We start from the raw sequence: 120,719 nt of genomic DNA on the forward strand, positions 1-120,719 counted from the left end.
GGAAAGGCAAGTGGGACCCACATTCCAAGGACAGGGGAGGGGGTAAGGAGTCTTCAAGTGTCCCAGTCCAGCTCATGCGTCTGTTGGAGGTATTGTCTTTTTGATGACGTTACCCCTCATCTAGGGACCCCTCACTCTTTCTGCTTACATAATGTCTCAATCTCTCCCTGGAATGGAGTCTGGAATCAGTCAGTCTGGAACCAGCTGATTAGCACTGGAGAGGTAATCTGCCTGACAGACCCTTGCTCTCCCCCAAAAGGAAGGTGATCTTGCCACAAAAATCTACTCTTTGCTAGTAACTTCCTTGTCCTGCTGCCTTCTGCCTATAAAGTTCTTTCATTTTGTACAGCTCTTTGGAGCTCCTTTCTCTCTGCTAGATGGGATTCTGATCCATGAATCATTGAATAAAGCCAACAAGATCTTTAAAATTTACTCAATTGAATTTTGTTTTTTTTAACTCAGGGATTCAACATTTGCCTCCCAAACCCGAAACCAGAGCTCCTTTTTAAAAGATTTTTTATTTATTTATTTGACAGAGACAGTGAGAGAGGGAACACAAGCAGGGGGAGTGGGAGAGGGAGAAGCAGGCTTCCCGCTGATCAGGGAGCCTGATGCGGGGCTTGATCCCAGGACCCTGGGATCATGACCTGAGCCGAAGGCAGACACTTAACGACTGAGCCACCCAGGCGCCCCACCAGAGCTCCTTTTATTTTATTTGCCAAAAATACCTAGGCTGGTCACTACTTCTTATTAGAGCCCAGCTCTGGGAGCTATTTTTTTTTTTTTTTTTTAAGATTTTATTTACTTATTTGACAGAGAGAGAGAGAGCACAGGCAGGGAGAGCAGCAGAGGGAGAGGGAGAAGCAGACTCCCCGCGGAGCAAGGAGCCCAATATGGGGCTCGATCCCAGGAGCCTGGGATCATGACCTGAGCCGAAGGCAGACACTTAACCGACTGAGCCACCCAGGGGCCCTATGGGAGCTATTTTTATCAAGCAAAGCTCCTATTAACAAAGGAAAGGAAAAATTAAAAAAAGAAATGGATAGAATGATTTCTTGTAAAGGAATATGAAATAGTGAAACGTGCTTTGAAACAAAGGTGATTTTAAGATCACATACAACTTCTTGGAGAACTTAATCTTGAACTGAATCGAAATAAAAAGAAAATAAGAATTAATCGGTGTCAAATGGCCTTATTAGGAAAAGACAAGAAATGCGTGTCCACATCTCCGACAGATTTTGCTTTTTAACTATTCTAATAAACTGGCATTTGTTGAGGAACTATAAATTAAAAATGAAATGTGTTCATAACTCAGAAAACCTCTCTACAAAGAAGAGAAAGAAAATCATCTTTTTATTGAATAAGCATTAAGCCAGAATGTGATACGCATCTCGGGCCATCTGCTAAAGCTGGCAAAGACAGAAGGAAATCTTGCTCTCTTGCGGCTGAGTGGATGCCCCTGTGACATTCGGTGCGTTTTGCAATTCGAAGTCAGATGATAGTTGAAGTTAGGCCCGCCCTCTCCTAGCCAACTGGGAGGTAGGGCATGATCTTCCCTGATGATCACATTTCAGAGAGATGGCTCCTCAGCCTAGGGCCCCCAGGGAAACATTTCTGAGTTGTGAGACTGGCAACAGGCTTATTTAGCCATTAAAAAGATTTACATCTTTTGTTTGAAAAAACAGAGAAAGAAATTCTGAAAGAAAAGGGAAAGGAAGGTCTCTTCCCCTGTTTCCAAAAGGCAGAATGAAGCCCCTTATCTGTGGGGTGACTTCTCAATTCACTTACTGTGTGTGTGTCAGAGAACCAAGGGGAAAAGCAATTCAGCGAATGTCAAATATGCAGTTTTTCCTTTTTGGCAAAAAAGGAAATTTTATTTACAGCAAATAAGGAGATCACAAGGAATAATTTCCAAAGTCGTAACTCTGGGAGGAGGGGTGAGTGGGTTTCTTTTCTTTAGAGTTAGGATGAATCTTCAGAAAGGGGAGTTTTGTCATCTTATGTAGGGGTAGGCATAAATTCGCGCATGCATCTTAAGGAAACATCACTGTTTTTCTCTTTTTCTGATTGCCTAGACTAATGACTTTTTTAGCCATGGCACTATTAACATTTTGGGGCCAGATGATTCTGTGTGGTTGGGACAGTCCTGTGCATTGTAGGATGTTTAGCAGCATTCCTGGCCTCTCTACCCACTAGATGCCAGTAGGATAACTCCCTCTCCCAACCTGTTGAGTGAGGAAAGGGTTAAGGTATAGGCAGGGAGAGACTGGAGGCTAGGTGAGGCTCCCGCGGGGGGGGGGGGGGGGGGGGGGGGGGGCTACGTGACCAGGCTCACAGAAATCCCAGATGTGGAGAAATGCTGAGGCGTACAAAACCAGAGATAAGGGAACATAATGAGACTAAGAAGACTACCTCGTTTGTCTTAAACATCAGAGATGAGGTATCTCTATGGCACTTACAGTTGGACCACTGAAAGTTATCAAACGTCAAAGAAAAACTAAACATGGCGCTATCAGTGGTAGAGGCGTCAAGAAGATTTAAGTTCCCTGGTCAGTTCTCAATAAAAGACTGCCACTAACAGCCCTCAGTGGCAATCCATTCGGGACCCGTCTCCCTCCAGAGAGCTTTTTTCTTTCCTTTCTGTTCTCACCATCACTTAGTAAACTTTCACTTCAGCCTTTTGTGTCTGCGAGATTCATTCTTTGTTTAACATTCTTTGACTCCGTAAGACAAGAGTGCAGTAACCCTGTAACACTATGGCAACTAAAAATGTCTTCAGTCATAATCAGATGTCCCCAGCGGAGTGAGGGTCGGAATTGCCTTCAGTTGAAAAGCACTGGCTTCGACAAATGATCTAAACACACAGCCTTTGGGACGCCTGGGTGGCTCAGGCGGTTAAGAGTCCCACTCGTGGTTTCGGCTCAGGTCACGATCTCAGGGTCGTGAGATAGAGCTCTGTGTGGGCTCCTCAGCACTCAGCGAGGAGTCTGCTTAAGGTTCTCTCTCTCCCTTTCTCTCTGCCCATCTCTCCCACCTCCCACCCGCCCCCACCACACACTGCCCCAACAGGTAGTTGAGCCTAGCCTGGGCTGGGATTCCAACAAGTCTTCTGCTCTCATCATTACCTGAGCCACACCCATCTGAGGCACGCTGCATAGTGTTTGGTGGTGCACGGCCTGAGCACTGCTATCCCGGAGGAACTGACGGCCAGTCCTCTTAGTGGAGGACATCCCTGTTTGTACCACCAGCAGCCAGTCTCCTTCCCCTCCCCACGCTCCACCCCAACAGTATCTTTAGTCATCTTTCTCAGTCCTTGTGATGCAGGAAGGGGGGTTATGACCCGAATCAGTGTAGCTCCAGGGTTCGTCTTGTGTCCAGGGCCTTGGCAATCACTACAATCTCTCCTTTTGGCTATCCCGAAAAAGAGGAAAGAGGAATTCTTTTTTGGATGGTTTTGCCTGGCTGTGAGGAGATGATCCTGTAGGCAGCCATCTGGCCACCATCATGGGGGAAGCCTGGCTGAGAATGGAAGCAATTCAGGGGGAAGCAGAATTAGGATAACAGGAGACAGTATGCTGGGGACAAATGTTGAGCCCTGGCTCTAGCTGAGTCTGAAACCACTGCTTCTGAATCGTTTGTTACTGAGTCATCCAAGGGGAGACGGGGGAGATGTGGTGGGCAATTGGTGCGCAGCCCTCACTCGCAGACTCTCAGCGCTCTCCTTTCTTCCCAAATGGATGGGGATGGGGAGAGGGATGAGAGTCGAGATCTTGATCCTCTATCTCTCTTTTTTTTTCAGTTGCAAAAATTTTGCCTCAAAATACTTATTAATTTCTGTGGTAGTTTTAACATATTTCCACAAATACTTTGATACTTTGCCTTTAAGCAAGTGGAGCTAAATTTGTCTCCCCTTAATTATGTACTAAGTAGACTTGGTGACTCACTTCTAGCGAGTAGAGAATGGACATGGAAAAGTACTAACCACAATATCAAGATCTACATACACCACTTGAACTAAGGTGGTCAAAGGAAACATCTCCAACAATAACAAATGATGGTATCGTGTACTCCCTGATATGATGCAACGAGAAGCTATTCTACCACGTGATATTTCTTCCAGAAATGGACTACTCCATGTAATCATGAGAAAATATGAGACAAACTAGCATGTGGGGGCATTTTACAAAATAACTGACCAGTCTTCTTCAGGTCAAGGTCATGAAAACAAGATAAGACCGATAAACTGTTAGAAACCAAAGTTAACTAAGCAGGCATGATGACTAAATGTAATATGGAATCTCATTTAGTTCCTGGAACAGAAAAAAAAATTATTAGAAATACATTATGGGAACATTTGGTGACATTTAATTAAGTTTTTAGTTTCGTTAATAGTATTGTATCAGTATGAATTTTTTTAATTTTCATAATGCACCCTGATTATTACCCTGATTATTAACATCCTCTTTTTTTTTTTTTTTTAAGATTTTATTTGTTTATTTGACAGAGAAAGAGCACAAGCAGGGGGAGCCCGAAGTGGGACTCGGTCTCAGGACTCTGGGATCATGACCTGAGCCAAAGGCAGTCGCTTAACCAACTGAGCCACCCAGGCGCCCCCAGATTCATCTTTATATCCTCTGCTGCACACACCAGACCCTCGAAAATATGGGTTACATGAAGCAACTTGAACAGGTACCAAACTCAGTGATCTACGTGTGTCTTAAATTGATATCCTGGTTTCCGCAGTAAGATTAGAGGGAGATTTTTAGCAGTGTTAAGATTCTGGGAGCAGGGACCGTTTGTTTCCCCTTAACTATCTGGACTCCATCTTTCCTTTCTCTGTATTATTCCTTGCTCATAGCTAGGGACACATGCCATGGCTAAACAGCTCGATTGTCCCTTTCTTTGCCAGCCAGTCAATGTTTCCTGAGTTCCTGCTGTCTTCAAAACACCAACAGATTCCCTCTTCCTGTAGAGAGTTTAAGGATGGCGGGCAATCGAGGAGCCCTGATGGTGCTGAGGAGGACCAAACAGTGACTATCTGTTTATTAGAGAGGGTGCAGTTTGAGAACAGAGCCCATCCTAGATAATTCAGTTGAGGGAATATGATGTAGGCAACTGTTTACAAAGTGCTGAAAGAGTTGAAAAGTCAAGGAAAGGATGGGGGGAAGAAGGAGGGAGGAGCAAGCCATATATTAGGAAGAATAGAAAGCGGCTATGAGGGAGAAGGTGGTATCAGGAGGCCAAGAGCCAGAGCTACCAGCACCCGTGGGAACTGTAGGGGCCTAGGGCAGGCCACCCCAAGGTGGGCCACTTTAGCATAAAGATTATTTTTAGTTAAAAGCAATCAAGACCCAGCTGATTCAGGAAAAGCTCTTTACCTCCCCCCACAACTGCCTAAAGAGAATTTAGATAGAGGACCTGCTCCAGGTAGAGAGCTATCCCCATAGACAACTACACATGGTAGACAGGGAGGAACCTAGCAAGGCCTGTTTGATCGAAGTCCTCTAGGTCCCGTTGTTTCTGAGTGGTCCAGCAAACATTTGTTTACCAAACATTGACTTTTTTTCATTCTTCCTGAAGATTGCATTCCTTCCCTTTGAAGACCCAGACTCCTACCCCCTTCTGCTTAGTTCAGAATGACATATATACTTCCTGTTGCCTGACTATCTTTGGAATTTCCATGCCTACGTGGATTCTCCATAAATACGCTATTAAATTTGATTTTTCTCCTGTTAATCTGTTTCATGTCAATTTGATTCTTAGTTTGGCTAGAAGGACCATGAACGGGATAGGAGTTCTTGCTCTCTGACAGAACTACCCACACTGGAAGCTCCCAGAGGAGCTGAGACCAAAGAGGGGCTGCCTCACAGAAGCTGGAACCTCAGGGAAGCCGTGGCCAGAAATGCGGCCCAATCTCCTACCACTGCCTCTCTTGGGAGAAACTGGAGAAGAAAAACTTTTCCTCTACCCTCTCAGGTTCCATAACTGGGGGCCTGAGAATTTAACGGACAAAAGGCAGATTAACAAGAGAAAAGGCAGAGTTAGTTTGTGTTCCATCAGTTCACACACCAGAATGCTGTGATGAGTAACTCAAAGGGGAGGTTAGAATTTGGGCATTTATATGCCTAAGTTAGTAAGGGAAAGAGAGGCTGGAGAAAAGTCTGCTATTGGAAGAACAAATAGGTTTCTCTAAGAAAGACAAATGGTGTTTAGGAGAACAAACAGGAGATAAGAAAATGTGTGGTGATGTCTGTTTATACAGGTGCAGGTGGTCTTTCCACCATGATATTTCCCTAGAGAGGGAAAATATGGTAGGGTTACTCTTGGTCTCTCTCCTGGGAACAGACCCACCCCCAGAAGGAAGTTATGGAAATCAAATTTCTCAGAAGTTTCTCCTTTGAGTCAGGTAAGGGAGGGCTTCTTGTTGTATCTGTTGAATCAAATATCTTCAAGTTAAGATAATCTTCATACCAACTCTGGGGTTCCAGGTGGATCCTGAGGGGGTTCAGGACATGCTACCCCCAAATATGGCACTGTAGCATATTGAATATTTTAAGCTGGAGGAGTTTGAGAAAACAAGTGGCAAGGTCACAGTGACCTTCCTTCTGCCCTTCTTCCAAAATAGGTGATAAAACCCCCATGTGAGAAGTGTCTTCCCTGTACTCCAGGAAAGGAATACCCTTATCTCCAAAGACAAAGGGACATGGAGAAGCATCTGAACAAACAGGTCTTACTAAGTTTCCTCTACTAGGCTTACCCTATACTCTCTTAACTGTTAAATTTCTACACAACTGCCCACTCTTCATTAAACCTAACATAAAAATACTCAGGTTTAACTGTTTCTTTGGGCATAATGTGAAACCTATATTAAAGAAATTTGTCTACTTTTCTCCTGTTTTTCTGTCCCTCTGGGCTTAATTTTCAGACTGAGCCAGGGACCTTGGAGGGTTGAGGAAAACTTATTCCTTCCCTGCAGTCCCCACAGGTTTAACCTAATTGAGGGCCAGTTGGGCAAGAGAGCCTGGGAAATGGCAGTGTCCAGACTCCAGGCCCTGAAATTCAGAGAAAAAAGAAGCAGGGAATGGTTCTAAGAGCAAACAGGCAAGTGACTGGCCCATCTCTTTTTCTGCAGTCACCTGTGATACAGCTTTACCATTTGCCTCTTCTCGAGTCCTCCACTGTGAAGGAAACAATGCCCACCCGTCAGACAGCAAGCCCAGTGATTCACTTCTGGGTCTACTTAAATTGCTAACTTAGTGGTACTGCCTAAATAGCCAGCAGAGCTTTGTATCTGAGAGACCTCCACCATACCTCCAGCAGTCACATACATGAAAACTACCAATTTGTGTTGGTTTATAAGCAACATCAAACTGAACTGTCCAAATAAAACACCCAAATAACACTTGGAAGCTTCTTAATTCACAACGTAGATGTGACAAGTGTCACAGAGATACGGAATGAAGCCATTGTACCTACTGAACAATTGCCCTGCAATTCTAGCAGAGACCAGCAGGGGCACCTGTTTCAAGGGTGGGATTCAACCTCTCTCTCCAGGTATCATCACTGAAGTTCACGATGGAAGAGCAGAAATCTGGAATGGGATTCTTTGGTCTTAGCCTGCTTAGTGGCTTGTATCAGACATAGGAATCCAATCAACCACTATTTATGAATGGAATCACCAGCTGCTATGAATCAGAAACATCCCAATTATGCATTTGGAATAAATAATGGGAAAGATTCTTTCTCTTTGCCGAATTGACAAGAAAGAAGTTTCTTGACAAGAAAGAAGTTTTGGCAGCTTCGCTGGAATCTGCTCATTTGGCAGGAAAATATAACAAAGTACGCACTACCCTCAGTGACAGAAGGACCAATGCAGCAACACCAAGCTCGTTTTTCTTGTTCTTCTCCTACTTAGGGAGGCATCACAACATTCTTACCTTTTCTCTGTGTGGATGTGGACTCATGTCCTCCTCTGTGCTTCTCTCAAGGACTTTCAGCTTCTCCTACAAGAACACATGTTCCTCCAGCCCAACATCTTGGCATAGGCGAGTCTTTCTGGCAGCAGGGCCATTAATGATAGTGGGAGCTGGCGTAAATCTAGGAAGCTGGGGCACAGGGGAAGGCAATGACCCAGTTACTGACAGCTGTTAGAGCCTCGTTTCTCTGCATTTTAGTTTCCCCAGCAGAGTGGCACAGACACCACCATCCTTAACATTTAAGACACCTTTCAACACTTTCAATCTGGAGGTGTCTTTGGGTAGAAAATGAGTCTCTTATAAGCAGCATATTAATGGGTCTTATTTTTTTATCCATTCTGATACCCTATGTCTTTTGACTGGAGCATTTAGTCCATTTACATTCAGAGCAATTTTTGAAAGATCTGAATTTAGTGCCATTTTATTACCTGTAAAGTCACTGTTCCTGTAGATTGCCTCTGTTCCTTTCTGGTCTTTGTTACTTTTGGTCTCTCTTTCTGCTCAAAGGATCCTCTTTAATATTTCTTGCAGGGCTGGTTTAGTCCTCACAAATTCCTTTAGTTTTTGTTTGTCCTGGAAGCTCTTTATCTCTCCTTTTATTCTGAATGACAGCCTTGCTGGATAAAGTATTCTTGGCTGCACATTTTTCCCATTAACATGTTGAATATATCATGCCATTCCTTTCTGGCCTGCCAGGTCTCTGTGGACGGGTCTGCTGCCAGCCTTATGTGTCTACCCTTGTACGTTAAGGACCTCTTGTCCTGAGCTTCTTTCAGGATTTTCTCTTTATCTTTGAAATTAAAGACACCTCCAGATTGAAAGTGAGGGGATGGAGCACCATTTATCATGCTAATAAACATCAAAAGAAAGCTGGAGTAGCCACCCTTATATCAGAAAAACTAGATTTTAAACCAAAGACTGTAATAAAAGATGAAGAAGGATACTATATCATAATAAAAGGGTCTATCCAATAAGAATATCTAACAATTGTAAATATTTATGCCCCCAACTTGGGAGCAGTCAAATATACAAACCAATTAATAACAAAATTAAAGAAACTCATTGATAATAATACAATAATAATAGGGAACTTTAAGAGTCCACTCACAGCAATGGACAGATCATCTAAACAGAAGACCAACAAGGAAACAAGGGCTTTGAATGACACACTGGACCAGATGGACTTCACAGATATGTACAGAGCATTCCATCCTAAAGCAACAGACTACACATTCTTCTCAAGTGCACATGGAACATTCTCCAAGATAGACCACATCCTGGGTCACAAATCAGGTCTCAACCAGTACAAATACTGAGATCATACCATGCATATTTTCAGACCACAATGCTATTAAACTGAAAGTCAACCACAAGAAAAAATTTGGAAGGACCACAAATACATGGAGGTTAAAGAACATCTCCCCACCTTTGAGATGCAGACCTTCTACCACCCAGCACTGCCTTCTCAAGAACCTGGAGCTGCCTGTTGAAATGCAGACGTGCAGGGCACCTCCGGATCTCCCACCCAGGCAATGGGCAGCTTGCTCTAACTTGTACCACTACCTCCTGTCACAAAGATACTAGATGTCTGCTTCTCCTCCAGATAAGCACCAATGAATAAACCCAGTCTGCTGGGACTTCTACTTGTTCCCCTCCTTACTCCTTCGTTCTGGCTTTAAAACACCCAGCCCCTCTTCATGGGTAGAAGTTGAGCTCTGGTCACACTGGACCCTCTTCCCCATTGCAGTGGTTATTACTGAATAAAGTCTATCCTTGCCACTCTAACTGGTGTCCAGCTTATCTTTGACAAAGGCCAAATCCACATTTTGTATCTGCCCTAGGGAGCAAGTGTTAACACAGATCACAGTGTTAACAAGGCTGAGGTTATGAACTTGATCTCCACATGGCTCTGTCCACATGGTGGCCACATGTGCGCACCTCGGTCAGGTGTCATCAGTGCCTCTCACTGATCATGAGGGACACCAGATTAGAAAGTAGAGAGTACTAACCATTTGCTGCAGCTTTGTTTGTTTGTTTGTTGTTGTTGTTTTGGCTTCTCATTACTGTTTTAAGAGCTCAGATATCCAGATGGTATGGGATCTAGCCTTCACTTTGTTTACCTCAGCTAGAAGACTACCTTCATGTCTGCCCTCCCCCAGATGTCCTTCTCCCTTTCTACCTCAGACATTCCCAGTTACCCTGCCCTGTTAGCATCTAGTTCACGGCCGACCTCTTCCACCAGGTCTTTCTCAAAAACTCCACCTCCCACTTCTCTCTCTGTAGTGTCTATGAGCACTGGTCTTTCGTACCCTGTTCCATCTGTTACACCAGTGGTTCATGGTTCATGTAACCATGCAGGAAACAAGAACCAAATATCCCACCTTTTGTTTTCCATCAGTATCAAGCATCAGGTTAAGTATATCCAAAACCTTCAGTAAAATGCACTTAGATATTTTCATGGAGCTTTCAAACAGCTTTGGCAAATTTCAACAAAATGATGTTGAATTCCTTCATCATTTCTAGGATGGGCAATAGGCTGTTATCCTAATGCTCAAAGTGCTTACAAATTTATTCAGAATCCAAGTGGTGTTACTGCACTTTGTATTATACAGAGTGAGGAGTCAGGCTACTGCCTGTGGATTTCCTCCAATTTTGTTTGTGATCAGACAATATTATATTTTACCACAAGGAAAAAATTATTTAGCGTACAGCATTATAACAACTAGTTCTTTATACTTCCCTTGCTGTTGGCCCATATTTTCATAGTTTTACACAGATCTCTTTATTATTATAACACACTTTATGCTCATTTAAGAGAGGAAAAAAAAAGGTGTGGGGAAATTTCATAGACTAGATGGCTTGTAAAACTCCTCAGAGTTAGGGATTGAAACTTCCAATGTCCATGGTAATTGTATGGTTTTTGTTGTTGTTTTTTTTTAATCAACCAGGGGTAGGACTTTTACATTTTACTTAAGCTGTTGTTAACAGGATAAGTAAAAAAAAAAAAAATCTTTTCACTGGAGAAAAGTGCAATTAATAAAAATGGTAGGCAGGGCACGTGGGTGGTGTAGTTGGTTGAGCGTCCAACTCTTGGTTTCGGTTCTGGTCATGCTCTTGGGGTTGTGGGATAGAGCTCCGTGCCGGGGTCTGTACTCAGCATGGAGTTTGCTTGGGACTCTCTCTCCCTCTCCCTCTGGACCTCCCCACCACTCTCTCTCTCTCTCTCTCTAAAATAAATAAATAAATCTTTAAAGAAATGGTAGGCATTTGTCGCAGTTAATTTCTACAATTTTCAGGAATATAAAATCATCCTTTCAACGGGCATAACACATTTAACTTAGATTGTTCATATGCTGTGATCCACAAGGGGTCCTCTAGGATGGTGGTTTTCCAATTGTGTCCCATGCTATTTTCAGATTTATTAGTTTCCTATTGCTGAACAAATCACCAACAAACCACTGGCTTAAAATAACACAATTCTATTATTTTACAGTTCTGAAGGTCAGAAGTCTCAAGAGGGTCTCAGTAGGCAAACAGGTGTCAGCAGAGCTGAGTTCGTTCCTGAGGCTGTAAGAGAAAAATCTGTTCCTTTGCTTTTTCCAGCTTCTAGAGGCTGCCTGCATTCCTTGGCTTGAGGCCCCCTTCCACCCAGAAAGCCGGCAATGGCTGGTTGAGTCTCTTACATCGTTATCATCTGACTGACTCTGATTCTCCTGACTCCCTCTTTCCTTTATAAGGACCTTTGTAAGTACAATGGAGCCACCTAGATAATTCAGGATAATCTCTCCATCTCCAGATCAGCTGATTGCCAACCTTGACTCCATCTACAGTGCTAATTCCCCCTTACCATGTAGCATGACATATTTATACTTTCCAAAGATTAGGAGGTAGGGATCTTTTGGGTAGGGTAGTGGGGTGTTAATTCTGTCCACCATACCAGATATCATACACATTTGAGTTAAAAATTTTTTCCCAGCTGTATTGAGGTATTATTGATATATAACATATGAAATGTAAGGTGTACAACCTGAAGACTTGATATATATATATATATATTGCAAAATGACTACCACAATAAAGTTAGTATCTCCAACCTCTCACATAATTATTTTTTGTGTGTAGTGACAGCATTTAAGATGCACTCTGTTATCAACTTTCAAGTATATAATACTGTACTGTTAACTATAGGCACCATACTGTACACAGATCCCCAGAACTTATTAATCTTGTAACTGGAAGTTTGTGCCGTTTGACCAAAATCTCCCCATTCCCCCTACTCCCCCATTCCAGCCTCTGGCAAAACACCAAGCTACTCTGTTTCTATGAGTTTGGCTTATTTAGATTCCACATATAAGTTAAAACATACAGTATTTGAGTCAAAATTCTTAAAACAAAAAAAACAGGTTACTTATTTAAAATACTCAGAAGAAACAGGGGCGCCTTGTGGCTTAGTTGGTTAAGCATCTGCCTTCGGTTCAGGTCATGATCCCAGGGTCCTGGGATCGAGCCCTGCATCGGGCTCCCTGCTCCACGGGAAGCCTGCTTCTCCCTCTCCCACTCCCCCTGCTTGTGTTCCCTCTCTCGCTGTGTCTCTCTCTGTCAAATAAATACATAAAATCTTTAAAAAAAACAAAAAACAAAAAAACGAAAGCTGGACTATGAACCACTGTGAGCACACCTCAGTGGCTGGGCCCGAGTGGCCAGCAGGCTAGACAGCTGCTCTTTCACAACCTTTTTAGCTGCAACAAGTGGAATACGTGCAGTGAAACCCAAGGTTTTACTAAGACATTGGATGCCATACTTTGGCTCACATGAAGGGCGGAGTGTCAATGAATGAGATGTGATGCTAGGGATAAGATCAAGGCCAGGGGAAAGGGACACTTAAGAGGGGATAAAATGGGCGGATTCTACTAAGACAATAATGTATGAATGTTAAGTGCACACACTTTGGATGGGAGAGCCTGGGTCCTGAATTCCTGCTCTGCAACTAACTTGTACATGACTTTGAGAAAGTTATTTTAATTTCTCTGTGTCTCAGTTTACTCATCTGTAAAATGGAAATAATAGTATGGGCCTTACAGTGTTGTTGTAAGGATTAAATTAGTCACATGAAAGACTTACAACAGTACTTGGCACATAGAAATTACCAGGTAAATGACGGTTATAATAGTGTAGTCCAAAATGTTAAGGCACGAAGAACTTAGACTGTGGATCTTTTTGCAGTGTTTCCAGTGGATATCTCAGACAGGTGAGTAAAACTTTAAGTCAGTCCAGTATTCAAAAACATTGCTAGTTATTACCTTTTTACCTACAGATAACTAGCCGTGTATATTTGAGCTATAAATCTAAAAAGGATGGGGGAGAGGCAATATTTAAGTTGTGTTTAAAAAGAATCTTTGAATTGTTAATTTGGGTTGTATTCATTCTTTGCACAGGTCCCTACTTTGTGTGATGGACTGGGCTAAGTGCCATGTGGCATATGAAGATGATAAAAAAGGTCTCGGCCCTCCAGGAGATTTCAAATTACCAGTATGAAAAAAGACATGGGCATAATGAAGGGCTCAGAATACTTACAGGAGGGGAAGAACCCATGTATGGGGTGGGGATGAGGATGTACTTGGACAATTTCATAGGGGAGACAGTATTTGAGAATTTGAAGTATACAGTACATTGTTTAAAAAGATTTTTTATCTATTTACTTGAGAGAGAGAGTGTGTGTGTGTGTGTGTGTGTGTGTGCATGCATGAGTGAGTGGGGGAAAGGATAGAGGGAGAGAGGAGATTATCTCAAGCTGACTCCATGCTGAACATGGAGCCTGACGCAGGGCTCGATCTCACGACCCTAAGATTATGACCTGAGCCAAAATCAAGGGTTGGACGATCAAGCAACTAGGCTACCCAAGTGCACCCATATAGTACATTTTAAAGATAATTTTTCATGCACTGGGGGTAGCAAAAAACAATTAGGAAATGAAGGGTTTGGAAATCCCAGGGAAAATTCTGGGATTTCAAATAGTCTAGTTTGATGAAAAAATGTATAGGAGAATAATAAAAGGTCTGGCTGCAAAGGTAGGCTGGAGATATGTTGAGGGAGTTGGATCCCATTTTGTGGTGGACACTAGATTTTTGAGCAGAGAAATAATGTGCAAGTATTGAAGAAGATGGATTATTAGTGGGAAGGGTGAGAGGTATATTTAAAACATCATCCACAGTTCTTCATGTATAATTAAAATGTATTTTTTTCATTTATAAATTATAGGGAATATTTAATTGAAAAATAGGTACAATAAATCATTCCTGTTTGAAAATGCTTGTCAGACAGCTTCACGCCTTTTCAGCGGCAGAGACCTCAATACTGGGGAAATCAGGAGGCAACCTCAGCAACTCTTCCACTTCCTCTTGTAAAGCCTCCGCTTTTTCATGCAACAGCATCTACAATAAAGACATCAAGACATGAGGCCAAAATATGCATTGTCAGGAACTGCTACCATTTTTACCACCGCCTACTAGATCCCTGAACCCTTACACACCAGCGATGTAGGCATTAAAACTAATAATGAGACTGAAAAATAGCCACTTAAGTACAAGTTATTATAGTCAAAGAAACTGCAGCATTTAGCTAAAGCCATTTTAGCTGATCACTGCATTTGGAATCCCAAAAATAAAGGAGCTTTATCACTCTCAAAGATCTGTTTTATTGAAGACTCAGCCACTTAAAAATTAACTTTTGATCTATAAAATTTAAGGCAATTTTGCAAAAATTTAATTAGCTCTTGAAAATGTTATCCTTTATATGAGCTTTTTATTATTCCTCAAAGTTTAGTATGCTATCTTTTAAAAACCTATCAGTGTTTCAAAGGAAAGTTTTATTCAAGCTCCTAAAATTAACATGGCTAATTTCCAAAGAAACATAATGAGTCAAGAAAGTATTTCTGAATATGGCACATAGTAGATGTCAAGGAATATTTGCTGAGTAACGATTTTCCCTCTTTCTTGTAAAAACCGGAAATAGGGGTGCCTGGCTGGTTCAGTTGGTAGAGTCTCTCGGGCTCAGGGTTGTGAGTTCAATCCCCACAGTGGGTGTAGGGATCACTAAAAAAATAAACTTTAAAATCAAAAAACAAAAAACCAGAAATACAGTTTTGGTGTTTGCTGCAGCTGGGTGTTGTGTATATTGGGGTGCAGTATGTGCATTACTTCTGTTACATAAGTTTTATAACAAAAAGTTCAGCAAAATCACATAGAGAAAAAAAATCATAGGACACAAAATGAAAGTGAAAAACCCACTCTATCCATGTGACATAAAGCATAGCATTACATAGCATTATAAATAGAAGAGATTAAAATGCAATGAGGCAAGCTTTCCAGTAGCTGAGGTAATGGCGACAAGTAAAACTAATCTCCCAATGCATCCTCCAAAAACTATACAGATCAACGAGAACAGCCAGTACACTGCACAAAACCCATGGGGCCAGCATTACTAGAATACAGAGAACACCATCACCTTCATATCATAGTAAAAATACCTGCCAATTTCCAGCAGAACCATTTCTCAGGCTCCCACTCCAAGGGATTGCAGAGATCAAGGTGAGATTGAGAAAAAAATACATGGGAAGGAGAAGAGGGAAACAGGTCTTAGATTAAATACAATCACCTTCAGAGAGAGAAAGGCTACCCCAAGTATAAAAATACTGAGAAAAGACTCTTGATAGATGGAAGCATTGTCTATAAGAAGGGATTTAAAGTGCATGAAACTCTAGAAAGCAGTCTTGGAAAGGTAATGCCTCTGGGGGAGAAGACAAGTAAAAAGGGAGAAGAGCCCCTTAGGCTGAGCAGGGAGTGGAAAAAGAAATAAGAGGGTAAAATTTCGGATCCTGTAAGACAAAAGGAAATTCAAAAAAATCAAAGAACACACTTTTATTTGCACTCCTCTCCCACCCCAAACTATCCTTTGCAACACTGACAGAAGAGAGACTCTTGAACTAGAATTCTCATCAGCCACTCCAGATGGCCATCTCTGTCTGAGAAATGCAGGGGCATAAGCAGTTCTTATTATACTACATTACTATATAAAAGGAAACAAAATGAGAATCAAAGTTCTCCAGCTCATAAAAATTTATTCTTCTGAAAGCAAACTACAAAGCAGAAAAGTTGTGATGCAACATTCCAAACTGAATTAAATATTCTCAAATAAACATCTGGAGATATGGGGGAAAAACACACCCTCAATAAGTCCCAAACTAAGAACAGAAATGGACCCAGAACAGGAAGAAATGAAACAAAAGTTGAGTAAGCTCAGGCAAGAATTAGAAGAAACAGGCAAAATCATATTAGAAATAAAAACTAACAAAGTGATCAAAGAATAGATTATAATAAAACTTAATTAGGGTAATGGGAGCAGGAACAGGGGTGGGGCAAGAAAACAAGATAATGAAAATAAGATAAAGAAAGAAGTAAAAGGGCGGCTGGATGGCAGAGTTGGTTAAGCATCTGGCTCAGGTCGTGATCTCAGGAACCTGAGATCAAGCCCTGCATTGGGCTCTGTGCTGAGTGCAGAGTCTGCTTAGAGTTTCGCTCCCTCTCCCTCTGCCCCCCTACCTGTACTCTCTCAAATAAATAAATAAGTAAATAAATAAATAAAAGAGAGAGAGAGAGAGAAGTAAAAAGGGCCAGAGAGATTGAAATGGAAGATGGGCAAAGAAGATTCAACATACATATAATTGGAGTTGCTAAGAAAGAAAAATCAAACAGTGGATCATATTGAACTAATATGTAAACCTACAATCTGGGGCGCCTGGGTGGCTTGGTCAGTTGAGCATCTGACTCTTGGCTTCAGCTCAGATTGTGATCTCATGGGTCATGGGTTCGAGCTCCGGGTTGGGTTCCATGCTCAGCGGGGAGTCTGCTTGAGATTCTCTCCCTCTGCACCCCCAACTCACACGTGCATATCTGTGTGCTTTCTCTCTCTCTCAAATTCATAAATATATTAAAAAACAAAACAAAACTACAATCTAAGGAAACTTCCAGAAATAAAAGAAAATAAAGATATCCTAGTAAACTATTTCAATTTAAAATAAAGAAAATATGTTCATGTTTTACATACTAAAAAAAAATTCATAAGGATGGGGGGAACTAAAATGGAACACAAACAGACTCTAACTGCTCTTCAAACGAATTACATAACCACAGTGAAGCAGATTTTTTAGAAAAGTAACATTTGAGCACATTATTTCAATTATATATTCTCAGACTAAAGACAAAAAGAGCTGTAAATAATACTAACTCCTTAGTTTTTTTGCAATAGTATGCTTTAACAATTCAGAAATTATTTTCAGTGCATTCTAGGATTGAGCAAAACAGATGACTATGTTGATGAAGACAGGAGCTGGGTTTCTCACTGTTGGAGAAAGGAACTAAAAATATGAGAAGAGGTAAGACTACAGTGAGTCCTGTAGTGTGGGATCAGTATGCATTAAAGGTGACTGGAAATTCTTTGATGTTTACATTGATGGGTGGGATCTAATTCTTCTCTTGAACCTGTGATTCAGGTAACTAACAGAATGTAGTGGAAATGATGCTGCATGATTTTCAGGGGTCTGTCAAAAGAAACTACAGTTTTTGCGTTGGTTTCTTGGAATGAGACCATTCCAAGATCTCTTGAATGCTCCCTTGCATATCCCAGCACCATGCTATAAGAAACCCAAGCTAGGGACGCCTGGCTGGCTCAGTTGGTAGAGCCTGCAACTCTTGATCTTGGGGTCATGAGTTTGAGCCCCACGCTGAGCACAGAGCTTACTTAAAAAAAAAAAAAAGAAAGAAACCTAAGCTATAGATAAATGAGAAACACATACTATTTTAAAAGAAATTATACCAGATTGAATAAGAGGGGACAGAGATGGTACAAAATAAAAAGAACCTTTGAATGCTTGAACTTTTCTGGACAGGGAAAAGACTGAGAAAGCTACCCAGCTGCAAACAAGGGCCACTACTTACGGGAAATAAAGAATGATTCAGATGAGGGAATTCAAAGCCAGGAAGAATCATTCCCAGGGAGAATTAAGTCCTAATCAAGGAACTGGCCACATATGCCTGGCTGGATATCAGAATTGCTTCTATGTACCACACATATTCCCTCTTCCTGAATGGGATTTTACTGTGGTTATCCTGCCTCTGTTCACCATTGTATCTGCATCTCTTTAGTTCACAGATCTTCAGAGTGAGAGGAATATATCTGTGAAATTGTGCTCAAGGAGCATCACCTGCACCTAGGCTTGATTTAGGAGAAATACTGGACCTTGAGCCTGAGTCTGAAGCCATAAGGGGATAAATCTTTTAGGGATGAGTAATTGTGCATGTGGGAGGAATGTAAATAATCTGTGACCAGAGGGCAGACATTACAGATGACTGCAAATTATTTGGCACTCCCCTCATGTAGAGGTGGGGTCTAATTCCTCTTCCTTTAGATCTGGGCTGACCTTAATGGCCTTCTAGTAACCAATAGGATACCGCAGAAGTGACACTACTTAACTTCTGAGGTTAGTTCAGAATATTTCCTGCCTTTTCTGCCTCGATCTCTCAAAATGTCCACTCTTTGGACATTTCCTCTTGAAACTGAGCTGCCATGCCATAAGAAACCCAAGCCCCATGGAAAGGCCATATGTAGTTGCTCCAGTTGAAAGCCCTAAGTAGCAGCCAATTTTCATGTGAGTGAACCATCTTGGGTATCCAATTCAGTCAAGCCTTCAGATGACTATAGCCCCAGTAAAAATCTGACTGTAATTGCATGAGACTCCAAGTAAGAATCACACAGCTAAACTTTTCCAGAATTCCTAATCCACAAAAACATAAGCAAAATAAAAGAGCTGTTTTAAACCACTAAATTTTGATGTAAAACTTTGTTATGCAGCAGTATGTACCTGGAAAAATTAGAATTGGAGTTATCAGTATGAGTTCATGGCCTTTAATAATTTATATGTAAGTATAGAAAAATATACAGGCGTATACAGGCTCTCTCTGCTAAGAGAACCCAGAAACAATGGTATCTCTCTCGTTGTGAGCATACTTAGCCCCTCAAACTTGGGTTTCCTCACCAAAAAGAATTAGGGCTCTTTGGAAAAACGGCTGATTCCATGACTAAGGCAAGCTGAACATGGAATATCTTGTGCAAGAGTACTAGTTATTTAAACAAAGAGAGAACTAGTTATTAATTTTATTGTTTCTCAGCTCCAAATCCATCCCTCATGGTCCTGCTGGAGACAGATAACTAGAGCTGGATCCTGTGAACACTTCTCCTTCGCCAGCGGGTGCAATATTCAGCTTGGTCAGTAGACGGCACTGGAGGCACTGCAGGAGAAGGGGCTTCTCCTCCCGGTTTTGGTGTCTTTTTCTTAGGGCTCCTGCAGTGCTAGTCTGGTATGCTGATCTGGTGGCCCTCATTACAGTGAGTTTCAACAGCATCCCTGCAGACAGCTTTCCAGCAAGTTCCATGGGTACTCAAGCTAGCTTCCAAGCAAGTTCCATAGCGCACTCTGGGGAGCTTCCTGGCAGTTCTGTCAGCATCCTGGTGGGCAGCTTCCTGCTTCAAGCCTTGGCTGCAACACAAGGAACTCATCTGCTCTCTGGAGAGCCACAGCCACACCCTCTCTGATGAAGCCTCTCCGATGAAGTATGAAGCCCATCCACAGGGGGTGGTGTGGGGTGAGGGTGGACGTTCTTCGCATTATTCCTTCCCGTGGTTGCTGAAGTTCTGTTTACCCCTTAGAAGCCGATGAATAACCTTTGTTACTAGTTACTAATTCTTTATATTAAACTTTCCTCTTCACATTATTGTGTGCTTTCTGTTCCTAAAATTAGAACCTGACAGATATACCCCAAAAGTAAGAAAATCCAATAATGATGGGGACAGGTCAAAAAGACAAATTGGCCCACATCTAGAAAAGGATAACTAGGATAGTAAATTGCCTAAAACTAGATTATTTAATATGGATGAAAGAAGCAGAAAAGAGAAATGCTTGGAAACAAAGAGAGCTGTTTTTAAATATGTGAAAAACTACCATAGGAACAAAGAAAATAGACTAGTTCTAGACGGTAGTACTTACAATCTAATGGTGGACATTGTAAGAAGGCAACAGTTTATTGGGGTGCTTTTTGGAACACCAGGAGTGTCCAAAAATAGAACTACCTAATTTTTGAGGTTGTAAGCTCCATGTCAATGAAGGCACGCAAAGGTGGGAAGACCAGATGTCAGGGATGCTGAGGAAAGGCCTTCTGTGAAGAGGGTGAGGAGGCAGAATTCCATGAGTTCCAGAGTTCCCTGTACTTCAGGGGACTCTTAAGATTGTCTAATTTTTAGGAGGTGCTTTTTCTCTTTCTAGCAAGCCTTGTATCGTAACAGATGCACTATTTTATCCACGTATTGTGAGTATACACTTTTGTGTCTATAGTTAGATGTTTTTGCTTTTATGTCCAAAGTATAAGGAGATAACACTACAAAATATCATGAAGGGTAAAAAATGGTTTGTTGGCTTACCTTTGCTGATGAAACAATTTGCTTGGCCTGGCGTCTTGATAAATGATCAATTGTCCTTATTAACACTTCAGGATTTGCATTAGCTAAGTGCATCAGACTTTTATAGCCTGCGTTGTATAATTGTTTTGCTCGACCCTGAAAGGTATTACACAAATCAGCAGGGTCAGAATTTGGGATTAGGAAAAAATAATCAAGTGTCTTACTGAAGGGAAAAATTTCACATGCAAGAGACAGAAACAGACTAAGGTAATAATAAACATGAAGAGATAACACATCCGAATCCTGAGAAATTTTAAAAGATGAATTTGGGAGGTTCCAATCTGACTGCAAGACAGCTTTCTGTGCAGCTTAAGTTAACCGATGTGTGTTGCAATCAGGAATGAGAAATCCATTAAGGCACTCAGGTGAGGGGCATAAATTATTTTAGACGCCCAATCAAGATGTTCCAGTCCAATATCCTTAATGTTCTCACCATCTACTCAGGGAACTGCTGGTGTGTGTGTGTGTTCTCAGGCAGAAGAATGCTTCCGATTGAAGGACTGAGTAACAGAATAAGCTGAAATCAACAGTTGGCTAAAAACAGAAAGCTGAGAAACCAGGTGAGGATACTTTCTTCTCACTCTCTTAGGAAATAGAAATAAGCCTCGTTGCCCCCGAATCACCACTTCCTGAAACAAGCACTGAGTTTAACCTGACAGAAGGTAATTCTTCATTGGAGTGGAGGACGGAAGAGATGCTAAGGACGAATGGTAGAACACATATACTTGGGGAGTCTCACTTTTATCCCTACTGTTATTTTTTTTCACAAGTGTGATTTTTTTTTCATCAAGACTTATCCAGATTTATAGGGGACTTCTGGGAGGCCATGATAACTATTTAAAGAGGAAAACAACAACAACAAAACACCCTCTCTTGACCAATAAGGAATAAGGCTGTTGTTACTTACCTTGTGATAAGACATCACAAAATAGTAAAACCTGATTTTTCTGTTAGTTGAAATCACCTCAGTTGGGAAACTGATAAGCTACTAACCTCTAAAACTCCAGTCACTTCCATGAGAGGAATTAGCTCTGCCTTTACACAGTAAGTCAACTTCTTGGTGAGTTCTCCCAAAAGGGCTCTATAAACCCAAAACTCCTCAAGTTCCTGCAGAACACAAAGAAATACACAGAATTTAAATCTGGTAAGTTATTTCAAAGTTTGGTTGGCTTGGTAGGGGGCTCAGAGAGGGTGTTCCTTGATGTAAGTTCTGAAACTTGGTTAAGCCAGAGATGAACAATAATTCCACACAAAATTATTATAAGGAAACAAGAGCAGAGACTGAGGAATTTGACAAACTGGTTTTGGGATGAGGAAGAAGACTGAAAATTGAAAAATAAGCCAGTGAGAAGAGTTCTACTCATTTTTTCACCAAAACACCAGCAAGTGAATGCATAGTTTTTCTTTCCCAAATAACTGAAAACAGTTCCCACCTCTGGGAATTTATCCTGAAGACAAAATATTACACGTGGAAGGATTCCAATGCAAGATGCAGCAATATTTAAAACAACAAAAATATTAGAAGCAATATTTAAGACAATAAAAATATTGGAAGCCATGGGTCAATAACTGTTAAAGGTGGGTGGGTAAATGGGCATTTATTATATCATTTTGTCTTATTTTATGTTTGAAATTTCCTGTAGTAGTAGTTTTTGTTTTTTTTTTTTAAGTCGCTTTTTAACCTTTGGGTGTCACTGTGAGCATTCGTGATATATGGAACAGCGTTAGCCAGCTATTTTGTGACCACTAGGAAAGCAGCCAATGCACTAAAGATGGCAGAGTAAAGAGAAGAAAACCTTGACCAGAACGATGAATCCATCAACCCTGAACAGACTTAGCTCTAGCTTTCCTGTTCCACATGATCATCTTTGTTTCTTATTGTTTAAACTTCTATGGGGTTTTTCTGTTACTTGTAGTTAAAGGCATCTTAGCTAACACTATTGATGTACTATTTCATATGACTTACATAGCTTTTTAAGAAGAAAAAAACACTTTAAAATACTGAAAATACACTCATGAGAGCACAAGTTGTCAGGTAGATTGTTTCTAGGAACGACCATCAAATTATAGTTGTTTTTCAAATTCAATATAGTTTCTTTTACTTGAACAAGTCTAAAAGGCTGAAATCCTTATAGTCCTAAGTAAAACAAAGGGATAGAACTTTAGGGGAAGTATCTTTAAATATGAAGAAAAACAAACACAGAAAACTTAAGAAAATACATTTTAAAGGCTAGCTTCTTATTACCTATAAATTTTGTCTTCTGCTTAGCTAGCACATGATTAGGGAATGTAAGCTAATATTTAAAACTTAGCATAAGTACGAGATATGAAGAAATGTGAATTTGCTAAAATAATTATCATTCAACCCAAAGTCAAGTATTTTGGATTACTTACTCATTAGTACATATGATAGAATTAACTGCCATATACATACATAGAATATGGAAATTTAAGATAGGGAAAATGAAGATTCAAATTTAAAAGTAGAATTCATGAGAGAAAAATGTTTTTTAAAAAATTGAGTATAGAAACAAATATGGAAAGGATTATTACATTACTCAATTAGGAGAAATTTAAATGCAGCCAAAAAAGGCTTATATTATAAATTCATCCCAAAAACTGTCCGAGTAGAAAAGTCTGGTAAGCTTTATTATGTTATTTAAGGAAACTCTGAAAGCTTCTTTTAGTAAAGACATTAGTAAAGTCTTACACAAATCCATTCCAAATGCACATGGCCAAAATAAAGTTTTCTTCTTGAGTTATTTTATAAACTAAACATTTGACATAGAAACCTAAAGCAGTTGCCAGACATTGGAAGAAAAAATGGCAAAATACTGTGGCGATCATGAGAGCATGGGCCCAAGTAGTGACAAGGTAGCTGCTGGCTATTGGTGATGCACTAATCAAACACTTTCCATGGTTATCACCATGAGAAAGATACTCACACAATCTACATCATTGGAGAACTGTTTTAAGAGTTGATTCCAAATACTTGTAACTATTAATGGTGGTTCTAAGAGTAGGGATAACTAGGTGCTTTCTACCTGTTTGCTATATATTTTAGGTGAGTCTGTCATTTTTGTATCTTTACCATAAGTTAGTACATAGGACTTTATAAGCAGATAAAAACAAATATATTTTAAATAAGGTTTGAGTGCTTTGTATTAATAGAACAAGTCAACAATGAGGAAATAATGACTAACTGGTTTACAAGTTTAGTAGAAGTTAAAACAAAAAGATGCACAAGGCATGTGTAGTTAATGGAATTACCTCACAGAAATGTAGCACACAAGAGGAGAACGAGGCAGCTCCAGTGAGAAGGCTTTGTATATAGCCTCGAGGCATATTAAATTTTTCAGACACACTCCAAATGTTGGTCTCTTTGAGCAGGGTATAAAGAACAAAAGACAGGTATAGTCTGTTGACAATGTCCTTGTCCACCTTCTAGAAAGACACAAGCAAATGAATTTATGTACTGGACCTGCTAAAAATGTACATTATATTGAAATTGGACAAAAGGTAATATGAATGAAGTTATACTATAGGAAAGCCAGAATAGAATGATTCCACAGAAATAAAACTAAGTTCTACCATATGTACTTTAGATTAATTCAGATTATCATTTTTCCAAGTATAAAAAAAAGGGAAAATATGCCAAATTATTTCCAATTTAAACTTCCTTCTACAGGGGAAGCTGTAGTGGGTTGAATCATGTCTGCCCCCACAAAAAGATATGTTTCATTCCTAACCTGTGGTACCTGTGAATGTGACATTATTGGAAATAGGATCTTTGCAGATGTAATTAGTTAAAGATCTTGAGATGAAATCATCTTGCGTGTAGAGTAGACCCTTTAGGCCTCTTTATTCAGTGACTGGTGTCTTTTTTTTTTTTTTTTTAAAGATTTATTTATTTATTTATTTATTTGAGACAGAGAGAATGAGAGAGAGAGAGAGAGCACATGAGAGGGGGGAGGGTCAGAGGGAGAAGCAGGCTCCCTGCCGAGCAGGGAGCCCGATGCGGGACTCGATCCAGGGACTCCAGGATCATGACCTGAGCCGAAGGCAGTCGCTTAACCAACTGAGCCACCCAGGCGCCCGACTGGTGTCTTTGTAAGAGGAGAGGACACAGAGTGACACACATAAGAAGCAATGTGGAGATGGCATTGTCCAATGGAGACACTGGAGGGATGCATTTATAAGCCAAGGAACACCAAAGACTGCCAGCAAGCACCAAAAGCTAAGAGAGAGGCAAGATGTTTTCCTCCTCAGAGCCTCCAGAAGGAGCCATCTTGATTTCAGACTTTTGGCCTCCTGAACTGCAAGAGAATAAATTTCTGTTGTTTTAAGACACTTAGTTTGTGCTAATTTGTTGTGGTAGCCCTAGGAAAAGAATATAGGAAGGGAAGGAGTTGGGAAGACTACTTTTTTTTTTTTTTTTAAGATTTTATTTATTTGCAAGAGAGAGAATGAGAGACAGAGAGCATGAGAGGGAGGAGGGTCAGAGGGAGAAGCAGACTCCCTGCTGAGCAGGGAGCCTGATGTGGGACTCAATCCTGGGACTCCAGGATCATGACCTGAGCCGAAGGCAGTCGCTTAACCAACTGAGCCACCCAGGCGCCCGGGAAGACTACATTTACTGTGGTATTTATAGGTTGGATTTATTTGTGAATGTAATTAGACAAATGCATTTATGTAGATAGGTATGTTAATAAGCTTGTCCATATTGTAAACTAAGAGTAAATATTAGATTCTATGATTTCTACATGGTCATGATAAATAATTAATGTTTCCAAAGTTAAAACACTGAAAGAGAAAAATGCTACCTGTAGTTGACAATTTCTGTGTACCTGTTTTTGCCTGCAGTATCTAGTGACCAGTTCTTTTATTTTTTATTTTTTAAAGATTTTATTTATTTATTTGACAGAGAGACAGCACAAGTAGGCAGAGTGGCAGGCAGAGGGAGAGGGAGAAGCAGGCTCCCCGCTGAGCAGGGAGTTGCACGCAGGGCTCGATCCCAGGACCCCAGGATCATGACCTGAGCCGAAGGCAGCCGCTTAACCGACTGAGCCACCCAGGCGCCCCTCTTTTATTTTTTTTTTATTTTAAAAATTTGCATTTATTTCCAGTTTGAGTCTTTTTGCAATATAATATATATGAATATGACAACTGATATCTTTCTATCTCTACCTTGCCATAATGATTTTGCTTAAAAAAAACAAACAAACTTGAAACTGGCATGCTAGAAGGATTTGTATTGATGATGAGAAATTTTCACTGTTTCATGCCAGAAATTAAGAGAAACTAATAATCATATTTCAAAATGCACTTGAAGAAAAGTAATTGAAACAGATCAGATCTTTGTGCCGTTCTTCAGATTATTTTACTTGAATTATTTTGTAAATTGAATCCAGCTTGTGGAATCACCTAGTCATGAGTTTTAGCAAACTAATTAATTAGATTAAATTTGCTCACTTAAAAAATAGCTGGCTTTTTATGAAAATTTTATTAAAATATATAGGAAAGGCCTTTATTGTAACTAAAAGTGCCAAGTATAATAGGTACCATGTTATAACAGTAAATATTTACAATATATTTTAGGGAAAAAATGACACTTAGATTAAATGCAGAAAAGAAAACATCACGTTTTTAACACTTGATATTTCCATTGATTCTTCATGTTCTGCAATTGTAAGATAATCTCACGTATTTAGTTTTCTATCTATTCCAGGAGATTTGTGTTGAAATTTTTTTTCGCCATTAGAAACTGTGATTCTCTATGGGACCTTTTCAGCTTTGCACGCCGATTTTGGAACCAGATCTGGATTCTGTCTTCCTCTAGATTCAATTTTCGAGCTAAGTCTTCTCTGATATCAATGCCCGGCTAGCAGTTAACTCTAAAGACGTTTTCCAACACTTCAATCTGGTTTTGAGTAAAAGCAGTTCTGGGTCTCCGGCCTCTATACCAACTCAGCTCTCTTTTCAAAGACAGTCTTCCTGAGGCTGAAAAGTAATTTTCATATTTCAAAAATCTTTCTTCTGGTACTGGGTGATCCACAGTACAAGGGAATGAGACCCCATTAGGAAGGCTCAGGATATGCACAGATAGGTTATCATCTTTCCCTGAGGAGCTGCAGGTGTCTGCCCACAGTCTGTGGTGTTTCACTGAAGGAACACAGTCTTTCTTCTGGTCCAATCCTAAAATGCTCTCAATTGAAAAGGAGCAAGGCGAGGGTTTGCTTTCCCCAAGCCGAGCACTTTCCGGAAGACTGGGAGCCATCCTCGAGCGGGCTGCCCAGAACGACAGCTCTGGCCTCTCCTGCCTCCTGGCTGGCTCTACCCCATGTGTACTAGTGACCAATTCTTGTGTAAAGTATTTCACAGCCAATATCAAGCTAACTTAGGAACTGAGTAACTCATGCTTAAAATCAGAGGAAAGAAAAGATGAACTGGAAGGAGAAAAAGTGGGTATAAAATATAAAATTATATCCCCTATGATGGTAAAAGAATGGGATGAGAACTTACAGTGGAACATCGAAGACTGTATGAATTACGGATTCTACATGTTGATACTTTTAAAAAGCATTAAGCTGAAAAATCATGATAGTTGAATTGCCAGTAGGGAGAGATTGCTTTTTAATTTCCCAATTTTAGTGCACCTTCATTATTAACTATAATTTGAGTCAATGTAGATTTTGCTTAGAATGTATTTTCTAAGCCAAGAAAAATGATATAATTATATTACATGGCAGGATAAGATGCTTTATGCCAATTTCAAGATCTTTTATAAGAAATATTTAGGGGTGCCTGGGTGGCTCAGTCGTTTCGCGTCTGCCTTCGGCTCAGGTCATGATCCCAGGGTCCTGGGATCAAGCCCCACATCGGGCTCCCTGCTCAGCGGGAAGCCTGCTTCTCCCTCTCCCACTCCCCCTGCTTGTGTTCCTGCTCTCGCTATCTCTCTCTCTGTCAAATAAATAAAATCTTAAAAAAAAAAAAAAAAAAAGATCTTTTATAAGAAATATTTAAAGAAAAATGGGAGTGTCTTTTTCAATGTAGAGAAATAAACTTAATTTTAAGTAAATATCATGTTCTCTAGAATTTAAAACAACTGAACATTTATTGACTATATTTCATTAACAAAAATAAATTCTGATTCAAGTTTAAAAAGATGCATTATTCTAAAAAGATTTTGTAAATGTTTATTATTTGGTAATGAGTTCCAAATTAACATGATTTTGTTTTTATTTTCTTTTTTTCTTTTTTTCAAGATTTTATTTATTTATTTGCCAGAGAGAGAGAGAGAGAGAGAGAGAGAGAGGGAGAGTACAAGCAGGGGGAGTGGCAGGCAGAGGGAGAAGCAGGCTCCCCGCTAAGCAAGGAGCCTGATGCGGGACTTGATTCCAGGACCCTGAGATCATGACCTGAGCTGAAGGCAGACGCTTAACCATCTGAGCCACCCAGGCGCCCTTGTTTTTATTTTCTATTTTAAAGTTGTATATAAAAGGTTTGTTTTAAGAAATATTTTTATATAACATTTTGAATGTCTAAACAACATAGGTATTTCTGAGGTAAAAGACCCAATCAAAATATTGTGATAACATGAACACTGAACTACCAAAGAGACATTTATAATTTTATGATATAGCAGTACATAGGACAGGGCATCATTCAATTCAAATGTGAGTAAACACCATCTTTCACTTTTCAAAATGAAATTAGTAATATTTATGTAAATTTAAAGATATGGGGGAAATGGCAGGTAAGATAATTAGGTTTCAATAAAGACTGGATTACCAACAAAATGAAAAATGAAAAAAGTGTATTATAAGGTAGAAAATGATATTAACTTAAGGAATTTGAAGGCATGTTTGCCAAAAAATTATTTCCATTTTTCTTTTTCTTAAAGGTTTTATTTATTTGAGAGAGAGAGAGACAGAGAGAGCACAAGTGGGGGGGGGTGCAGAGGATGAGGGAGAAGTAGGCTCCCCGCTGAGCAGGGATCCTGACATGGAGCTCAGTCTCAGGACCCAGGGATCATGACCTGAGCCGAAGGCAGACACTTAACCAACTGAGCCACTCAGGCTCCCCTATTTCCATTCCTCTTAAAGTTAGTGTATTAGACACTTGATTCATATTTGTTGACTAAACTTCAAAACACCATAATATAAGAATATTACACAAAAAAGTATTAATTTATCAACTTCAACCTTCTACAGTTTTATGTAGTTCAAGTACTAACTAGACTGGGGGTTCTTTAAGAACAACAAACAACAATGAAAACCTCAAACCCACCCTATCTTAGAATCTCTGACACCAAGTAGAATGCCTAATAAAAAGTTTCTAGGTATGGGGGGTGGCACACCTGGCTGGCTCAGTCAGAGGAGCATGTGACTCTTGATCTTGGAGTCATGAGCTCGAGCCCCACATGAGGTGTAGAGATTACTTAAAAAAAAAAAGGTTCTAGGGGCACCTGGGTGGCTCAGTTGTTAAACATCTGCCTTCGGCTCAGGTCATGGTCCCAGGATCCTGGGATCGAGTCCCACATCGGGCTCCCTACTCCGCAGGAAGCCTGCTTCTCCCTCTACCACTCCCTCCACTTGTGTCCCTGCTCTCACTATGTCTCTCTCTGTTCAATAAATAAAATCTTTAAAAAAAAAAAAAAGTTCTAGAAAATACATTTTTCTCCCTTGAACTAAACTTATTTCAGGATTATATACTATCATAAAAACATTTTATAAAATTTTACAATTTTTATTTTACTTTATTTATTTATTTTAAGATTTTATTTATTTATTCATGAAAGACAGAGAGAGAGAGAGGCAGAGGGAGAAGCAGGCTCCCAAGGAGCAGGGAGCCCGATGTGGAACTCGATCCCAGGACCCTGGGATCATGACCTGAGCCGAAGGCAGACGCTTAACCATCTGAGCCACCCAGGCGTCCAAAATTTTACAATTTTTATAATGTAAGCCATAAGTAGCCTAAGAAAAATTGATTAATAAGGTTTACCTTCTCCTATGATAAGAAGCTTATATGTGCGTGACAGAGTGTTTCAGAAATGCAAAGTTACACATACAAAAAAAGGCCATCACACCATCCAAAAATACTGTTTTAAAAAAAATGCCCAAATTTCTGGTCCTCACATGTTTTAAATGGTAAAATGGGAATTATATTAACTTAAAGAAAAAAATACAAAACAAAAAGATCAAATCAACGAAAGAGATGATACAGCAGCATGAATTTTGCTAAATCAACTTATTTAGGAAGAGAAAAAGACTATGGTACCTTTTTTATAGCTTGACCTGATGCTTTCTTCCCAATAAAGTTTTCAGAGACTCCAAGAAGAGCAGCTACATTTTGTTCTGCTGGACTGAGCTGGCTAAACTACATTTAAAAAGAGTAAACATAGAGAAAAATCAAATTGTAACTTTAAAAAAAATATTTATTCATTTATTTGAGAGAGAGTGAGCATGTGGGGGGGCAGAGGGAGAGGGAGAGAAAATCTCAAGCAGACTCCCTGCTGAGTGTGGAGCCCAACACAGGGCTCGATCTCACGACCCTGACTGAGATCATGACCTGAGCTGAAATCAAGAGTAAGACGCTTAACTGACTGAGCCACCCAGGTGCCCCTCAAATTGTAACTTTTAAAAATTTGCCATTTGAACCAAATCCAGTATTTCCTGTGATATCACATTTTCATGGCTTAAAAATGTATTATTAAAATACAACATATTTTAGTAGAATACTTAAAGGTACAGTCACAAGCACTGTGACTATGGACTATGGTTTCCATGGACTTTGTGGTTATGTTTAATACTGAGACGTCTGGTGGGTAGGAAGAAGAGGGAAAGCTTTTGACAGTAACTGCATTATATAGTACCACTTAAAAACTTAAGTTACAATTTTAAAATATGACATTAAAAAGAAAGTTAACTTCCTGCAATTAAGAGCTGCATACTGCTTCTGCCTAACATGTGTTCATGTATCTGCCCTGCTCATAGTAAAATCATAATAGACTATACTCTACCACCTGGTTTTGTAACAAGTAGGACCAGCTGTACCTTCCTGTTGGTGATAAAACTGACATTCCTTCTCAGGTATTAACATCACTGGGTTTAGTCATCATGCTTGGCTCTGATAGAGCTTTCATGTAATTAAAAATCTCAAAAAAAAAAAAAACAGCTTCCACGGTTTTCTTCACATTCTAGGCAACATAAAATGGAGTGGTCACCAAACCGTAACAGTAACTATCTTTGGGGAATGGGACCAGGGATGATCCTTTTTTCTTTTCTGCACCTTTCTTTATTTTTTCGATAATGAACATGTTTATATTTAATAGGAAAGTAATATTTAAGTTAAACAAACTGAAAATGCTATTGCCATATAACTATTTTAAAAACCGAAACATGAAAGGCCCAATTTCAAATATATTTTAGTAGAGAAAAAAAGTGAATAATCATTTGACAAAAATTACATCATCATTAATAAATAAAATATCCTATATTGAAGAACCTTATATTCTCACCTGCCTGAAGTATATCATCCAGTCAGGGACACACTGAGAAGCCATATCATAGGGAGTTGTTAGGTAAATTAGGTGAAGAAGGCTTTCGAGCACAAGTCCTTCGAGACCTTTCTTCAAGTCTCTGTAGAGAATGTCACAATAAGCCAAATCTATAGTTCCTAAAAGAAAGATCAAATATTTCATCTTTCATAATTACCAAAGGGGGGGAAAGGTATTTTAAAAAGGTCTTGTTTATACCTAAACATAGCAAAAAGTCTTCAAAATCTCTTAAATTTTTTTTAACTCCTTTATAGTTAACATACATTGTTATATTAGTTTCAGGTGTACAATACAGTGATTCAACAATTCTATACATTACTGAGTGTTCATTATGATGAGTATACTCTTAATCCCCTTTACCTATTTCACCCATCCTCCCACCAAAATCTCTTCTTATGTATTTTAGCACAACTATTTTGGAGGTCATTTTGATAGTATACATCAACATTTAATAAGTACGTACCTTCTGACCCAAATACTCTGTTTTTGGAAATCTAAGAGAAACATTTCCACACACACCCAAAAACACATAAATAGAGATGCCCATTGCAGCTTTGTTTATAATTGAGAAAAATAAAAAAAAAAAAACACAGTGCAAATGTCCATCAATAGGGGAATGGTTAATTAAATTACAGTATCCAGACTATGGGTGATTATAGTAGTAAAAGAAAAATGAGGTAGATTAAAGGGACTGACATGTTAAGATGCTCCTAATATTTTAAGTGAGAAAAGCAAGCTGCCAAAAAATACTTACAACTGTGATTTCATCTTAAAAAATAAACTATAAAATAACATATATAAATGTGTATGAATGTATGTGTACAAATCTGTACACATATACTTGCAAATATGCATATACACATATACATATATAATATACATATACATATTTATCTAAATACATAATAATATATATGGAAGGATACACATCAAATTGTTAACAGTGGTTGCCCCTGGGAGAGTGGAAATGGGACAGGAGAATGGGATTTTCCTTTACATCATTCTGAGATCTAAGGTTTTTTTTTTTAAACAACACACATGTATTATTTTTCATTAAGTAAATTATGATTAGCCATTAAGAAAAAACTTCACTGCCATGGAACAATTTTTAAGATATTAAGCAAAAAAAGCAAGTTCTGGAACAGTACAAATGATTGTTTATTTAAAAACAAAAGCTTAAAAAATCTTAAACTTGTATACAAGTATGTATTATGCATTGAAATGAAATGTACATAAAATGCCTGAAAAGACATACACCAAATTGTTATTCTTGGTAGGATATTAAGATTTGTATGATTGCTAGGGGAGGCGTGTGTGAAGGGGGATGACCATCTTTTTTCCCAAATACTTCTGCAATATCCTAAATTACTTTAATTAAAAATGTTTTTCAGGGTGCCTGGCTGGCTCAGTTGGTTAAGTGTTCAACTCTTGATTTCAGCTCAGGTCATGATCTCAGGGTTGTGAGATCAAGCCACAAGTTGGACTTATGGTGGGTGTGGAGCCTACTTAAGATTCCCTCTCTTTCTGCCCCTCCCCCTCCCTCTCTAAAAAAACAAAAACCAAACCAAAAACCCAACATTTTTTCAACTTTTTATTTACTAAAAAAGAATTTTTTTTTTCAAGTAGGCTCTACATGCGAAATGGGACTTGAACCCACGACCCCGAGATGAGTCTCATGCTCTATTGACTGAGCCAGCCAGGCGTCCCCATTTTTCAACTTTTAAAAGCTAAAGTAGTCTAATAGCTTTTAAGATTAATGTTATTAATATGAAACTACAGTTCCAGTTTAAAGAAAGAGAATGATTTAATTTCCATTTTTTTCCCAGCACATTTCCTCAGTAACTTAGGTAAACTCTTACCCTTAAAAGTAGCTCGTCCCAGTTTTGTAATATGAAAACTATACTGGATCTCTTCTTCAGACTTATTAATAGTGTCTTTTTGTAGAAGTCCTTTTTCTGTCAGGTATCTAAGTGATTCCACAGTTATTTCCCACAGACTTTTTTCTTTCAACAAAATCTTTTGCTGAACACCAAAAAATGTACCACACATAAAGTGATATATGTCATCAAGATTTGTTGCAATCTGAAACAATTCAGGACATCATTGGAGCATTTTCCTTAATTAAGGCATCATTTTGAATGCACGTTTATCTCTATACCTCAAAGCTATTGAAATAAATTAGTATAAAATTGACAAACTCACATATATAAAGATAATTTTATAGGGACATTTAAAAATTAACAAGAAACCATTTAAAGAAGTTATCATATTCATACTTTTTATGAAAACATCTACATATTTTTCACTCAAAAACTCCTCAGATTTTTGAATAATTTTTCACAGTATCTCCAAAGCTGTGCTCTCTGTTTACGTTCCAATTATCACTAATTCCCACTCAGCCTCCTTCAGAAATCCTCCCTTCACCCCTTTCCATCCACCTGTGAAAGCATTCCTTAGCAATAAAAATGGTAATAAAACACACACACACACACACGCACGCGCACACAAAACACAACTGAAAGTCTCCACTGAAATAGGATCAGGCAGTATTTCCCGCATATCACCTAGAAATAAATAGCAGTCTTCTTCTCTTTTTGTCTCTCTCATTCCTGTTCTTTTGCTGCCTTCTCTCTCCCCCTCTTAGTCACTATTTAAAACCTATAATGGTGGGGCACCTGGGTGGTTCAGTTGTTAAGGATCCGGCTCAGGTCATGATCCCAGGGTCCTGGATTCGAGCCTGGGCATTGAGCCCCCGTGTCGGGCTCCCTGCTCAGCGGGAAGCCTGCTTCTCCCTCTCCCACTCCCCCTGCTCTCACTATCTCTCTCTCTGTCAAATAAACAAAATCTTAAAAAAAAACAAAAACCTATAATGGCAATCATAAGTAATACTTAACCCTCCATTTGGTATTCAGATATAGAGTTGATGCTGAATTAGAATTTTGTATTATTCTATTTCAATGAAATCAGCATGTTATATTAAAATATAGTCAATCAATAAGCATATTTCTCTCTCTTACAATTTCGATATTTTCTTTTTTTTTTTAAGATTTTATTTATTTATTTGACAGAGAGAGACACAGCAAGTGAGAGGGAACACAAGCAGGGGGAGTGGGAGAGGGAGAAGCAGGCTTCCCGCGGAGCAGGGAGCCTGATGTGGGGCTCGATCCCAGGACCCTGGGATCATGACCTGAGCCAAAGGCAGACGCTTAACGACTGAGCCACCTAGGTGCCCCTCTGATGATATTTTCAACTGGAAAACTTAAGTGGTTATTTGATACTAAACCGATATAAGGGTTAACAAAAAATATAATGAGGCATAGACATTTCCTATTGTTATTCCTCCTTTTAATAAAACTCATTTTTTTGGAAATGTTCTAATATTTATTTATTATTATTATTTTTAAGAGAGAGCACAAGAGCGGGGGGTGGAGCAGAGGGAGAGGGAGAGAATCTTAAGCAGGCTCCACACTCAGTGTGGAGTCCAATAATGGGCTTGATCTCATGACTGAGATCATGATCTGAGCCGAGATCCAGAGTTGGACGCTTAACTGACTGAGGCACCCAGAGGCCCCAAAACTCATTCTTAATGTAATATTCAGTTAGGCCAAAACTGAAGTTTTAAGATATTCAAGACTGATACTCAGTTTGTAGATTATCAATGAACTTAGTTGCTGTATTGTTTTCTACTTGGTTGATTACAGTTAACATTGGGGATATAAAAAAAAATCCTTTACTTGATCCTTCTAGCTACCATCATGTTATCTTTCTATCCCTCTGTGAAAAATTTACAGACACAGTGATTTAGACCCACTGGTCCAGGCTCTGCCTCTGGCCTCCACAGCTTCTCAAAGTTGGATTCTCCACTGCTGCCCCAACCTTCAGGTTCACCCATGCCCGACTCTAATCAATTCATTCGTTCATTCAAGTATTTAGAGAGCACCAACCACATGCCAGGCATTGTGTTAGGCACTGGGATTCAGGGACAAATAAAAATAAATGTGGACTCTGCTTGCACAGGGCTTACATTCCTGTGGGGAATCACTGCACTAACCAGAATATAATTACAAACTGATAGGTTCTACTAAAGCAATGTGGTTCTATAAAGCATACAATAAACTGACTGGACTCAGAGGCACAGGGAGGCTTCCCTGAGGAGTGATGGTTAAGTGAAGCCTCAAGGGTGAGTGGGTGAAGGTGAGTAGAGATGCGGTGGGGAAGATGGGCTAGTCCCAGGCTTAGTGAGCACTGGGATGGGAGGGAGCATCACATATTTGAGAACTGAGAAGGCTCTCGGCTCTCCTGGAGTGCAGAGTGCAAGGAGGCTGGTGAGAGAGGAGGATGGAGATAGGCAGAGGCCAAATCTACCATGGTAGACCATGACAAGGAATTTGGGCTTCCTAAATCCTAAAAGCAATGGGAAACACCACTGACAAATTTTAAGCAGGTAGCACATTCTGAGTTTACATTTTGACAAGATCAATCTGTGTGAACAATTATTTGGAGGGGATGTGGGAAGGCATGGCAGAATGGCTGCAAGGCAGTCAGACCAGTTAGGGGACAATCACACTGACCCAGACAGGAGACTGCAGGAGCATTGCTGGACCCCAGTGTGCAGGTATGGGGATAAGATTGCAAGCAGCCTACAGAACCTGCCTCTCTTTGCCTCAGATTCTTTTTCTGTAAAAGGGGAGTTACATTACTTAATTCAAAGGTATGCAAGGATCAGAGATAAAACACATAAAGTGTCTAACAGGGTGTCGGAAATATGGCTGTGATAAATACATGATAACTGGAGGCTCCCTGAATCTTATGGCCCAAACACTGTTATGTCCTCTCATTAATTCCTGGAGTTTCCTTCTCTTCCACCAAAGCAGGGACTTAGTCTCTCCGGGGGTGCTCATCTGTATCCTCCTGCCCCCGACCTCACTGCCCAAGTCACAGACCCTGCCCTTCTTGCTTCTCCCCTCTCTTCCACCTGCTTGTTCCTGTCCAGAGGACTTGACTGGAGCTTCAATTCCAACTCTAAAGGTCTTCCTGCTCTCCACTGTGTCTAGAGTTCCAGCCTTCTTCCACAGCTAGAGACCCGTTATAAGCCCTTATCCCAAGGTGAGAGAGGAACCCTGATGGCGTGGCCTTCTCACGGCTGGGTCCAGTTTCTTGAGTTCTGCCTCCTACGGGCAGCTTGGAACAACAGCTGCCTACCTGCTAATCTCCTGCACCAGCTGCTGCCTGGACTTCTCGCTGCTGTACTTCAACGGTTAAAACAGAATCTAAACGCAACTGTTGTGCTCCGTAGATCTTGCACTGCCAGGCCCATAAAACCACACCCCTGTGCCCAAGTCAGTTCTCCCAGTCTCCCTGTTACCTGAGTGCTCCCGTCTTAAGTGAAGTCCCAACTCCCTCCCAATTCCACTACCTTTTGCTGAGTCCTAACTCATCTACATGTTTGTCAGATGTATGTATTAGGAATATTTCCTTCATGCCTTCTCACTTTTTTAGCAATGTCTTTTGAAGATAATTTTTAAAATTATGATGAAGTCTATTTGATTGATTTTCCTCTTCATGGTTTATGTTTTCTGTTTGCCACATAAGAAATCTTTACCCAAGGTAACAAAAAATTTTCCCCATATGTTCTTCTAGAAGTTATATTTTAGCTTTTAAGTTTAGGTCTATGGTCCATTTTGAATTAATTATTTTGGACAAAATTAGAGTGAGGTAAGAGCACAGGTTAATTTTTTGTTGTTCTATATAGCTATCTAGTTATTCCAGCACCATTTATTGAAAAAAACTATCTTTTGTCCATTTAAATATCTTGACATCTTTTGTTAAAAATTGATCATATATAGGGATACCTGGCTGGCTCAGCTGGTGGAGCATGATCTCGGGGTCCTGAGTTCGAGCCCCATGTTGAGTGTAGAGATTATTATTATTTTTTTAAATTGATCATATATGTGTGGGCCTAATTCTGGACTTACTGATCTGTTGGTTTATATGATCCTTGTGCCAATATCCCCACACTGTCTTGATTACTGTAGCTTTACACTAAGTCTTGAAGTAGGATGAACACTCTTTGTTATATTTTCACAAAATTAATTTTGGCTATTCTACTCCTTTGCATTTCCAAATAAATTCTATCAGCCTTCAATTTCCACAAACAAGCCTGTTGAGATTTTGACTGGGATTGCATTAAATTCATAGACCAATTTGGTAAGTAACATTTGGCCAGAACTGAGTGTTCTAATTCTTGAACATGGTACCTCTCTCCATCTATTAAGTCTCCTTTAATTTTTCTCAACAGTTTTACAGTTTTCAGTGTATAGATCTGACACATATTAGTTAAATTTATCCCTAAGTATTGCATATTTTTTGATGCTACTGTGGAGTTGTTTTTCCAATTATCTGTAGTGAGTATATTATTTGTAGTGAGTATACAGATACAACTGAGTTTTGTACATTGACCCTGTATCCTATGACATTGCTGATTACACTCTAGTTTTTTTCTACATTCCTTTGGATTTTTCTTGAACCTAATATCAGCAAATAAGACGGTTTACTTCTTCCTTTCTAATCTATATGCCCTCATTTTTCTTCCTGTCTTGTACTGGCTATGATTTCCGATGTATGCTGAAAAGTAGGGTGAGAGCAGACCTCCTTTCTTTTCCTGATCTTAGACGGAAAAACATGTAGTCTTTCACCATTAAGTGTGATGTTACCTGTAGTGCTTTTTTTTTTTTAAAATAAACACCCTTTATCAGGTTGAAGACATTCTCTTCTACTCCTAGTTTGCTGAGTTTTTATCATGAATGGCTGTTGAATTCTATCAAATAAATAGTAACATTGAATTTTGAATGTTAAATTAACTTTGCATTACTGGCATAAACTCTGATTGTGTTGCTGGATTACTAATACTTTGATAAGGACTTTTATATCTATTTTTACCACAGATACTGGCCTGTAGTTTTCTCTTCTTGTAATATCTTTGTCTGATTTGGTATCAGAATAGTGCTGGTCTCATGAGATGAGCAGTATTCCCTCTTCCTCTACTTTCTGGAAGAATATGTGTATGATTGGTATTATTTCTTCCTTAAATGTTTGACAGAGTTCACCAGTGAAGTCGGTGGGCCTGGAGTTTTCTTTGTGGGAAGTTTTAACTTATAAATTCAATCTCTTTCTTTTTTTTAAAGATTTATTTATTTATTTATTTGAGAGAGAGAAAGACAGCACTGAGCAGAGAGCCCGATGCAGCTCGATCCTGGGATCATGACCTGAGCTAAAGGCAGACACTCAACTGACTGAGCCACCCAGGCGCCCCATAAATTCAATTTCTTTAATAGATCTAGGACTAGACTTTCTACTTCTTCTTCAGTCAATTTTGGAAATTATGTCTTTCAAGAATTTTCCCCATTTCATCTAAGTAGTTGAATTTTTCAGCATTCAAGGATACAGTTATTCAAGGATTATTCCTTACTATCCCTTTAATATCTCTAGGATCTTTAGTGATGACCCTCCTTTCATTCCTGATGGTATGGTAATTGATGTATTTTCTCTTTTCCCTCTGATCAAATCAGTCAATAATCTTACTGATCTTTTCAAAGAACTAGCTTGCAGTTTCATTATATTTTTCTCTTGTCTACGTTTTTTTCATTTCTGTTTTTATTTGTATTACTTCCTTCTTTCTACTTTGAGTCCCCCTCACCCTGGTTCCTAAAGTAAAAGTTAGACTAGTGAATCTGGATCTTTCTTGTATTCTAATAAGTATTTAAAGCTATAAATGTCCTTTTAAGCACTTCTTTGGCTTCATGCCAGTAATTCTGATACCTCTGTTTTCATTTTCATTCTACTCAAAATATTTCTAATATCCTTTGTAATTTCTACTTTGACCTTTGGTCAAAGTACGCTATTTAATTTCCAAATATTTGGATAATTCCCTGATATCCTTCTATTACTGCTGGTATACTATAATTGTTTCCATTAGACACCATACCATATTTGAGTTCAATCCTTTTAAATGTATTGAGACTTGTCTATGGTCTCAGAATATGGTCTATGGTCTATGTTGGTGAAATATTTCATGCGCAGTTGAGGAATAGTCCACACATACAATGGTACACTGGAAAGAGTACGGGCCAGCAAGGCAGGAACCTAAATTATAGTCCCATCTAAACCATAACTCACTGAATGATGGAACCTAAATTATAGTCCCATCTAAACCATAACTCACTGAATGATCTTAGACTACTCACCAATTCTCTGAGTCTGTTACCTTATCTAATATATAAATGTAAAAGAGGACTTGATGATCCGCATGAGCTCTCCCTCCTTTACTAATTCCTTGGTAACCCTCCTATTGCAGGTCTTTATTACATTATACATGGATTACTACAATTGCTTCTAAACAGTCTTGCAATACTTCTGCATACTATTACCTCCATTTTACAGATAAGGCAAGTGAGTGAGATTTAAGAGAGAGCTAATAACTTACGCAGAGTATTAAGAGACAGAGTTGGGACTGGGACACAGGTATGCGTGATATCAGAGCCTTTACTCTCAACCACCACACATCATTAATTCTCCACTGATAAGTGACAGTGTCGCAACTCTATAGTCTACTACTTTAGCATGCTCTCCCATTTTCCCCAATTTACAGCACACAGTCTGGCCTAACTTTTCCCACCCAACTTTCAACTCTTCATGATCTGCAGCCCTCCTCTAGAGCTATAGAATCTAGTCTGTTGACTTTCTTCAGCTTTCTCATCATTAATTCTATGTTAAGTACCTGAAATGACTTATTCTTTCCCTCTACTTATCTACAACTTATTTTATGGTATTTTTTATTTATTAATTACCTTTTGTATTTTCATGTAAACTGGTTAGGTTAATGAAGGTAGTGCATGATAGGTTAAGAGCACTGGTTTTGTAGTGGAACAACAAATTCAAACCCTGGCTTTGCCACTTTATGGCCAAGTGACCTTGGACACAAAATTAAAATTTCCTTAAGAATAACCATAGAGGTGCCTGGGTGGCTCAGTTGGTAAGTGTCTGACTCTTGATTTCAGCTTAGATCATGATCTCAAGGTCATGGGATCGAGCCCTGAGCCAAGCCCTGAGCCGAGCCCCACGTTGGGCTCCAGGCTCAGTGGGGAGTCTGCTTGAGAGTCTCTCTCCCTCTGCCCCTTCCCCAGCTTGCATTCTCTCTCTCTCTAAAATAAATAAATAAATCTTAAAAAAAAAAAAAAGAATAACCATAAAAAGAAGTTTAACTTAAGAGTAATCCTAAAAGAGAGAGCTAATTTCTAAGAAAAAGAGTGTTTTCCTGCTGTGCTTTTTTCTTTTTTAATTTTCTGCCTGATAAAGGCTATTCTGATCTCACAAATGTTTATAACATCCTAGAATGATCACAGTACCACAGGTGAACCTTATTCTTAACACGGGCAGAGAAGATGGATTATCCCACATCAGGACCTATGCCCTTATAGCTTCTTATATCCTCCAGAGTATCCAAAAAGTCTCTCACTTGTAATAATACCCAGTTATGATTTGTTGATTTTTCATATTTCATACAACTCAAAGCATTAAAATAGACATAGAAATCTATATTCAGATTTATCATGTCAGATTATTCTTTTCCACATTAGATTAGAAGTTAGCATTTTTTTTCATACTTACAGTTCTCATAACTTTTAAATCTCTATTATCTCAGGTAATGGTAACAAGATTTAAAAATAATGAAAAATACCTTCAAACCAATCAAAGAGAGAAACAAAGTTTGGATTCCCTTGGTGAATTCTTGAACAAGATGGCTATAACAATTTTCCAGTGGTCTGCTTATTAACTCCAATACCTACAAAAGTTAAAGCAATATTATGTTTTGTGTTGTTATAAAAAAATTAAGTGTTCCATATAAAATTTTATATTCTGTATAGACCTTGTGGAAGCAGGGGGTGTTAAGGACATAAAGACAAATAAGAATTTAGCAGGTGTTCTCATGAAAATGGAAGAAAGATAAATAAGGAAAATACTTTTCATTGCTTGTCTGAACTACAGAAATATTCAAACTATTCTTTCTAATTCCTAATAGTAGAGGAGAAAAAATATTGAAAGAAACATTAACAATTAATTTTTAAAAGATGATATCATAAAAGGGCTAGACCAAAGACCAAAAAAAGATAAAACAACAAACCAACAACCAGATGATTACCTGTTGCTTGTCTTTTTCTTGCAATATAAGGATACTCTCCCCAGTAGAATCTATTCCAGCACGGCCAGCTCTGCCAATCATCTGCTTATATTGATTCCTCTTTAAAAATTCCTTAGCAACATAGGGAGCTCTTAAAATAACTCTATGGAATTGATAATGTTAATTAAAAGTGATACTACATCTATAATAATATCGATTTTTTAAATTCTTTTTTTTTTTTTGAAGATTTTATTTATTTGATAGAGATAATGAGAGAGGGAACACAAGCATGGGGGAGGTGGAGAGGGAGAAGCAGGCTCCCCGCTGAGCAGGGAGCCCGATGAGGGGCTCGATCCCAGGACCCTGGGATCATGACCTGAGCTGAAGGCAGACGCTTAACGACTGAGCCACCCAGGCGCCCCTATTTTTTAAATTCTTAATTCCATTATATATGTGATATTAAATTTAATGACATGTTAACTCAAAATAATAAGTAACTGCTATTTAACAAGAACTGGTGATGTCCTAGATTCTTTACGTACATTATCAGTAATTCTTACAAAATTCTTGGTAATAATGTTCTTTACTATTTTACCTATTTTTTACAAAAGGGCTAACTGAAGCACAGACAAACTAAGTGGCTCACCTCAACACACAAAACTAGTAATTACCAGGACCACGCTTTGGACGTGTTGGCCTACCTACAGAGCTTGATTGTTACTAGAGCAACAGTCTCCAAGACTGATTCTATACCGCATAAATGAAAAATCTGACCATGCATCACCAACATATGCATATTTATTTATTAATTTATATTACTGTCAGCTATATAACATTGCAGGTTTCAACTGTTTTTGGAAATTTCAAATTATGGTAATTTCAATCCTGCTTATGTAGATAGAAAGCTGTAGCCAGCTTTCCTGTTCAAAAGTGAGAGGAAACCTATGTCATTTATCTGCCAATCAACCAACTCTGTTATAAACCTCAACAGACAGCCAAAATTACACTTGAGGAAAACTAAGGGCATAAAAGAAAAGCAAGAATATACAGAATAAATGTCTGACAGAAACAGGGAACAGAAAGAACTTTCAAAAATTCTAATTGGGGGGCACCTGGGTGGCTCAATCAGTTAAGTGTCTGACTTTGGTTCAGGTCATGATCTCAGGGTCCTGGGACTGAGCCTCACGTTGGGCTCTGCACTCAGCGCGGAGTCTGCTTGTTCCTCTCCCTCTGCCCCTGCCCCCGCTCATGCTCACTCTATCAAATAAATAAATAAAATCTTAAAAAATATAAAAATAATTACTCAAGGGTAGCAAAATAAAAAAGTAGATCATAGAAGGAAGACGTGGGATACAAGAGGCAGTGGTAAACAAAGAAAACAAGTATAATTTACAGGAAGGTTTAAATAATTATGGACTATAAGATGAAAGAAAATTAAAAGTCTGGCACTAAAATTCTAGGTAGCTGCAGCATACACAAGGCCGTAGGAGAAACCACAAGCACTACGACTCTTGTTATGTTCAGGAGGGCAAACAGTCACTGATTAATTCTAAAATGGCAGAAAAGCATGTTTGATTATAACTGTTACAATTAAGAGTAACGACTGGGATAAGGGAAATAAGATACATAACTTTGTCTGAAAAATGGAAAATTTAATCCATGACAGAGGTTGAAAATAAAAGAATGGGAAAAGGTATACTTGGCAAAGAAAATGTAATCCTAGCGTTCAAAGTGAAATCACTCAGTGAGAAAAACAAGGACCTGTTATACTGATAAAAGGTATGATTCGGCAGTAAGATATTTGAAATGAAACTTTGTATACCTAAAGAGTTTTGAAATACAAAGCAAGAACTTCTAGAAATGCAAAAAGGAGAAAGACAACTCCATAATAACAGTGGGAGACTAACACAACTCTCTGAAATTGACAGAATTGAAGAATCACAAGTAGAAAATCAAGGGAGCTGATAACACGATTAATAACTGTGATCTCATGGAGATGTAGAAAACTACATACCCAACAGAAAATACATATGTTTTTTAATGTGGAGGACGATTTTTAAAAATCACCCATGTATTTGAAAAAAAAGTCATAAATTTTAAAGTCAAATTTTTAAATAAAAATTATCAAGAGCAGACATCAATTATATAGGTCCATAGCTTTGGTAATAACTGAAAAGATAAGCAAAGATCTACTCTGAAAAGATACTAGACTCAGAAGTCTTTATGAATGAGTTCTCTAAGTTTTCAATACCTATGTTAAGTAAATTCTTTCAGATCATAAAAATTGGCAGAAAGCTTGCCAACTGTTTACAACTAGAAAAATAAACCCTAACATCAAAACCAGAGAGAGAAAGAGTACCAAAGAAAGAATTCTAATACCATGAAATCTACTCAAGTTGTTTTTCTTTCTTTTTTTTTTTTTTAAAGATTTTATTTATTTATTTGACAGAGAGAGAGACAGCGAGAGAGGGAACAGAAGCAAGGGCGAGTGGGAGAGGGAGAAGCAGGCTTCCCGCTGAGCGAGGAGCCTGATGAGGGGCTTGATCCCAGGACCCTGAGATCATGAACTGAGCCAAAGGCAGACACTTAACGACTGAGCCACCAAGGCACCCTAAAGTTATTTTTCATTAAAATATTAAAGGAAACAAATGAGGGGCACTTGGGTGGCGCAGCTGGTTAGGCAGCTGACTCTTGGTTTTGGCTCAGGTCGTGATCTCAGGATCATGAGACGGAGTCCCGCATTGGACTCATTGTTGAGTGAGGAGTCTGCTTGAGACTCACCCTCCCTCTTCCTCTGCTCCTCCCCCCTCTATCAAATAAATAAATCTTAAAAAAATAAATAAATAGAATGAAGGAAACAAACCAATCAATTCAGCAAATGAAAAAACATCTGATAAATTCTCATCCACTACTGAGAAAGAATAAAACAACAAAACTCCTGGCAAGCTAAGAATTAAAAAGTTTTGAGCCTGGCCAAAAGCTACTTCTATCTTACCTTCGAGCTGGTAGATTAACACCTGCTGCTAGGGTGGATGTGCAGGTAAAAAGGCACAGAACTCCTGTGGAATAGGCTTCCTCCAAGAGCTTCCTTTCATCACTCGTTAAACCACTATGGTGATAAGCAACGCCAAAAGGGATGGTCCGCTTTAAAACGGGACACAAGTTGCCACTGCTGATATTCTTCAAGTTCTTAATCACTTCATGTTTTTCTTTCTCCCTGTGTTTCATATGTTCCCTAGGAAAAAAGATCTGTTAGAAATATGAACCTTCGATCTTACAGTGACAAAGTGCCTACTGTTTTAATTTTAGTAGATGCATGTAAACATTCTTTATTAAAAAATATATTACTTTCATGAATAAGTATATGAAATGTTCTTAGAATTTTGATTCTTGATTTCATTAACTATTAGGCACTCTCTCAACCTTTTTGTGGATCACAGAGCCCTGCGAAAATCTGATTAAAGCTAAGGAAGAAAAAAACATAACATAAACACAACACATTGCTTATAAGTTCATGGACTTCCTGAAGTGCATTTCTATACTGCCTGTGAATCCATGGATGCTAGGTTTAGACACCTGCTGTAGATGTTACAATTATTTTATTTCATTAGAACATACATTTTTATTGACGACTTTAAAAAAAAATTTTAAGTCATAAATTTTCTTCTGAAGATGGAAATATACTTATCAAATCATACGTATTTATGTAAAACACTATCCAAACACTAGCATTTTAGAAGCTTCAGTGATATCCCACAATGTCTCTGCATTTAAAAGTACCTATTATTGGGGCGCCTGGGTGGCTCAGTCGTTAAGCGTCTGCCTTCGGCTCAGGTTATGATCCCAGGGTCCTGGGATCGAGACCCGCATTGGGCTCCCTGCTCAGTGGGAAGCCTGCTTCTCCCTCTCCCTTTGCCCCTGCTTGTGTTCCCTCTCTCACTGTGTCTCTATCTGTCAAATAAAGAAATAAAATCTTTAAAAAAAAAAAAAAGTACCTATTATTTTAAATTCCTTTTAGAAAAGAGAGAAAGGACTAAAAGACTAAGTGCAACTAATAACTGACTTCTGAATACCAGTAGCAAATAAATATAGTCTACGATGTACATGTCATAGCCACAGCCTGTGTTGTTTCAGTGTGCTTCATGGAAAGAAGAGAGAGTTCTGGCTCTATTACTCTGATGTTTATGGTAGAAGGCCAGTAACTGTATAAGAAGCTGGAAACAGGGCCGCCTGGGTGGCTCAGTTGTTGGGCATCCGCCTTCAGCTCAGGTCATGATCCCAGGGTCCTGGGATCGAGCCCCACATCCCACATCGGGTTCCCTGCTCAGCGGGAAGCCTGCTTCTCCCTCTCCCACTCCCCCTGCTTGTGTTCCCTCTCTCGCTGTCTCTCTGACAAATAAATAAATAAATAATCTTAAAAAAAAAGCTGGAAACAGGGTGCAAGGAGATAAAAGAAGAACAATGAAGAGTGGTCAGGAGTCATGGGTGCAAGAATTAGAAATGACAGCTGAGGAAGGAGGAGCAGACTCTGTTATCACTTTCCAGTCAGCGTGTGGGGCCATGAAAGGGGTGTATGGGATGAACTCTTCTCAAGAAATGACGTCCTATGTCATTTGAAAATATGGATAATTACCATATAATTTTAGAGAAAGGAGACACTACTTATAACTGACCACCGGGTAAGACATGGTTACACGGGGAAGGGTTTCATGGCAGAAACTGAGATCTGAGTTGGCTCTTGAAGAATGAGTGTCAGAGAGGTGACAATGAGGGGGCAGGGAAGAGCCCTTTCCTGGCAGAGGGTGAAGCATGATCAAAGGCACGGAAATGAGAAATTCAAAGCATAAACAAAGAGAAGTAGTTTGGATGAGCTGCAAGGTGAATGAAGAATAAAGAAATAAGGATGGAGAAGTAAGTTGGATCCCAGCCTGAATTCTAGACCAAGAAAGCACTGTGGTATCATTTTTGGGGAAATTGTTAGGGAAAGTGATATGACTAGAGCTTTGGCAGTTGTTGGCAAATGGTGTTTAAAAGTCGTTCTTGACTCAGAAGTCAAAGGTAATGACAGCTTTTATAAAAAAGATAATTTTCGGGGGCGCCTGGGTGGCTCAGTTGGTTAAGCGACTGCCTTCAGCTCAGGTCATGATCCTGGAGTCCCTGGATCGAGTCCCGCATCGGGCTCCCTGCTCAGCGGGGAGTCTGCTTCTCCCTCTGACCCTCCTCCCTCTCATGCTCTCTGTCTCTCACTCTCTCTCAAATAAATAAATTAAAAAATCTTAAAAAAAAAAAAAAAAAAAGATAATTTTCCTTGAGATTGAGACAATCAATTGGGAAAAACCTGTTTCAGTCTTTGCACTTAAACAGACATAGAGCTGTATTCGACTGCCGAGGTGGTTTTACTGCACCAGCTTCCCATGACATATATGATAAGGAGGCAAATAATAACGATACAGTGGATATCCCAGGACTCTCAAGAAATCATGTTTTAAAGATACTGCTTGGATCAGAAGCCATTTAGCTCTAGATTTTACTTCAGCTACACGTAAATTACAGAATATTATCAAATAGTATGCATAAAACATGATTCACCATTTCTTTTTTTTAAATTTTATTATGTTAATCACCATACATCATTAGTTTTTAATGTAGTGTTCCATGATTCATTGTTTGCGTATAACACCCACTGCTCCATGCAGTACGTGCCCTCTTTAACACCCATCACCAGGCTAACCCATCCCCCCACCCCCTTCCCCTCTAGAACCCTCAGTTTGTTTCTCAGAGTCCATAGTCTCTCATGGTTCGCCTCCCCCTCCAATTTCCCCCCCTTCATTCTTCCCCTCCTGCTATCTTCTTTTTTTTTTTTTTTAAACATATAATGTATTATTTGTTTCAGAGGTACAGGTCTGTGATTCATCAGTCTTACACAATTCACAGCACTCACCATGGCAAATACCCTCCCCAATGTCTATCACCCAACCACCCTATCCCTCCCACCCCCCAGCAATCCTCAGTTTGTTTCCTGAGATTATCATACCAGTGAGATCATATGATACATGTCTTTCTTTGATTGACTTATTTTGCTTAGCATAATACCCTCTAGTTCAATCCACTTCGTTGCAAATGGCAAGATTTCTTTCTTTTTTTTTTTGATGGCTGCATAATATTCCATTGTATATATATACACCACATCTTCTTTATCCATTCATCTGTTGATGGACATCTTGGCTCTGTCCATAGTTTGGCTATTGTGGACATTGCTGCTATAAACATTGGGGTGCATGTACCCCTTTGGGTCACTACATTTGTATCTTTGGGGTAAATACCCAGTAGTGAAATTGCTGGGTCGTAAGGTAGCTCCATTTTCAACTTTTTGAGGAAACTTCATACTGTTTTCCAGAGTGGCTGCACCAGCTTGCATTCCCACCAACAGTGTAGGAGGGTTCCCCTTTCTCCACATCCCCGCCAACATCTGTCGTTTCCTGACTTGTTAATTTTAGCCATTCTGACTGGTCTGAGGTGGTATCTTATTGAGGTTTTGATTTGGATTTCCCTGATGCCGAGGGTTCTTGAGCACTTTTTCATGTGTCTGTTGGCCTTTTGGATGTCTTCTTTGGAAAAATGTCTGCTCATGTCTTCTGCCCATTTCTTGATTGGATTATTTGTTCTTTGGGTGTTGAGTTTGATAAGTTCTTTATAGATTTTGGATACTAGCCCTTTATCTGATATGTCATTTGCAAATATCTTCTCCCATTCTGTCAGTTGTCTTTTGGTTTTGTTGACTGTTTCCTTTGCTGTCCAAAAGCTTATCTTGATGAAGTCCCAATAGTTCATTTTTGCCCTTGCTTCCCTTGCCTTTGGCGATGTTTCTAGGAAGAAATTGCTGCAACTCAGGTCGAAGAGGTTACTTCCTATGTTCTCCTCTAGGATTTTGATGGACTCCTGTCTCACATTTAGGTCTTTCAACCATTTTGAGTCTATTTTTGTGTGTGGTATAAGGAAATGGTCCAGTTTCATTCTTCTGCATGTGGCTGTCCAATTTTCCCAACACCATTTGTTGAAGAGACTGTCTTTTTTCCATTGGACATTCTTTCCTGCTTTGTTGAAGATTAGTTGACCATAGAGTTGAGGGTCCATTTCTGGGCTCTCTATTCTGTTCCATTGATCTATATGTCTGTTTTTGTGCCAGTACCATACTGTCTTGGTGATTACAGCTCTGTAATAGAGCTTGGAGTCTGGAATTGTGATGCTACCAGCTTTGCTCTTCTTTTTCAACATTCCTCTGGCTATGCGGGGTCTTTTCTGGTTCCATACAAATTTTAGGATTATTTGTTCCATTTCTTTGAAAAAAGTGGATGGTATTTTGATAGGGATTGCTTTAAATGTGTAGATTGCTCTAGGTAGCATTGACATCTTCACAATATTTGTTCTTCCAATCCATGAGCATGGAACGTTTTTCCATTTCTTTGTGTCTTCCTCAATTTCTTTCATGAGTATTTCATAGTTTTCTGAGTACAGATTCTTTGCCTCTTTGGTTAGATTTATTCCTAGGTATCTTATGGTTTTGGATGCAATTGTAAATGGGATCAACTCCTTAATTTCTCTTTCTTCTTTGTTGGTGTATAGAAATGCAACTGATTTCTGTGCATTGATTTTATATCCTGCCACTTTACTGAATTCCTGTATGAGTTCTAGCAGTTTTGGGTTTCCTTTTGGGGTCTTTTGGGTTTTCCACATAAAGTATCATATCATCTGCAAAGAGTGAGAGTTTGACTTCTTCTTTGCCGATTCGGGTACTTTTTATTTCTTTTTGTTGTCTGATTGCTGTGGCTAGGACTTCTAGTACTATGTTGAATAGCAGTGGTGATAGTGGACATCCCTGCCGTGTTCCCGACCTTAGGGGGAAAGCTCTCAGTTTTTCCCCATTGAGAATGATATTCGCTGTGGGTTTTTCATAGATGGCTTTTATGATATTGAGGTATGTACCATCTATCCCTACACTGTGAAGAGTTTTGATCAAGAAAGGATGCTGTACTGGGGCGCCTGGGTGGCTCAGTTGGTTAAGCGACTGCCTTTGGCTCAGGTCATGATCCCGGAGTCCTGGGATCGAGTCCCACATCGGGCTCCTTGCTCAGCGGGGAGCCTGCTTCTCCCTCTGACCCTCTCCCCTCTCACGCTGTTTCTCTCTCGCTCGCTCTCAAATAAATAAATAAAATCTTTTTTTAAAAAAAAGAAAGGATGCTGTACTTTGTCAAATGCTTTTTCTGCATCTATTGAGAGGATCATATGGTTCTTGTTCTTTCTTTTATTAATGTATTGTATCACACTGATTGATTTGCGGATGTTGAACCAAACTTGCAGCCCAGGAATAAATCCCACTTGGTCGTGGTGAATAATCCTTTCAATGTACTGTTGGATCGTATTGGCTAGTATTTTGGTGAGAATTTTTGCATCCATGTTCATCAGGGATATTGGTCTGTAATTCTCCTTTTTGATGGGGTCTTTGTCTGATTTTGGGATCAAGGTAATGCTGGCCTCATAAAATGAGTTTGGAAGTTTTCCTTCCATTTCTATTTTTTTGGAACAGTTTCAGAAGAATAGGTATTAATTCTTTTTTTTAAAAATATTTAATTTATTTATTTGACAGAGACAGAGACAGCGAGAGAGGTAACACAAGCAAGGGGAGTGTGAGAGGGGAAGCAGGCTTCCCGCTGAGGAGGGAACCCGATGCAGGGCTTGATCCCAGGACCCTGGGATCATGACCCAAGCGGAAGGCAGACGCCTCAGACGACTGAGCCACCCAGGCACTCTGGTATTAATTCTTCTTTAAATGTTTGGTAGAATTCCCCTGGGAAGCCATCTGGCCCTGGGCTCTTATTTTTTGAGATATTTTTGATTACTGCTTTAATTTCCTTAGTGGTTATAGGTCTGTTCAGGTTTTCTATTTCTTCCTGGTTCAGTTTTGGTAGTTTATACATCTCTAGGAATGCATCCATTTCTTCCAGATTATCTAATTTGCTGGCATAGACTTGCTCATAATATGTTCTTATAATTGTTTGTATTTCTTTGGTATTGGTTGTAATCTCTTCTCTTTCATTCATGATTTTGTTGATTTGGGTCGCTTCTCTTTTCTTTTTGATAAATCTGGCCAGGGGTTTATCAGTCTTATTAATTCTTTCAAAGAACCAGCTCCTAGTTTCGTTGATCTGTTCTACTGTTCTTTTGGTTTCTATTTCATTGATTTCTGCTCTGATCTTTATTATTTCTCTTCTCCTGCTGGGTTTAGGCTTTATTTGCTGTTCTTTCTCCAGCTCCTTTAGGTGTAGGGTTAGGTTGTGTACTTGAGACCTTTCTTGTTTCTTGAGAAAGGCTTGTATTGCTATATACTTTCCTCTTAGGACTGCCTTTGCTGCACCCCAAAGATTTTGAACAGTTGTGTTTTCATTTTCATTTGTTTCCATGAATTTTTTTAATTCTTCTTTAATTTCCTGGTTGACCCATTCATTCTTTAGTAGAATGCTCTTTAGCCTCCATGTATTTGAGTTCTTTCTGACTTTCCTCTTGTGATTGAGTTCTAGTTTCAAAGCATTGTGGTCTGAAAATATGCAGGGAATGATCCCAATCTTTTGGTACCGGTTGAGACCTGATTTGTGACCTAGGATGTGATCTATTCTGGAGAATGTTCACCGTTTCTTAATCAATAGCCGCAAAAAAGGATGCTAAACTATACACGGAATATTCAGCTTATGAAAGCAGCAAGTAATATGCAAAATATATTTTAGAGGAAATTTTCCTTCAGAGAAAGTTAAGTCCTATTTCTTTGAGAAAGTATCAAGTACTGGGGTGCCTGTGTGGCTCAGTCTGTTGAGCATCTGACTCCTGATTTAGGCTCAGGTCATGATCTCAGGGTCATGAAACTGAGCCCTGTGTAGGGCTCTGCACTCAGCGGGGTGTTGGGTTGAGATTCTTTCCCTCTGCCCCTCCCCCGGCTTGGGTGCACTCTCTGATAAATAAATAAATCTTAAAAAAAAAAGTAAATATCCATTCCAATTCATTAACTAAGTGTTCTGGAAACCAAATTTTTAAGTGCCTCAATGTTAAACATCAACATTTATGATCCAAATAAACTATTATCATCAACAAGCAAAATAAGTCAAGGGTATAACTAATAAATTGCATGTCTTCCAGTCAAATGTTAGTCTCTAAATTTCCACATTATACTTAGCCAGTGCTAAAATTCCCTTAAATTATACTATTAAAACAAATGATTTACTGAGACTACCTCAATGATAATTTAATTTCCTTAGATTTTTATAATCAACATCATCAGTGTAAAGGCAGACTATTAGTTACCGAAATGGAAAACTCCTTGACTCTATCCCAAACATCTAGATCTTTGGGCTGGTCAATAAATTTAATTCTATTAAACCAATCCATGACAGTAGGACTGGAAGGGGAGGTGGGAGCTGACTAGATTAGAATTCAGGGTAATAATGGTCTATGGTGATATAGCACTGGTTAAGGGGCCAAAAAGAAGTCTGAAAAATCCGATAAAACTACATATGGGACAAAGGTACATAAAAAAACTGAACTCTTCATATTCAAGATCACTTTATACTTACCTCTATGAGTATAACAGAGCCAATATTAAAAATACTATCAAATTACAAACTAATAAATTTCTTAATTACTTAACAAATTTAATTCAAATGTCCACACAACTTAAGTGTGAAGTTTACTAAGAAAACAAAGGCAACAGTATTTAATTAAAGAGAAGGTTAGGGGCGCCTGGGTGGCTCAGTTGGTTAAGCGACTGCCTTCGGCTCAGGTCATGATCCTGGAGTCCCGGGATCGAGTCCCGCATCGGGCTCCCTGCTCAGCAAGGAGCCTGCTTCTCCCTCTGACCCTCCCCCGTCTCATGTGCTCTCTCTCATTCTCTCTCTCAAATAAATAAATAAAATCTTTAAAAAAAAAAAAAAAAGAGAAGGTTAAACTAAAAATATGATTCATGTGGCACCTGGGTGGCTCAGTCGGTTAAGTGTCTGCCTCAGGTCATGGTCTCAAGGTCTTGGGATTGAGCCCTGAGTCAGACTCCCTGTTCAGCAGGGAGTCTGCTTCTCCCTCTCCTTTAGCCCCCCCACCCCCTCTCGAGTGCTCTCTCTCTCTCTCTCTGCCTCTGTCTCTCTCAAATAAATAAATCAAATCTTTAAAAAAAATAAAGATATGATTCATATCCACAGTGATTAGTGACTGGTCCTCTGACTCCTAGCCAGTGGCTGACCTCGGCTGCATGTTGAACCTGCCTGGAAAGTTCTACAAAATAACGATGCCTGGGTCCCACCCCCAGAGATTCTGATTTGTCTGCGATGTAACCTGGGCACTGGGATTTTTAAAAGCCCTTGAGAGGATTCATTTGCAGTCAAGGTTGAGAATCATTGATCTAAGCCATTATATTAGTCAGCATTCTCTTACTTACATGTAGTCTTAGAATTTTTCTTTGGCTATTTCACATATATGAATTTCACAGTTAAACTTTCTTCAAGGTTAGGGCCCTTAGAATCTAGTATAGCAACTTAATATAATGTTCTACAAGAAATAATAAGTGCTTGCTGAATAAACAGAATACACAGCATGTAAACCATGATAAAATAAAACAGAATATTTTTTAAAGATTAACATACTTGCTTAAAAATTTGCATATCATTTCTGCTACGTTTTCACAGTTCTTCTTAGTGGGACAAAAAACTAAGCAGGAATAATTGGGAATAACTTCTGTCACCAATGCCACCAAGTGATCAGGATCCATCTTTTTCAGAGTATCAGAATACTGTACAACAAGATGTAGGAACAAGGTAGTTAGTAACCATGAAAACCTGTCATTTTACCACAGTGCTTTGAAAGGTAAGTAAACCATCCGTAATTTTGAACTTCTCATTTAATAAATCTGATCATTTAAAAGAAAAGATGCAACCCAGATGAAACATCAAAATGTTTAGTCCCACTTTTAGGTTATAAGGGTTTTGTTAGGTATATTTGGTTTTAAATTAAAGAAGTGAAAACAGTAAATGTTATTAATAACCCCACTGCATGTTCATCTCTACCAGAGCAAAGCAAAGAAGTCCACAGAGACAAACACAGATTGGTCCTAATAACAAAGGACCACATAAACTAGATATACTTTTACTATTACTAATAGTTTTCAAAAACAGATTCAATCATACTACAGGATAAATTTTCAGAAATAAAAAATGTATTCATCAAGCAGACACAAGGAACCCAACATAGAGAAAAATATAAAATTATTTAAAAATCTCACTTGCTTCAGCTTTACTGAAAACTAAGATACAGATTTAGAGTAATACACCTTTATAGAATTCTAAAAATATTGTAAAATCCCTTTCTCCCCCTTTTAATATCCTTTATACAAGCTACAGAACATTAACACAGCAGACATTAACATCTTCATACCCAGTATCTGAACTACATAGCCCACAAAAGTTTCTTCTTGTTTAGCGCTTATTGCTGAATGAATAAACATTTAAGGGAGAGGTCTGTAGATTTTCTTGGTTCATGGAGCTCCAGGGCCAAAAGAAATACCTAACAGCTTTGTTTATTAGGTATTTAGGTACAGACAACTTAAATATGTTTTTCCTCACAGTTTAGTAGCCATCTGAATAAATAATACACATCAGTTGAATGAAGAAAGTATTATCTCATTCTTAAACGTAACAGCCCACTAACAGGCTGTGTGCACAACCGGGCACTGCAATAGTCTTTCAAATCTTAGAATCAAATTGGACATGGCTACTCTTTTTCCGTCCCACATTGATTTTCACATGGTATTTGTTTACAGTAGCTGCAAAAAACAAACAAAAACTTCACTAAGACACGATATCATAGAAAGGAATACAGTGTGATCTGATGTCCAAACTGGAAACTACACTGAACCAGCAGTTTGTACGGTATGCAACAGATGTCAAGCACCAGCTGTTTCTCTTAAATTATCTAAACTATCCCATGGTACCCTGTGAATCTTTTGTGGTGCCCCAGGGCACCAAGTCTGGGAACTTCATACTCAAGAGTTATCAATGTTACCTGACAATTAAGGAGACGTGAAAAAGTCATGCCGTTCTCAGCTTTGCAGTCAACCTCATATATTGCATTGTTTATTTTCAAATATTCTTTTAATTCAACCTTGAATTAGAAAGACATTTGCAATTAATACCATATACAAATTCCTCTTTCCAGAGTTTTAAATTTTGTAAAATGGTGTAAAAACGGACAGCTATACAAAAACTGTAGTTTTTCTAAGGTATGTAAAACATGCTTCAATGTAAAAGTTTTTTCTTTACCATTTCTTTAAGTCTCTTTTTCCCTTTCAATCAAAGTAGAGATTAATATCCTTGAAGAAATACTTTTGAACAGCCACTATCTAAAAGGAAACCAGACACTTCTGTATTTGTCACAAGAAGTATAAGTCAATGTTCACATTCTGTCTTATTTGTGTTATTCCTCAAGACCTAAAATTTTCTGTCTTATCAGTCATCATTTTTAATTATAAATACATTATTTTTAATTTAAGTATTTATAGACAAAAAAAATTTTTTTTTAAGATTTTATCCATTTATTTGAGAGAAAGAGAGAGAGTGCATGAGCAGGGGGGCAGGGGCAGAGCTGAAGAAGGAGAAGCAGACTCCCCACTGAGCAGGGAGCCCGAAGCGGCGGAGCTAAAGGCAGGCGCTCAACCAACTAAATCACCCAGGTGCCTGACAAAAAATGTTTATAAATACAGTTCATTGCATTTTTAAAAGAATAGTGTCTAATTCGACTATTCAGCAAGTATCTCTCGAAAATTCTCCTCTTTGGTGAAAATGTAAAAATATCAAATTTCAAATTAAAGTTTGGTGATTCTCTTTTTTGACCAAGTAAAAAAAAAAATTTATCTTACAGAATAAGAAGTGGAAAAATAGAATGGGTCTGGAAAATTTCATTCAATAAATATTCATTGAAGGCCCATGGGCCAAGCATTATTGCAGGTGCTACAGATACAGTAGTGACCCGAGCCAAGATCCCTAAACCCAAAGGTTATATTCTCTATACACAAACTCTTACTAGCATATAGCCATGGTCAGGGCAATTATGCCCCTTCACTACTCTATAGACTTTTTTAAAACAGTATGTTTGCTACTTTTCTTTCTAAGTAAGATGATAGATATAAATCCATACAGTGCAAACCTTAGGTACATACTGGTCTAAACTGACTGGTGTAATACTCTGCTTGAAGGAACTCTTGTAGGTCTTCAACATTGTTCAGTGTTGCACTCATGCCAATAATTTGAGTTGTTTCTAAAAAAAAATCCAAAGGATTGAGGAAAATATGTTATTTAGTATAACATAATAGTAATTTAGCAACTTTTTGTGTTCTGTATTCTTCCTGAGTGATCTGGGAAAGGAGGGAGTGGAGAGGAGGTAAGAAAAATACAAAGATAGTAGCAGAGTATTATTCTGTGAATCAAAGACTGAAAACTTTCAGGTGTCCTGAAAGTTACTATTTGGAATTTTACAGAATTTCACACTGGGTAAAAAGTCGGATCTTAATCAAGACTTCTAAGCAACAATAATGAGTATAAATACGCTTGTTGCTGACTCTCTGGACCACTGTTATGAAGAGCTATGACATGTCCCACAGGTATGCCTATAGGCAGATGTATGGTGTAGGATGCAGGGCTGAATAGGTCCTGAACTCTTGCCAAATAAAGCCCTTTATGGGATCTTGCTATCAGGTTGTCAACTTTTTTTTCTTTTTAAACAAAGGTGGAGTGAAACTCATGAAGCTGCATGTCTTCCTGGGCAGTATGAAATGGCTGCCCTTCCACAGGAAAGCAGTTCAGTCAGGCAGGATCTATTACTATCATCCATTTTTTAAAAAATGTTTTATTACTGAAGGATGGCTGACATGAAGTGTTATATTAGTTTCAGTGTATAACACAGTGATTTTACAATTCTATACATTATACACTATTCACCACAGTAAGTATAGCTACCATCTGTCATCATACAACATTATTACAATATTATTGACTATATTCCCTATGCTGTACTTTTCAACCTTGTGACTTATTTTATAACTGTAAGTTTGTACCTCTTAATCCCCCTCACCAATTTTGCCCATTTCACTATCATCTATTTTTGATGCATGAGGAAACAGAGGTGCAGTTAATATAATTTGCTCAAGGTCACATATGTAGTTAAAAGTGAGTCAGGATTTTAATCAAGCTCCAAAGTCTGCCCTCAGCCATTACGCTATGCTATCTCTCAGTGGTAACACATGATCCCCCATAGAGAGACAGTATGGAAGCCGAGAGAGTGTTTTAGCACTCAAAGGAAAAAAAAAATGATAAACAACCAAATGCTGAAGAAAAATAAGACAAGGACAGTCAGTGTGCACTGGATTTGACAAGTAGGTGACGATTCTCCTCTTTTCCTCTGCTTTATATTTTTCCATTGAATTTGTCACCATCTGACACACTGTATGTTTTCTTGTTTATCTTATTGTCTACTCACGTTCACTAAAATACAGGTTTGAGGAAGGCAGAGTTATTTTTTTGTGTGTTATTCACTGCTATATCCTTAGCACTTAAAATAGTGCCTGGCACAAAGTAGGTACTCAAGAACTTTTTAAATGTATGATTATAAAGTGCTACAACCTGCCTAAATACCATTGCTATCAAAATTTTAAAAATAATCCTTAATATTTGACCTTTATAATAATTTTTCCATATATAAGCTATTGCAATATATAACTTAATAAGTATTGCAATAGTGTATCTATAAATAGGAAAGAAGACATTTAGAACAAATATTTCACATACGCTGAAAGACTATCTGATGTTGCAAATAGCTCCTTAAGGTGACTACTTACATTTACTGCTTTATTGGTATGATGAGGACGATAGAGATGGTGGCGGCAGCAACAAATGCTTACTGAGTGCTACTTGCTGGGCAACTGCTGACTGCTTTACATTAACTCATATAATCCTCCCAACCATTCCCCTCAGGGTGGTACTGTTATTATCCCCATTTTACAGATGAAGAAATAGAGAGGTTGAGTCACATGCCTATGCACTCACAGCTAGTAAGTGGAGGATAATAATATGGGATGTCTAAATGTTAACTTCCTTCTGATTCACAACTCTGCTCACATAACCATTTTTCCAACTAAAATTTATGTTTACTTTAGAAATAAAAAACAAGGCAGGAAGGTTAAGTGTCTTACTCAAGACTACAGAGTCTAGCTAGTGAGAGAATTAAGTCTTTCATAGGCCTCCTGAGGATAAATCAGTTGGTGACCACATTTGAAAAAGTACTTACCACTAGTGTAGAGGATTTTTGCTAGGGTCATTTCCAGTATAGCCCCACGGCTCCCTTCACCAATCATGTGCAACTTTGAGATTTAAAAAAAGAAGGGAGGGAGAAAAGTAAATTTGCATATAATGCCTATATAGAACACGCATGTATTTATATGAAATGAAGTAATCTTTGCTTTATAACTCTTAAGCATTCTGGATATAGCAACTAGAGTACATATGCATTATATCACTGGTATTTTGGTTAATGAGGATTGGGGCAACATCCTGACATATCTAGAATTCATAAATACCATTATAAAATTTGGAATATATACACACATATATTCACTCTTCAAAAAACACTTGACACAAAACTGAATTTAAGATTACCAAGCATGAAATGTATTAATCTGTATTGCCTATATATTAAAATAAATTACTTATTTTCATAGAGGTACTAAGCAGATACACATAATAATGTTAGTATAATAAAAATGTTGATAAATTATAAAAGTAGTTACCAACCTCATCTACAACAACCAGACCCAGACTGCCAATCCTTCCAGTTTCAATCAAGGAGTTCACCAGACTATGTCCTTTTTCAATAGTGGCAATATATAGAGATTTTTTTTCCCTTCTTTTAATTGGAGGAAATTTTCCTTTGCTTCCAGCATATTCTTCAACAAAGAAACCCAGCTCTATACCAAAACTTGACAAACCTGAAATCTAGAATATTAGTTAAAATAAACAAACAAAAAAATCAGATAAATAAGAACTCAATTACCAAGTGTTCATGTTGATTTTTAAAAAATCTAAAATAGTATATAATACCAATGAATGAGAACAAGGTCACAGATAAGACATATATATCTAAGAAATGTCATAATTAATGCATGGCTCTTTGCAAAATGGATGTAACTTGTAAACTACATAATCGATGTGGAAATAAGACATATATCTAAGAAATGTTATAATTATTGTGTGTGGCTCTTTGCAAAATGAATGTAACTTTTAAACTACATAATTGATGTGGAAATAAATTTCAACTGTCTCCTCTGATGCAAAACAAAAACAAAAACAACCCAGAATAATTCACTTACTTTGATAAAATAATTGGTTACTTTCTGCTTGAAAAGGCAGGCTGAATATCAATATATTAAATATCAATATTAAAATGGAATTTAATCCACCAGTTTAGAAAAAAAAATAAAATTCTTGTTGCAACAGGTAACTAGTATTAGAAGAGATTTTTGGTAGGTCCTACACTTGTTTTTGCACATCCTAAAAATATTCTCTACCTCTTCTCAATGAAAAGTTGTTACATTTATGCTAGTTTTTATATTTTAATGTGAAAATGTTAGCAAATACTGTTTGTTAAAAAAAGAATCACACCTTTTCTTGGACAATTGCCACATATGGTAGGATCATTAGAACATCTCTTCGCCGGCAAAGCAGTTCTTGCAGCATTAAAATCTCAGCCACGAGGGTTTTTCCACCACTTGTTGGCAAGGAATATATTAAGTTTTTTCTTTCTTGCACAGAATTCAATGTTAAGCAAGTATGTTGCCATTCTGTGGAATTAAAAAAAAAAGCATTATTTCTCCCCTTCTGCAATTCAGTCTCAAGAAAGTTTCTTAAGAAGGAAAAATCAGATCCCACTCTGTATATCCATCTTCTCATAATGACAAGTGTAATTATACATCAATGTTAAGTGTCAAACATCCCCAGGGCACAGTGGACACAGCCAATGAGAGTCTTAATTCTTCAGGCCTGGGCAGCGGAGTGGGCAACTGGGCCACCTTTTTGCTAGCTGCACACTTAGGTCTAAGGTTCCAACAGTGCCTGGGACATTATCTGAGACATCAGAGGAACTAAAGGACAGTACAAAGATCTGTGTGAATTCTTAGCCTTTCCTTTTGTTCTGCAAGGAGATTGTGTAAGCTTCCCTTTCTCATCCACACAAACAACATCCTAGAGAGAAATGGGAGGAGGAGAAAAAAAAAATCTATGAGGTTTCATACACACTAAGGAAGACTATTCAACTGGCTCTCACGGGGAGCTGAACTCTGGTCTGAATACCATTTTGAACTGTAAGAATATTTGAACCACAAAAGGCTAGGATTAGGGTGCCTGGCTGGCTCAGTCGATAGAGCATGTGACTATTGATCTCAGTGTTATAAGAGCTCTACACGTTGGGTGTAGAGATGACTTAAAAATAAAATCTTAATTTTTTTAAAAAGATTTTATTTATTTATTTGAGAGAGAGAGAGAGCACAACCAGGGGTGAGGGGCAGGGAGAAGCAGACTCCCCGCTGAGCGGAGAAGCCCAATGTGGGGCTTGATCCCAAGACCCTGAGATCATGACCTGAGCTCAAGGCAGACGCTTAACCATCTGAGCCACCCAGGCACCCCAAAAATAAAATCTTTAAAATATAAAAGACTAAGATTATTAACTGGCACATCTAGGACTTCCACAATTTAGAAAGGTGGAATTCATGAAAAGGATCACATCAGATCCAAAACATAGTGTGAAAACTAGTGTAACTACTCTGTAGGCTAATCTGACAATGTGGATCATCAAAAGTCTTCAAAACGTGCACTAGTATTTTATCACTAGAAAAACAGGCAAAAGATATGATAAGACATTTCACAGCAGGGAGAAATACATGAAAAGATGCTCAACTGTTACTTAATGGGTTGGCAAAATAAATACACAAATAAAATACAAGTAACTACTACTACCAAAAAAAAAAAAAAAAGCCTCACTCATGGAAAATCCAGAGCTGACTTGACTGGGGACAAACAGACATTCTTGTGGTGGTTGATGAGAGCATAAAATACTATAATCCTTTTGGAAAGCAAACTAACAGTATTGAAAACAAAACTGCACACTGTCTTTCATCTAGCAGTATTACTTCTAGGTCTCTACACCCATAGAAATAAAAGCAAGGACATATAAAGATTATGTGCAAGATGTTCACCATAGCATAGATGCATCATCCATAGCAGTGTTTATATATAACAAAGAGCCATCAAGGGGTAAAAGTTGAATGAATTATTGTACAATTATATGATATCATTCTTTGCAGCTTGAAAACAGGTGGTAGATTGATTTATACATGCTCAATATACAGTTAAGTAAAAGATCATGAATGTGTATTGGATTGTATAAACCCAATTATGTACAGATATTAGAAAAGAATATATAAAAGTTGGACTTGAATGTATTATGTTTTCCAAAAAAATTAAATTAAAAAAATGACTAAGAGGATATGTTACAAAGGTATTAAAAATAATTACATCTGAATGACAGCCAAGGGACTTCAATTTCTTGTATTTTGGTGATTCCCAAATATTTGCAAATAACTTTTTTCCACTTTAAAAATATTTCAAAAACACTTAAATACGTAAGCTTAATATTTAATACATATTAAAAATATTTCAGACTGGTATCACCCATTATATATGAAGCTGCTTGTATGAAGCTGTTTGTATGAAAATATAACTTGACCATTTCTGCATTTTATCCAACTCAAATTTTTAAAGTATAAAATGACCAAAATAGCAAATATTTAGTAATATCACTTATCTTCACACATTAAAAAAGGATGAAATTAACTTGATTCTGAACATTTATATAAAACACATCAAGCATGCAATTCTACAATAAAAAGGCAAAAATAACAGTATAAGGTTGAGGTTCTCAAGCTCAGTGGTTCTCAAACTTTTAGCACATCAGAATCCCCGGGAGGGCTTGTTAAAACCAATTGCCAGGTCACAACATCAGAAGTGGATTCAGTACGCCTAGGGTGGAGCCTGAGAATGCCTATTTCAACAAGTTTCCAGGTGATGCTGACTTTGGGGTCCAGGAACTACACTTTGAGAACCACTGCTTTAGTGCAATGAAAAGTGGCATACATATTTATGCTTTAAATTGGTCATGTCATCAAGCCAGATCTATAAGTAAAAAGAGATTTAAAAACCTGTTATTTACTGAAGTTCTTACTTAGAAGCTACTAATAGTTATGGACAGTCATTACCAGAGTCTAACTTGGCATGTCCTTGATGCAGAACATAACTTACAAAACAACCATTATTGTTACTATTATTCCTTTTTAAGAGATCAGGAACTAAGGCTCAGAGTGCAAAACCTGTGTTTCAGTGACAGGGCCAGAATTCCTAACTAGGCCGATAACCCCCAGCAATTGAGAACCTACCAGGGTGTACTAGGCACTGCGCTAGTTACATCAGAAAAAGATGAGTTAGATAGAGCCCTGTCCTCAAGGTACTGTCTGGCAGGAGATGCAGATTAAATAAAGAACAAGGTACTAGGAGAAAAGCAGAGGGAAGAAAGTTAACACCTACTTCAAGGGCAATACACACCTTTAGCTCTTTAACTGCAAACCTCACAATTTAGAATTTATTAGACTCTTGTAGTCTTATGTTACTTTGTTTCCTGTAGTTCTACTTCTTCACCTGATTTGTCTTCTCCCTGAGATGAGAACCATGGTTTCATATGGTTCATACGGCACTAACATAGGAGTCTCAGAAATACTTATGAAGTGACTGGTTGATAGGCTCATCTTTCAGGATGCCAGCAACTGTCCCTTCTTTGTCTAAAATGACACATATCTGAAATATAGGCAAGGACCCAGGATTTTTGAAAAACATTACAATATATATTGTTATTAATACTATCTCTTTGCACTTAACTCTTAACTTCAGCTGTCTTTAAAGATGTTTAGTCTTACTCAATGGTATTACGAATATTGACACTTTCACTCAGGCCATGAATAGTCAAAGGAACTTCAGCTTTTTGTACAGAAGACAGAGCCAGCCGAAAACACACCAGCTAAGAAAACTGAGAAGCAGCTAGACAGTCAGATGAAAAAACCAGCGTGGAATGTCAAGAAGTCAAGAAGTGTTTCAAGGGTCTGGACAACAGTGTCATGTAAGCTACTGAGAAGTCAGGCAAGTGAGAACCAAAAGTATAATTGGATTTAGACACCCTCGTCATTAAACCTTAAGTGAGAGCATAGAACCCAGAGTGGGCTGGGAATTACTTGAGGTGAGGAAAGGGAGACAGCAAGGATAGTAGATTTGAGAAGTGTGACCATGAAGGGAAGGAAAGACGTGCAGTAGCAGCAGGTTAGGGATGGAAGGTTGAGAGGACTGATATTTTTATTTGTCTTAAGATGAGATATAGGACCACAGAAGCATCTGCTTTCTATTGACTTGCACTAGTAATATGGTAATAATGGTAAATTTTTTTCACTTCAGCAAAAAGCATTTACCATATAATTTTTCAATTCCCTTGAACTGAACATAAAGGTCTCTCACTTTGCTGGGTAATGAATAAAAAGGACCAAGGTCATCTGATGATGACTCAATTGTTTTCTTAGCAACATTAATTTCTTCAGATAGGAGAGTCTCTTTGAGCTGTTTAGTTCTAGAAAATATTGGTGTTTGGGCCTTGGCATTTCCAGTCATGGCACTTTTTAGATGTTCTTTAAGACTTTTTCTCCTATTTTCCTCTGAACTAGTTCTGACTTTAGAAGAGGAATCATCAATTTGCTGGTGTTGTTCTATGCTATTATGGGGTAATTCCTCATTCACAGTCTTGTGAGAGGATGCGTTCCAATCCCTCTCTTTAGTAGACTGATCGCCCAAATCATCTGAAGAGTTCTGCAAATTTTCAAAGTATAAAACCTGTGAAGAAGGTACATCATACAAAATATCAGGTTCAATGGAGACATCTTCATGCCTACTCTGGTTCTTTATGTGCTCATCCGTTTTTAATTCAGTAAAGTTGCCTACAGTAGTAATGCTGAGTTTGTTGTGTTTGATGCTTTCTGAACAAAGATCTTCAGTGCTAAGGTCTGAGGCATGTTTCCTATGTTCAGCAACTTGCATATGTTGTTGTTCCAGGTCATCAACTTGAGCTAAAAAAGAATTTTCAGCAAAGCTGTCATAGTCACCAAACATGTCCTCTTCACTGTCATTCTGGAAAGAAAACGAAAAGCGTTATGGTCAATTCTAGCTTCACTAAGAGCAAAAGTTTCAGCTATATTGCTACCTCTAAATATATACCAGGTATATAATTACATGGATCATAGACCGAAATGTAAATCACCCTATGAAATGGATATTATCATCTCCATTTTACAGATGAAGAAAAGGAAAGCCAGAGTGTTTAAGTAATTTTCACAAGCTGCACTCCTAGGGTATGGTGATACTGGGATCCTAATTCTTAAGCTAGTGTTAAATCCTTAAAAAGGTAGCAAGACCAATAGACATCTACTGGAATGTCATCTCACTAGAAGTTTCAGGTAACTGCAGCACCATTCCCCCTCCCAGACTCCAATCTACAGAAACTGGCTTGTAACAAAACGACTGGACACTCTTAAGGAGATTCTGTTCTTAGGAATTAGGAATTGGAAGGGAGGGTCTGCACACTGACTTGGGATGGTCTACTCAACAGAAGAGATGTAAATTTAGAGGTAGCAATATAGTGAAGTGATTAAGAAAACAGGATTTGGAGTCAGAAGTGCAGTTTCTTGATCTCTCAGGGCCTGATTTCTGTTGTCAAATCTAGATAATGTAAAGAGCTTAACAAAGTACCCAGTACATAATGGGTGTGCGATAAATGATAGGTTTTATTGGTACCGCAGGAGCAGCAGTAACTTGGAAATCTAGATTTGCGTCGCAATCATGCCTCTTATTTGCTGCATGTACGACTTCTATGTCTCGGGGGTCTACCTTTGAGATCTATATAAAAATGAGGAGAGCAAAGCAATACCTCACAAGTGAGAATTAACAGCGATAACAAAGTCGAGGTAAGCAAATGAAGGCTAGTAGACAATTGGTCCACTGTTTGCATGTAGGAAGGGAACAACCAAAATTTTGGAGTGTCTAGTTCCCTGGCTTCTAGAGCTGGTCTTAAGTGTTCTTTCAGTGGGCATACGCGGTAGGAGACCTGGATTTGTATCATCTCCCCCAAAGTGGGCAATGAGACAAGGAACTCGGAATTTGAGAGCTGAAAAGGTTGTACCTCGACCGGTTGCACCTCCACGGTTTTCCTCCGCCGGCTCCCAGCCATCATCTCCTCTTCCTCTTCCCCCTCCTCATCGCCCGGCTTGAGCTCGGCCGCGGTGGGGGCGGCAGAACCGCTCCCTAGGCTAGGACGGTCCCTTTTGCGGACAGACACCCGCCGGCGGATGCGGGAAACACCTTCATCCATGGCAGGGGCCGAGGACCCTGCCCGAACTTCGTCCCGCGCCACCTAGCCGCCAAACCCCCGAGGAGAGGGAGAGGAGGGCAGGGCGCGGGTAGCAACTGGGGGAGACCGCGCTCGCTTCTCCCTCCACCTTAGAATAAGACCACAAATCAATTGCCGGGGCTCTCAGACCGGAAGCGGAGGCAGAAGCGTAGGGACCCGCCTTTTCCTTGTCCAATCATAGGTGTCCCAGGCTTGCATCCGTGAGGGTTAGAACGCAAAGATGCTGCGCAGGCGCGTTGAAAACCTTACCGGCCCTTCTCTTGTTCGCCCGCGGAACCTTTGAACCGAGTACTCGGGCCAACAGGGGAAGAGCACCGGCGGGGACTTGTCAGGACGATTTGGAAAGAGGAAAGGAAGAGGAGGAGCGAGGAGCCATGGCGGCTTTGGTTGCTGTTTGCGGTGGTCTAGGGAGGAAAAAGTTAACGCGTTTCGTCAAGGCTGCTCTCTGCCTCACAGATCCTGGGACTCACGCGGGTACAGTTTCCATATCCTATACTCTTTGCAGCCATTGCCGTAGCGCTAACTAGGTTGGTGGAGTTGTCATTATTAGCTCAACGACGCCGGTTTTTAGGCGACTAAGAGCTTCTCCAAGAGAGATGGGAATCTGTAATGACCAATGACTAGTATTTTATTTTTTAAAAGATTTTATTTATTTATTTGAGATAGAGCATGAGCGGGGCGGGGGGGGCAGAGGGAGAGGGAGAAGCAGACTCCCCACTGAGCAGGGAGCCGGATGTGGGGCTGGATCCCAGGACCCTGAGATCATGACCTGAGCCGAAAGCAGACGATTAACCGACTGAGCCACCCAGGCGCCCCCATGACTAGTATTTTAAAGCAGAAGGGGGGGGGGGAATAAAGCAGAAGGGGGCGTGAATGTTATCTAGTACACTTTCTATTTTCCTTTTAAACACACAAAGAGAGTGATCGCGTGATTCCCAAAAAGAGGCAGGGACTTAACTTGCCTGAGAGCTCCAGGTCGAGTTGGTAAGGAAGGGACATTTCCAGAGTCACCCGGTAGTGCATTACAGGAGTTGTCTAAGGTCCCAGATCAGGGCGCAATTGTGACATGGACTCTTGAGTCTTTCATTTCTGCATTTTATCTTCTCTGTCAATAACTACTCTTTAGGAGGTCTGTTACATTTTCCCTTTGGTATAACAGTGCCTTTCTATTGCTTTCCCCTTAAGTGTTTGCCTTAAAATCTGTCTCTAACCATGCAGTGAGGGGAAAATAAAATTCATGAAGAGAGCAGGTGAGAGGTTTGTAGGGGTGGAGAAATACATGCCCTTTCCCCAAAGCCTTGGAAAGCACATTCATCTTAAATCTTATTCTGCCTCACATCTAAAGGTTTTTATCCAGTTGTTGTATGTGAATATAAAACCTTTCTTTTATATAAAGTTCTATCCCTTGATTCATCTTGCTTCCATAAAAACAAAAATCTTTCTTTAGTTGCTGAGCTGACAAAGAGAATTGATTTGTTGCTGTTTATTTAATTGCAGTGCTGTGGAGAAGTTGTTCACAATATAAACAGGTAGCCGGCAATGAGGACCTGGTAAGACTTTTTTTCTTCTTTTTAAGGCATTTGCAAATATGACCAAATTCTTGTATTTTAGCTATTTGAATACGACAAAACGATTAAGATGATAATCAGTTTGAGTTTGAAAATTACAATTCATTGGTGAATTGTCACTTAAGTGAGCTTTGAAGTAAGAGAATTCCTAGAGTCCTAACAAGAAGCATTGCTTGTGTAACACTGTATTTTTCTTCTTAGATCTTAAATTTAAGGATATGTGCTTTGGAAATTAAAAAAGATAGTTTTGGTGGGTGCAGTAATTGCAGAATATCCAACAGAGGGATTACAAAGTCTACCTGTACCTTGGTTCTCTTTCCCATTTCAGATTCAATTCTTTGTCCTATTCATTACTGGGGGTGGGGAGTGGGTGTTTTAGTAAATGAAGGATCAAAATCGAAGTTTTATGCCAGGACATTAAATAGTTTCTATTAGCCTGTAGGTGTATTTTTATGGGTTTCAAGTACTAGCATTGGGCTTAGCCAGTGTAAGTTTTCTTGCTACCTGCAAAGATGATTTGACACTAATCAAACCATACAGAGCACTTAGTGCAGTGTAAAGAAGGAACATAGTCATTATAAGTGAACTGCATGTAAATTGGATTAAGCAAGTTTGAGGAGGTGGAAAACACAGAAATCCTCTAGTCCCTTGAGCATCCTTCTTGTCATTTAATGCACACCATAGTTCAAGGGAGTAAAGGAAATTACTAGAGCTCTTTTCTAGGTCATCAATTCCCGAGGCTCTAATGAAGTATGGGCTCTCAGAATAAAGCTCACAGTCTCTTTCATTTGAAATTTTGCATACAACTACAGTGGATTATGGACTTCAAAGCCATTTCTAGATTAAGAATCTCTTGATTGGAGACGTGAGTATACTGATTATAGAAGGGAGGCATGTGGCAGAAGCATTAGAGGCAGTAATGAAGACAGAGAAAACGAAAAGGCTGACATAAATGTGTAAAGCAATCTGGGACCATAAAAGTTATCCTCCCATAAACCTTTGTTTTTTCCAAGGATTGTATTTTATCCCAGAATCCTCCTCCATGATTTAATTCCTCCTTAGCCAAACCAGAGTATTTGTACAAAATATGTATGAACACACTGAAATCTTTAAAATGGTGACTCCTTTTCAGAAACACTGATTTTTCTTATATAAGCCAAGCTGTTGTATTTTTTTTTTCATAGTAAGAAAGGTACAACTAATCCTTTGGATAGATTTAAATGTGGTAACCTTAAGATTTAATTTTTTTAAATTTAACACATTAAACTGTATTATCTTTTTTTCTTTCCTTTATTTTAGCCCGTTCCAATGGAAAATCCTTATAAGGAGCCTCTTAAAAAATGTATCTTGTGTGGAAAACGTGTAGATTATAAGAATGTACAGGTGAGATATGGTTTTACTTCACTGTGATATTTGATTTTAGGATTTGCTGCTTTATTAGTCATAACTAACAGGCTTTGTGTAGAGGCACCTGTTTTAGTAACTTCGTAATTTCAAATCTGGTTTTCTATGTATAAGTCATCTCTGTTTTATTCTTATGAGAGCCCTTTAGCTCTCCTTCATCTGCTATTATTTCAGGTGTTTTCTTGTCTGCCCTGGAGGTCACTAATAGCTCACTATGCAGTGATTCTTAGTTGGTAGAGTTGAATAGTTTGGAAAAATCTCCTCTGGTGAATTTGGTCTCTGTACTAATAACACTACCGATATCACTGCTTTAAATGTAATTTTATCTGTTGTAGGGCTCAGCAGATTAAAAGTGGAAAATCTGGGGGAGAGAATGGTGCTGTAGTGAAGTATACTGACAGCAGCAAAAAGTGATAGTAGCTGCCTTAGGTGAAAACCAAGAAGTTTAAAGATGCATCTTATCAGAAGGATTATGTGTAGTGCCAGGAACAATGCCTGGTACCTGAAAAGTACCAAAGAATTTAATAAAACGTAAATTATGGCAAGTGGCCTGATGGACCTGTACCTCTTGGAAGACCTCACTGTAGTCTGATACAGTGCGATAGCCTATCGTGACAGATGAAATGCTTAGTGCCTTATTACAAGCAATAGTATTTTAGGAAGTATCTGTGGAAAAGTTCAAGAAAACAGCTTTAGCACTGAAAAGTGTACATTAATCTGTTTCGACATACTGGATAAGAGATGTTAACTTAGTAATCAGTTTTTTCACTTAAAAAAATGACATTAATAGAATGAGCATAGTTCAGTATTTTATGAAGTTTGAAATTTATTTATAAACCTTTACATAACTGGACAGTGATATATAATTTTTTAAATTTACATAATCAAGGTTGAACAAATGTATTGATATAAATTTTTTTCTTCTCCAAATATAACTCAAAACAGCTTTTGTCCCAGTTTATTTCTCCATTTACTGGATGCATTTATGGAAGGCACATAACAGGTATTTTGTTTTCTATTATAGCAACTTATAAAAAATTATACAAATCTATTTGTTATTTAAGAAAAATGTCAAATTTTCAAGTTGTGCTATAAATCACTAGTAGACCAGATACTAGAGGTACTTTTGAGAAAGCCTCTTCGTAGCCCAAAAGGATTATTATTTTACATGTCTTCTTATGCTCAGAGTTAACTATAGGCAGACAACATGTAAAAAAACTAGGGCTTTAGAAAATTGTGTTGATGTTTTGGAGTATACTGTAATCGTTCCTAGACTACTTATTTAAACCAGGGCCTATCTGCCTATAGGCCAAGTTAGATCTGCCACCTGTTTTTGTAAGTAGTTTATTTACATAATGCCTGTGGCTGCTTTGTGAGCTACATCAGAGTAATTACAGCAGTGACTGTATGGCCCGCAAAGCCTAAGATATTTACTGCCTGGCTATTTATAGGTTTTCCAACCTTTCCTTGACTTAAGATAGTTGCTATGCATTTTGAGTGTTGACATTTTTTATGAATATGAAAGCATTTTTTTATAGGTCTTTGTGGGAAGAAACAGAAAGAAATCACAAAAGCAATTAAGAGAGCTCAAATAATGGGTAAGAGCACCTGAAAAACTGAATTGGGCCAATCAAAAGTTTGCTCATTATCTTTTGTGAAGCACTTTCATTATCTTTTACAGGGTTTATGCCAGTTACATACAAGGATCCTGCATATCTCAAAGACCCTAAAGTTTGTAACATCAAGTATCGGGAATAAATTATAGGAGTCTTAACATCCATCAATAAACATATTTTACAATAAATGGTTGTATGATTCTAATATTGACTCAAATTACAAGATTTAATAACCTTTGGGTAGAAAATCAGCTAAATCTTTTCAAACTGAAGTTTTAAGTTAATTCTTAATAATTGAAATCTTACAAGGAAAAGGTAAAGCATCCTCTTCACTTTTAAAGAACATGAGTTATTTAAAATGTTAATACTCATTATTTTATATACATACAAATTTTAAAAAACTGGTACTATAGGATGGTCCCCAGTTAGCTCATAAAACTCATGGGGATTTAAAATACAGAAAGGATGGGGGCGCCTGGGTGGCTTAGTCGGTTAAGCATCTGTCTTCGGCTCAGGTCATGATCCTAGGACCCTGGGATGGAGCCCCACATTAGGCTCCCTGCTCGTCCGGGAGCCTGCTTCTCCCTCTCCCTCTGCAAGCCAGCCCCCCCACCCCCCTGCTTGTGATCTGTGTCAAATAAATAAAATCTTTAAAAAAATATATGGAAAGGATGACTTCTATTGGAATTTTACTTTAGGCCCAGATTCTGTCTTGTATATGGGATTTTAGGGATATGGGTGTATGAAGGTGGAATGCTTGTATTATACACAAATTCCATGTGGCAGGGTGTGGATTTAAAATTTTGCTCAGATTTTCTAACTAGTAAATAGAAGTATGCCTGGCTAGGACAGTGGGTCTTCCCTTTGTAGAGATGTTACATGGGGATGGATAGTGATGCAGTTGCAGGACCTCAGATTTACTCCTGGGCTAGTCTATCTTAAAACTGGTAGCATACTTTAAAAATGATCCATAGGCAAATGGTCTAGAACTATCTTACTCCAGTGATACAAACTAATCGCCAAAAGATGAGAATAATTGGGGAAAAATGATCTATGAGGACCCTTTTCCTTCATTTAATGCCCTGAAACTTGGGTCATCAAACTTATTTATGGAAGTTAAGCCGGGACGGACCTCAGCAAGCTTCTCTGATGGAAAATTTAGCATTTCTTTCTTCAAAGAAGATGGATCATTGTGCACAAGTATAAGCCAAATACATTACCTCTTTATAGTGTTTTAGCAAATTTAACTTTAGATGAAAGCCTGTTTCTTGTAAGCAGTCTTTGAAAAATCTTAAGCTATTGTCTTCAGAAGGTATTTGCGTATGTTGGTTACTTATTGCTTCTGCAGTTCCTTGTCTAGCATGTTTTATCTGTTGGTTCATAAACTGGTACATGGAGGGCGGGGAGAGACTGAAGAGGCAGGCTATTTGTAGGTGGCAGGCTTAGTAATAAGCAAGGGAACTTACTCAGGAAGTTTGTCTTGAGTGGCCGCAAGACAAGTACATCTCTGCACCTGCCTGCTAGTCTTAAAAGTTTATACTGAGGCCTTAACTGGGTTCAGTCACACATACAATCCATATGGTGTCAACATCTTACTTTCTCAAGGCTGTCTTTGGAACAGCTCACACTGTGGGAACAGTAGGCAAAATGTACATTCCAAGGACGGAAGTGGAACCTTTGCTTCAGTCCGGCTGCCAGGTCAACCAGCAGTCTTGTGTTCTCAATAACCTCCTCCAGCAGTTCATTTGTTGGTTGCATTTAGTCCTTATTCTATGTTCTGTGTGATGTTCTATATGCTCTAGTGATGTTTGTGGTTATTTTAAGATTTATTTGAGGAAGAGCATGCGAGAGAGAACAAGGTGGCGGGGGAGGGGGGCGGGGTGGAGGGCAGGAGAAGCAGACTTCCCGCAAAGCATGGAGCCAAACACAGGGCTCCATCCCAGGACCCTGGGATCATGACCTGGGCCGAAGGCAGACACTTAACTGACTGAGCCACCCAGGAGCCCCTGTTTGTGGTTATTTTTTAAGTTAGGCTTCAGACTGCCAACCTATTACCCCTCCCTCTGCCTGGTGTTGTTACACAGCAGTGCTTCTTAGGTAACCAGTTAAACGATCCCAACAGAAACTCATTATTTGTACAGAACATCCCTGCTGTTATATGGGCTTCATTAGCACCCCATGGTAACTAATGCATGTTAAAATAGATAAAAGATAGTTTTGATAGTAGCTATGAATTTGTTGTGTCACTTAGGAAGTAGGAGATGGAAAAGCAATGGTCAAAGTGTGTGTTCAGCATTTCATCCAGTGAGTAAAACATAAAGGCTTCATATGATGTATAGGCTTTGTGGAAAATTCTCAAAATTATGGAAAAGACAAATACAAAAAACACAGTAAAAGCTCTTAGCCAACTTCCACTTAACCAATTCACTGGATTAAACCGGAGCTTTACATCCTTAAAATCATACTGAAGCCCATACTCTTCAAACCTGTTGAGTTTTGCATTGCCAAGAGGCAGCTATTTTGTTCCCAGACCTGTGTTAGTTTTGTCTGTCATTGTATTGATGAAGTATGAGCATTAAAGTTATTGTTGCAATGAAAATGAAGTAAATGCTTTTGAAAGATAAAAAAATAGTTTTAAGAAAATAGTTGTCAAGTTAGGTGTGGTTAGGACAGCTGAAGAAGGTTGGAAGTAGGAGGGTGCTGTGAAATGAAAAAAAAAGCATTTTGTACTCAGGTTGCTTTTCAAGTTTCTTTAAATTCTTCACTTTAAAGAAACTAAAACTGGGAATTGTAAAGGTTAAATAATGGATGTGATTTATACTGGAACACCAGCATACTCAGAAAAGTTCCTAATCCCACAACAAAAGGTTGACAAATGAATGTACAATTCTGCTTTATGTTAAAATGAAATCTTGGTGATAGACATATGTATACCTATACACATATGTACATTTTTGAGTCCCACTTTAATTGGCCTTTTCAGCTACTTGACCAGCTGCTGATCTCAGACACGCTGCATTATCAGGCTTGTTCTGTTCTCAAATTCTGGATTCACTCAATTCTGTGTAGAAGACTCTAGACTAGGGAGAGATATTTGTGCCACATTACAGTTTTGCCGTAATTAGAACTGCCAGATTTAGCAAATAGAAATATAGGACATGTGATTAAATTTGAACTCCGATTCAAATTCAATTATTCATTTAAACAATGAGTAAGTTTTCAATGCCTAATACTGCATGTTGTCCAGCATTTTATCTGGCAACCCTAGCCATTTATTGTAACTTAAGGAACAGGAATTACGGTGCCTTAGATAAAAATGAAATACATTTCATATTAACTTTAGACTATCTTTTTTTTCTATTGTGAAAATAAGGTTAGTCTTTCTTTTCCAATTCTAAAGAATGCTACAGAAGTTTAAAAGAATATCATTTAAGCTTTTCCCTCAACAGTTTCGTAAAAGGAGCAAAAAACGGGGGGGGCGCCTCTGGAACATACGACTCTTGATCTTGGGGTTGTAGGTTCAAGCTCCATGTTGGGTGTAGGAATTACTTAAAATCTTTAACAAAGGAGGGGGACAAAAAAAGGTTATGGTTTTAAAATAAAGTGCTTTAAAAAATAAATGTACTAGAACTTATGTATTACTGCAAAATACCTGAACATAGTAAAAACAATATAAATGGCTTTACCCGTCAGCCAATTAAAAATGTCCTTTTGGCCTAAAATGATCAAAATGTAGGAGACTGTGGATAGTCACCACAACCCTTCATTTTTTCAATGTCTTCATCTGTTTCGGGGCTGCTCATTGTGGATGCTTTTTCTTGATTACTACTATCAGTATCTGTTTTAGATGGTTTGTTTTGTATCTCTAATGGCCGTGACTTCTTGAATTGCCATCCATCATTGGTATCTAAAGCTTTACGTTTAATCATTTGCAGGGCACCACTAGCTGGACTAGCTTCAGGAATGTCTGTGTATTCTACCATTAAGGTCAGGTTGTCTATCACATTGAGTTGGTGGTTGGCAGTACAGCTACTTTTAGAAATATGCCTATTTTTCAAGGAGATAACACATGAATGAAGAAATTCATGATCTGGAAAAAAGGTCCGTAAAGCTTGACAAAGAAAAATGTTCTCCTGAGGGTCTTTTTCGATGTTCTCTCCTAAACAAAATAAAACAATAGTTCAACATACCATATTTGTCCTACAAAGCTTTTGTAATCTATTTGTTAGTAAAGTCAAAAAGACTTTAACTGAACAGTTATATCAGATCCTCTAAACTGAGAAAAATGGTGCGCATAATCCCAAATACTAATTTATATGCCACTGTATTCTAAAAGTTTAAGTTGTATTTTTTAATATCAACAATATAGTATAGCTACAGTAATACCAAGTTCTTTGTTTAGTAGGATTTAATAATATTAATAAAACAATTATTTTTAACCCTAAGGTAGATGATCAATAGTATAGCCAGCTCATCCATAATTCACATCAGTGAGAATTTTTTTTTAAAGCACAGAAGGTAGTGATGTGTGAACTTTTTACTTACGTGCTGCTTGAATTTGTCCCTGTTTTCTTTTTTTAATTTCCCGTTTCAGTCTGGTTACGTCCTTTAGTAGTTTCTCTACTGCTCGCTCACTGTGTTCTACTTTCTTGCATATACTCTGCAAAATAAAATAAGGGCAAAATAAAATAAGCTGTATACTACAGCTAGGTTCACAAATGATAGACAGTCCTTTGTAGTACACAGTATCAAGTATTATTAGCCTTTATAAACACTTTATTTTGCTATTTTCTGAAGGAACTCAGCAAGCACTTATATGGTGCTTTATAGATTATAAAATGCTTTCCAGACGTGTTAACTTTCCATTTATACACAGCTTTATCACACCAGTGATATCTGCTTGATAATACACAGAAATAAAAAAGGTATTTCAGTCACTTTGGAACAAAAAATACTGGAGTATTTTGAGAGATGCTTGCTTACTGCAAACATTTAATATTAAGAAACTGACAATAAGGAAAAGTAACTTTTATTGTTATGAAAAAGCTATTACAGATTTTTAATTAGTGTGAAGGAAACAACTTTCGAAAAGCGGACTGGCCTTACTTTTCATCAGTTTTAAGTACTAGTTAAAATACCCTTTGACTCCGTGATTTCATTTTGGGAATATACTTTAAGTAAATAATAAAAATTTATATAAGATGATGTTTCTTAGTATAATATCAAATCAAGTTACTTATTTCCAATTATAGGGTAACAGATTGTTACATCTTGTTTTAGAATGTTAGTTTTTTTACTTCTTCATGCTTAGTTTTAAAATGGATACATTTTAGGATATCTGCCCAGCCTATTTCTCATGATCTTGTCCACCATGCCATAAAAGTTCACCAGTAACCCCTTTACCAACTTCCACCCTAACTGACCCAAGCAGAGATACCACATAGCCAGCTGGCAAATCCCAGTCTTCTGAACAGATCTAAATGCTGTTCTCTGGTTAGCCAGAGAATGAACAAACAGATCTGTAGGTACTATGAAGGAAGGCAGTGTGCAGACACAAAGGGAAAAAGTAAGTTTGATGACATTCCGGCTCCTGGTTCCAATTCCTTCCTGAAGCTCAGCTGCTTTCTGCCTACAGTTCCTGTAATATACCTCTACATCCCCTATTTTAGCCCGAGTTAGTATTCTGACACAAGAGTTCTAATATATGGCTATATGAAATACACTGCCATTAAAAAGAACTAAAGAATATGTAACAAAAATGCTTAATGCTTTTGAAATGAAAAATGCTTAATGACAGCAAATAAAAATGACACAAATTTATAAGTCCCCATCACTGTCAACTATGTAAAACTATGTATATACTTTAGACATATATACAAAAAATTAGAAAATATGGCAAAGTGTAAATGGTTATGTTACAATGATGGGATTCTGGATGTTTCTCTAGTTTCTAAAATTCCCATATTATCATTCACATTAAAAAATAGTGAGCAGTATTAGTAGTGTAAAATGTATTAACCCTACTTCTCTTAATGTGCCTTGTTGATGAGTATGGTGGCCATGGAATATACTACCCAGATCTCCCATTTGGAGGAAGCATAGTTGACTAACAGCCCCAGCTACCATCCTTTTGGGTCCACTACTGAAGCCAGAGGCTGCTCTTAACTGACTGAGCACAGTGGGGTATTAGTACAAATCCATTCCGGTAGGAAAACTTTGCTGAGATTCCCATCAGCCTGGCTGAAACCACTCCGGCCCTGCAGTCTAAAACTGTCTCTACCCAACTGTCCTCCTTCCTGTCCCCTTTCTCAGGTGTCAGACTCAGCATTATAAGTCTCTCTGCCCACTCTTGCTCCTCCCCACTTTTAACCTTCTCAGCCTAATCAGTCTCTTACATGGCTAGTCCCATCTTGATGTCTACTACTCAACTGATTAAATGAGACCGAATTCAGTCCTGTGGTAGATTATTCTGTTCTCAAATACTGCTTCCCTTTTTATCCTGTAAAAGGATTATATATCCCTGTCTACCGCCATGAAATAGGGATATATAATCTGGCCAATGAAAGTGAGTGGAAGTGACATGTCGGCTCTGAGAAGTTTTAAGAGCTGTTGTGAATGTCTACCAGCTTTCTTGCTCTTTTCCCTTGTCACGAGAAGAGCATGTCCCACATAAGGGCTACTCCTTCAGTCTGGATCCTAGAATGAAGATGGCACTTAGAACAAGAGGAGAGCTGCAGCCAAGATATAATGTGAATGAAATTGAACTTTTGCTTTTGTAAGCCACTGAGATTGAGGTCTTACCGAACCTAAACTACAAAAATATAAACCTAATCAAATGTCAAGTTATCCCTAAAAGATTTCAGTTATCAATTTGATATGAACTCCAGTAGTAGTCTTTAAGTGTTTGATATGTTAACTTACCTTTAATTCCTCTTGTAAAGAAGCATACATTTCATTTATTTTATGTACCTCCTTTAGAGATCCATCTTCTGTAAAAAATTCAGAGCTGGAAAATACCATTTTGTCAGGCAAATGTATAGAAGTCATTTTAATGCTATAATGAAACACTTATTTGTAGTTGAGGAACAACAGAAGATTCTTTTTACTGGTTTTGTAGGGACCATATTTTGTCAACCTGCTTGTTTCACAGCAAAACCAATCAGAAAACTTAGTTCATATATCTTCATATTAGCAGACTTTGAAGCCTCTTAAGGACTATTGCCAGGACTCAAAAGAGGGTAAGTAAAAATAAAGACTGAAGGAGAGAGGGGTTGAAAGAGGTTTCTTTCTTGGCAATGGGGACCAGTCAATTTAAAAATATTTTATTGAATTTAAGTCATCACTGAAAGAGGCAACATTATTTTACATACCAAAAAGGAAAAAAAAAAGGGCTAAGGCATAGTTTGTAAAATATCCCAATTTGAGATGTAAAACTGCGTCTCAGAATCAGTGAAATATGGTATTCAGTTTCTATAAAATGGTTAATCCTTGTGGGGACACAAAAATAAATAAAAATCTAGTCCCTTATTCTCAGTTTCCACTCGAGTAAGCACTCTCTAGTACCAGTGTTATTTCTGACATTAACTATTCCCTTAATGAACACAAAAAAGTTATAGCTCAGCACCCTACAGGATGAGTGAGTCTTGGCTAAAGCCTTGTATTTTTGTCATTACTTAATATCCAGTCTAATTTCATGCCTTTATAATCTATTTTTTTTTTAAGATTTTATCTATTTGACAGAAACACAGCGAGAGAGGGAACACAAGCAGGGGGAGTGGGAGAGGGAGAAGCAGGCTTCCCGCGAAGCAGGGAGCCCGATGCGGAGCTCGATCCCAGGACGCTGGGATCATGACCTCAGCCAAAGGCAGACGCTTAACGACTGAGCCACCCAGGCGCCCTCATGCCTTTATAATCTAAATTGCTGCCTTAGAAAATTATTTTGAGACTAGCTACTTATTCTTAGAATACATATGAGGACACATACAGGATATAAAATACCCCCCTTCTTTGTATATTATAAATGAACAAGTGCTAGAAGGAAATATGGAGAAATTAAAAAGTCTGTTTTACTTGAGTAAGGTGGTCATTAGTTTCCTTTCATTTTTATTCTATGTAATAAAAAATTAATTTTAAAAAACGAATAGGAGTAAGCTCAGTGGAAAGCAGTTGAAGAATCTCACCTGTGAGTTTTTACTGCTCGGCTAAAACCAGTGGACTCACAGGAACCTGACACGGTTTTATAACCCAGTTGTTCGGACATGCCCAGATTGGCCACCACTAATGGTATCCTGTGAAAAAGTCTGAAGAAATGAAATTTTAAAGTATAAACTTAAAGTGAAATATTAGCATCCACCTATTATATACCTATATATACTTATATATATTATGTACAGAGTACCTTTCCCCTACAAGATTAAAAAACAAAAAAAAAACCATTCCATACTACTTACCTGAGATAGAATTTACTGACTTGAGGCAAATGGCTTTTAAAAGTGGTGAAATGTGCACAGTGTAAGATAGTTGTGTGAAAATAATACTTTAATAGCTATCTTAACATGTAAAAATAGGCAGTATTGTTGAGATTTAGCCTGTCTTCCATGAATAATAAAATTAGTCTTATTTCGCACTCTTTTACTTAATCCTCATATTTCATGAGAGTGTTCTATAACTTGGGAGGGGGGGCGTTAACTCATTCTGGTGGGCCATCAAGAATGACCTTTCTCCCTTGCAGAGGTTAGAGAAAAGCTGCTCAAGTACCGAGGCTTAGTTCCATATTATGTCCTTTAGCAACCAGTTTTCCACCTCATGGTAAATAATAACAAATCCTCGGTGTCAAAAACACTCGTCATCATTCCATACTAGGCTTCTAATTTCCTTATCTAACCTTCATTTTCCCATCTATAAAGAAACATGGTAGACCAACTTCAGAGGGTTATTGTGACAGTCTAATGCAACAATATTTGAAAATACTTGGTAAGAGGCAAAAAGTACAATGCAAACACTGGGTATATTTTCCTATTAACTTAAATTGCCAGTGACTGGCCAACATTTACCCCTTCTGAGGTTTATATAAGGCATGCTCCAGCCGATGAGTAGAGCAGCTTTCTGTTATTATACTTGGTGTTAACAGTAGAAAGACAAGTTCCCGGCTTGAAAGATGATTTTGTAAGTTTTTGTGAAGCAGTCTCTCTCTAAATGTCATGATCTGGTCTGAATGACGTCGGAATTTGTACCAACCAACCACAGTCTGAGAGAAAATACAAAAAAAAAAAAAAAAATCAGGTATATACCTTAATGGTTACAATTACTATGTGTCTTACTATCATAATTAAGCAATAAAGTTGACAGCCTTAAAAATGGCTTTCTTAAATTTATAAACAAAGCACAAACTTAACTATACACTTTACTTTTTTTTCTATTTATTTTTTTAAAGATTTTGTTTGAGAGAGAGCAAGAAAGCGAGCAAGCACGAGCTGGGGGAGGGGCGGGCAGAGGGAGAGGCAGACTCCCCGCCAATCAGGGAGCCCGATGGGGTGGAGCTCGATCCCAGGACCCTAGGATCATGACCCCAGCCAAAGGCTCACCCAACCTACTGAGCCACCCAGGTGCCCCTACACTTTACTTTTAAAGTATGCAAACTGACTTACAGTCAAATTACTTTCCATCCAGTTACAGGGCTACTATTTTAGTCAATATAGAGAAAAAAATTCCTAACTTCCTCTAGTTTCTTTATGGTTTTTGCTATTTTTAGTCTTTAGTCAAAATTTAAATGAAGAAAATGTCAAAGAAAACAAGTTAACTTCCTGTTTGGGTACTTGGTTTGCTAAATAAGTAAACTGAACCCAACAACTTTTAACTGAAATTTGTATGGGAATGATATCACCTACCCCACAGAGTTGGTTTCAAAATTGAGTAAGATCATATGAAATGGTTTTATAAACTGTAACATCTGCTGAACAAATTTGTTATTACTAAATTTTTTTAAACTGGAAAAATAAATCTCATTCACAGGGAACTTAATTATAAGAGAAAAACAACCACTTTGCTTAGAGATCTCTGTGTGACAACTTTAGCAACTAAGTTTTATATCTGCACTAGAGGAAATTAAAATGAGTTCTTTTTAAAACTAAAACGTTTTTACAGGTACATTTTAAATATCCAAATATAATTGGGGGGGAAGCCCAAAGCATTTTCATCAAAGGATGGTTTTTAAAAGAAACTCCTTTTACTGAATCTACTTTTATTCTCAACTCAAAGATCAAAATGTTTTAAGAAGAAAGTATCGCCCCCCGCCCCATTATGTATTTGGGGAAAAAACCCCTATTTTGATCACTCAACAAGTCTTAACTAAACGCCACGTATGTGTGGAGGGTTCCAATGAGGTTCTATATAGCGAAGTGCTAGTAACTGCAGCTATGTAAAAGAACAGTAATGAATTAGGTCCTAGAATAAATGGCACTGGAAAGGGGTATGGTAGGAATGTAGAAGAGGAAGAGATCAATGCTAATTAAAATATTTGAGGATGAGACCAAGATTAATACTTTTAATGACTAGTTTTGTTCTCAGAGCAAAACTTTGAATTTCCAGAAAGAACAAGCCTTTCCTCACCTGCTTATAGGACATTGTGAAGACAAGTAAGTGCTGCTTGAAAGTTCTGTTAAAGTATTACACGTTTTTTTCAGAGCTGAAAATAATACATATAATACCAAACAAAAAACAAAAGGTAAGTCAGGGAATACCTTTTTGACACTTGATAATATTTTCTTCAGTGCTTGCTCATTTAGTTCACCAGAAGAATTATAAAAACTGTAAAAGCCAAAATTAAAGGCATTACAAATAGGCTAAAAATATGATTTTACTAGCACTTTTAATTTTAGTTACTCCTTACCCAACCAAAATCCATATACCCACTTGCTGGTCAGATGAAATTCTAAAAACAGAAATTTCTCAAATTAACAGACTTAAAGTGGTTGAAATATGAGGCCCATAAGCAAGGAGAAAGGAAAAGAAGTGGAGAAATTTCAAGAAATAAGTTTGGGCATCACATTTTTTTAAGCCTAAAACAAAACAAACCATCCATTAAATATAAGAAGTTTTAAAAGTCTACATAGCCAGTTCACAATTCACTTATTAAAACTTTTTTTAAAATATTGATACATACAAAAGAATGTGTGAGTAATGAAACACAACAAAAAGACAGTTTATTCATTGCTAATTCCAAAAGCTATATACTTCTATCAAGTTGAGAAGCACTTTAGGAGCTGGTTGGTTTTGGGTCTTTTTTTTTTTTTGCGGGGGGGACAAGGGGTTTAGATGTTAGTTTAGTTTAGTGGTCTTTGTTCTGTTGGAATGTCAAAGATGTAGGGAGAATTGAAAGATAATTCTAAAAGATTCTAAAGTGTTTACTTCCAGCTTTCTTCCTTCTTCAATAACAGGAATTGCATATTTTCCTCCTTTTAACATTCACTGAGATCAACAATATTCTTTCCTATGATAGTGAAATACCTGTTATGCAAAATCCTTCATAAATAATACTCACTGTAATAAGCTTTTACTGGTAGTTCTATTCTGTACTGAAAAAACTTAGTTATGTCAAACTGAAAAAAACATATCCTAATAAGCAATGTTTTTTTTTTTTCAACTTACAAAGACTTGCATTAAAAATTTTCCATCAAAAAATTTTAATGGGAAAATAGACAAAATGGAGTGTTCCACTTATCAAAAGGGGGTTTCAACTGATCAAACAGATCCTTCCACTTTACCTGTTTATTATTCTAACATGAATACTCTAAATACAAGTTTATTCCTGTATTTCTCTAGCATGGCCCACTTCCCACTTCTCAAACTGGGGCATAAGGCTAAATACACTGGGTATATAAGAAACAACAGGATAACACTGTACACTCTGCGCAAACACTGATTTTATGTGAAGTTCCTGGCAAGTGGGGCCATTTTTATATAGAAAGATATTGTGCAGAATTCATGTTAAACTGCGTAATTTTTTAAGTGAGTTTTAGGCTTCAGTGGATTGTTTTCCAGATGTTTCCTCCAGATTCTTGGTAAGTGATTCCGTGTTATTCAATGGAAAACTTTGAGAAACAATGTTATTAGAAAAGGGTTGGCAAACTTTTCTGTAAAGGGCCAGAGAGTAAGTATTTTAGGCTTTGCTGGACAGTTCCTGCTGCATGTTCCTCTGTTGTTCTTTTTGTTTTTTAATTTATTTATTTTATTTTATTTAAAGATTTTATTTATTTATTTGACAGAGAGTGAGAGAGCACAAGCAGGGGAAAGGGAGGCAGAGGGAGAAGCAGGCTCCCCACCGAGCAGGGAGCCCGATGCAGGGCTCAATCCCAGGATGTTGGGATCATGACCCGAGCCAAAGGCAGATGCTTAACCATCTGAGCCACCCAGGCATCCCTCTTTTTGTTTTTCTAACAACCCTTAAAAAATATATTAACTATTCATAGACGGCCCTATAAAAATGGGCCATATTTTGGCACCCTCTGTATTAGCACATAAAACTGGGCATTAAAGCTTATCCAACTGGGACTCCAAGAAATATGGTATCAAAAGGCTTTAACATGTTTACCTGTATTATTTAAAACAAGGAAGAGACATCATGGTATGCTGTTGGATTAGAACTGACGAAATCCTCATTCTTCTAGTTTGTGCCCTACCATTAACCAGTTCTGTGGCACTGGTTATAACATGAACTTTTTAGGCCTATTGTTTTACTAAGGGAAGATGAAGTGTGTAGAAAACTTTACTGAATGCCAGCCTTTTCAGGTGGTTCTCCTTATGCTTCCCTCCCCTTTATCTTGTAAAGCTAAAAGGCTGAGGCTAAAAGGCTGATCATCATTGGATCAGATGGGCTTCCTCCATTGTAAGACTATTAAGTTGGTATAATTATTTAAGACAGTTGCCAGTAGATTTTGAATCACTTTTTCTTTTCACTCTTCCTTCCTAATCTTTTACTGGTCCAGAGTCCCTTAAGGAAGTACTTTTTAAGACTCTCCACCAAGAATCCCTCATTCCACAAGTATTTTTCTATGTCCATTGTATGTAAAACACTATTCAAGATCTATCTCTTTTTGGTACAGCAGTTTAAGACCACATGAAGCCTTGATTTCTGTCACCCCCAACCACAGAACTTTTTCACCTTTACTATTTGCGCCACTGCAATTCTTACACAACCTTAGTGTACATACGGTATATCTGAGATAGAAATGCTGATTTTTCAAGTACAGTTTATATAAATCATAAAGTTAAAACTACACCATATTGTGGTTACAGGTGTTTATGAAAATTCATTTATGCGTGTACTTTTCTATATATATTATACCTCAAAGAAAAGTTTTTTAAAAATATCATAGCCTATTAGGGCTGCAGTACTATTACTATCTGTAGGACTAATAACACAAATTTTCACCATAGGAAGGCAATAGAAGCAGGCTGGATAAAGAACCTAACCAGTTAACAGACAAAAGATTACATTAAATATGTAGTAAGTGAGAAAACAAATGATGAAATAAGCTGAATAAAAGAGTAGAAAAAAGGGCTGCTGTTGATGTATGCGAACATGTCACTGAGCTTATAATATGCAATGAGGTGACTCTGTGAGAAAAGCAATCCTCTAGGTAAACTGGTACCTGGGAGAGTCAGTGGAGACCAGCTAAAGCAAGCATATAAATACAGAGAAAGAACTATTAGGGTTGAAATGAAAAAGTGAATTTTCAGGTATTTTTTCAGAAGTCTTTTCATTTTCACCAGTACCACCACATATAAACTGATAGATGTTTTGTTTTAAAAATTACTTTATTTGCAGAAAGTAATTTTCACAATGGATCACTTACTTGCTCTTACTACTCACCTGAAAAGCTGATAGCATGGAATATATTTCTGGATGTCTGGAAAAAAGGAATTTTTTGCTATGATTACATTAATTATCATTTGAATAGCATATATTGAGGACTTCATATATGAATAGCATATATTGAGCAAAGAAGTACTTTAACATTGTCTCATTTAATTCTCACAACAAATCTATGACACAGATGTTCTATCATTCCTTCCATTTAAAGATGAGGTAACACAGAATGGTGGGGCCAAAATTCAAACCCAGTGCCTCAGTCTTAACTAGAACACTACATTCCCTCTAAACAGGTTTAATAATGAACGGCAACACAAGAGATAAATTTAAAAGTTGCTATGTTTTCATTGAGTTCTAAAAAGGTTATGCTCTAATTTTACCCAGTTGACAACAACAGCTGCTAAATGGATTATCTTCTGTTATTCCAAGTAGTTGCTTCATAAAGGATTTGTCAATGTTAACTGCAGACTAAGGAAAAAAAAAAAACCAGTGTCCTTTAGGAAGTGAGTTTTATTCTTGTCAACAAAAATACATCTAAATTCTGTGTGAAAGAGATGAAATTCTATTGCATAAGACACCATTATAAATCTTGTAAGAAACATCAAGATGAATATGGTGTTCCCTCTATCATTCCAAATTTTCAGATCTTTCAAAGTTATTGAAGGAACAGTAGGAGTGAAACATTCACACCTGATAACACAGAAACCTGTCAAGAGAATACAAGTTCTGGGGTGCCTGGCTGGCTCAGTAGGCAGAGCATGCAACTCTTGACCTCAAGGTTGTGAATCTGAGCCCCACATTGGGTGCAGAGATAAGAACAACAAAGCGAAAACAAGTTCTTCTAGGCTTTCCACTTTTAAGTGTCCCTTGTGTCAAAAATCAAATTTTACCAGACAGCATTTACTGGATCACTGTAACAGCAATCATCTATTTCAGATCGTTCCTGTGACATGTCCTATTTGTGTGTCTCTTCTTTGCGCATATCCTAGCCAGATTACTAGAAATTTTTTTAGTTACTTAAATCAAAGACATCCGTTTGATTACAGAGAATTTGTGACTCTTCAGCTAGATGAAGAAACCCATTATCAAACTGCTGTTGAGGGGCACCTGGGTGGCTTAGTCGGTTAAGCATCTGCCTTCGGCTCAGGTCATGATCCCAGAGTTCTGGGATTGAGCCCCACATTGGGCTCTCTGCTCAGCAGGAAGCCTGCTTCTCCCTCTCCCTTTGCCTGCAGCTCTCCCTGCTTGTGCTCTATCAAATAAATAAATAAAATCTTTAAAAAACAAACAAAAAGCCCCAAACTGCTTTTGAACAATCTCTTCAAGTAAATATCTGAAGGCTGGAGACATCTCTGCATGTTTGTACCTGCAAGTGCCATCTTTAAAGAGAAAACTACATGAAATCACCATTTCAATAACTTTATATTAATAAAAATAATTCAGTCTATTTAGAGAAGGAAAAGTGATTATTCTCTTTAGACATTTTTCTAGCAAATGTGTTATCCTCAGATAAATCCCTGTCTGAAAAACAAAACAAAGCTTAACAGAAATAGTCTGTTACTGATAACTGGCCAAACATGCTGGTGTGTGTTTGAAAATGTGTATGATGAAAATCTCATTAACCAAAGCAGTGTGATTTGGTGATTCTGGTTTTTACTTGTTAGTCATCTAGTGATCCAACATTTTAAAATAATCTGAGCAAATACTTAAGTGGAATCCTACAGCACTTGCCTAATACCCTGATGCTTAGCATTGTTCCCAGCACAATGGAGTTGCTCAATAAATGATTGCTTAATTAACTCCTTAAAATATGTTTGATTACTTTGGGCAGCATGCCAATTACAATTAGGGGGAAAAATGCCCCCAAGGGTTTGCTTTTAAAAAGCTTGTATCTGGGGGCGCCTGGATGGCTCGGTTGGTAAGCATCTGACTCTTGGTTTTGGCTCAGGTCATGATCTCAGGGTCCTGAAATTTAAGCCCTGGGTGGGTTCCAGGCTGAGTGTCAGCGTGGAGCCTGCTTAAGATTTTCTCTCCCTCTGCCCCTCCCCCCTCAAATAAATAAATCTTAAAAAAAAAAATAAAGCTTGTGTCTGAGCAGAAAAAAACATCATTAACAAAGTAAAATTACAAACTGTATAAACATGTGTAACACAGGACAAAAGACCAGTTACCTTAAGTTGTAACATGGTATTACAAATCAGTAAGAAAAAGCAAAATAGTTCAGCAGAAATATAGTCGAAGCATGCAACAGGCCTGTCCTTTTCAAAAAAACGAAAGCTGCCCCCAAAGAAATAAACAACTTCATTTGTAATTAAGAAATACAAATTAAAATTACTTTCATTTATCAAATTGGCAAAGATTAAAAAATTGGATAATACCTAGTAGTGGCAACAGTATGGGGACCCAGGCACTTTTACATATTGTGGAGGAGTCTTAAAATAGCATGACTTTTCCAAAGGCAATGATCTACAAGGAATTTGACTTTCCAACAGACTCAAGGCACAGAGATATATGCACTATAAAGTGTTTATCATTATACTGTTTTGTATTAACAAAAAAAAGGAAGTCGTTCATTTGCAGTATATAGATACAGCGAGAATACAGATCCATTAGAAAGAAGGGCAAATTATACACATTGATACTATTCTGCACTAATAGAACAGTATCAGTAGAGATATTTATCTTGGAAATATTTATCCACGTATAGTATAATCCCATTTGTGTAAATAAAAATATATACACATTTATATACATGTGTATTGTTAATGAGTAAAAAAATACTTGTAAAACGGGTTGCCACAGAAGAGACTCTAATGAGACTGAACTGACTTTATATATTTACTTTACACACATATACTACATTTATATACAGATGTAAATTTACATATATACTTCCAGTTTTAACCTTTTAAAGTGGCAAACGAGAAGTGACATACAGGACTATAAACCGATACAATCTTTCTGCAAAGCAATTTGCTAATACAGATCAAGAATCTTAAAAATGCTCAAACCCTTTGACACCATAATACCACCCCCAGAAATCTATGCATAATAAATGTAGAAAAATGTGTAAGGATGTTAACTGTGGTATAATTTATGAAAATGAAAAACTGGAAACAACTGATTATAATTTATTTAAAGGACTGCTGAAATCACATAGAGAATACAATGCAGTTAAAACAGTGATACTTAGGGGCGCCTGGGTGGCTCAGTCGTTAAGCATCTGCCTTTGGCTCAGGTCATGATCCCAGGGTCCTGGGATCGAGTCCCACATCGGGCTCCCTGCTCCGCGGGAGGCCTGCTTCTCCCTCTCCCACTCCCCCTGCTTGTGTTCCCTCTCTTGCTATCTCTCTCTCTGTCAAATAAATAAATAAAATCTTTAAAAAAAACCCAAAAAAACAGTGATACTTAGAGGCTTGTTTAACATGGGAAAGTGGTCATGACACAGTCTGATGTCATCATGCCACATTTTTTATAAAGCACATCACCAATTTTGTTTTTCAAAATATGCTTAGAAAAAATCATATATTAGGTAATCAGAAAACCCCCTATATATTTTAAAGCTCCCTTTTCCCTTCTTCCTGAAAGAACAGCTGCCATCTGCTGCAGGTGCTTCACCACCCACTCCTCAACCTCTCTGCAGGCTGGCCTTATACTCCACAAGTTACTTAGGGTTTTCAGTGATCTAATCACAGTTTTTTCAGTTCTCCTCTTCCAACTTTTCTGCAGCATTTCATGTTTTTGTCCGAACTGTTTTATCTTTTTTTGGTCTTCACTTGCTGGTTCCTTCTCCTTTTGCTGGGCCATCTCTGTGCCACTTAAATATAAGCAGGAGCTATTCCATCCTTTTCCCCACAGTAGTCTTATCTGCATTCTATGTCCCACACTCTATCTTGCTTTAGCAGGCCATGGCCATAATTTTAATTGAGAAATGAATGCAATAAAATTGGCTTTAAAATGTTTTATCTATTTCTTAAAACAATTTAAAAACTAATTTATGCTGATCCTGTTCAGCATAAAGCACCAAATATAAGAGACACAGAAATAAGTGACTCACCAATTGTATAAATAACTTCAACATCATCCATTTGGGAATCAGTAATACTATTCTTGGCTTCACCTTTCACTTCCCCAAGAAGAAAACCTTCCTATAAGGATAAAAATAAGCAGTATATGGAATACCGTGATTGAATTAACTACTCAGTCATTTAACCAACCAATATTTCCTAAGTGTTTCACAATGTATACGGGGAGTGTGTGCTACAGCCCCAGGTACCCAAAAGAAAGACCAGGTGCACTTCCAGTGTAGTTGGGAAACATGAACAGAAGAGCGACTGTAAATAAAATAATAAAATGAGTAGAAGAGATTGTAAATACCACTGTGATTTTACCACACCTGGAACATAAAAGGCTTAAAGCCAGAAATGAGCACACAATGTTTGAAGGAGGAGGAGCAGAGCAGTTTGCCTTGGAACAGAGAAGGCTCCCATTTCTGAGTAATGAAATCATAGATAGACAGGAATAGCGCCAATAATGGAACATCCCAAATAATTAGTCAAGGACTCTGGATTAATGGCACGTGCTTCTGGAAGCCAGTGGATGCTTCTGAGTTATGAAACGACACAATGATTAGTGTTTTTAGATTAAAAATTGTACAAAATATTAAAGATCTGGGAATTCGGTCTGATTTCTTTTTAAAATGCAAGCACTTGCCACAACGGTAATAATGTCTTTGAATTTCGGATTTTTCAATTATTTCACTTGGCACATTTAAAGACCCAATATGCTTAACAGACAATAAAGATTTTATCTTCTTCATAATTAGTTAAGAATGCCCCCCCACCTCATTTAAAAAAAATAAACCCCACAAATAGAATATTTCAATAACTGGATGTCTTTACTGGAGTGTCGGGGTAACAATCCAGAACTCTATAGTCCAGTGTTGTAGACAAACCCTGGGAAAGGAAGCAGGGTCAATGCAAGTACAGCTATCCAGAAAGCCACCTTTTAAAGATGTTAGGAAAAAGATGTAAGAAATAAGGGCCTATTTAACACTATGGTACTTCCCAAGGGCTAATATTTTAAGCTACACAGACTTAAGGACCCATTCTGTTTATATTCACACTAAGGCATTCCAAAATGATTTCCACCGTCGCACACATTTTAAATCGCCATATATTTGCTCTTAGCTGGGTGTTAATCCACAAGGTTATTTAAAATTGGACACATGAAAGATATCAATTCCAACCTTATCAGGATTGTGCCAAAAAACAATTTTAGAGAAAAGAGACATTATAAAATGAAGGGCACAATATTTAGCAGAAATCAGTAGGTTTTGTTCGGTATGGTATTCTCTAAACTGTACTAGCATACTAAGCACTTAAATCTAAGACACTACTTATCAGGCTCAAAGTTTTCTGATTTCATAAAAGTTTTTTAAAACGTGTACCGTATTTAAAAAACTACTTCATCCAGAGATTTTGAACCTGGCAGAAGTATAAAATAATAATTAATATTTGAGGATAAACAAATGTTTCCATTATAATTGAATGCATCAGAAAAGGAACTAAGGCCGCACAATTTCATAAATTTAATACCAATGCAAACAAAAGTCAGATATCTGATATACCAAATTAGACTTTATCATCCACTAAGCCTTCCCCGAAAACAGGCACTGGATGCCTCCTCTACAATTCCCTCACTAGCCTACCATCTCAACAAACACGCACAGTGGGTGCTGTGCACGAAAAATTCAGCTGTCTTTGAAAACTACTGGCGGTAGTCAGGAAAAACGGAAAGTTAATCCGCCACCTTCCTAGCGTAGTGGGAGAACGCTATGTGAACTTTCCATCCTTTCCCAACCAAATTTAACCAGGAAAAAAGGGAGACCGCTGGAAGAGAGAAACGGGGGCGTGTGGGACATTCCGGTCCGGGTGAAGAAATAAATACTGGTTAGAAGAGGGAAGGCTAGCCTTGGAAAAGACTTGGTGGGCGGTAGGTACACTTAGAACGGCCCAGGAGCGGGAGAAGGCAGAGCGCCAGGGCAGAGAGCCGGTGGGGCGCCGTCGGGGAGCTCGTGGGCAGGGACCGGGGAAACGGCAGCGGGGGGCGCCGGCGCGCGGGGCCTCTTCCGAGGCGACGCCGGAGCCCGCCTCGCCCCTCGGCTCACCGTGTCCGAGTCGGTGTTGAGGTGCTGGAAAGCGAGTGCGCCAAGCACAAAGCCGGAGAGCACCGCGGACGTGCTCTCGCCCTCCATGCTTCCGCAAACGAAGCGCCGCGAGAGGGTGCGGAGGCGGGGCGCGCCAGGCCGGGGCCCTTATGCGTCGCGGCGGCAAGGCGGGGCCGAGCGAGTAGGCGGGGCCTGCGCCGGCGCACTAGACGCCGCGCGCTCCGCCGAGGAAGCGGGCCTGCTAAGGCGCGGGCGTCCTCCGGCTGGGAGGGTGCGGCTGGGTGGCTGTGGCGGGCCGGGCGGGGGCCCCTTGGGTTCTTCCCTGGCGGTGCCGTCGGGGTCGCACCGTGACTTCGGCTTCAGACTTCGCCCTCGAGGCTGGTGGGTGTTGGGACACCGTTGCAGAGCACCATAAAGCAAGTTTGGGTGGCCAGCTGCTGCTGAGCGATCCGTGGCATATATGCAAACTATAAAAAATGAACAGTGCTGACAGAATAGAAGCATTGCTTATGTCATTGTAATAGCACAATGGAAATGCCGTGTTTATGGTTTCAAAGCCTTTAACACATTGAAACTTCTAGAGTACTAGTACCCCTTTCAGAGACTCTCTCTTCTAGAACACTCCAGTGATGGTCCATCCCGTGGGGGTGGGATGGCTTGGGTTTCTTTGAAGGTTCGCTAACTTTTAGAAAATTAAGGACTCAGGGTAATTTAATGGATACACTGATTGTGAACATTGTTCTGACAGTTTAATGATCTGTAAGCCATGCTGTGTTGGGTCATTTGATATAAATAGTAAGGGGAGTGCGAAGACCAGGGCTTGACAATATTCCACACACAAATATGTAAAGCTATGTTTCTTTTTTCATTAATTTTTTTGTTAACATATGATGTATTATTTGTTTCAGGGGTACAGGTCTGTGATAAAGCTATGTTTCTTAAATGATTAAAAGTCAGCAAAATACCAGACTCCTGAACTGAGTTAGTATTGCACATTTCTGGGTTTTGTTGTATGGCAGCCATGTTTGGCTAACACCTTGGAAGACAGATGTGTAGAATTATGTGTTTATTACCTAAGATTAAGTTTCTTGCCTTCATTTGAGCAAAATCACTATTGATATGAAAAGATTTTTCACATAATTTCTGTTTTATGAGTGGTAATGATCTGAAGGATTAAAAAATAAAATGTAACACTATTCCAAGAGACCAGAAATAAACCCTCAATATAAAGTCAAATAATTTTCAACAAGTTTGCCAAGACCATTCATTAGGGAAAGGACAGTCTTTTCAACAAATGCAAAAGAATAAAGTTAGACTCTTACCCTACACCACAGACAACAATTAGCTCAAAATGGATCAAAGATGTCAACATAAGACCTGAAACTATGAAATTCTTAGAAGAAAACATAGGGGGAAAGCTTCAGGACATTGGATTTAGCAATGATGTCTTGGATGACACCAAAGGCACAGACACCAAAGGAAAAAATATGCAAATTGTACTTCATCAAATTAAAACCTTTGTCTGTCAAAGGACATTATCAAGAGAGTGAAAGGCAACCTATAGAATGGGAGAAATATTTGTAAACCAGGTATCTGATAATAGATTAATTTCCTGAATATATATAAAGACCTACAACTCGATGACAGTAAAACAACACAATTAAAAAAGGAGCAAAGAACTTGAATGGACATTTCTCTGAATAAGATACACAGGTGGCCAATAAGCACACAAAAAGATAACATCACTAATCATTAGGGAAATGCAAATCAAAACCACAGTGAGATACTACTTCACGTACATCAGGATGGCGATGGTATAATAAATAATATATTTGGTCTTTGTCCCTGCCTCCAGGGACAGCGTTCCTAAACTCTTGGAGTCTCCAAAGTGATGGAAGTATCTTTTGCTAATGTGACTCTAAGGGTGGGAGAACTAGATAGCACAAGGATGGGAGCTAGTTGCTGGAAAGACCAAACCTTGATTAGATTGGAACTTTTAGCTCCATTCCTGACCTCTTAGGTGAGAGGAGCTAGGGATTAAGTTTAATCACCAATGGCCAATGACTTAATCATGCCTAAGTAATGAAACCGCCATTACAACTCCTTAAGAATGGGATTTCCCTGAACAAAAGCAAGCAAATGTCTGAGAAGCCTTATAAAATTCGTTGTCTCAGCTTCCTTTCATGGGTCTTTCAGAGACTAATAAAAAAAATTAGTTAACAAGGAAATGGGGAAAGGCAGAGAGGAGAGTCAAAGAACTCTCCCAGTAAGGTGGAAATCTTTAAGTGGTTATTAAGAAATGAAATAAATAAAACAGACATAGATGGGGTTGAAAAAAGTTCTTAATACAGAACTATTGAAGATTGGGTGGACCAAATGAACTCCCTTCTGGTTCCCCAACATTAAAATGCCCCAAACAAGTTTGCTCTATTTACCCCAGTTTGGAGGAATTTAAAAAGCTGGAAGGCAAAGAGAAACCTGGCCTGGAATCACCTAGGGCAATAGTCAGGCAAATTAACCCAGATAAAGATTGACACACGGGCCAGGGTCCCTTGGCTTGGGACTCAAAGCTAACACTCAGAAATGGGTAAAATGGTCAGAGGATAAAGATAAGAAGTTCCTGAGATTCCTGGATGCAGGAGACACATACACTCTGGTACCAAAACTTGTTGGTGAAGCCCTAACATGGGCTACAATTAGATTGAAGGAATATAGAAATATAAGAGTTGATAGGATTAAGGTGAAAGTTTGAGTGAAAATTGTAATGTTTAAACAGGCTTTATATGAAGAGGTTGTTGTCTCCTTTATCTGAATGTTTTATGGGAATAGATACTGTTAAAAACAAGACAACAGGCCTAAAGGGGAGTCATTTCAGCAAAGCCCCCTGCCCGAACTGAGACTTACCTTAGTTTCTGCTTTCCCAGGGATGGAATCTTAAACTAGTGTCTAATTAGCACTAGTTAGGCAATCTGCCTGATAGACCCCCTGCTATACCCAAAAGGAAAGCAAACTTGCAATAACCAACCTACGTTTTTGTCTAGTTTAACACCTGGGTGGCTCAGTGGGTTAAGTGTCCAACTCTTGGTTTCAGCTCAGGTTACGATCTGGGGGTTCTGGGATCGAGCTCCACATCAGGCTCTGTGCTCAGCACGGATTCTGCGGGAGATTCTCTCTTCCCCTCTGCTCCTCCCTTGCTCTCTCTATCCCTCTCTCAAATAAATAAATAAAATCTTAAAAAAAACCACGTCATTTTGTACAGCTCCTCGGAGCTCCTTTCTATCTGCTAGATTGGATGCTTCCCAATTTATGAGTCGTTGAATAAAGCCAATAAGATCTTTAAAACTTACTCAGTTGAATCTTGTTTTGTAATAGTATTATATCTGACTAGGGAACACTTTCCCTACATAGTGTAGGGCAACCCGATTGGGTGGAGGCCAGCAGCACAGGAGGTGAAAGTATTTACCCAAAGCAGAAGAGAGATAGAAGTTTATTGAATACACTGCAAGGGAGCAGACACAAAGGACAGACTGTCTACCAGGAGGGAGTGGTGGGGGGCTACAGTTAAGGAGGGAAGGTGAGGAAATATGGGAAAGTATGGAATTTTCCTTTTACCTGTGCCCACAGGTCAGCTAGGGCTTATAGATATTTTGAGGTGGGTCATCTAATGGGCCTGTTTATATTCAGCCTGGGGGTCACTGTGGGCCCTTTTACCTTTCTCAGATTTTCATTGCTCAAGTTGGTTGCCTAAAAGCGGCCTCTACACTTAGTACTGTAGAACGAAAATCTGCTAAGGCTTTTACTTTATACCATCAAATTGCCCTATGGTAAAACGGTTGTAATTTACAATTCCATAAGAAATGAATGCCTTGAAAAAATAGTCACTAAATGGAATCTTTGCCAGTGTTATGGGTCAAAAATTTCCTCTCAGGTAGTTTCAATTATTATAATTGGTACTTTGCTTGCTCATGAAACTGAGACATTATTTGGCCATTTTTATTTGTTCTCTTGTAAATTACATCCATGTAGATTTGCTCCTTTTCTATTGCTGTTTGTATCTTACTGATTTAAAAGAGTGTTGATGTATTAAAGGTATTGAGTTTTGTCTGTCAAATATTGAAAGTATTTTTTTCTCAGATATTTTTTAACTTTTGATTGTGTTTAAGGTAATCATTTTTAATACAGAAATGTAAAACTTTGTATTTAAAATTTCCATTAACGTTCTTAATCTTTCTGTCTAAGCTATCATGTTTAGGAACACTTCCCTGCCTTATGATTAAAAAACATTATTTTAAATAAGAGGCAATTACTAATTAGGATTAATGGACCAGTGGGTGAATGGAACTATGATAGAAATCATTTACCAGAAGTCTGAATACTGGGTTCACACAAACAATAGAATTGTTTTCTTTAAAAAATGATAATTGGTACCTTTCTTCACTGAAAGGATCTAGCACTCCTTGGAAAAAAGGCTGATTTCAAGGACTGAAGCAGAGAAAATACAAGATGAGCCTGGAACTTTTTTTTTAATTCTAGAAAGTAAAGATGGGCTCAAAGAATGATGTAAATAGTCAACTTGACATAAGAATCAGGTGGAAAAGGGGGATATTGGGGCACCTGTGTGGCTCAGTCGTTAAGCGGCTGCCTTCAGCTCGGGTCATGATCCCAGGGTCCTGGGATCGAGTCCCGCATCAGGCTCCCTGCTCAGTGGGGAGCCTGCTTCTCCCTCTCCCACTCCCCCTGCTTGTGTTCTCTCTCTCGCTGTGTCTCTCTGTCAAATAAATAAAATCTTTAAAAAAAAAAGAAAGAAAAAGAGGATATTGACCAAATCTGAGGCAACTTAAGTATCAAAATCACAATACTAATGGATTATGTCCCATTAAATAAGAATCTTTGAGTCTATCTGGAACTTTTTTTTTTAATTCTAGAAAGTAAAGATGGGCTCAAATAATGATGTAAATGGTCAACTTGACATAAGAATCAGGTGGGAAAGGGGCTGGGGAGCAAGATGGCGGAGGAGTAGGAGACCTGGATTTCGTCTGGTCTCAGGAATTTAGCTGGATAGGGATCAAACCATTCTGAACACCTACAAACTCAACAGGAGATCAAAGAAAAGAATAGCAACAGCTCTCTGAACAGAAAAGCGACCACTTTCTGGAAGGTAGGACGTGCGGAGAAGTGAATCCGAGGCGATATTCGGGAGGATAGACGGCGGGGGAGGGGCCTCCGTCGGCCGCTTCTGGCAAGTGATAGAGCCTGGGAGCACAAAATCGGAACTTTTAGAAGTCGGATCCGCTGAGGGACATCGCTCCAGTGGCTAAGCTGGGGGTGGAACCCTCGCGGGACAGTGTGGTCTCAGGACCCTTGGGGTCACAGAAAGACCGGGGGTGCCTGAGTGTGGCAGAGCTCCCAGGTATCGGAGCGGGGAAGCCGGCAGCAGAGACAGAGGCCAGGCGCGGGCTCTCAGCTCGGGGTTGCCATAAACCGTGATCCAGGGCACAGTCGGGCCACTGCTCCTCCAGCAGGGACCCAAAAAGTGGCAGATCCGGGGAGACTGCCTTTCCTCCCCCGGGAGGAGTGGTGCGGGAGCGCACCGCAGGGATCTGCTGGGTTTGGAGACTCCACATGGGGTCGGGTGCCAGAGATAGAAACGCACGGTCACAGGCCGGGTGAGCACGGAGCGGGGCCGGAGACCGGGGAGACGGGAGTGACTGACTGCTTTTCTCTGGGGGCTCACTGAGGAGCGGGGCCCCGAGTTCTCGGCTCCTCCGGGGCGGAGATTGGGAGGCCGCCATTTTCACCCTTCGTCCTCCAAAGCTGTACGGAAAGCTTGCAGGGAACAAAAGCTCCTGAGAGCAAACCCGAGCAGATTACTTAGCCGGGACTGGGCAAGGGTGGGGCAATTCCGCCTCCGGCAAAGACATTTGGGAACCACGGCAACAGGCCCCTCCCCCAGAAGATCAGCGAGAGTAGCCAGCCAAGACCTAGTTTACCGATCAATGAGAACAGCAGAACTCCAGCGCTAGGGGAATACTGCACATAGAATCCATGGCTTTTTTACCATGATTCTGTAGTCTTTCAAAGTTAATTTTTTTTTAACTGTCTTTTTTTATTTTAATTTTTCTTTTTCCCTTTTTCAACCAACATCTTATCAATCCCTTTTTTAAAAAACATTTTTATTTTTCATTTTTAGAGTCATATTCTATCCCTTCATAGTAGTTACCTGTATTTTTGGCATATATATAAGTTGTTCTCTCTTTAAAATTTTGAGATAGTTTCTTCTAGCAGATCAAAATATACCCTAAATCTCTAGTGTATGGTTTTTTTCTACTCCCCTGCCTGATCACATTCTCTCCCTGTTTTTTTCTTTTTTTTTTAATCCTCTTCTTTCTTTTTTCAAACAACTTCTTATCAATTCCTTTTATAAAATTTTTTATAATTTCCATCTTTACAGTCATATTCCATCCCTTCATCATATCAACCCTTATTTTTGTACATATATAAGTTTTTCTTTCTTTAAAATTTTGGGAGGCACTTTCTTCTAACAGACCAAATACACCCAAAATCTAGTGTGTGGCACTGATCTATATACCAGCCTGATCATATTTGATCATATTCTGTTTTTTTTTTTGTTTTGTTCTGTTTTTGTTTGTTTTTATCTTTTTCTTTCCCTTTTTTTTCTTTTCTTTTTCTTTTTTCTCTCTTTCCCTTTCTTTTCCCACTGCTTCAGGTCTTTTCTGATTTGTTTAGAGTATATTTTCTGGGGACGTTGTTACCCTGCTAGCATTTTGTTCTCTCATTAATTTATTTTCCTCTGGACAAAATGACAAGACAGAAAAAATCACCTCAACAAAAAGAACAAGAGGTAGTACCGACTGCCAGGGACCTACTCAATACAGACATTAGTACGATGTCGGATCTAGAGTTCAGAATCATCACTTTAAAGATACTAGCCGGGCTTGAAAAAAGCATGGAAGTTATTAGAGAAACCCTTTCTGGAGAAGTAAAAGAACTAAAATCTAACCAAGTAGAAATCAAAAAGGCTATTAATGAGGTGCAATCAAATATGGGGGCGCTAACTGCTAGGATAAATGAGGCAGAAGAGAGAATCAGTCATATAGAAGACCAAATGATGGAAAATAAAGAAGCTGAGAAAAAGAGAGATAAACAACTACTGGATCACGAGGGCAGAATTGGAGAGATAAGCGATACCATAAGACGAAACAACATTAGAATAATTGGGATCCCAGAAGAAGAAGAAAGGGAGAGAGGGGCAGAAGGTATAATGGAGCAAATTATAGCAGAGAACTTCCCTAATTTGGGAAAGGAAACAGGCATCAAAATCCAGGAAGCACAGAGAACCCCTCTCAAAATCAAGAAAAATAGGTCAACACCCCAACATCTAATAGTAAAACTTACGAGTCTCAGAGACAAAGAGAAAATCCTGAAAGCAGCTCGGGAGAAGAGATATGTAACCTACAATGGTAGAAACATTAGATTGGCAACAGACCTATCCACAGAGACCTGGCAGGCCAGAAAGGACTGGCAGGATATATTCAGAGCACTAAATGAGAAAAATATGCAGCCAAGAATACTATATCCAGCTAGGCTGTCATTGAAAATAGAAGGAGAGATAAAAAGCTTCCAGGACAAACAAAAACTAAAGGAATTTGCAAACACGAAACCAGCCCTACAAGAAACCTTGAAAGGGGTCCTCTAAGCAAAGAGAGAGCCTAAAAGCAACATAGACCAGAAAGAAACACAGACAATATACAATAACAGTCACCTTACAGGCAATACAATGGCACTAAATTCCTATCTTTCAATAGTTACCCTGAATGTAAATGGGCTAAATGCCCCAATCAAAAGACACAGGCTATCAGATTGGATTAAAAAACAAGACCCATCGATATGCTGTCTGCAAGAGACTCATTTTAGACCCAAAGACACCCCCAGATTGAAAGTGAGGGGGTGGAAAACCATTTACCATGCTAATTGACACCAAAAGAAAGCTGGGGTGGCAATCCTTATGTCAGACAAATTAGATTTTAAACAAAAGACTGTAATAAGAGATGAGGAAGGACACTATATCCTACTTAAAGGGTCCATCCAACAAGAAGATCTAACAATTGTAAATATCTATGCCCCTAACATGGGAGCAGCCAATTATATAAGGCAATTAATAACAAAAGCAAAGAAACACATCAACAACAATACAATAATAGTGGGGGACTTTAACACCCCCCTCACTGAAATGGACAGATCATCTAAGCAAAAGATCAACAAGGAAATAAAGACTTTAAATGACACACTGGACCAAATGGACTTCACAGACATATTCACAACATTCCATCCCAAAGCAACGGAATACACATTCTTCTCTAGTGCCCATGGAACATTCTCCAGAATCGATCACATCCTAGGTCACAAATCAGGTCTCAACTGGTACCAAAAGATTGGGATCATTCCCTGCCTATTTTCAGACCACAATGCTTTGAAACTAGAGCTCAATCACAAGAGGAAAGTCGGAAAGAACTCAAATACATGGAGGCTAAAGAGCATCCTACTAAAGAATGAATGGGTCAACCAGGAATTAAAGAAGAATTAAAAAAATTCATGGAAACCAATGAAAATGAAAACACAACTGTTCAAAATCTTTGGGATGCAGCAAAGGCAGTCCTAAGAGGAAAGTATATAGCAATACAAGCCTTTCTCAAGAAACAAGAAAGGTCTCAAGTACACAACCTAACCCTACACCTAAAGGAGCTGGAGAAAGAAGAGCAAATAAAGCCTAAACCCAGCAGGAGAAGAGAAATAATAAAGATCAGAGCAGAAATCAATGAAATAGAAACTAAAAGAACAGTAGAACAGATCAACGAAACTAGGAGCTGGTTCTTTGAAAGAATTAACAAGATTGATAAGCCCCTGGCCAGACTTATCAAAAAGAAAAGAGAAATGACCCAAATCAACAAAATCATGAATGAAAGAGGAGAGATCACAACCAACACCAAAGAAATACAAAAAATTATAAGAACATATTATGAGCAACTCTATGCCAGCAAATTCGATAACCTGGAAGAAATGGATGCATTCCTAGAGATGTATCAACTACTAAAACTGAACCAGGAAGAAATGGAAAACCTGAACAGACCTATAACCACTAAGGAAATTGAAGCAGTCATCAAAAATCTCCCAAAAAACAAAAGCCCAGGGCCAGATGGCTTCTCAGGGGAATTCTGCCAAACATTTAAAGGAGAATTAATACCTCTTCTTCTGAAACTGTTCCAAAACATAGAAATGGAAGGAAAACTTCCAAACTCATTTTATGAGGGCAGCATTACCTTGATCCCAAAACCAGACAAAGACCCCATCAAAAAGGAGAATTACAGACCAATATCCCTGATGAACATGGATGCAAAAATTCTCACCAAAATACTAGCCAATAGAATCCAACAGTACATTAAAAGGATTATTCACCACGACCAAGTGGGATTTATCCCTGGGCTGCAAGTTGGTTCAACATCCGCAAATCAATCAACATGATAAAATACATTAACAAAAGAAAGAACAAGAATCATATGATCCTCTCAATAGATGCAGAAAAAGCATTTGACAAAGTACAGCATCCTTTCTTGATCAAAACTCTTCACAATGTAGGGATAGAGGGTACATACCTCAATATCATAAAAGCCATCTATGAAAAACCTACAGCGAATATCATCCTCAATGGGGAAAAACTGAGAACTTTCCCCCTAAGGTCAGGAACGCGGCAGGGATGTCTATCACCATTGCTATTCAACATAGTATTAGAAGTCCTAGCCACAGCAATCAGACAACAAAAAGAAAAGGCATCCAAATCGGCAAAGAAGAAGTCAAACTCTCACTCTTTGCAGATGATATGATACTTTATGTGGAAAACCCAAAAGACTCCACCCCAAAACTGCTAGAACTCATACAGGAATTCAGTAAAGTGGCAGGATATAAAATCAATGCACAGAAGTCAGTGGCATTCCTATACACCAACAACAAGACGGAAGAAAGAGAAATTAAGGATTCGATCCCATTTACAATTGCACCCAAAACCATAAGATACCTAGGAATAAATCTAACCAAAGAGGCAAAGGATCTGTACTCAGAAAACTATAAAATACTCATGAAAGAAATTGAGGAAGACACAAAGAAATGGAAAAACGTTCCATGCTCATGGATTGGAAGAACAAATATTGTGAAGATGTCAATGCTACCTAGAGCAATCTACACATTCAATGCAATCCCCATCAAAATACCATCCACTTTTTTCAAAGAAATGGAACAAATAATCCTAAAATTTGTATGGAACCAGAAAAGACCCCGAATAGCCAGAGGAATGTTGAAAAAGAAAAGCAAAGCTGGCGGCATCACAATTCCGGACTTCCAGCTCTATTACAAAGCTGTGATCATCAAGACAGTATGGTACTGGCACAAAAACGGACACATAGATCAATGGAACAGAATAGAGAGACCAGAAATGGACCCTCAACTCTATGGTCAACTCATCTTTGACAAAGCAGGAAAGAATGTCCAATGGAAAAAAGACAGTCTCTTCAACAAATGGTGTTGGGAAAATTGGACGCCACATGCAGAAGAATGAAACTGGACCATTTCCTTACACCACACACAAAAATAGACTCCAAATGGTTGAAAGACCTAAATGTGAGACAGGAGTCCATCAAAATCCTAAAGGAGAACACAGGCAGCAACCTCTTCGACCTCAGCCGCAGCAATTTCTTCCTAGAAACATCGCCAAAGGCAAGGGAAGCAAGGGCAAAGATGAACTATTGGGACTTCAGCAAGATAAAAAGCTTTTGCACAACAAAGGAAACAGTCAACAAAACCAAAAGACAACCGACAGAATGGGAGAAGATATTTGCAAATGACATATCAGATAAAGGGCTAGTATCCAAAATCTATAAAGAACTTATCAAACTCAACACCCAAAGAACAAAGAATCCAATCAAGAAATGGGCAGAAGACATGAACAGACATTTTTCCAAAGAAGACATCCAAATGGCCAACAGACACATGAAAAAGTGCTCAACATCGCTCGGCATCAGGGAAATCCAAATCAAAACCTCAGTGAGATACCACCTCAGACCAGTCAGAATGGCTAAAATTAACAAGTGGGAGGATGGGTTAGCCTGGTGATGGGTATTAAAGAGGGCACGTTCTGCATGGAGCACTGGGTGTTATGCACAAACAATGAATCATGGAACACTACATCTAAAACTAAGGATGTAATGTATGGGGATTAACATAACAATAAAAAAATTAAAAAAAAGAATCAGGTGGGAAAGGGAGATATTGACCAAATCTGAGGCAACTTAAGTATTAAAATCATGATACTAATGGATTATGTCCCATTAAATAAGAATCTTTGAGTCCATACTGATATAAACTAATGAATAAATAATTGGGGTATGAGAAAGCTCTTACTTTCATTAGAATACCAATTAATAAATGTAGAAGAAATCATGAAATTAGAAAATCTCTTTGGGCAACTATCATCCTCATCATCATAATCAATACAGGCAATAGATACTACAACTAGTGGGTGAAGTTTGAGGAACAGTCTGTTAATGTAGGCTTTAAGTATCTTCCCCAAAGATGTTTGTGAATGACAGGAGGAGAAATAACTTTACAAACACCACCTTAACCAAATAATGAAAGTTAACATCACCAGTAGAGAGACAAATCAAGATCAAATGCCTTGTGATAATGATTTTCTGAGAAGACACCATATCTGCGATGTTCTTGCTAAAAGTGCGTCACCTGAATTTTATCACGAAGAAACACCAAACTCAAATTGAAGAACAGTTTACAGAATAACTGACTTGTACTCTTCATAAAGGTCAGTGTCATGAAACACGAAGACTGAGAAACCGCTCTAGATTAAAGAGAACTAAAGAAACTGGACAACTAAATGCTGCAAAGAATAACCCACAATGACAGGGACAAACTGGTTCAAACAATATTGAAGTATTGTTGAAAAATTGTTTTACCTGATTTTACTTTGCTTTATCTTATAATTAGCATATGATAACTCAGAAAAACCTGAAAAATGGAGAAACTTTGGAATCTCCACTTTAAGAACTACTTAAAAAATTTACAGGGGTGCCTGGGTGGCTCAGTTGGTTAAGTGCCCGATTCTTAGTTTTGGCTCAGGTCTTGATCTCATGGGTCTTGGGATCGAGCCCTGAGTTGAGCTCTGTGCTAAGTGGGGAGTCTGCTTGAGATTCTCTCTCTCTGCCCCTTCCCCCACTCGTGTGTGCGTGCTCTCTCTCTCAAATAAATAAATAAATCTTAAAAAAAAAATTTACAAATAGACCCTCCAGTTACCCAAATTGTAAATCTTTGAATATGTTCGAATAATAGTTTGTAAATTTTCTGGTATTGAAACTTTTCTGCTATGCTCTAAATTTTACTATATATATATATATATATATACACACACACATTTCCAAACAAATATACATATATATATTTGTTTTTCCAACATGGGGAATTCCTTTAATATAGTCCATTAATGATAATTTTTAAAAACACCCCATTTTACAGGTGAAATGCCTTAAGGAACTATGAAAGACACTTTCAGGGGGCGCTTGGGTGGCTCAGTTGTTAAGCGTCTGCCTTCGGCTCAGGTCATGATCCCAGGGTCCTGGGATCGAGCCCCGCATCGGGCTCCCTGCTCTGCGGGAAGCCTGCTTCTCCCTCTCCCACTCCCCCTGCTTGTGTTCCCTCTCTCACTGTCTCTCTCTGTCAAATAAATAAATAACATCTTTAAAAAAAAAAAAAGAAAGAAAGACACTTTCAGAAATGTCATTGTGCATTTCATTCCCTGAGCTCTAAGAAGATAAAATGACATGATTACAAGAGCAGAACACTTTGAATTTCCTAAAAAGCATAATCTTCCTTTATTTAAAGTTGTATTCCATAATAATAATAATAATACAATCTGTACCTCAAAATCCCCATAAACTTTCACCACATGAAATTTTTATAGAAGTTCACATAAAGATTGGCTTGACTCCTACTATGATAGATTCCTCCCTGGTACATTTCTAATATTGTCAAGTATTTTCAAAATACCATTTTCATAGTATATGTCCAACATGTATGAGACACATTTCCAAAACGAGCATTACTAGGCACACTCCTTCTTCATGTACTACCATAAGATATAAGAAGAGACACCAGTAGAAGTCAGCCTTAGAACATACTACAAAGGAACATTTTGGACCTTATATGGGTTTCCTAAGCTCCAATGCATACTCTTGTGGGAATGTGCTTCCCAGCTGTACTAGTTTTCTAGGGCTACCGTATCAAAATACCACAGACCTGGTGGCTTAAATAATCGAAATTTATTTCTCACAGTTCTGGAGGCTAGAAGTCCAAGATCAAGGTGCCGGCAGGATTGTTTTTTTCTGAGGCCTTTCTCCTTGAACTTGCAGATGGCTTCCTTCTCACTGTGTCTTCACATGGTCTTTCCTCCATCCACAAGCATCCTTGGTATCTTCTTGTATATCCAAATGTCCTCTTCTTATGAGGACATCAGTCACTTAGATTAGGGCCCACCCTGATGACCTCATTTTAACTTAATTACCTCTTTAAGACCCTACCTGCAAATATAGTCACAGTCTGAGGCACTGTTGGTTAGGACTTCAACAAAAGCATTTTGGGTGGATGAAATTCAGTCCATACCATCAGCCTGATGTGTTTGGGATCCCAGATATCTAGCTCCACTGGAGATCTAGTCCTGAGATTCATTAAGTGGTTTCCATAAGCAGAAGACTTCCAAAAGTAGAAATCTATCTCCAAACAATTTATATAGCAATAAGATACCATTGGGTATTGCCAAAGATAAACAAAGCTGGACATTGGTTAAAGTGGTAAAAGCAGCTAGTGCCATAGGGGAAAGAAGTGAGCTCCATTATAATTCGTGCAGAGGTGATAGGGTGTTTTAAAGGGAGAATGAGGGGGGCACCTGGGTGGCTCAGTTGGTTGGGCATCTGACTCTTGGTTTTGGCTCTGGTCATGGTTGCATGGGTCATGAGATCGAGCCCTGCATTGGACTCCGCACTCAGCAGGAATTCTGCTTGGAGTTGCTTTCCCTCTGCTCTCCCCCCCTCCTCAGTTTCTCTCTCTCTCTCTCTCTCTCACTCTCTCAAATAAATAAATAAATCTTTTTTTTTTTTTTTTTTAAGGGAGAATGAGGGAATAGGGAGAGGGAGCAAGTACAGGCTTGAGCAGAGTCAGGGAAGTGAAAAATTACATAAAAAGTGTAAAAGTGTTGGTCAACCTAAATGTGATTAGACCATCTGTTTCTGCTAACTACCATTTATCAAAATTAGGCTCCCTCCCTCCCCCCAAAAGACTGGGAGGCAAATACCCTATCCTTCCTGATGATTACATTTCAAAGGTATGGTTTTTGGGTCCTTGAGAAAGACACTCCTGGTTATAGGAAGTACAAATACATCTCAAAGGGACAGAGGAAGGATTTATACTTGTAAGTCCTTTTTAGTAAATGTTCTAAGAAAGGAAGACCAAGGGCCTATTATCAGGTATTGGCTGAAACAAACAGCAAGTTCTTTTGGCAATCTTGAGCTTTTCCAGGGGGTGTGGTGAGGGGGGAGCGGTGGTCATCCCAGGGACATGGCCTTAGTCTGCTAGGAACCATGCTAGAGTTTGGTCAAGCCTCTTAGTGCATGGGTTTGGATTGGAGCCATTTGTGCCAAGAGTTTTTTGTTTGAACAATTTTAAGAGAGAGAGGGCATGTGCGTGTGAGCGGGAGGAGGGGAGGAGGGGCAGAGTGGAGGGAGAGGGACAAGCAGACTCTGCACTGAGTGGGAGCTGACATGGGGCTCAATTTCACAACCCTGAGATCATGACCTGAGACGAAACCAAGAATTGGCCACGCAACTGACTGAGCTACCCAGGAGCTCTAATGCCAAGAGTTTTTATGGTTCTTGGTATCAACATCTTTCTCCCATGATCTTTGGATCAAGATCCATGATCTGACAATGAACTTTAAAATCCCTAAATATCATTCTGAAACAACTGAAGTGACTGCAATTCTTTCCAACCACTGGACTTTCCAACCATTGGACTTTCCAACTATTGGATTAATTGACCCTGGAACACTCTGGAATATTATCAGCCCCTGAAATTCTACATGCTTTAATTAGACCCTAGGCCTCTAATAATTATTTGCTATTACTGTTATTTTTCAGAGCCTTAAAGAAACCCAAGAGACATCAAGAATAGAAAAGAGACATGGTGGGGGGGTGCCTGGGTAGCTCAGTTGGTTAAGCACCTGACTCTTGATCTCAGCTCAGGTCTTGATCTCAGGGTTGTGAGTTCAAGCCCTGCATTGGGCTCTGTGGTTGGGTGTGGAGCCAACTAACAAAAAAAAAAAAAAAGAAAAGAAAGAAAAGAAAAAAGAAAAGAGACAGACCAATAATGGAAGCTGTTATCTAATTATTTTCTCACAAATTCATATAGAAACCATTACCTGATTTGTTTAACTCCATTCAGGGCATATGTCCTCCACAATCAGACCAACCAAATGAAGACAGCAACTGATATCTTCAAGTTACCTTAAACTGCACATTTATGTCTCCTCAATGAGAATTGCTGGGACATTTCTTCCCGTGCTTACCTCATCAAAGTGCTGCGTGTAATTTGGACATGATTCTGATGAACAGGATTTACTGTCTCATCTGCCAAGCTTTGCCTTAGCTCCAGAAAGCCACCTAGTGTCCAACATCTAACTGATCATGCAGGGGTATAAAGCCCTGGCCATTCTGGCCCAAAGAGAGACAAGACTGATGGGTCCCGCATGCCCCAGAGCTCCCTGTGGGTTTGGCTGAGGCTTTGCCAGGTCTGTATGACAGTTTGTTTTCACCTTCTGCCTAATCCTCCTCCCACCCACCTCCCAAGTGTTCGTCCCTCATAAATGCCCTATAGGCAAAATTCCATCCCAGTGTTGGCTTTCAGAGAACCCAAATGCACCAGTGGTCAGTTGGACTTTCCAAATATTCAAAACAAGCCCACCAGTTGCTTGTATTTTATTAGGAAGATAAATTAGCAGGAGCAGTCTGAGACCCTGCACGTCACTGGTTTATACAAGGCTTTTTGTTTGACCTGACAGCAAGCTCTTGAACAAAAACCTGTAATATGAAATTGAATCCTGACTCTGACCCAAATTGGATAGTCCTAGGCTGACTAAATAATTGAATATAAAAATCGGTTCGAAATACTTCTTATGGTATTTGTGATCGTCATCGACCTTTTTGTCTTTCCCCATTGTCTGATATACAGGTGTTTAAATGTTGCTCTGCAGCCATTAACTCAAGGCTAAGTCCAACTAAAAATACTGTGTCAAAAACAGCCTTAATGGACAACTCAGTTCCTTTGGGAGCTGACATTAACCAAAAGGGGGAAACCGAGAGTTTCTAATGAAAATGATGCAATCCTGGTTTAACTAAGATAGAGGTATCAACAGAAGAACAAAGGCAGACAGGACACACTATCGCTAAGATTCTCATGGCTTTCCAGAGCAATGGTCTCAAAGTGTGGTTCCTGGAGGAAGAGCATCTGAGAAGCTGTTAGATATGCAAATTCTCTAGCCTCACCCTAAACCTATGGAATGAACAATTCAGCACAGCACTCAGTGTTTTAACACCCTCTTCTAGTGCCTGCTAACACTGGAGAATCACTGCTGAAGAGAATATGCAAGTAACTGAAATTGTTTTCTCTCAGGACCCAGTAGCATGCTCCAGGGCAAACTCTGGGATGGGCTTCCAGTCAATCAGATGACTCAAGTGAAAGAAAACAGAGCCCGCTATTCCTAGACTTTTTTCTTCCTGTCTTGTCACCTCCCTTAATATTTTATTTTTACCTTTGATTGTAAACAAAAGTAAACTCCTAACATGCTACTCACATAAAAGGTCTCTGAATTGTTCTGTGACATGACCCAAGCAAAGCCAGTTTCTAAATTAATTTTTCTGAAATTAATATTTTGAGACCGGGAGAGCTAATATTTGAGGCTGGGATTGCCAGGCTGAGGACATAACCTGGACCAGCATGCAGCCTTCCAGTGGTGAGTCTAGCCTATTTGACACCCAGAACAAGCATGTTGTTTTTTTGACATTCTTTCCTCCACACAGTACAGTTATTTTCAGTAAGAATCATGAAATAAAATGAATAATAAAATAAAGGCCAGAAAAGAAATGCAAACATTGAAACTTTTCTTTTATTGTAGACTTTGTATAATGATGTCAGGAAAAATGAGTAAACAAATAAATAAATATTAGAGTACAGAAAAGGACAAAAGTAATGGATTAATATAATACATTAATAATATTGATGTATGTTTTTGAAATGGGGAAAACTCATATCTACACATTGGTCTACATAGTAATCAACAGTAACATTATAGTTTTCCTTCAGGGAAATGAACAAGTAATGAGGTCTAGTTTCATTCTATGTTTGGAATTCCTGTGAAAACCAGTAGGTCTCTTACCTGAATAAGAGAAAAGGATTTATGCTCCCTGCATTATAACAATTTTGTGAATAATATTGCATATTGACCTAATAGTTAAGTATCAGAATAAAGAAGATAACAATCAAAATAAGGAAAGCACTTTAGCTGCTCTATTAGAATCATGCTAGAGATTTGATGCTTCAGAGGAATGTGCTTGCTTACTGAAATTGGGATCCAATAGGGGCACCTGGGTTAAGCCTCTGACCCTTAGTTTCAGCTCAGGTCATGATCTCAGGGTTGTGAGGTTGAGCCTGGCGTCGGTTCCGTGCTCAGTATGGAGTCTGCTTGGGCTTTTCTCACCCTCAGCCCCTCAACCCCAATCTCTCTCTCTCTCTCAAATAAATAAATACATCTTTTTTAAAAAATTGAGACCCAGTAATATCCATCTCTATTAAGTAGTTGTGGTATTTTAAATGGGTGGGTTAACACAAAATCAAATCATTTCAAGGACAAGCCATTTTTTTTTTTTTTTACCTTTCTGTTTGCATTTTTAGATAACTTTTTTCCCCATAATAAGGATCATTACGGGAATATAGAAAGCAATGATTGCGCTTATGACATGGACAAATAGGCATAAAAATAAATGAGTATCATAAAGGAAGATATAAGTTGTCTTAACAGCCTATCATTAATTATACAGTTTCTTCAAAGGGAATAGAGTGTATGTGGCCACGGATATGCTCCACTCAGGTCTTCAAGGGAACCTATGAGGGGACAGAGTTGACTGAAAGCCTCCACCTACAGCTCCTGTGAACGCTGTGGCCACATTCCCCTATCCCGGCAGCTCCCAGCCAACCAGTGTGCATGATGGACATATTAATGAAGGCCCATCCTTATAAGAAACCAGATTCCTTTAGCAGGGGACTGGCTCAAGGACTCCCCATCAGCCTGGCGGAGATTTTCTTAGCTTGCTCTGCATCTGAGTCTCCTCCTCCACAGCCCTCCTTCCTTCCCTCACTCCTTTCCCGGGTGTCATACATGCATGACATGGTGAAGCCTCTCCCTGCTCACTCACCTGTCTCCCCCTTATCTTTCATAGGTATTTCCCCCAATATGGATCTCTCACATCTAATCCTGTCTTTGTGTCTGCTTCTCAGGATCCAAATGGACAGAGTGCTTGCTTTTTCATATCACCCATGAAATTCTCTCTGAGCCACAAAGATTCCATTTTCAAATTTGTACCAATGTTTTTTATTTTAAATCTCCAATCAGTGATCCAACATAAATATTCATGTTGACTATTATGCAGGTCAAAACAAAGTCATTCTTTTTTCCGCCAGCTTTATTGAAGTATAGTTGAAAATAAAATTGTGGCAGCGCCTGGGTGGTTCAGTCAGTTAAGCATCTGACTTCAGCTCAGGTCATGATCTTAGGGTCCTGGGACTGAGCCCCTAGTTGGGCTCCCTACTCAGCAGGAAGTCTGCTTCTCCCTCTCTCTCTGTCCCCCCCACCCCGTTCATCCTCTCTGTCTCTCTCTCAAATGAATAAAATCTTTAAAAAAAAAGAAAAGAAAATTGTACAATTTAAGGTATATAATGTGGTAATTTCATGTACACGTATATTGTAAAATGATTACTACAATAAAGTTAGTTAACACATCCATAACCTCATATATTTGACTGTGTGTGTGTGTGTGTGTGTGTGTGTGTGTGTGTGTTGAGGACATTTAAGGTCTCTCTTCGCAAATTTCAGGTACACAATACAGTATTGTTTACTATAGTCACCATGTTGTACATCAGATTCCCAGAACTTATTCATCTTATAATTGTGAAAGTTTGTACCATTTGACCAACCTCTCCCCATTTCCCCCACTATCCAGCCCCAGCAACTACCATCCTACTCTCTGTTTCTATGAGTTCAAGTTTTCTAGATCTTACATATAAGTGAGGTCGTACGGTATTTGTCTTTTTCTGTCTGACTTATTTCACCTAGCATAATGCCCTCAAGGTTAATTCATATTGTTGCAAATGGCAGTTTCTTTCGTTTTTATGGCTGAATAATATTCCATTGTGTATATACGCTATATTTTCTTTAAACAAAGTCAATCTCAAGGTCACTACATAAAATATAGTACAATATAGACATAGTTATAAAGTTTCTAAAAGATAAAATCAGAAAACGTTTTTATTTCATCTATAAGTGTAGAATGTTATTAGCTTACAAAACGTTGGGTTTTATTGATAGACTCAAATAATTCTGCCATAATTTATGCTATTTCTCTATGACTGTTTCCCAAATTTTCAAAATGTTTTGTGCTTACAGTACGAGTTTGTTAGGGCTGGCAGAACAAAATACTACAGACTGGGTGGCTTAAACAACAGAAATATATTTCCTCACAATTCTGGAGGCTAGAAGTCTAAGATGGAGGTGTTAGTAAGATGGTTTCATCTGAGGCCTCTCTCCTTGGCTTGTAGATGGCCATTTTCTCCCTCTGTCTTCACATGGTCCTTCCTCTGTGGGTGTCTGCATTCAAATTTCCTTGTCATATTGGATTGGGGTCTAGCCTAATGACCCCATTTCACCTTAATTACCTCTTTAAATTCCTTACTTCAAAATACAGTCACATTCTGAGGTGCTGGAGGTTAGGACTTCAACAGATGAATTTGGGGGACACCATTCAATCCATAACATTCACATGTATGGACAAAACACACTCATCCTCTGTGGTTTTTTTTTTTTTTTTGCTACACAATACTGTTGTCACCAGATGTGTGGGTTTTTCCGCATATCAGGCAATTCTCTGTTACCAGTCGGTTTCCTACAATTCAATTAAGTTTGGATACCATCTACGTGGAGTAATTGGTTAATTTCAGCTCTGAGCACAGTAGGAGCTACCCAGCCCCATTCCCAGCCCCATAGCAGCCAGATACACATGTTCCTAGAGCAGCTTGCACACAGCTTGCAGGAGCTAGGATGGAAAAAGACATTCCATGCAAATAGTTACCAAAAGAGAGCAGGATGGCTGTACAAATATCAGACAAAATAGACCTTATTATTTATTTATTTATTTTTTTGAAGTTATAAAAATGGAATTCTTTATATGGTAAGGCAGTTTACAGTTTTTCATATTTCCATGTATTTCATGAGAATTTCATATTAATTAACTGCTCAAATCAAGCCAAGGGTCCCCAATCATGACAAGCTTTAAACGCCTATACAAAAAATTACTGCACTCCAAAAACCCAAAAGGGTTATCTGAGACATAATCACGTACCAAATCAAAGGGCATGGTTCATCTTCCAAAAGACACAGTCTAGTTACTATCAGCTCTAGAAGGTACACATTATTTCTATACTAACATAGATCAATGCTCTAGGGAAGTGACAAACAATCATGTTTTGAGGACAAATATTTTTGGCATTTCTTTTCTTTCCATCATTATCAGTGCAGATATTTGTATGAAAACAGGATCACTGGTCCTTGGGGATTCATCAGTTCCTATTGCTTATTTTTCATCCATGTCATCCTCTCAATTAATGCAGGAAAGAGGATTGAGACATCAAAACCAGATTAGGGTGTCAAGTAAATGTCAACCCCTAGAGTAGATGAATAATACTCATCCAGCCCCAGCTGATAGGCCAAGTTCTGTAGGCCTTGTACCTTCTCCATCAAATTAGCTGTGGTGAGGCTCCCCAGTTCTTTCAACATGTCAATGTCATCACATTCTATTTCAGCCATCCATTTGGGTGGAGAACTAGTAATAGGACTTTTAAAGGAAGCTGCAAATTCAGCGACACCTGGTAATTGTTCTGGCCAAAGGTCGGTGAGGCATGGTCAAGTTTTTCAAAACTTAGCAAAGATGCTTCCAGGGCGCCTGGGTGGCTCAGATGGTTAAGCATCTGCCTTCGGCTCAGGTCATGATCTCAGGGTCCTGGGATCGAGTCCCGCATCAGGCTCCCTGCTCCTTGGGAGCCTGCTTCTCCCTCTGCCTCTCTCTCTCTCTCTCTCTCTGTCTCTCATGAATAAATAAATAAAATCTTTAAAAAAAAAAAAAAAAAAAGATGCTTCCAGATCTGTCCCGCCTGTGGGAGATGCCATTTTCCAATCCATGTCCAGACAAAATAGACTTTAAATCAAAAAAGTTTCCAAGAGTCAAGGAAGGATCCTGTATATTAATCGAAATTCAACACAGCAAGAGGATATAACAATTAGAAACATTTACATACCTAATGACAGACCAGCAAAACACATGAAGCAAAAACTGGCAAGAGTTGAAGGGAGAAATAGACAGCTCTACAATGGGAGTTGGAGACTTCAATACCCCTCTCACAATAATGGATGAAACAACGAGACAAAAGCTAACTGAGGGAAGAGAGGACTTAACACACTAAACCAAGTAGTTCTAACAGACAGGTACAGAATACTTCACCCAACAATAATAGTGTGCACATTCTTCTCAAGTGCACACGGGACATTTTCCAGGAAAGACCATGTGTTAGGCCACACTGAAGTCTCAGCAGATTTAAAAAGATAGATATCATATACAGTATCTTCTCCTACCACAGTGGGATGCAGTTAGAGAAATCAATAACAGAAGGAAAACTAGAAAATTGACAATATTGTGGAAATTAAACTACACACTTTTATTTTTTTATTTTTTATTTTTATTTTTTAAAGATTTTATTTATTTATTTGAGAGAGAGAGAATGAGAGAGAGCACATGAGAGGGGGGAGGGTCAGAGGGAGAAGCAGACTCCCTGCCGAGCAGGGAGCCCGATGTGGGACTCGATCCAGGGACTCCAGGATCATGACCTGAGCCAAAGGCAGTCGCTTAACCAACTGAGCCACCCAGGTGCCCTAAACTACACACTTTTAAACAATCAGTGAGTCAAAGAAGAAATCACAAGGGAAATTAGAAAATACTTAGGAATGAAAATGATAACATAACTATAAAATAGTGCTAAGGGGGAAATTCATAGCTATAAATACTTACATTAAAAAATGAGAAAGATCTGAAATCAACAACCTAACTTACAACTTAAGGAACTAGAGAAAGAAGAACACACCAAACCCAAAACTAGTAGAAAGAATGAAATAATAAAGACTAGAGGAGAGATAAATGAAATAGAAAATAGAAAAACAATGGAGAAAAATCAGTGAAACTAAAACTTCGTTCTCTTCCTGGTCAGGCAGGCCATCTTTCTCATGAGAAATTTTATGACCTGCTTTTTGGTAGAAAGAGTAGGTCAGGGACACTTGGGTGGCTCAGTTGGTTAAGTGTCTGCCTTTGGCTCGGGTCATGATATCAGGGTCCTCGGATCAATTCCTGCATGGGGCTCCTTGCTCAGCAGGGATCCTGCTTCTCCCTTTGCCTGCTTGCGCTCTCTCTCTCTCTCTCTCTGACAAATAAATAAATAAAATCTTTAAAAAAAAAAAAAAAAGAAAGAGTAGGCCGGCGTGCTCTTTCTGCCTTTGTTGTTTTTCAAATGTCTTCAGCTCAAAGTAATCAATATGCTAAAGCAGTATATTTTGGGGTGGCATGTTCTAAAGCATTTCACCTTAATTTTTTTATGCCAAGAGCAGATTTACTAAACATTCTCCTTGGTTGCAGGCATCAAATAATACAAGAATTGAAGGGAACTTTAGAGATTATTTAGGCCCTTCTCATCTTACTGATGCAAAAACTAAAAGCCCAGAGCAATTAAGCCATCCAAATTTGTAAATAGTTATTTTCTACAAAGTATTTTATACGGTTCATAGCTTCATCTTTTTTTGTCTTCTTCTTTAGCTTTACTGGGGCAATTGACAAATAAATGTATTTATTGAAGTATAACTTGATGTTTTGATATATGTGTGCATTGTGAAATGATCACCACAATCAAGCTGGTTAACATGTCCATCACCCTACATAGTTACCTTTCTTGTGTGTGTGGTGAGAATACTTAAGATTTACCTTCTTGGCCAATTTTGAAGTATACAATACAGTATTATTAACTATAGTCACCATGCTGTATATTAGATCTGTGGTACTTACCTTGTGTAACTATAAGCTTTGACCAACATCTCCCCATTTTCTCCACTCCCCAGCCCCTGTCAATCACCATTCTACTCTGTGCTTCTATGATTACAAGTATTTAGATAATGCAGTATTTGTCTTTCTATGCCTAGTTTATTTCACTTGCCATCATGTCCACCAGTTTCATCCATGTTGTCAGAAATGACAGGATTTCCTCCTTTCTAAAAAGGTGAATAATATTCTTATACATTTCACATTTTCTTTATGCAGCCACCCTTTGAGGGACAGTTCGATTATCTCCATATCTTGACTATCGTGAATCATGCTGCAATGAACTGTAAATACTAATTTGAAGCAAAGTCAGAACCAGAACTCTGGGGTCCTGTCTCCCAGTGCTTACTAGACCAAAAGAAATAAAGAGGTGATTGAAAGAGAAGTAGCCTCATATATAAGGCCCTTAGGCTTTGGGAAATCCTCTGAAATGCTAGGAAGGGCCCAGGTATTGTCATTTCTGAAAAACGTAGTTCTGATAGCCATTAGAGTTGTAAACCACTACTTTACAGGAGATTACAAGTGCTTTTATTATCCACCTTTTGTTATCCAGCTTACCTCATTGGGTGAGCCCCTATTCCAGTACGACTGGTGTTCTTGTAAGAAGAATGCCATGTAAAGAGACAGATATGCAGATATGCACACAGGGACAGTGCCATGTGAACATGAAGGCAGAGATGTTGTGTCTACAAGCCAAGGATGCCAGCTTGCAGGAAAACCACCAGAACCTAGGAGAGAGGAGAGGAACAGATTCTCCCTCCCAGCTCTCAGAAGGAACTCTTCCTACCCTACTGAGTTTGGACTTTAGCCTCCAGAACTGTGAGACAATGAATTTCTATTGTTTAACCCCCCCAGTTTGGGGTACTCTTTTAAGGCAGCCCGAGCAAATGAACGTATTTCCTAAAATAGCTGATTGCTTTGCTGCTAAATCTCCGTCTAATCCACCTGCTCTTCCACTGTCTTTTCTCCACTCCCCACCAAGATCATGCTTTCTCTACTGAACTTCACATTCTTTTTTTTAAAATTTTATTTTATTATGTTAGTCACCATATATTACATCATTAGTGTTTGATGTAGTGTTCCATGATTCATTGTTTGCGTATAACACCCAGTGCTCCATTCAGTACGTGCCCTCTTTAATACCCATCACCAGGCTAGCCCATCCCCCCACCCCCCTCTAAAACCCCCAGTTTGTTTCTCAGAGTCCATAGTCTCTCATGGTTCATCTCCCCCGAACTTTACATTCTTACATTCCTGTCTTAGTCTCTTTGGGTTGTTCTAACAAAAACGCCATAAACTAAATGGCTTATTCACAATAAACATTTACTTCTCCCAGTTCTGGAGGCTAGGAAGTCCAAGATCTTGGTGCTGGCAGATTGAGTGTTTGATGAAGGCTCCTTCTCATGATAACCCTATGATAGTTGGCTTTCTGGGGTCTTTTTTGTAAGGATGCAAAGCCCAATTTTATTTATTTATTTGAGAGAGACAGACAGAGCTTGAGCAGGGAGGACGAAGCAGAGGGAGAGGGAGAAACAGATTCCCCGCTGAGCAGGGAACCCGATGCAGGACTTGATCCCAGGACTCTGAGATCATGACCTGAGCCGAAGGCGGATGCTTAACTGACTGAGCCACCCAGGCGCCCCTGGTTCTTAATTTTTGATGGCTGGGCATAGTAAATATTTCTTGGATTTTTTTTTTCTTTCCTTAATAAGATTCTAAATTCTTGGAGAGTAGGAATCCTGCTTTATATTTTCCTCATATTCATGAATTCACAACTATTGAATATCTATTTTAAGTCAGGTTAGTGTCTGCCCTAATGGAATTTATAATCTAATTTGAGACAAAACCATTAAAGACATAATCTCTTATAAAATAATTACACAATTCTGATAAACACTTTGTAGGAAAGAGATAGAAAGCTAGAAGCAAGAATAATTAAGGTACCGACCCCTCCCCCCCCCCCCTCCAGCTCTAGGTCAAGGAAAGTCTTCTTAAGGACCTAAATAGGGAGGAAAAGAGGTGGGGAGAGAACCAGTGCCAAGCCAAAAGGAACATCAGGTGTGGAAGTTCTGACTAAAACTTGGGGGAGGGTTACCTGAGCTGAGAGAGAGAGAACTAAAATATATTTTGGAATCTCATTTTGAGTCAACTGTAAACAGACTCTAATTACACAAATGTAAAGGAAAGACTTACATTTTGTTTCTAGTGAAACCCGAAAGAAAAACAGGAATGTAGATGTTTTAGACATAAGTCTTAATCAGTGCCGTGTTTGGACTGTAAATAGTCATATATAGCTTGTTGACTTAAAAATAAAACAGTTATTTTACCAGCAAAAAGTGGGTTTATTTGAGAATAGTAGAGGATTGCAATTTGGGACAAACAAGCTACAGCAAAAACCATAGGCAAATCCAACAAACAAATGAGAGGAATGTTATTTCATGGAGAAGAGGGAGGATGTTGGGAGGGGTGGTTTTGAATGGAAGTCCATTGGAGAAAAGCAAGAGTTCAGGATGATGGTTTCTCATCTGGCTGAGTGGCTGTGGTAGTTAATTTCTTATGTAGGAGATGCAATGTACATCTTTTCCTGTTGGGACCTATGACTATTGATTTTTTCCTGTTGACCGTTCTTCTGTCAGGGTCTATAATTAATTGACAATTCTTGCTGTAATCGATGTTGAGTGTCACGGGGTGAGAGCTCCCCCTTCTGGCCTCCTGACTCCATTTTAGTGAGGTTTCCTTTATTAATTTTCCCTTGATTTACTACACTGGGACTCAGTTGCTTCTGTGGTGGGAAGTGTTTCTTGACTTTATTTATACTTACAGCTCATGGTACAGCAAAGGAGGCTTACCCTTGGGGAGGCAGATGTGAGTTTATTCAAGAATTGCTTGCAGGAGATCTAGAGCTTTGGCATCAGTGCCAAGGACCCTGAGTCTTAATCTTCTACTAGAAGAGACAGTAATGAGGAATAGGACTGGGTTTGGTGCAACCCCGTCTATGCTGGATTGTTGATATCTTACACATGGCTGTAAGACCAAATAAGCTAAAATATGCTGATGCTTTCTTTCAAAATGACTGCTCCAATAGCATAGTGGAAAATGGATCGGAAGGGGCAAAAGTGGATTCATTCTAGGGTATACTGTATTTATGGACCTTCTTAGTCAATTTCTTCACATGCAATGGACCATTTTATTCTTCTTTAAACCTCCAAGATTTATCATAATATCTGGCTTATAAATAGTATAACCTCCATATTTGCTTATTGAATGAATGGACTTTTTCATTAGGAGTTACTAAAAAAGTCAATATAGAGAGAATGGAACAAGATATCCCTGGATCACCAGAATTTGGAAATAAGAACATCCTTTGAGAATGAAAAAATGTGTACATTTATTTCTTATACATTTATAGAAATGTATATAACTTATACATTTATTGCTCATCACTTTTTATTTCTGAAGTAATTACTTATTCTAACTTTTCTCTCTCTCTTTTTTTGAGAGGGAGGGAGAGAGAGAGAGATGGAGAGAGAGAAAGAAGGGGCCGAGGGAGAGAGAGAGAGAGAGAATCTTAATCTGGCTTCACACTCAGTGCAGAGTCCAGAACAGAGCCCAACACAGGGTTTGATCTCACAACCCTGAGATCATGACCTGAGCTGAATTCAAGAGTTGGATGCTTAACCGACTGAGCCATCCAGATGCCCCTATTCTCACTTTTTTTCAAAAAATGATTTAAGAGGATGAATGAAACTATGCATAATGAGTCATTTCTGGCAAAAAAAAAAAACAAAAAAAAACCCCATCAGGAAAACCTGGTAAATGTATAGCAGAAGAGATGTGAGGAACACCCATGAAGGTGACCAGAGTGAATTTCCCAGAACAGTGACCAGAATATGACGAACACAAGAGGAACCATGACTTCACCGACTATCAAGAAACCTATTTAAGGAAGGAAGATGAGAGTCCAAGTAGAATCAGGAAAAGGAGAGAAACCAGAGAGGCTGATTTGAGTGATTATCACATAACATGGCCAGGAGAGGCACTGGAAGGGGGCAACTCCTCTTTTAGTCACACAGCAGCAATCCTGCTCCAGGTTTCTCTTGGCCATGGATGAAAGAACCCTTAACACTATGCAGCTGTCTTGCTCTCATTTCTTTTGATTGTAAATTTGGCCTTTCAACCCTTTGATACAGTGAAGGAGGAGGTACTATATTTTGAAGATGTTCTGGCTACCAGAAACATATACACAGCATCATATATATGCACTAGGCTTTCTGATTCATAGCTCGGTCTCTTGTGAATTTGATGTTATGAACTGGCCACAAAAGCTTGACTCAACCAAATTTTAGATTTTAAAACCAAGGGCCATTTTAGCTATCTCAAATGGAGATGGTCACACTGAGGTAGTGGTGGGTCTGCAGTTTTGATGTTCTCTCTCACTCTCTCTAACCCCATAGGAATTTTATAAGAACTTGCCTCATCAGGGTAGCTCATTCCAGGCAATCTTGCAGAATCTCTGCTATGGAGTCATTTGCATTTGGCTTTAGGAGTGCTGGGGAGACTGGGTCATGGTATTTTCCAGACAGGAGTTGCAAAGAATATGCCCCTGACATACTTTTTTGTAAGGGCAGGTCAATAGGAAAGTTTGAGGCTGAGACTTTAGTCAACAGTGAGCAAGGTGATGTTTTCCTTAATTCATTTAACACATACAGTGTAGTGAACCATCTGCTTTTTTTTTTTTAAGATTTTATTTATTTATTCATGAGAGACAAAGAGAGAGCGAGAGAGGCAGAGGGAGAAGCAGGGTCCCCACTGAGCAAGGAGCCCGATGTGGGACTCAATCCCAGGACCCTGGGATCATGACCTGAGCCGAAGGCAGACGTTAACCTACTGAGCCACCAAGGTGTCCTGAACCGTCTAGTTTTTAAGGCCTTTAATGACAGACTCATAGGCTGGGATTTTCCTGGTTCCAAAGAACATTTCCGTCAGATTTAAGTTCACCAGATTCAGAACCATATCACCATCTTCCTGGGAGGCTCAAACCAGAGAATTCTCACATCTCTAAGATGTTTGTATGCTATAATTTAAGAAATACTGAGTTAAAGAGTAGATGGCCACTACTTACTCACAGAGGACTTACGGACCCCCCACGATTATGTCTGTGTTTCTTGTGGTTTCAGGAACTCCATCTTGAGAAGCATTGAGGTGATGATTGCCTTCACCTGACTGTTTACTCATAGACAAGGTTGGGTTAACCAGTTTTCTTTGCATTTATGTTGAGGTCCCGCCCAAAACATTGTTAGTCATTTTCTAGTGAAAATAATACCTGATGGATTTAAAGTAAGTAAAATAATAAAGTTTTCGTTTGTTAGAATGATTAAAAGAATGGTGGAAATAATTGAAGCATAGAAGTCATGCTGGAGTGTGCTTGGTATCACTACCTATTTTAAACTCTGGCTTGATGAGGGGAGTGTTTTTCCTCCAACTTCAGTGGGGAGACACGAGGAGGAGACAAATAAAGAGTAATGGGTGAAGCATTATAAATAACAGTGGTGCATTATAACAGTCATCGTGATAGTTGAAGAGATTTTATTTTTAACAGAGGCCAGAGTACATTGAAGCTACTAATTAGTCAGCAAGTTGTTTTCTTCTTAATTGTTGTCAGCTAGTTGCTCTCTGCTCAAAATGCAGAAGTGAACTTTAGCACTATGTATTATAAGGTGGTGACAGCAATCCATTAATTAAAGGCAACTCTCGTGATTTGAAAACGTTTTTAACTTATGAACTTGCAGAATGAAAGACTCCAAGACTAATCCTGGGATAAATTTGACTGCTCTCCTTAATTACTAATCTACTTATTTTTATTCTGAGTAAAAGGAAGGTATGCATCTAAATAATATTTAAAATACCAGTTTCCATTTATTACCAGTTGTCCAAATATATAATGCAGAGTTGCATTTGGTCTTTTAAAATTTTTATCTTTAAAAGTTTTTTGTTTTCCCTGAAATGTGATTATTTTAAGGACAAAAGACAGAAAATCAATCTCTATGACAAGTTTTCCAATCATGAATGAATTTTAGTGCATGATTGATAATATCATCAGAGAATAATAAGTCATGAAATCAGCCTGGAATCATCAAACCACCAAGACCTATATACAAGCAACTGTGTGTGTGCATGCGTGTGCGCAGATAGGGTACAACACTTGCATCAGAGGGACGAGGATTTTACCCACTCTCAGGTAAGTTCAGAAGGCTAGATAGAATATTAGCGTCTGAGCAAAATGTTGCTATTATCCAGAAATTTTGAATATGAAGTCAACTTTTAAAATCTGTTAAAGGTTTTACTGGTTATTATAATAATGTAATGATTCTTCCAAAATTGGAGAAAGATTTTGGAAATATTGGTAAATTATATAAAAGTGGATATTACTGGGGATAAAGTGATTACAGCTGCCTGAGGAAGAAGACCTTCCCCAAGTGAGCAGTTTCTTAATGGAAACTTTTGTCAACATTTTTATTGTTTCCCCAATTTTATTCTCCTTTGTCATCATCTCCCTCCCCTTCCCCAGAGATACCAAACTCTATAGTGGGGTCTTCTGTTTTAGTATTGTCCTAGGGACACAGGGCACTTGGCCATCAAACTCCTTCTCTAATCTTGAACGGAGATCTCTAGTCTTTGAACAAAAAAAATTAAAAAGAAGGAGGAGGGCGCCTGGGTGGCTCACATGGTTACGTGACTGCCTTCGGCTCAGGTCATGATCCCGGAGTCCTGGAATCGAGCCCCAAATCAGACTCCCTGCTCAGCAGGGAGTCTGCTTCTCTCTCTGACCCTACCCCCTCTTGGGCTCTCTCTCACTCTTTCTCTGTCTCTCAAATAAATAAATAAAATCTTTAGAAATAAAAAAATAAATGAAAAGAAGGAGGAAAGGAAGAAAGAAAAGAAAAAGAAACTCATTTCTTCATAATATCCAGCTCTTGGGAATACTGAAATTCTAAAGCTTTGGTAGTAATGGATAATAAAATTCCCTATGGAAGAAATTCTGACTAACTGGGTTAGCTGAGGTCTATCTACATTCAAATTCAAATACCTACTGGAAGAGGCTGGGCAAGTAATGAAAATGAAGAAGTCAGCTGGGGTTAAGAAACACTTTGATAAGTACCTAGGTACAAAGTACAAGTCGTTTTCCTCTTATTTCTATTCTACTATAAGAAATACATCAGTGCTGTAATGATGACAAAAGACCATGAGAGGGATGAAGATGGAGAGGTTCTGTCCTATAGGAAGCAAGCTCAGTGTTGCCTGATTATAAGAGAGTCTGGAAATTCTAATTTTAGTGTGAAGATTTTAATATGTGGGCAATCAATTCAAATTTCTTAAAAAACATTGGATGGGTCCTTATAAAGGCCCTTTAGTTTCTGACTGCTGATTTACATAAAATCAGTGAATAAATGGACCGGGGAAAGGGGAACTTGGGCTTTTTGGTCAGAGGCTTCCCTTCTTCCTGTGTACTCCTTGAAGCTGCATTCTTGCTCTTTTGGGACATTCTGTTCAATTCAGCAAATGTGCGTTGAGTATATCGCTCTATCATACAGTACGAAAAATTT

General features: G+C 38.7%; 4 protein-coding genes and 1 pseudogene across 10 annotated transcripts; 1 reads left to right on the forward strand and 4 right to left on the reverse strand.

The window, feature by feature from the left end:
* Positions 1-13,882: 13,882 nt before the first annotated feature.
* Positions 13,883-63,051, reverse strand: HELQ (helicase, POLQ like). Of its 7 annotated transcripts, XM_078068868.1 has the most exons (17): positions 62,919-63,051; positions 59,017-59,195; positions 58,150-58,350; positions 57,647-57,719; positions 55,524-55,621; positions 54,371-54,469; positions 52,957-53,102; positions 44,274-44,513; positions 41,300-41,441; positions 40,838-40,942; positions 32,961-33,183; positions 31,063-31,220; positions 29,823-29,921; positions 23,814-23,987; positions 21,537-21,650; positions 20,505-20,639; positions 13,883-14,407 (listed from the first exon to the last, which is right to left on the reverse strand). In XM_078068868.1, the coding sequence occupies exons 2-17, from the start codon at positions 59,089-59,091 to the stop codon at positions 14,300-14,302; spliced, it is 2,190 nt and encodes a 729-aa protein (XP_077924994.1). In that variant the 5' UTR covers positions 59,092-59,195; positions 62,919-63,051; the 3' UTR covers positions 13,883-14,299. The 7 variants fall into 7 exon arrangements, with proteins under 7 accessions (XP_077924994.1, XP_077924995.1, XP_077924997.1 ...); XM_078068869.1 differs by lacking the exons at positions 59,017-59,195; positions 62,919-63,051 and adding an exon at positions 15,502-15,538 and having other exon boundaries at positions 58,150-58,282; XM_078068871.1 differs by lacking the exons at positions 59,017-59,195; positions 62,919-63,051 and having other exon boundaries at positions 55,511-55,621; positions 58,150-58,206.
* Positions 26,263-26,930, reverse strand: LOC118554031 (homeobox expressed in ES cells 1 pseudogene; annotated as a pseudogene).
* Positions 62,104-65,111, reverse strand: LOC144378754 (helicase POLQ-like). The gene is made up of 3 exons (XM_078068874.1): positions 64,676-65,111; positions 62,919-63,627; positions 62,104-62,256 (listed from the first exon to the last, which is right to left on the reverse strand). The coding sequence occupies exons 1-3, from the start codon at positions 64,862-64,864 to the stop codon at positions 62,204-62,206; spliced, it is 951 nt and encodes a 316-aa protein (XP_077925000.1). The 5' UTR covers positions 64,865-65,111; the 3' UTR covers positions 62,104-62,203.
* An 83-nt stretch (positions 65,112-65,194) lies between these two features.
* Positions 65,195-69,679, forward strand: MRPS18C (mitochondrial ribosomal protein S18C). Its single transcript, XM_036121306.2, has 6 exons — positions 65,195-65,377; positions 66,401-66,453; positions 67,771-67,854; positions 68,821-68,878; positions 69,414-69,473; positions 69,557-69,679. The coding sequence occupies exons 1-6, from the start codon at positions 65,278-65,280 to the stop codon at positions 69,631-69,633; spliced, it is 432 nt and encodes a 143-aa protein (XP_035977199.1). The 5' UTR covers positions 65,195-65,277; the 3' UTR covers positions 69,634-69,679.
* On the reverse strand, positions 68,672-89,665 carry ABRAXAS1 (abraxas 1, BRCA1 A complex subunit). Its single transcript, XM_036121305.2, has 9 exons — positions 89,531-89,665; positions 87,419-87,509; positions 83,362-83,398; positions 80,231-80,297; positions 78,545-78,738; positions 77,672-77,791; positions 76,413-76,497; positions 74,037-74,151; positions 68,672-73,650 (listed from the first exon to the last, which is right to left on the reverse strand). The coding sequence occupies exons 1-9, from the start codon at positions 89,615-89,617 to the stop codon at positions 73,217-73,219; spliced, it is 1,230 nt and encodes a 409-aa protein (XP_035977198.1). The 5' UTR covers positions 89,618-89,665; the 3' UTR covers positions 68,672-73,216.
* Positions 89,666-120,719: the final 31,054 nt, after the last annotated feature.

Source organism: Halichoerus grypus, chromosome 3 (genome assembly GCF_964656455.1).
Source record: "Halichoerus grypus chromosome 3, mHalGry1.hap1.1, whole genome shotgun sequence".
Taxonomy (NCBI): Eukaryota; Metazoa; Chordata; class Mammalia; order Carnivora; family Phocidae; genus Halichoerus; species Halichoerus grypus.

Coding starts and splice junctions, on each gene's coding strand:
- HELQ (XM_078068868.1), bottom strand. CDS start 59,091: ATGCTGCAAGAACTGCTTTGCCGGCGAAGAGATGTTCTAATGATCCTA. Junction 58,351..59,016: donor TGGCAATTGTCCAAGAAAAG/GTGTGATTCTTT, acceptor CTAATATTCTAG/ATTTCAGGTTTGTCAAGTTT. Junction 31,221..32,960: donor GGGACGAGCTACTTTTAAGG/GTAAGAGTTTAC, acceptor TCTTTCTTTTAG/GAACTATAGATTTGGCTTAT.
- LOC144378754 (XM_078068874.1), bottom strand. CDS start 64,864: ATGGATGAAGGTGTTTCCCGCATCCGCCGGCGGGTGTCTGTCCGCAAA. Junction 63,628..64,675: donor TGGAGGTGCAACCGGTCGAG/GTACAACCTTTT, acceptor TTTTCTTTCCAG/AATGACAGTGAAGAGGACAT. Junction 62,257..62,918: donor GGGAATTGAAAAATTATATG/GTAAATGCTTTT, acceptor CCTATATTTCAG/ATATGTGTCATTTTAGACAA.
- MRPS18C (XM_036121306.2), top strand. CDS start 65,278: ATGGCGGCTTTGGTTGCTGTTTGCGGTGGTCTAGGGAGGAAAAAGTTA. Junction 68,879..69,413: donor TTATGGAAGGCACATAACAG/GTATTTTGTTTT, acceptor ATTTTTTTATAG/GTCTTTGTGGGAAGAAACAG. Junction 69,474..69,556: donor TAAGAGAGCTCAAATAATGG/GTAAGAGCACCT, acceptor TATCTTTTACAG/GGTTTATGCCAGTTACATAC.
- ABRAXAS1 (XM_036121305.2), bottom strand. CDS start 89,617: ATGGAGGGCGAGAGCACGTCCGCGGTGCTCTCCGGCTTTGTGCTTGGC. Junction 78,739..80,230: donor TATTATCAAGTGTCAAAAAG/GTATTCCCTGAC, acceptor ATTTTCTCTCAG/ACTGTGGTTGGTTGGTACAA. Junction 76,498..77,671: donor CGAGCAGTAAAAACTCACAG/GTGAGATTCTTC, acceptor GGTATTTTCCAG/CTCTGAATTTTTTACAGAAG.